At 43.0% G+C, this 121,896-nt stretch overlaps 1 protein-coding gene across 1 annotated transcript; it reads right to left on the bottom strand.

Annotated features, from left to right (window-relative positions):
- Positions 1 to 635: 635 nt before the first annotated feature.
- Positions 636 to 96,715, bottom strand: COL3A1 (collagen type III alpha 1 chain). Its single transcript, XM_033168574.1, has 51 exons — positions 96,482 to 96,715; positions 64,218 to 64,420; positions 58,879 to 58,929; positions 56,963 to 57,085; positions 53,495 to 53,557; positions 50,121 to 50,183; positions 48,653 to 48,706; positions 46,588 to 46,641; positions 45,742 to 45,795; positions 43,965 to 44,018; positions 42,878 to 42,931; positions 41,336 to 41,380; positions 39,550 to 39,603; positions 38,266 to 38,310; positions 36,500 to 36,553; positions 35,575 to 35,673; positions 34,620 to 34,664; positions 34,410 to 34,508; positions 32,806 to 32,859; positions 32,529 to 32,636; positions 31,817 to 31,870; positions 31,584 to 31,682; positions 30,291 to 30,344; positions 29,753 to 29,851; positions 29,244 to 29,297; positions 29,096 to 29,149; positions 26,639 to 26,692; positions 25,734 to 25,787; positions 23,402 to 23,446; positions 23,200 to 23,298; positions 22,991 to 23,098; positions 22,096 to 22,149; positions 20,940 to 20,993; positions 20,785 to 20,838; positions 19,195 to 19,248; positions 17,306 to 17,413; positions 17,148 to 17,201; positions 16,155 to 16,208; positions 14,774 to 14,935; positions 13,050 to 13,157; positions 11,962 to 12,069; positions 11,061 to 11,114; positions 10,572 to 10,679; positions 9,377 to 9,430; positions 9,176 to 9,283; positions 7,681 to 7,734; positions 7,416 to 7,523; positions 5,477 to 5,750; positions 4,340 to 4,527; positions 3,148 to 3,390; positions 636 to 1,835 (listed from the first exon to the last, which is right to left on the bottom strand). The coding sequence occupies exons 1-51, from the start codon at positions 96,558 to 96,560 to the stop codon at positions 1,689 to 1,691; spliced, it is 4,377 nt and encodes a 1,458-aa protein (XP_033024465.1). The 5' UTR covers positions 96,561 to 96,715; the 3' UTR covers positions 636 to 1,688.
- Between the last annotated feature and the right edge of the window lie 25,181 nt (positions 96,716 to 121,896).

Raw genomic sequence — 121,896 nt, 5'->3', positions numbered from 1 at the left:
GGTGGTTGTAGCCTCTCCTTCTCCTTGCCCATTCTCCAGCAGCCGTTATGAGCTGCTCAATGGAGGAGGCCCAAAGTGGAGGCCATGGAGATGCCATGGAAAGGCTGCAGTATGCTCCCCCGCAGCGGCAGTCTGTGCTAGCTATCAGTGATGGAAGTTGGAGCTCGAGGCATTTGGAGTGTATCAGGTTGGGAAAGCCCGATCTAGGTATTGTAGCACCTGCCTCAACACAAAATATATTCCCTTGAAAGGGGATTGTGCCAACTGGCAGCTGAATGTTTTTAAGCCTGCAAGAATGACGTTCTTGTTCAAGAACAACAATAACTCTTCCCTTCAAATTCCTCCCCTTTGGACGTTATCTGCTCCCATCCTTAGCCAAGCTGCACTTACCCCCTTTCCGCCCCCGCTATTCAACCTCTGCCCCACCCTGCTCCTCAGTTGAAATGTAGATCGTAAAATTCCTTCTCGGAGATCTTGCCTAGTTTGCCGTGCTCCTCTGTCAAATGCCATTGACCTGGACGGCACTGAAGAAATAGAGGATAATCATGCTAAATAGAGCAACCTTTCATAAATTCACTGTTGATGAAACCCACAGAAAGAGATTTATCTAGCAAGACACATAAACGGCAACGCTAGAGTTTTATTACAATATTTTATTATGTGTCTCTGTAAGGGAAAGACCAACAACCATATAAAAGCTTACAAAGATGGTTAACCTCCAACACTATGAATGTGTTAATGTGACAAAAGAAGCTCACGATTCTGCATCTTTATTGACTTTTACAGAGGGAAGGAAGAAAAGCCCTCAGCAATGGCCTACCAACGATACGACTTTTGATGAGAGACATTTGCAATTGTTGTCAAGCCTTGATGTTTTAACGCAAGCCAATAAACCTGGCTTGCGGATTTAGAAGTGAAAAAAATAATAATCACACAACTAGCACCATCACATTAATCTTTTTACACTTCCCTAATTTTAGTGGTCTTGACCAGCAATGACAGGAAAGTATAGGAGCACCCGGTTAAAATAAAAAATAAAAATCACACAATGCAGTCCAGCAATAAAATTATATTAGTCTGTTGACACTAGGGGCATTCACTTCTTCAGATGGAGTGTAATCTGTTCATCAATAATCAGTACAGAAACATAACCACCTGACCAGATGTATTCATTGGTTCCAACATCTTTTGAGTTGGTTTTCTTGGTGTGAATCATCAAACTCATCCCAGTTTCTGTCCATGTTGAGGTAGTTGAAACGGGGAATTCTTTCTAGCTTTATGAACTGCATCTTATATTGGAGGGCAAACTTGGATGCTGGAATCCGTCAGTGCTTGATTGGTGGGCAAGCATTCAATTAAAATTACAGTTTTGAGTGTTGAAGTTGTAATGTAGCACCATGGAGATACTGTTTGGAGGGTTTTATTTTTCCAATTTTGGTGAAAGAAAAACAGAGCAGAAGGGATTTTGTTGCATGTTGTGTAAAGAGCAAAATAAGAAAATGGTATTTTTTTAATGTCAATTTATCTCTTTCCTCCCTCTCTTCAGAATTTTGTTTTTGTTTTTTGCAAATAAATAACTGGGATACAGTTGATTTGACTCTTAATAGCTGACAAGGTTAAGACAAGAAGAGCAAAGATGGGAGTGTGAATTTGTTTGTTGGGGTTCGGAATGAGCACGATTCTCGGGTTTATAAGAAGCAAACCGGGCCAATGTCCACACCAAATTCTTGATTGGGAGCGCCGATATCGAAGGGTGCGATATCTATCACCGGCAACCGCATTGTCTTGCGTGTTCTGTACTCGAAGACTGTTCGACCCCATTCATCAGTGTGTTTCTGTGAAATGCAAAGCAGAAAGTGCTTTTTAAAAAGTTTGATTAGAGACACTTTGGATTAACATCTATCAGGCTCTTCCACGGTGAAGGAGGAAGTATGAGCGACCCATTGTGATTCTTTCCCCCAGACTTCTGAGTCGTATGTGAGGGAGAAAATGTACCGTATTTTTCGCTCCATAAGACACATTTTTTTTCACCTAAAAAGTAAGGGGACATATCTGTGCGTCTTATGGAGCGAATTGTGGTCCCTGGAGCTGAATTGCCCAGGGGCCAAAAGAGGATCATGCTTTTTATTTTACAAAGAGAAAAGAGGTGTTGAAAGGACCCCGCTCAGCAGCTGATCAGCAAGAGATCGGGAGAGAGATAAGAGTTCAGCCCCGCCCCCTTGCCCAGGCCTCCATTGTTGAATGCGCTGCAGAGGGAGGTTGCTTGTTTCCCCAGCAACATGTGACTGGCTGATTAGATTATCTGTCTGGAAACTGTAGAAAAGGCTCCCTTTCCTTTAGAAGCTGCAGAAATGTGAGTTGAACCCCATAAAAACGGGGCTTTTCCTCTTTGCTTTTCCCCCTTTGCGAAAGGAGCTTTGCTTCCCCCCCCCCTTTGCAAAAAAGCTGCAAAACCTTTAGCTGATCCTCAAAAAACCAGGGCTTTTCCCTTTGCAAAGAAAGCTGCAAAACATTTAGCTGATCCTCCCAAAAACTAGGGCTTTTAGAGGAGGAAAACCATAAAAAAATTTCTTGTTTCCTCCTCTAAAAATGAGGTGCGCCCTATGGTCCGGTGCGCCATATGGAGCGAAAAATACTGTATATTATTATTATTAGCAGTAGTATTAATCATCAGCAAGTAGAATTCAGGGCATACTGCCTTTGATAAAGGAAGTAGCACACAACCACCCTGACTTGTAGTCATTGATAGCCTTGCCATTCCCATTGATAGCCTTATCCATCAGTCCAACCTGATCTGGGGGTAGCTCACTGGTCACTGGTCACTCAGTGAAGAGGATGAGATGTCTATACGTAACTATATGTGTGGAAGCCTGAATCAAAGTTTCTGCCATCCTGCTAGCAAGCATTGCACCAAAGTTTTACTTCCACTTCTCACTCTTTTGATCAGCTTCTCTATAGTCAGCTAGGGAAAATGCAAAAGTTCTTCTGCGCTATAAAACCCAATCGAACGCTATAACTATAAATTTAAGGCTCTTTAAAAAGCACAGGATTAGGAGTGAGCACAGGTTTGCGAAACCAAAATTTCATAATGGAACAATGAGCCGAATCTCAATTTTGTTTCGCAGTGCTGGGATTCTGTTTACTTACAGTGCAGCCATCTTCCAGGACAGTGTATGTGAACTTGCTGTTTCCCTCCGCTTTGATTTCGCTGTCGGTAGAACTCATCATCTTCAGGGCTCTCTTCACATTCCCACTGGCCTCGTCCATGTAAGCTATACTGTTTTTGCAGTGGTAGGTGATATTCTGAGACGCTCGGCTAGAAAGAATTCTGAGGAACGCCAGCTGGACATCTGCAACTTCTTCTGGAAGATCTGGGTCTCCGTAGCTGAACTGTGGTGCAAACACAAAAGGCTTTTTTGTTGTAGACTGTTGTAGACTGCAAAGGCAGTCGGTGCACCAAATCCAAAGCCATGCTGGGCTCTTGCCACAAGGTGGGAAGAGTTTACCCCATTTTTTAATGACCACCACCCCATCACCACCATTGGAAACAATGGAGAGGAAATAAAAGTGAAAAAACGATACCAGCTCCAGAGCTGGCAAATGTTGTTCCCTGATTTTTTTGGACGGTGTATCAACAAACTGGAAAGGCTATGGATCTTTCCAATCAATGTCTTCGCCCAGTACACCCCCCCCCCCTTTTAAATTCGAGAGTATAAATTTGGAAATATAGATAGATACCCATGCACGTAACATTATATTTTAAAATATCAAAAAATATCAGCACTACCAGTGCAATAAACATCTGATAAAAATGGCAAGGGCCATGGAAGTTGCTGTGGTGGTTGGGAGAGAAGAGAATTTTTTTTTTTCCATTTCAATAGAAATGGATACAGAATTAGCTTTCTTGAGAAGCAATTGAATTACACTCTCCAGTCAAGGTTTGCTTGTCCAAATAATTATAATAATATTAATGATGATGATAATGATGATGATGATGGTAATAATAATAATAATTCATACCCCACCCATCTGGCTGGGTTTCCCCAGGCACTCTGGGCGGCTCCCAACAGAATATTAAAAACACAATAAAGCATCAAACATTAAAAACTTCCCTAAACAGGGCTGCCTTCAGATGTCTTCTAAAAGTCAGATAGCTGTTTATTTCCTTGACATCTGGTGGGAGGCCGTTCCACAGGGTGGGTGCCACTACTAAGAAGGCCCTCTGCCTGGTTCCCTGTAACCTCACTTGTTGTAGCGAGGGAACCGCCAGGAGGCCCTCGGTGCTGGACCGCAGTGTCTGGGCTGAACAATGGCGGTGGAGATGCATTGTTCTTCTTACCTGGAAGCCTCCATTCATAGACTCTCCAAACCAAATATGTTTCTTTTCGGGTCCTGGGCTTGTCCACCAGTTCTTCTTTGGAACACTCATAGGATTAGCACTGATGCATGTCTCCCCAGTTTCCATATTGCAGTATACTTTAATGGCGTCCAATTTGCAACCTTGGTTGGGGTCGATCCAGTACTCCCCTAAAGTGACAAAGCAAAGGGGCATTCTTTAACCTGGATGCCAAAGGCTTCTGCTGCCTTGTGGGGTTACTTTGGGAACAATGCAAACCTAAAATGATAACATTACTCTACACTTATATGTTCATTTGCTGAATCATATTTAGTACTAGTTACAGGTAGGTAGCCGTGTTGGTCTGCCATAGTCAAAATGAGCTTTCGTGTGCATGCACACTTCTTCAGATACCATGCACACGAAAGCTCATACCAAGAACAAACTTAGTTGGTCTCTAAGGTGCTACTGGAAGGAATTTTTTATTTTATTTTGTTTTGACATATTTAGTACTGTTAATCTTTACACTTCCTTCAAAGTCTAATTTAACTGAATAACAGCTACACATCCCCCTGACACATTTCTTCATTATCAGGCACATCAAGCACTTTGGTAACAACAACAACAACACCCCGCCAATCTGACTGGGTTGCCCCAGCCACTCTGGCCACCTTCCAGCATATACAGAAACAGAATAAAACACCAAACATTATAGGTTATAGTTATAAGATCCCAAGCCCTATTATTTCCACAATTTGCCTGCAATCCAGCCCTGAAACTATTCCAGACTTGGAGCTAATGTAGTTAATTCCCTCCTGTTGTGGCTAATAAGGGCAGGTGCAGGAATCAGCGACTAGTCGGTCCCTCCTTCTCCCCTCTTCATGGAAATTTATAATATGATTACATTGAGCATTACATTGTGCAGCATCATTTGCTGTCATTGATTAAGAAATGCATAGTGTGCCAAAGGAGCATCACATTTTATATTACTAGTCTTTACCAGAAAGAGAGGGGAAAGTGATATATGGGGCACGGGGCAGGGACAGTTCTGTGTCCCCCGTGATGCCCATTTCTTTCCTTGAGACTGCATATTTTGCACTGACTTCTCTATGACCTAAATCAGAATAGAAATGAACATACCACTCTTAAATTCAGGGTGGCAGAACTTCAGATCTCTGCAGTTCCGAGCTGGGTTCTTCCGTGAGCCATCGGGGCTAATGATGTTTTCGATTTGGTTGTTGATTGACTTCAGTGATGTTAAAACATCGCTCATGACTATTTTGTCCTCATCTGGCTGGTCTCTGTAGTAGGATGGTCCTTTTTCAAGGTTCTCTGGGCCACCACCTCCACAGCATGGACCAGGAGCTCCAGGTTGACCAGGAGGCCCTGGAGGACCACCATGACCTGCAGGACCCTACAAAATAAAACAAGCCCTGCCCATAACTCAAAAATGCACATGTACCTTAGTCCACCTGTACACTCAATGAAAAGGACCCGTCAGTGTTCCTGGCACTTTTAGCCTTGTGCTGCAAGACACCATACTCATAATCTCCACAGAGGGTTGGACTCAATCCTTTAGTCAAGCTTATCTTTGATCTGGTCTTGTATGTGGCAATTTCAGTGGCATGAGGTAAAATTTTTCATAGTTGAACAGTTAGGGCCAGAGACGCCAGCTTGTGAAGGAGATTGAGGTGGGCAGATACTTTCTGGGCTTTGGAAAGTAGGTGCCAGGCCTCTGATGGGATGTTGGAGTCCTCCTGCCTCCCTCCCAAATCCGGACAGACTTTGGAAAGGTGGTAAAAAGGCTCTTGAACCCTGTTGGAGCATCGTGCCTCCCTCCCTAAGCCGGGCAGAAACTTCCTGAGCTTTGGGAAGGAGGCGATAGAGTTTAATACTTTAATACGCTTATTTACTGGGAACATTTAGGGGACTGGCCTAGTCTCCCTAGTCCACTAACCACATGCCACTGGGGTATTTAGATAGGAAATGTTTCAGACTAGTCCTCTCCCCAGTGATATTTCGGTCCATAACTGTGCCTTGTTCAGTGTCACCCAGTAGTAACAGCAGATATAATAATCATTATCATTTTATTTTATTTTATTCAGGGCCATCTTACCCATAGGCACCAGTGGTGCAGGGCAACCGGGCGCTGGCTCTCAGGGTCGCCAGGCCAAGAGTCCGGGGCCGAGATTTTGAGTCTGGGGATTGGGAAGAGCCGACAGCCACTGCTGAGCAGAGCAGAGCCCGTCAGAGCACCGCAGCTCTTCTGCTGCGGGTGAGCGAGGCGCTGAGGCAGCCGGCCGGTCCTGCCCTCCTGTGCGCCTGGGATTGGCGGGCCGCTGAGAGGCCCTCCCAGCGCACACTGCTCACACGAAGCGCCCGGCTTCGCTCAGCCGCCACCGCCACCGCCTCGGGCTCAACTGTTGTTACACTTGACTGCTGTTGTGCTGGGCTCTGTCAACAACTTTGGGGTCCCCTCCTAAAAACAGGCCAACAACTTTGGGCAACCTGTGTGTGTGTGTGTGTGTGTGTGTGTGCGCCGGGCGGATCTTTGCACCCCGGCACCACATATGCTTAAGACTCCCCTGATTTTATTCTATTAACCATTCTATTTCATCGTCATACTGATGAAATACGCACTACGCAGGAACCTCCTGTCACCTGGCTTGAGCTTTACGAGCAACAAATCTAAATAAATCTGAATAGTGAGGCCAGCTGGGTAGACACCTTCACTTTCACTGTAACTGGCTGTGCATGTGGCCAGTTGTAGGGAGGCAGCTGTCTGTTTAGTGCCACCTACTTTCCACACTCAGGATTGGGTGCCATAACTGTGGCCATGCCTCAGGTACAGCTCTCATAAGGAAAAGACATTCGCCTGAAATTTAGCATGGTCAGGCTAAAGTCTGCAGCTTTTATTTTTACCACTCTTTATTGAGAAGTGCTGTTCAGATCCCTTTGGGCACAAACTTGATCTCCCTTCTTGTGAAGTCTTGTGCTAGGTTCCCGGACTGTATGGAGACTAGCTTTCAAGATGATGCTTCTCACTTTTCATTATCCCAAAGAGATCTGATTCCCTTACCGGAGCGCCAGATTCGCCTCTGCTTCCACGAGGACCTGGAGGGCCAATGGGACCTGGGTAGCCACTTGTACCATCTTTTCCAGGTGGACCATTTGGACCAGGGGGGCCCTAAACAGAAGAAGAAGAAGAAGAAGAAGAAGAAGAAGAAGAAGAAGAAGAAGAAGAAGAAGAAGAAGAAGAAGAAGAAGAAAGTTAGTTCTCTCTCATCCGTCTAGCCATAATTTGAGCATGCATTCAGCTTGGACAGATTCAAAAGGTTACTTACTCTTGCACCAGCAGGTCCTGGGCTTCCACTTGGACCTTGGGGACCCAATCCACCCTGTCAAAAAAAAAAGAATGACGTAGACCTAGTAAAATCCATTTTTTACATTCTTTTCTTTACATTGGAACACCTGTATTGTTGCATTCACTACAAAATCTGGCAATCCACAGAAGATGAATATATATATACAGCTATTAGGCATGCAAGTTAACTGGAACATCAAACTCCAAAGGTAGAACCTCTCTAAATACCAGATGCATGACATCAGGCATGGGGCAAGTAAGGGTGGGGCTTCAAAAGAACAAACTGGGAGCTTAAAGCGAAATCCTGATTGTTCATTTGCTGCAGCAAGGCATGCTCCTCCTGCCCATCCAGCTGAGATGGATGGATTTATGCCTTGCTCCAGGAGTGGGAAAGCAGTTCCCATAGGATAGAACTTCTCCCTTACAGCACTGCTCTTCAAATCTCTGAAAACTAGATGTTTGCAAAAGGGCTTTCCGACAGTTCTGTGCTGCACTTTGATGTCCCGCAAACCAGGGCTTCAAAGTGCAGCATCACCTGACACCATCATGACCTCATGTGAATGGCAGGGGGGTGGCTTTGCATAGCTGTCAAATGTGGCCCACTGGGGTGGGGAGACAACAATCTTAGCTTGACAGCCAGAAAAAGATCCCCACCTCTGAGCTATTACACTGGTAGGGTCAAATATAAATAAAATGCTTCTCTATTTTCATTATTAGTTTTGTATGGGACCATAAGCCATGGTTTAGAAGCTAAATGTTCTCAGAATTAAATACAATTTGAACGCTTCCATTCTAGAATATAGATGGTACCAGTGGCTTTAAAGGTAGATAACTCAGGAATTATCTATTGATTTCAGCAATGGCTCCATTGATCAAAGAAAATTAGCTGAACTTAAGTCCTATTGAAATCAATGACACTTCAGTTAATTGTGACATATGTTTTACATGGATTTCAAGGATGCTTAAGTACAACAAACTTTCTCTGGCTTAGAGCCATTGTGCATATGTGGTATCAGAAAACTGGAATGCCATTTTAATTTCTTTGTTGTTTTGAATGTGACCTAACCATTAATGAGTGGTCTACAAATGCCAGTAACAAAATAGTAGGGAGTTTCTCTCATGCACTGCTTCCAAGGATATGGGGATATCCCAAAAGGTTCAACTTTACTCCTACAAAAATGAAATAATTATATTCCAGAGTGATATTGCTAGGCATGTTTCCTCCATGAAACATAATGAAGGCTCAGGAAACAGAGTGGTAAATTCCAGAAGGCCTCCAAAATCACTCCTGGTTTCCTCCGCCAAAACAATAAATTGAAAATGAGTTGGTGGATAATCCAGGCACTGTAGTGATCATTTGTGATATTTTTCGTTCTTGTAAAAGTTAAATATTGTGCTTAACTTTGGGGTCATGAAGCGAATCCAGAATTTCCCCCCTCTTACACAAGGAAGGCAGGAGAATTCTGCAAACTTACACTAGGACCAGGGGGTCCGGGGTTACCAGGGAATCCTCGATGGCCCTTCATCCCATTGCTGCCACGTTCACCGGCTTCACCTTTGTCACCACGTGCACCCGCAGGGCCCTTTTAGAAGCATATTGACAAAGAGTTTTCATAAGAGTACACTTGGGTTTAATGAGAACTAGTAACATACAAAGTTCTGAAGCAGAGACTTACAGGAGCACCACGGGCACCGGCAGGGCCAACGGGGCCGACTGGACCAGCAGGTCCCTGTAACAAACAACAACATAGGATTACATCTAGGCTGAGCATCGATTTTCTGGATACAAACTGGATGTGCCACAAAACAAAGAACATTCACATCTCAGCTATTAGGCTCCCAAATATGTGATCAAACATAATGAGCAAATATTAACTTCAATGACTTTGATTGTCAAAAACATGTATGCTCAGGGCTTTTTTCAGCCAGAACTAACTGGAACTCAGCTCCGGCACCTCTCAGGTGGGTGCCATTGCCATTATAAAAGAGAAAGGAGGTATTCATGGTGAGTTCCGGCACCTCTTGTTCTAGAAAAATAGCATTTTGTATGCAGTATAGTTTTTCACAGTGCACTCAGATCATGTTGGTGTATGCCCCTGGAGTTAACGGAGTGGTTTCTCATCGGCAAAAATGGCGGTAGGTCGTTGAAGAAATCAAATTCAAGTTGTTTCAGTGGAGGAAATTCTGTTCTAGAGCATTAGAGTATGAAACATGGTCACCTCCCACTGTTTTCAGCATTTCAAAGGAAATGACATTACAATTAACTAAATCATTTTGAAAATCCCTGGTTACAGATAGTCTATTCCAGGCATGTCCAACAGGTAGATCGTGATCTACTGGTAGATCACTGGACGTCTGCGGTAGATCACTGGTAGATCATTGGCTCCCCCCAAAGAAGCTGAACAACTGTGGCTCCCCTAAAAAAAAGTTCAACGTTTTACCTCCTCTCTGAAAAAAATCAACTGCCAGTAGATCACTGACAGTTTTTTAACTATGTGAGTAGATCGCAGTCTCTTGGGAGTTGGCCACCCCTGGTCTATTCTGTTTTGGTATGCAATGATTATTATTATTTATTATTATTATTATTATTATTATTATTATTATTATTATTATTATTAATTATTATTATGCAATTGCTAGATAGTGGGGTCGACTCGAAACAATTCGCCCAAAGAAAATCCACTGAACGGGCAAGCTAAATCTCTTGGGAAAGGTGTCTTCCTCTCTGTGGTATTGCTGATGGGTTCCCCCCTTCCTTGTGGTGTCAGACAGAGGTGGGAAAAGTATGGCATACTGTTAATACCCTGCTAGTTTACTATCACATAGATGCTAGTAAGGCAACATAGGAGTCAGCATTGTTTTCACACTTACTGGATGTCCTCTCTCGCCTGATTTCCCAGCTGGACCAGTATTACCTGGGGGACCCACATGACCCGGAGCCCCTGGCAGACCAGGAGAACCATTTTCACCACGATCACCCTGAGGAGACAACAAATGGCCAATGTGAGGAATTCATTTAATTTTCTAAATGACCATAAACCCAGTCAAATGCTATTACAGTGGTACCTTGGTTCCTGAACAGCTTAGTTGACAAACAAATTGGCTCCCGAACGCCACAAACCCGGAAGTAAGTTTTCTGGTTTGTGAACGTTTTCCGGAAGCCGGCCATCCATTTCGGCTGTTGGCATTGTTTCTGGGGTCAATCGGCCAATCAGAAGCTGCGCCTTGGTTTGAGAACGTTTTGGAAGTCGAATGGATTGAGTTCAAGAACCAAGGTATTGATTAGGACTAGCAGTAGCAACCACAATCACTGGGATCTGAAGGAGCACACATGACCGTGATGGTTAGGTCGCTTCTCACCTTTGGTCCTGAAGACCCATCACGACCTGGTAAACCATCTGATCCAGGGTTACCCTGAGAAACATGGGAGAAAGAAGGCTTTAAATGTAAGTATAAAAAGATTGAAGCAAAGGGAGAAACTGGATTTCTTAAAAGAAATCCTTTAACATTTAGGAAATATTTAGCTCGGGAGTTCTATTTCTACCAAGAGTTTAACTTTGAAATTAAGCTGCTGCTGCTTTTCTGAGATTTCTCACTCATTAAGGGATTTCCCACACATCACACATGAAGAAGAATGCGGCACCACATACTGATATGCATGCCCGAACAGGGAATCACAAATTAAACTTCCATGCTATCTGTGACACAATGCTCTTTGTTGAATCTAGTCTTATGTTCAGCTGTGAGTCTGAATTAAACCATAATTATGTGAAGAGAAACCAAGCATAAAGATGGGCAAACAAGCCTTTAACAGCTAGGCATAGACCAGTTTGGAGAGGTTCCTTCACTGGTCTGCTTGGAGTCCCTGCCCCCAGGAGGCCGGCTGTTACAGCTGAATGGCCCCAGGGGTGCAAGATGAGCCGTGCTAAAGTCAAGCAAGAGCCGCTCAGACACAGCAGAGGAAGCTTGTCCAGCTCTCCCCTCAACCCACGTGACAGCAACAAATGGGTCTCCCAGGAAGTAAGGACCTTTGTCTTTTATAGTAATCAAATTCAAAGAAATTAAGCAATGCACATGCATGGGTGCAAACCAGTGTCCAGCTTCCTACAGAAGGAAAACCAAGTCTTCCCTAGTCTCTGTAATAGGATGTACAACAGGATGTTCGAATGAGGCTAATTTGTCTCATTTTAGGTGGGCAAAATTTCTACATGTAGTGTGTGCTTATCCCTAGGATAGAACTAAGATGAAATTCTTTCCATACATCTCTGCCTGGTTCTCCGGGTGCTCCATTTAGGCCAGATGGACCTGGTGGACCTTGAGGTCCTCGTTCTCCTGGGTTACCATTGGATCCTGGTTTGCCATCTTCACCCTGCAATGGAAAAAAACAGGTGGATTAATGACACACTGACATAAAAAAAAACCAACCCTGCTAAATGTGAGATATTGTAGGCATGAAGAAGTTAAGACCAGAGAGTTCTGTTCCTAGACTCAGCTAGGTCAAACCCCTTCTCCTTGAGGGAAAAAGTGAAGCTGCTTCTTTTCCTATTCCTCACTCTATCTTCTCACTATGTCATCCACCAGGATGGACAGATCTGAACTTGCATGTTCGAAACTATATGCTGTATTAGGCACCCAAGAGTAATCTACCTGTGTTCTCCTTGCTGCTTCATGGAACAATGCATGGATCAGACCTTAGGAGTTAGTAAGTAAAGCTTTTAAATTTACTTAAGGGCGTGTGGTCTGTTCATTGCTAGAGGGGTAGAGAGGTGGCAAGAGCTTTAAAGCAATGGGATATGCAAAAGGGCTTAATAACATTTCTGCCCATCACAAGCAAACTCCAAAACTACCGGGGGGGGGGAACCTCCCATTCCCTTGACACAGGCTAATTATGCCAGCTTGCAGCCATCTTGAAAGCTGCTGGCTAGTCAAAAGCTGCCCACATGGGGCTGACCCAGCCACTTCCTGCCTCCAGCAGTATTGCATTGTGTCTGTCAGTAAATAATTAAGCTTGTTCCTCCTTGGACTCTATTCAGTGAAGGCAAGTGATTGCTACCATGTCTCCCACCACCCTGACCATCACTGACATAATGTCACCTTATGTTACTGCAAAACTGCTGATACTGACACTAAAATGGAATTATGTGTTTTTTTTAACTCTGGAGGAAATCACTGATCAGAATGTAATACACTTACTCGATGGAACTGGAGACTTTTCCACAAAACAGTTCCCTCACACATTTCTTTACAAAGTTCACACACATACATATCACTTCAAGACCTAATTTCTTTTTTAAAAGTTTGTTCTGTTAAATAACTTGGAGAATGGAAAATAACGGGATAGTGTCTTACCTTTCCGCCAGGTGCGCCATTGGCACCAGATGGACCTCTCGGGCCGGGCAACCCTACAGAACCACGTTGCCCTGGTACGCCACCCAATCCTGAAGGACCTGGAAAACCCTATGAAGATAAATACAGAAACAAAGTTGTTTATGGGATTTATTCACGTATTGTATTTACCACCCTGGACAATTAACTTTCCCCCCAGACCAACAAATGCAGATGCAGAAAATGGCATTTGAGGCTTACTGAGATATGTGAAGCTTGGGGGGGGGAGGTTTCTATTGCAGAACATGTTCAGCTGAGCAGTGATTGTACAGAAGAAAATGCACTCCATGCCTTGCAGAAGAGCATAATGGAGACCATCTTCCCTGATGCCCACAAGGTCTCCCTCTTCTCATTGAGATTAGGCTTGAAATAAGTGGTATACAATGGTACCTTGGTTGTCAAACTTAATCTGTTCCGGGAGTCCATTCGACTCCCAGAACCGTTAGAAAACCAAGGCGCAGCTTCTGATTGGCTGCAGGAGCTTCCTGCACTCAATCGGAAGCTGCAAAAGCTGCGTTGGCTGTTCGGCTTCCAAAGAAGGTTAGAAAACCAGAACACTTACTTCCGAGTTTCCAATGTTTGGGTTCCATGTTGTTTGAGTACCAAGGCGTTCGAGAACCAAGGTATGACTGTATTGTAGTCAACAGAACAGTGTGGTGCATGCTTGGTTGCAGTGTTTGTGTGGTGCCCATAACAGCTTCTCCAGTGACCAAATGGGCCCATGGGCCCCCAAAGGTTGGTGAGCCCTGTCACAATTATGGGCTTATTTCAACTTCCATATTTCTTAGAAACATTTTGCTAAACTTTTGCTAAAGCTTTTAGAGCAGGCACCCCCAACCTACGACCCTCCAGATGTTTTGGACTACAATTCCCATCACCCCTGACCACCGGTCCTGTTAGCTAGGAATAATGGGAGTTGTAGGCCAAAACCTCTGGAGGGCCAAAGGTTGGGGGTGCCTGTTTTAGAGCCAGATAATGATTAATCCAATCTTGGGCCCCAGATTCTGTTGGACTGCAACTCCCACAATCCTGTGTCGTTTACCAGCTGGCTGGGGGTGATCAACAACATCTAGGAACCCAAAGACTGAGGAAGGCTGTCTTAAAAGTCTTGGCTCCCACCAATTATTTTTAAAGGGGGGAAAATACTTTTTACATTTGGTGCTTTGTGAATGAGCCTGGCAGGAACACCAAGCTTGAAGTATTCTCCTTCCCTTATTTCCTGGTTTAAGGCCAACCATTGTTTACCATTTAATGTGAACTGGCAAACTATGATTTGCCATGAAAACTAGGATCTGGAGGAGACAGCAGCCAATAGCCAGCCAGCCAGCAAGGCACTGCCCTCCAGGTGGGGCCCCTGATTAGCCGGCTTGAAGATGGTGTCATGAGCAGGAAGGCTGCCCCTGAACTCCCACTGGCCATGGGGAATTCCCCTTCAATGGCCTGAAGGAGGCCAAGAGGGAGGGTTGAGCAACCATTTTGACATGCAGGCAAGGTAATGCATTGATTAAGAAGAGCTGCTATGACGAGCTGTAAAGATTGGTCCTAATTTATTACTCGCCCACACCTGATCAGTGTAGTCACTGCATTTGTAATTTTTACATATCAGAAGTAAGACACCACAGGGAAACTGTAATCTTTCACTGAATATTTTAAACTCTATTTTGTAGACTCCCAAATAATGTACTTACTGGTTCTCCTTTTATACCTGCTGGACCTTTTTCACCTGGCGGGCCAGGCTCACCTTTGGGACCAGCAGCTCCTGGGCCACCAGCAGGACCAGTAGAACCAGCTGGACCAGGAGGACCATCCTTGCCTGGGGGACCCGCATTTCCAGGAAGTCCTGGGTTACCCTATGAATCAATATTTGAAAGTGATGCTTGACATACAGTATTTGAATCAACACTCTTAGAATACCAAAATAATGGAGAATTTACGATATGTGCAAAAGAGATAGGCTCCCTTGATTTAAACTTGCCACCCTGGAATATGGATTGAATTGTGCTCTATGAACACATTCAAAAAGTAACTCATAAAAAGAAGAGATGATTTGAGAGTAAAACAGACTATGGATAACCCACAAGGATGAACAACATAATAGCAAATGGGGGGTGGGGTTGTTAGCAGAACACAAACATTATTTTTTTAAAAATGTATTTATTCCTTGTCCTAAGTCTTGCTTGGATCCAGTTGCAGGGATTGTTCTTCACAGCTAGGCTTTAATTCAAGCCAAGTTGCAAAAGGACATTTTGTTATTTAGCGACAGCATGATCTCTAACCAGGCGGCACAGGAGCAAAGGAAAGGAGCGATGGCCTGGTGAAAGATTGCAGGGTGGCACACATGCTGCCATGGCCTCCCAGTTCCATTGCCTGAGATTTTTAACCTCTCAAAGAGGCCAACAGGTTCTTGTGAGGGGGTTGACGTGGCAGGCCATTTAACAGGGCTGGTCGGCCCCACCATTGACCTCTCTTTCACACATCGTCGGGCAGTTTTGCAGCCCTCCATCCCTTGGTTTAGAGTCTTCCACTGAGGCATTGAGCAACTGCTGGTTTTCAGAGCCAGAAGGCACTTGACTCATAACCACAATTGGCCTTTGGTTGAGAGGATTCGCCTTTCTCTTAGTGGATCACATGGGGTTGTTAGGCATGATACATAGCCATATGTCACAACTTGGGTGGAAATGGCATTGGGTAGGATCTAAGCACAAGGAGTCATGAAGAGGCACATCAGCTGCTGGCCTGAGTGTGACCCTGAATTCTACCAAGAGGTTTCTTCCTTACAGCTCTGATGTAGGTGAGTCTGGAAGAACCTAAGCAGGCAATATTGGAGGCTCTGTAGTTTGGGGCAGGTTGGTGTTTCTCCATCAGGAGGATTGTTTTATAATTTATTAAAACAAAAACCAGTTGATTAAGGCTTCACAAGCAACATGTGCTCAACTTATGGGCAAGCAAAGTTTCAAATTCATGTCCATGGAGCTGTGCACTCATCCCTGGCTCCTTGAGAACTCAGAACAAAGGCAGCTGGAGACATTAGTAGTATGGAAAGGATTGAGAAATGGTAGGTATTCTTACACTGTTGCCCGGAGGGCCAGGTAAGCCACGAGTACCAGGAAAGCCAGCCTGACCCTGAAAAATATAAGTGACGCTCAAGTTAGCAAGTCATAAAACACCGGTATCTTCAAATACCGAAAAGCAGAATTCAAGGGACTGAAATATCCTTAAGTACATAATTAAATCACCTACTTTGATGACTATGTTGGAAGCTACTAAACGAGAGTGAAAAATAACCACACCTTTTACTTGGCAACTGAGATTGATATGGCAGGTCTGGAAACACAATGGAGATTATTGTGGCACCTTAAAGACTCCTAGAGGTATTACAGCAGAACCTTTCATGGAATTCACCAGATGCATGAAGCGTTATCCTCCGTTGGCAGATGTATATTAAGAGACCAATGCTAGAGCATCTTTGTGCAATATGTAGCCATGTTTGTGAAAAGATATGAATGCATTTCCATTTTATCGCCACATAGGAATCAGAGGTCAACATATTACAATGGAAGGGTTGGACTCTAACTAAATGATAATCATTATTTGTACCCCGCCCATCTGACTGGATTGCCTCAGCTACTCTGAGCAGCTTCCATCATATAACAAAACACAATACAACATTACACATTAAAAAGCTTTCCTATATAGGGCTGCCTTCAGATGTCTTCTAAAGCTCATATAGTTACTCATCTCTTTGACATCTGATGGGAAGTTGTGCCACTACCAAGAAGGCCCTCTGCCTGGTTTCCTGAAGCTTCGCTTCTCACAGCGAGGGAACTGCCAGAAGGCCCTCGGAGTATGTCAAAACATGCATCAAAACACTTTTGTCAATTAAAGCTTTCAGTCCAGATGAACCAAAGTATGTCGTACCTAAACTACTTTCTTGTTTATTTGTGTCACGGGGAATCTAGCATGCTTCTCTTAGATCACAGCATACTTGCATCTGACTGGGACTGGAACATGCATCAGCATTGCTTACTGATTAAGGAGAGACTGAAAAAAATTAATACTCACTACTGGGCCTGGAGAACCTCGCTCTCCTTTTCCTCCTGGGGGACCGGCAGGACCCTAGACAGGATATGAGAATGATACATCATAATGCCGGGCGGGGGGGAATACAGACCAGCAATACATTGACTTCAGAAACATTAGATTAGGATATCTATGCTTACAGGTGCTCCAGGGCCTCCTGATGGACCAGCAGCACCGGGGGCTCCAGGTTCACCACGCTCACCAGAAGGGCCTTTCTCTCCTTTACCACCAGGTTCTCCATTTTGTCCCTATAGAAAAGTAAGACATTATTATTAGTAGGAGACACGGGATTTTTTTTTCTCCAGCCGGAACTCGCCGGAACTCGCCGGAACTCAGTTACAGCACCTCTCAGGTGGGCACCATTGCCATCAAAAGAGAACAAGGGAGTTCCAGCACCTCTTTTTCTAGAAAAATAGCACTGGTGAGATATAATAACGACTGATTACGAGGTGAATAATGAGACCTAATAGTAGAAGAGAAGAGAAGAGGAGTTTTGGATTTGATATCCCGCTTTTCACTACCTAAAGGAGTCTCAAAGCAGCTAACATTCTCCTTTCCCTTCCTCCCCCACAACAAACACTCTGTGAGGTGAGTGGGGCTGAGAGACTTCAGAGAAGTGTGACTAGCCCAAGGTCACCCAGCAGCTGCATGTGGAGGAGTGGAGACACGAACCTGGTTCCCCAGATTACGAGTCTACTGCTCTTAACCACTACACCACACTGGCTCTCAATAGTAGCTATTGAGACCTGCTCCCCTACTTTTTTTTGGGAGGGGGGGGAGTGCTAATCCTGTCATGGATGATTCTGGTAGAAAGAGTGCTTTGGGGAAGCCGGGATCCAAATTTAATCACCCGTCAAGCCCAACGTTTGTTTCGCTGTAGGTGCCATTAAAGATGCTTATCGCAAAGTAATGTGCACAGAGCTGATGCCATATTCATTTCCCTGACAACTTCACTCAAAGACTGGGCTTTTCAAAAGACCACGATCCCTCCTTGGTTCTGCTCTCCACCTCCAGCATTTATTGCTTATCAAAGATGTTACAGGCAATCTCAGTGCAAGGTGAAGGGTAGAGTCGCTTCAAGAAGGAACTGGTTGCAGCAGGGCATTCGGTTGTGATCAGAGGAGCACTCAAATTCTGTTTGGCACAAACACCTTACTATGGGGATTATTGCCGTTTACGTGCCATTGAGGTTTTTTCATTGCTAAATCGCTATATTGTAAAAAGCAGCAGCCAGGTGTACTTGATGCAGAAGCAGAAGCCAGCACATCTGGATTACTATTAGACAAGTGGGATGTGCACCAAAAATCCTTCCTCCTAATAGGAAAGCTGCTGTTCAGGGTCCTAGACAGCCATTTTCTCAGTTGTTCTGAGTTTTAGCCAGCCGGTCTTTTCCAACAATTATCCTAGATTCTGTGGTTGCTAGGCATGCTCAGTCCTTATGGCTAGGCATTTCTGTTTTTGGTTTCTAAAACATTTATTGTACTTCTGCAAATATCAGAGAATGCTGAAACCTCTCTCTTGTTTCTGTAGCTTGGTTTTCGAACAGCCTAGTTCTCGGACGTTTTGGCTCCCAAACAGTCAAAACCCGGAAGTGACTGTTCCGGTTTTCGAATGTTCTTCTGGAAGCCGAACGGGGTTTCCGCGGCTTCTGATTGGCTGCAGCAACTTCCTGCAGCCAATCAGAAACAGTGATTTGGAAGTCGAACGCTTAGGAAATTGAACAGACTTCCGGAACGGATTCCATTTGACTTCCAAGGTACAACTGTAGTTCTATTAGCACTCACTGCCTGAATTTACTAGAAGGTTCAATATTTCTAGGAAGCTGTTGCCTTCCTCTTGCGATGCCCAGGTGAGAGTGAAAATGGGGTAATAATTATCTTCTGATGTAGGCTATACTTAAAATCCAGAGCTTCTATGGAAAAAGATTAGGAAAATACAAAAAAGTATCTATGTATGCATCTATCTATGCATCTTTGTACCTATGTCTCTCCCTCCCTCTCTCCCTCCCTCTCTCCCTCCCCATACTTACAGGAGCTCCAGGGAAGCCAGCTGGGCCAGGGGGACCTTGCTCTCCTCGATCACCCTGAAAATGTCAACGAGCAATACAATTAAATCACCTCAAAAGTTTGCAAAGTACCACCTCTAATGCTGTTTCTATTTCAGCTGCTCTGGTTTGGGGATATTCTGCATTTGCAGGGTCCCCCTATTCTCTCCTCTCAAGGCGTCAAGCCATTTACAACATCCAAGAAGGTGTGCAAAAGATTTGATGCCCCCTCACAACTGGTTATGTTTTGGTAGCTTGGCAACTTTTTATGGAAGTGACTTGATCAAGGATAAAGGTAAAGGTAAAGGGACCCCTGACCATTAGGTCCAGTCGTGTCCGACTCTGGGGTTGCGGCGCTCATCTCGCTTTACTGGCCGAGGGAGCTGACGTACAGCTTCCGGGTCATGTGGACAGCATGACTAAGCCGCTTCTGGCGAACCAGAGCAGCGCATGGAAATGCCGTTTACCTTCCTGCTGGAGCGGTACCTATTTATCTACTTGCACTTTGACGTGCTTTCGAACTGCTAGGTGGGCAGGAGCTGGGACCGAGCAACGGGAGCTCACCCCATCGCGGGGATTCGAACCGCCGACCTTCTGATCAGCAAGCCCTAGGTTCTAGGATAGCAAGCACCTAAACCTAGATTTGCTTGAATGCCCTATACATTGACTCATTCCCCACCTGCTGTGTTCAGTTCCTTTCTTATTTCTTTATCCGTTTTGCATACCAATGCAAGAAAGCCAAGCATTCCTCCCCTCCCTCTGTGAGATTTTCATATGTTTCTCAGGGGTCCAAATGTGCTCTGTGTGGCAGGAAAGTTAAATAAACCCACAAATGGACATTCTGATCATGAACTATTATTTATAAAGCAGCTAGGAAATGATCAATAATATTTTAAATAGGGCAATAAAGTTAATTTCCCTCATAGGGAAGAATAGATAATATGCATGCATGTCACCTTGGGTTCCATGATGGAAGAAAGGTGGGATATGAATGCAAGAAAAGTAAATAAATAAAAATAAACGTTGATTCTATTCTTGTACGTATCTACATGGCCAGACTGCTTTGCTAAAGATGCTTATTTTGGCGATAATCAGTGTTTGTGTGCTGGACATCAATTTTAGTTACACAATTTTATGCCACCAGCAGAGTTAAATGTTTAAAATGTATCACTAGAGATATTGTAATAGATTATTATAAGAAAAATGAATAGGGTAATGTTGAAATCATGGCTCCTTAAATTTGCATAAATGTAAAATGTTAGCAGGGGAAGGAAAAGGAGGGGGAAATATGTATACAGGTTCCTATTGGTTAATAGTGAAATTTGTGAGATTATGCATATAATTTAGTAAAGAAGAAGGATTGATTTACTTTCATGTGTAGTTTTAAAATACACGCCAAAAAGAAAGGATATTCTAGCACCTTCCATTATATATTGATCCATAAACAAGCAATCCAACACTCAAAAGTACTATATGTGAAGTGAAAGGGCTAAATTTCTTCCTTAGAACATACTTTAGGAGCAGTACAAAACAAAAATTGGCTTAAATTATGATTGAAAATAAAGGATCTCTTACGGGACCACCACGGGGACCTGTTGGACCATGAGGTCCAGCTGTACCAGGCTCTCCCTGAAAGAAAAGATTTTTTTTTCAGAATTGGATTCTTCAAAATGTGCACAGTTGACATTTACATATGAATAATAATTGCCATTTTGGAATGAGACCTATACCTTGTCTCCTGGTTGGCCTGCTGGACCGGGGGGTCCAATGGAACCGACAGGACCCTGCAGGATGAAATGTATATATATATATATTCAGCAGTGTAGTATTAACAAAAAATGTGAACACACCTTTCAACAAAGTCTGGAAAGCAAAAGTGTTCTGAATATTCTTCTCCAAGACTGCAGAGGTAATGGCGGTGTGGAATTGATCGCTCCGCAAAAAAGCAATCGACTCCGAGGCTTGCAGGGGTTAAAGGTGATCTATAGGGTAAATCTGGGTCTTTGTTGTTTTATTCTTTCATGCTATCAGAATTAGTGATGGTGCTGAAATGCCAAACTGGGTAAGGGATTGGAACTGAATCTTCTGCTTTGGAAATACCAAGCTGATCTCAAATCTCTCCATCTCAAAATAGGCTCACCCACTACCACTGCCGTAGGAAGGGCAGGGTGTAGGGGGCGGGGTGCCCTGGGCAGCGCGATCCTGGTAGGGTTCCATCTTGGCTGCCCCCCCCACCCACACTGCCCCCCACCAGAACGTGCGCCACGCCCTTGCAGGTGACGCACCACGCCCCAGAACATGCACCAGCCCCACCCCGCCTGCTTCCCGCCCCCGGTGCCTGAGCATGATGCTCCGCCACTGCCCACTACCAGTTGTCAAAGCTGATCCCCACCACTAAACACACACACACACACAGTTGGGGAGAAATGGCTAGGAGGGTTCGAAACAGTCAAATATCTATTAACGCTGAGGAGCATGGCCTATATAGAAGTTTGCATTTCCTCCCAGCTCAGGAGCATCCACTGCTACATGGGAGCATAGAGTGTGTGGGTTATAATCCCTCCTAGCTTCATCCACTGAGCATAGAAATATTGGAAAACTGCACTCCCTGTGCAGTAAACGCTCCTGAGCATACACATTTCCAATCTGACTTGTGCCATTGCTACCAACCCTCCCTGCTGGCCTCCGCTGCTGGTTCCTGCCCTCTGGACTTACCTTACAAGGGTAAGTTTGGGAAACTGGGAGGGAAGGTTGGCAAGGAGCTTCCCAGACTCATATAATGAGCTGGAAAAGAACTATTGGAAATCCACCCTCCCGCCATGTATCAAATAAAGGGATGTTGTAGCCAAGTTATCTAAAAATGAACTCATGGGAGGTTTTACTCACTCGGACGCCATCTTTACCAGGTAAGCCATCTCCACCTCTGCTACCAGGCTCTCCCTGTCAAACAAAGCTTATATGGTTACCAGAACAGGAAAATGGGAGAAAGAGGCACCACTGCTATTTCTTAACATTGCTAAAATCACCAGGAGTCTGTTTGCTGCGTTCAGTTGTTTCATTGTGACTCTTTTCATGTGAAAGGTGACTAACATGGCTGGACCAGTGGCTGGACCAGTGTTGTAGATATAATGACTCTCTCACCAGAGTCAATCTACTTAGTGTCTGGAAAAGGGTCATTCCCTCCCCACCAATCTGCAATTTATGTTCATATGCCAATTGTTACCAGTGGCACAGAACTGGTACACAGCATGCTGTGAGAAAACACTGGTTTTCACAAAGTATATGAAGTGTACAAGCAAGGATGAGGAAGTATTAGAAAGTTATGAATCAGGACACCGAGTCAATCATGGAACTCAAGTGCAAATCTGATCAATAAGTTCAGGGTTAAAGAGTCAAACTGAACCAATCCCACTAATATATACATAATTATGGTGATTAATAGCCCATTCCTAATCCTTTTTGTTTCAATTAGAGTCCTACTGACACCAATGGAAGCTAACTCCATGTAAGTATACTTAGGGCAGGGGTGAGAGAGGTATGCTATCTGAAGATTTGACCCCAATATTTTTATATATCATTTTGTATTCAAAAAGTGGGGATCTCAGGAAAGATAAGTATCTGCAGCTTTTAGTGGGCTCATCTAGCAATGCAGTTTTTCAAGGAACCTATGATCAGGCCAGTAGTAAAGCTAGCCAGATGATCATTATGAGTTTAGAATAGCATGGATTATTATTATTATTATTATTATTATTAGTAGTAGTAGTAGTAGAGAAGTGCATACCTTTTCTCCTTTGGGTCCAGGGCTTCCATTGCCTCCTCTCTCTCCAGGCATTCCTTGTAAACCTTGTGGTCCGGGACCTCCAGGAGGACCTTGAGGACCACCTGGGCCCTAGTGGAATATTTTAAAGAAGAGCTATTACATGACAACAAAAGAGGAAGACTGGAAATATTATGTACGGTGTGCACAAAACTAAATAAACTTGTACATACCTTTGCACCTTCTGGTCCAGGAGGGCCAGCTCCACCTCTGTTTCCTGGGGGACCCTGGGGTCCTTGTGCACCTCGTTCACCTGGGATGCCATTTTCACCCTAATATGAATTAAAACATTTTGCTTTGCATGATCTCCAAGGGCCACAGCATGTATTTGTTTGGTTCCCAACAACAACACAAAGCAGTTGTTACAAAACGTACCTTGGTCCCCGGGAGTCCTGGAGCTCCATTTTCACCTCTTGGACCCTGTTATGAATCAGATGCAGAAAAATTACTTACATGTTTCATGAAATACATGCATTTTCTTCTGAGCCATGTCTCCAGTTTGTTACCTAATATATACAGCTGTCATACTAACATAATCCATTAGAAGCAGATAAACCTCATCATTTTTATCATATTGATCAAGTTTCAGTCATTTTATATAAACCTAGGGACTAGCTTTGCCAAGTGTTATTGGGAGGCATTGCAATATAAAATTATTTTGTGTGCTTATTGCAATTTTTGCTGCTCATATTTGACACAACTTTAGATTTTCAAATTGTTTCAGATGCTTCTTAATTTTCATGAAAAGTTATAATTAATTATGTACAAATCTTTGCTGCTCTGAGTAAGATACTTTTGTGCAATTGACTTCAAATTTTGATTTTATTTTTAAAATAAATATTTGTTTTTAAATTACTTTCAATGCTATTAACAAGGGACAAATCTTTCTTTGGTGAAATTGTATGCCATAAATGCGTAAATCTGCCCAAATGGATAGAAAAGTTATTATAATGTCCATAATGGAAAACATATATATAATACCACAGCTGCATTCTGAAACACACTAACTAGGAAATAAGATACATTGAACATGGTAAATCTTACTTTCATGCAAAGCTGCATAATATTGCATTGCTAGCCATCTTAATATAACATGGCAATGCAATCCTGAGTAATTGATTGAATTTACAGGTCATGTCATGACCATAGTTCTCAGATGATGGATTGCTCACACTTCAGTTGCTAAAGGTACTGTGAACAGTACAAGTAATAAACTAGAAATCCCCCAAAAGCTTACAATGCATCTAATTATCTGTGATTTTGGTTTGAAGTAAACTATACATTGTTTGGATCCAGAAACTGAACCAGTACTAACTTTCTTAAGGTTTTAAAAAGATAATTCCATTCTAATTTATCAAAACCCTTTTTTGACCTGTGGGAAATTGCTAACAACTCACACTCCTTTCTATCCTCATGTTTAGTCCTGATATAATAGTTTTATATGCCCTACAGTTTGTATGAAATCCTGGCATATCAGGAGAATATAGAATTTTATTTAAATAAGAAGCAAATATTGATGGAAACATTTTGCAGACATAGTTTTTAAAAATATAGCTTTTTAAAAAATCACATTCCTACTAAATATGAATTTATTTAACAAAAGTCATGATTATGTGATATGTTTTCTATAAATATGAACCTTGTATTCCACTACAGAATATATTTTATGCTACTCATTCTTTTTAAAGTTTTCTATTATTATTATGGTTTATTTTTCTATTATGTTGTAGGTTTTTTTTAAAAAAAATATTTGGCTCATGAGTCACATCAATTCATGGCAGTAATTACTTGTTATGTAATACCTCATTAATTGTTCAATTAAAGCTATACTAGAAACTTCTCCCTGACATGCTCACTTTATTATCCATGAGAATTATTTGAGATGGCATTCAAAACACATGATAGTCCTGCTTGTGGTCTGTGATGGTCCTGTCCAACAACAGATAAATCATGTGAAGCTGATGATTGTGTACACTAAAATCTTTCAACCAGTGGGTCACAACAATCCATAACTAGATCATGAGCTATCTAACATGTGTCATGCCAGTGATGTAATGCCCATTTATTTTGGAGAGAGAAAACGAAAACGAAAAACAGACTGAGGGTGGGGGGAGAAACATGGGGGGGGGGAATTTAAATAGAAGAAGGAAGGTAATGTAAAGCAAAATCGATATATGTGAATAAATTTCAGAAGATCCCATGTAGCAAGTTGGGATGTAGCAAGTTTGAATATTACTAGCGCACAGCAAATCCTTTTTTCCCCTGGACATGATGATGAGCAAAGTTAGAGGTTTTGTTGACCAGAGCTTCCAAAAGCGTTTCTAGATGAAATATGAACACTAGAGAGAGGTTTTGGAAGTAAAAACCTTCTAAATTTTAAAGATTATTTCAGAGCAATGTCCTACAAGTCTAATCCCCACCCCACTGCCCCTAGAAAATGGCTCTACGACAGCATACAGTTAGGACTCAGAATTCATTATAGCAACCTTGGAATTTTCCTTGTGCCCCGGGTTTGCTAGGGCTGATTTTTAAACAGTGATATATGCCACCATTTCCAGATATCATTTAGATGCCGCTGTGATAGTATGTGGGAAAGCTTGCATGTTTTTCGCCACACCACCCAGCATTGTGTATCTGTGCATCCATTTTTCTTCCTGGAGATTGAGGGGAAAGAGGAGGGAAAAGAGAAAAAGAAAGGACAACTTACAGCTTCTCCAGGCTTTCCATTCTCTCCGGGTCCACCTGGAGGACCAGGTAATCCCTAGGAGAGGCAAAAGAACTTGTTACACATATATAGGTCTGCTTTTCCAGCACATAAACAGTCAAATGGTGTTGCATGCCTTTATAAATAAAAATCCAGAAAGAGTGGAAAGTAGCTTCCCTCTGTTAGTGATTTCCATCTGAATATATGCATTATACTGTGTCAAACCACTGACCCATCTTTTCAGTTATTGTCTACTCTGATTGGTATTGACCTATTTTCCCCACCTACCTGATATTCTTTAACTAAAGATGTCAGGGAATAAGCCTAGATCCTTAAGCATGCCAAATGGCTACTCCATCTCCGAGTGAATACTACTTCCCTTCCATGACAGAGCACAAATGTGCAGTTCAAGAGTAACCCTAACAAGGAGTATATTTGCAGCCTGTCACCAATAATTGTTTGTATAGTCAGTTGTGAGGCTAACCTGAAGGGTCTATGTCAAGGAAAACATCTCTAGGAATATTGAAGGAAACCTACAAATAGGACTAGATAAATTCCTTGGGAGGTGTTTATGGGTCTTTTACACGTTACAAATATGGCCAACTCCTTTTAGATGACCAGGAGCTAAATTTGATAACCTGATGGTCTCTTTGTGGTTGGGAAAGGCATAAAAATACAGAGTATGGAAATCTATGGTACCTTGCTTTTTCTGGCTGAAATTGGCTCAGAGTTACATTGCTCAAATCCCACTGATTCTGATGGGATGGGATTGCAGACTTGAACATCAAAATATAATTAAATGATTCGAGTCATAAATGCATTTCCGCTTTTTCGTCCCAACTTGTTTTTAAAGAATCTGGTTTGAAAATATATACTCAAGAATGAATAACAGGGGAATATCAAAATACCTGGAATCCAGGTGGTCCTGTTGATCCGGGCTCTCCTCTTTCCCCAGAAGGTCCCTGGAAAAACAGAGGGGAAAAGTAGTCATAATAGCTTGCCAACATACTCTACTCATCATTGGCACATCTGTACTGTTTTGTTCCTGGGTATGTTGAGGTAGTGTGGTTGCTGACCTTGAGCCAGACATCCTGGAGAGTGAAGTCAAATGGGCCTTAGAAAGCCTTGCTAACAACAAGGCCAGTGGAAGTGATGATATTCCAGCTGAACTATTTAAAATCCTAAAAGATGATGCTGTTAAGGTGCTACACTCAATATGCCAACAAGTTTGGAAAACTCAGCAGTGGCCAGAGGATTGGAGAAGATCAGTTTACATCCCAATCCCAAAGAAGGGCAGTGCCAAAGAATGCTCTAACTACCGCACAATTGCACTCATTTCACACGCTAGCAAGGTTATGCTTAAAATTCTACAAGGCAGGCTTAAGCAGTACGTGGACCGAGAACTCCCAGAAGTGCAAGCTGGATTTCGAAGGGGCAGAGGAACCAGAGACCAAATTGCAAACATGCGCTGGATTATGGAGAAAGCTAGAGAGTTCCAGAAAAACATCTACTTCTGCTTCATTGACTACGCAAAAGCATTTGACTGTGTCGACCACAGCAAACTATGGCAAGTTCTTAAAGAAATGGGAGTGCCTGATCACCTCATCCGTCTCCTGAGAAATCTGTATGTGGGACAAGAAGCTACAGTTAGAACTGGATATGGAATAACTGATTGGTTCAAAATTGGGAAAGGAGTACGACAAGGCTGTATATTGTCCCCCTGCTTATTTAACTTATATGCAGAATTCATCATGCGAAAGGCTGGGCTGGATGAATCCCAAACCGGAATTAAGATTGCCGGAAAAAATATCAACAACCTCAGATATGCTGATGACACTACCTTGATGGCAGAAAGTGAGGAGGAACTAAAGAACCTTTTAATGAGGGTGAAAGAGGAAAGCGCAAAATATGGTCTGAAGCTCAACATCAAAAAAACTAAGATCATGGCCACTGGTCCCATCACCTCCTGGCAAATAGAAGGGGAAGAAATGGAGGCAGTGAGAGATTTCACTTTCTTGGGTTCCATGATCACTGCAGATGGTGACAGCAGTCACGAAATTAGAAGACGCCTGCTTCTTGGGAGAAAAGCAATGACAAACCTAGACAGCATCTTAAAAAGCAAAGACATCACCTTGCCGACAAAGGTCCGTATAGTTAAAGCTATGGTTTTCCCAGTAGTAATGTACGGAAGTGAGAGCTGGACCATCAAGAAGGCTGATCGCCGAAGAATTGATGCTTTTGAATTATGGTGCTGGAGGAGACTCTTGAGAGTCCCATGGACTGCAAGAAGATCAAACCTATCCATTCTCAAGGAAATCGGCCCTGAGTGCTCACTAGAAGGACAGATCCTGAAGTTGAGGCTCCAGTACTTTGGCCACCTCATGAGAAGAGAAGACTCCCTGGAAAAGACCCTGATGTTGGGAAAGATTGAGGGCACAAGGAGAAGGGGACGACAGAGGATGAGATGGTTGGACAGTATTCTCGAAGCTACTAACATGAGTTTGGCCAAACTGCGGGAGGCAGTGAAGGATAGGCGTGCCTGGCGTGCTCTGGTCCATGGGGTCACGAAGAGTCGGACACGACTGAACGACTGAACAACAACAACATGTTGAGATAAAGAAACAATAAGAGGGCAACACTAATCAAGAAGAAGAAGAAGAAGAAGAAGAAGAAGAAGAAGAAGAAGAAGAAGAAGAAGAAGAAGAACAGCAGCAGCAGCAGCAGCAGCAGCAACAACAACAACAACAACAACAACAACAACAACAACAGCGCAAAAGTGCTGAATCACTGATGAATGATTCCCTGCTCTGCTGCCCCTCAATCTCATTTCTAATGCTATCGGAATAAACATACCCATTTCCCCTAAATATCGAAAAATAATTTGCATGGTTACCAGATGAAATTTGTGCCCCACTGCCCGATGTCAAGTGAAGTCCCAGACAGAATTACAAATAGGATGGGTGATAAATTTACTTTGTCTTTTTATAGAAGAGTAGAAGAGTTTGGATTTGATATCCCGCTTTTCACTACCCGAAGGAGTCTCAAAGTGGCTAACATTCTTCTTTCCCTTCCTCCCCCACAACAAACACTCTGTGAGGTGAGTGGGGCTGAGAGACTTCAAAGAAGTGTGAGTAGCCCAAGGTCACCCAGCAGCTGCATGTGGAGGAGCGGAGACGCGAACCCGGTTCCCCAGATTACGAGTCCACTGCTCTTAACCACTATAGCCAATGGTTATTATTTTAGTAGATATGATATACTTGGGATGCTGCAACAGTAATAGCAGGTTGGGGTAGACGACCTTTGAGGCCGCTTCCAACTCTGAGTCTATGAAATTGTTGTCGTGTTTCTCACAGTTGCTTACTTACAGAAGGTCCTGGGGGGCCTTGTGCTCCTGCTTCCCCATCCTTTCCTGGTTGTCCCTGTTAAATAATAAGAATTGGTGTTAGTTATGGTCAACATAATGCCATAAAGTTACAATGTGGAATTACTAGCAGATTGATTAATTCTACTCACCAGTCCACCAGGAGGTCCAGGTGAACCTCTCTCTCCATTTTTACCTGGTGAACCCTAAGAAATAGAAAACATATGGCAGAGTTGAAGTGTATCTCTGAAATCTTTTTTTTTTTAATAGTGGAAAGTTTCAACGGCTGTGGACTAAAAGCAATAAAAGTTCAGTATACTATATTCTATTTATTATCAAAATAATGTGATAGAACCATAATTAATGGCCAGTCACATACATTCAGTGGTGCCATACTCAAAGTAGAAACAGACAGGGCTTTTTTCCAGCTGGAACTCACTGGAACTCAGTTCTGGCACCTCTCAGGTGGGCGCCATTGCTATTCTAAGAGAACAAGGGAGGGATTCATGTTGAGTTCCGGCACCTCTTTTTTTGTAGGAGAAAAAGCACTGGAAACAGATATTCTGTTGTCTGAGTCACAGCACCATGAGTTTATAGAAGCTGTAGGTACTGTATATGTTAGTGTGGTCTCTTAAGTATATATTCTTCAGATTATACTAACCTCGCTACCTTTGGGACCAGGGAAACCCATCACGCCTGGTTGACCTCGTGGACCTGCTGGTCCTGGCGGACCACTTCGCCCTGATTCTCCCGGGGACCCCTGATGAAAACAAATGCAAATTAAATGTACAGGGACATGTAAAGAAACAACAGAGAAATATGAAAACCCCAAGGGATCATCTTGCTATTGTGAATTAAACAAAGACAGTTCTAAATTATTCTGTCATTTTAAACATTCTTGAACGATTTAACACACACACACACACACACACACACACACACACACACACACACACAAGAGAACCCTAAGACACTGAAAGTATACGTTCATCTAATAATATTTGGTGTCCCCAGGAATGTTAGGTAAGTAGGGTTGACAGTGCCATTTAGTAAAATCCAGAGTAAAAGCTTTGCTAATATAACTTCAGAGCAAACCAATGTGCAGTACTCAGTAAATTTAAATAAGCTGCTATGTTTATTTTATTATAGATGTGAAAGTCAAGGATGGTAACAGGAGTGGTATAAAGTTATTTACTTACAGAAGGACCTGGTTTTCCATCCTGTCCTGGGCTTCCTGGGCTTCCTGTTAAACCCTGCACAAGGAAATGAAAATAGTATTTGTGTAAAAGAGACATCTTGTAAGAGGACATTTTAGGGTTCCATTTTATTTTTCCCACTGTTAGCCATAAAGATAAGCTTTATTAAGTGGTAGGGCATGCCATTTTAAGGGGGTGAAACTTAATTTTTGCAAATCTCTCTAGTGAAGGGTCTTAAAAATTGTTTTTGGGCGTGAAGAATTCAAATGTGCTATTATTATGGACAACTATTAGCTTGGCAAGTCTACTTTTGGTGCAAAAGCACACAAACTGCTTTCAGAAAACAAAATAATTTGAATTTTCCCTTCTGCAAATGTAAGGTAATGCTAAATAAATAAATTAAAAATATAACTGCAAGTGCTTGGCAATTATTTTCAATGATTTACACACATTTTGCATGCTTAGCAAAACTAAATTACATTACTTTAAACAAAATTCCTTTTGAATTCCCAATTCATGTTACAACTTTTTATCACCTCTCATTTTCAGAATTCGAAAGTTGACAAATTCAAGATGTCCTAGTGGTGCAGTCAAGAAACAAGTTGACCATTTATTCTCTATAATGAAGCACAGCTCTTTATAAGCATTGACCACTAAGTGCATAGGTGTAAATGGATTCTCAAGGACTTGGACACTGGTAGGGAATTATCTAAAAATCTAGAATGTTGGTATCTGGCTATTAGCAGAATAAAGTATTGGCATATGAGCTCTTTGTTACTATAGCTAGTCATCTCAGCCATCACTAATATGGAATATATATAATATTGTGTGTGTGTATGTAAAGATCCCTGGACAGATAAATCCAGTCAAAGGTGACTATGGGGTGTGGCACTCATCTCACTCACAGGCTGAGGGAGCTGGCGTTTGTCCAGAGACAGCTTTCTGGGTCGTGTGGCCAGCATGACTAAGCCACTTCTGGTGCAACGGGACATTGTGATGGAAACCAGAGTGCATGGAAACGCCATTTACCTTTCTGCCACAGTGGTACCTATTTATCTATTTGAGCTGGTATGCTTTCGATCTGTTAGGTTGGGAGAAGCTGGGACAGAGTAACGGGAGCTCACCCCATCGTGGGGATTTGAACCACCAACCTTCCAATCAGCAAACCGGAGAGGCTTGGTGGTTTATAACACAGTGCCACCTGCATCCATATCTCTATCTATCTATCTATCTATCTATCTATCTATCTATCTATCTATCTATCATCTATCCCACCCAGAAGGTATTTTAACTTACTCTCATTCCTGGAAGACCAGGGCTACCATCACGTCCTGGTTCACCCTGTACGCCTCTTTGTCCTGCAGGACCAGGAGAACCTCGTTCACCGGGCCCACCCTTAAATGACACAGAAACAAATTACAATATATGATTAGTAACAGATTGTGGAAATATAAAGTTGTATTTTAATTTGAGGGAAAACAGTAAGCATAGTAGAAAGTGAACAGTTTAGCAGGAAAAGAAGAGTATACCTTTTCACCTGGAAGTCCATTACTGCCAGGAGGGCCGCGGAAACCTGGGGTACCCTGAAGGAAAAAACCAACAGAAATGTTCATGTTGTGGGTCACTTAAGAGCAGAGGAAAAGGATGCGTTGAAGTATATGCTACATCCCAACCAAGCGGAGAGGTCAAATGCATTTTCAATCTTTTATTTTTACTGAGATGTCCACGTAACAATATATATATGAGATTTAGTCAAAAGAATAACTGTAGGCGACATTTCACTTTGGATGAAAAGTTTATCTGTTGCTGCTCTAGAATTCATGTACACAGGACCCGATCCAGCTAATGAAAGGACAAGGTCTTTGTACCGAGGAGCTTACAATTTAATGCTACTGATGGTGAAAAGTGCTATAGTTGGGGACCACGCTGCAAATCCACGCTGTTTCTCAAAAAAAATTAATTCAAGAATGACAATCTTGTTGGCTATTCTCTAGTGAAAAACACTCTTACTCCATTTCATGCTTTTGAATTTACCGTCTTCTGAATAGTCCCTTAAATTGGGCAAGGCTAATGTTTCGCTGCTTTAGGTTGCAATCTTATCCATACTTAGTTGGAAGTAAGTCCACTGAACTCAGCTGAACTTAATTCTGAGCAGACATGGGTCGGTTTGCACTGTTGGTCACACGTGTCAGTTCTCAGTGTGTTACCCTTTGTCTAAAACCTGATCTGCTGAGTACTTACGCGTTCTCCTGGACTTCCGGGTATACCATTTGTGCCAGGTTGACCAGGAGCTCCTGCCTTGCCTTCTTCCCCTGGAGGACCAGCAGCACCAGGAGTACCATTTTCACCCTTATAATGAAATACAATTAAATATTATTAACTGGTAAAGCTGGAGGAGTCCCAAAGATAAAATCTCACTACAGCAATGTATCTTCTGAAACCAATTTTCCATGAGCAGGAATTACAGTCATCCCCGCCCCATCCAAACCTACTAGGTACTGGGTCGACAAATACTCACTCGTTCACCTCTTGCTCCCGGTTCTCCTTTTCCACCATTCTTACCAGGTTCACCCTAAAGAGAACATACAACCCTTAAAATTTAACTGAAAGACTTATTAAACAGCATTTCTTCCAGCAGGTGAAGCACCTCACATTATAAAAAGGTAAAGGTGAAGGACACCTGGATGGTTATGCCCAGTCAAAGGAGACTATGTGCTGCGGCGCTCATCTTGCTTTCAGGTTGAGGGAGCCAGCGTTTGTCCGCAGGCAGCTTTCCAGGTGATGTGGCCAGTATGACTAAACAGCTTCTGGCACAATGGAACGCTGTGACGGAAAGCAGAGTGCATGCAAACACCGTTTACCTTCCCACCACAGCGGTACCTATTTATCTACTTGCACCGGTGTGCTTTCAAACTGCTAGGTTGGCAGGAGCTGGGACAGAGCAATGGGAGCTCACCCTGTCATGGGGATTCGAACTGCTGACCACAGTGCCACCCACATCCCTATACCTCACATTATACTTCTGATAGAATGTGACATTTCACTGAATTAGACCAAATGAACCACACGTTGTATGCATTCGGCAAAGTGGATTCTGCAGCACTAAAGCTTTTGCCATGACACTCTTTGTCATTTTGCTGCAACAGGGTAGTTGCCCCTGCGGTAAAGATAAACGGCTGTTTCAAACATGCATCTTCACTGCTTGACTTGCTTGTTTGAATGAGCCAGCAAAGTTCAAACACTACAATGACAGCTTTCATAAAATCTCACAGTGGCTTGGTCTTAATCATACATAGACCCAAAGAAATCAATGGGACAAGTTAGTCACAGCTAACTTAAGTCTCATTAATTTCAATGAGGCTACTCTAAGCATGATTATGCCTGGATCAAACATGGCTTTTCAATGTGCTTGGGTCACACCCTTAGTGTCGAGTTGGCAAGTGAAAAGCAATGAAGTGAAATCTGCTGCTGGATATTCATCTTGAGCACAAAGTATTGTCAGCAAATATGACCCATTGTCTGCCATGATCTCTCAAGAATTAGGATGCAAGGCACATGGAATTATTCCTAAGCATGACTGAACCAACAGGAAGTTCCTCCTCTCTACATTCTTTGTTCGCTAATACGGACAGACCTCCTAGTTCTTGGGGAGGGAAGGAGGGTTCCCCACACTCTCTAATGACGCCTCTGCTGGCTGTTCCCTCCCTTCTGTTTCTCTTTCCATTATCTCGTAGCTAGGTAACTCCTGCTGAAGCTGCTCAGTGTCTGTGTCTCTCCCTGCTTCTGAAACCGCTGGAGACAAGGGGGGATGGACAGACGAATCTTCCCCCCTCCAGCTCCTCTTCAGAGAGGAGCTGCTCTGACTGAGAATGCCTTTCCCAACCCTCTAATTCAGGTTATTCCCGGGCATATATCGATAATAACAGCAAAATGTCGGAGATAAGATATAATAGTTTTCAGGAGGAAACATGGAAAGTTGGAAGCTCAAAAGATAATCCTCCCCAATTAGGTTCAAATCATATCCTTGTGCCTATAAGTTCTGTATAGATTAATAGATTACAGGTGTTGTTTTCCTGAGTCCAATTTTCATGTAAACTTGACAAAGATGAGCGGGTGACTTACAGCTGGACCTCTTTGTCCAGGGATTCCATTGGTACCCGGGGGGCCAGGAGGACCACGGCCTCCGCTCAGTCCAGGAGCACCAGCCATGCCAGCAGGACCCTGTGTGGAAAGAAAATGTGCTCAAATTTACAAATTCCCATGTGATACTGGAAAAAATGGCCGCTTAGACCACAGGTACAGCCAATGTGGTATGACAGCAGGATTACTTACTGGGGGACCTTTTGCACCAGGACTTCCATCTCTACCTCCAGGACCCTAGAGAGAATAGGTAATAATGTTTAGAAATGAGTGCATGGGCAAAGCTGTGGAAAGTAGATATAAAATTTATTGCTTGCTATGCTCTAAAAGAAAATTATATGAAAATGCCATCTAGATGGTACTTAGCACCTAACAGATTATCTAAAATGTATAAGAAGGTTTCTAATAATAACTGGAAGTGTAAACAGGTAGATGGTGTTTTTTTAACCTATATTTGTGGTGGATTTGCAAGAAAGCGAGGGTATTTTGGGAAATGAAACATGATAACATAAAAAGATGCTTAAAATGAGTCAATTGAAAAAGTCTGAAGCGTTTCTGTTAGGGATTATAGGAGCAGAAATCCCACCAAAAATGTTAAAAGTTGTTTAAGTATGTAACAACAACAGCTAGAGTTCTATATGTGCAGAAATGGAAGGAAGACGTTCCAACCAAAAAAGAATGGATAAGTAAGATAATGGACTCTGCAGAACTGGCAAAATTAACAGCAAAATCAAGAGATTCTAATGATGAGTGTTTTATGGAAGAATGGATGCCTTTTTTGGACTATTTAAAGAAATTTTATAGTATGACAAACTCGTGAGTAGGATTTGAGCTATGAGCAACAGAAGTAATTAGATTATAATATTGTGGTTATAACTTGATAAATAGAAGATAGGGTGAAGCAGAAGGGGAGAAACAACATCTCCATGGAAAACGAGGTTGGAAGTTGACAAAAATAAGAGAGAAGACAAAACTGTGTTTTGATTGTATAAGTTAAAAATGTTGAAACTTAATAAAATGGAATTGAAAAAAAGAGAATAGGTAATAATGTTGACATTCATGGAAGCAGCTTTAAAAATGTCTCTGCGAAACAGATTTTACTAGGTAAAACAATGTATGGGTTTATAAAGGACGATATGATACTTACAGCAGGACCAGGACCACCAGGCTGTCCTTGAGGACCAGGTTCTCCTCTTGTTCCAGGAGACCCACTAGAACCAGGGGGACCAACAGGGCCAGTTTCACCCTGGAAAGAAGAGAGCAAGCAATCGGTTTAAACAAACAAAACTCAGTAGCTTGATGATTTCATCTTACTCCGCCACACCTTTTTTTAGGCATTACAAATATATCACAAAACATCAATATATAAAATTTTAAAATATATACAAATACAAACAGCCATGTAAAATATGTAATAATGAGGATTTTCATTGGAGTTTCTTCTGATGGTTTCATTAAGTGGAAGATCACATCACACGAGGGACATGACAATCAGCTGCTGAATGGCCTTCTTCAGCACGAAGTAATGTCAGCAAATATGTTTGCCATGATCTCTCAATAATGGTCGCTATTTAGAATGTGAAGGAAAGGGTGCATGGAATTGTTTTCCGAAAAGGTTAGTGGAAACTAAGGATACATAAACACCAAACACATTTTTTTTTTTTTACCATTCTGACTCTCCCCACAAAGGTATACTGAAAACCATAATCGATGAGGCACTGAAAATCCTCTTTGCAGATATCTACACACTACCTTGTTACGTTTGCATCAATAGAGAAGATTTTAAATCTGGAGCTTGGCCTTTCAAATCCACAAGTGTTTCAATTAAAATCACACTGTATGATTTTTTTTGGGGGGGGGGAATAACCACTTCACATGCTATTAATAAATAAGAAACACCTCGTTAGTCAAAACCCCAGACCCAAGAGCTACATTTGATAAAACTTCCTAACTTCATCTATTTGTGGTTTTCAGCAAAACGTCCTTAGGATCGCAAATGAGACATATATGAGACATTTATTTAAAGGCAAACATATAGGATAGAAAGGGATAGGATAGGATAGGATAGATACCTTAAAACCTGGAGAACCTGGAAATCCTGAAGGTCCAGGAGGGCCTGGGGGACCCTTAAGAAAACAGCAACAACAATATTATTATTGGAAGAAAACATGATATAGGTCATTATTTTTTAAAAGTATTAGTTGTGTTACATCATATTCTTATGAGAATAGATAGTTGCTAATGAAAACAATCAAGAGACTATGTGGCCCATGTATGAACAAAATCTTTCCCTTTCTGAATGTGTGACTCTGGAAGGTTTCCTTCACCATCATGAGCTGCTACCCATTGGATACAAGATGCCTGCAGGAAGCGACACATCAAGCACAGAGCAGGTATCCAGCCTTGGGTCTCTCACAAAACCATAAGCTGCATTTGATTACCGCAAACCACAGAGGGCCTTCTCTGTGGTCACACCTAGGTTGTGAGACTCCCCACTAAGAGAGGTTCATTTTGTTCATCTCTGATGGACTTCCATCATTTTGTTCGCACAAATTTTTGGTTTCCTAAACTGGTTTCTTTTAACAACAACAACAACAACAACAACAACAACAACAACAAATCGCTAGGTTTTATATCTATCTGTTATGGCCTGTTCCTTAACTTTCACATTTTAAAAAATGTGGTCGACATGTTGATGTTGTGTGATTTTAAATAGGTTGCAAGTAAACTTGACTATTATTTTTTTTACTGAAAAAGCAGGATATGGGTATCACAACAATATATAAATAACACAGGTCTCAGGAAGCTTGTGTTATGATCACGTGAATGGTTATACACTGGTCCTTGTAGTATGTCAGATTAAAGTTACTTGGAATTCATAATGCCGAACATGGACAGATTCTAGCACATATTAGTCTCTTGGCTAAGTCCCACTGCAAGTGATGGAATGGAGACTTAGAGCTCATCCAAACTTGCACCTGTCCCATGCCCGGAAAGCGTGAGTCTGAGCGGTTTTCCACTTGCTCCACTGCTTTCTCCTAAGAAACCAGCTCTTTAGCAATAAACCGGAGCAAAGTCAGTCTGGAGCAAACCTGATTGACTTTTGCTCCGATTCAGCAGTAAACAATGGGTTTCCCCGGGCAAAGTGGTGCAGCAAGGGCAAATTGGATGAGTTTTTAGCCCAGCTGCTCTCATGTGGTGAGGCTTTCACTTCAGCCACAGACTTTGACTCCCAACCACAGGGAAGACTCTTGTTAAAATCAAGATGGTGTGGCGTAAACCCATTTAAATTTCACTTTGTTTAGTGGACTGAGACACGCCTAACATTGCATTGTCTGGGTTTCCTCGGTACATATGGAAACTGTGGTTTTAGATTTTGTTCATTAATCAATAACCTGAGAAGAATTTCGATCTAAATGCTATTCAGAGAGATGTGACTAGATAGTTTTATTTAGTTTTGTTGGATCTCTATCAGACCCTTCTGTCGCTACTTAGTAAGTTTTTGAATAAAACAAGAGACTACTTAGGGTGTGGGATGAACATACAGAAGCAGAACATACCAGTGCGAATAACAAAAGGGCCAGGCATTGTTTTAATGATGCAGGTTGCCTGGCACTACTGATTCTCTGCAACAAATGTAATATCTGAAGTGCAATTCATCTGAAGTGTTACTTTGGCTGTTGCCTTCATTGAGGGAAGCCAGAAGTGCTTTATGTCTTGCTTGCAATTCAGCGGCGCTTAATATAATGTATGGGCTAGATGTACTCCGAGTTATAAACAGGCCAGCATTTGAATACATGCAGAGTGGTTGATAGCTAAAAAATGCACAGTTACTTACGGGTTGGCCAGCTGCTCCAGGAGACCCATCATTACCACGACCGCCCTGCAAATGGAATTAAATACATTAGGAACAAACAAAATCTGACACGGAACAATATTAATACGTTTCCCTCTTTTAAAGAAACAAACGTTAGTTTGTAAGGAAAGAAAGAAAACTCCATGTGTGAATTCCTCTCATCGTGAACACATAACTTGCTCCTCACCAGAAAGTTTGGAGCTTCAGGGATTTTATGTGCACATTGGAGCTCTGGGTGATGAATCTGGAACCGATGGGTTTGGGAGGGGAGAAACAAGGGGGCAAAATCTTCAAGAAAGGCAGTTTTAAAAATGCCTTTTAAATAATGGCTGCCAAGCCGACAAAGTAAACAAACTATAGTATGTGTTAATCCTGGTATAGGGGGAAAATAAAGTAATTCTTACTACAGGCACTTGGGATATACTTGGAAAATAAAAACACAGAATTTGGGGAGATTGGTGCCAAAGGAGTGGAGGATATATAAATAGTTCACCACTCTTGACAGTCAGTCGCCAGGCCTCCAACAAGGCATGGAGGAAGTAATCCTATACAGTGGTGCCCCGCAAGACGAAAATAATCCGTTCTACGAATTTTTCCGTATTGCGGTTTTTTCGTCTAGCGAAGCGGCAATGACAGCCGCGCTCCGCTAAACGGAAAAAAAGACGAAAATTTTTCGTCTTGCGAAGCAGCCCCATAGACTTTTTCGTCTTGCGGGGCAGCTTCCGCTAGACGAATGCCGTTCGTCTAGCGAGTTTTTCGTCTAGCGAGGCATTCGTCTAGCGGGGCACCACTGTATAGGATTTCTGCTATAATAATAATTATTATTGATGCTGCTTTTAATAAACTTACTGATTTTAAAATGTCATCAATAAGCATATTAACAACCACCACCACCACCACAGACAAGTCTCTGCACAGAACATGTAGAGATTCACTGTATTGTCTGCACACCCTCCCCGGTTTAGCCCCCAATCCCAATATTTTTATTGAGCTTCTGCAATCCTTGGGGTTTCTTCTCATCCTGCCTAATCCTCCCTCTTCTGCATGGATGGTACTTTTGTAACATACAGACCCTTTCTCCAAACACACTCATGCTATATACATTGTCGTCTCCTTTTGTACAGAGCACATAAGAAAACCCGGGGTAACCATGAGAAAATCCTGGGTCTGCATGTTACCTTCCAGGATCCTTGAGACCTACTGAAGAAGGCTTGCTTCAAGGACTAAAAATAGCAATCAATGTGAAGTTTTGGTTCAGTAACTTACAGCACTTCCTGGAGCTCCCGGTCTCCCTCTTTCGCCAGGCTGACCTCTTGGACCCTAATGAACATATATGACATTCAGTTAAGCAATGACAATCAAACACATTTTGTTTAAAAGTATTCATCACTGACTGAATAGCTGGGAAACCTATATGAAAGAAACACCATCAATGACTCTTTAAGATTTTGGACCCATAGTCAGACTATTTTGATCATGTGTGTTGGGATTCACTGCCCATAGAAGCTGGTGTGGCTTGGAGGAGGCAGTGTCTATTTAATCCTTCCATCATTTTATAAAATAAAATAAAAGTTAAAGGACCCCGGGATGGTAAAGACTAGTCAAAGGCAACTATGGGGTTGCGGCACTCATCTCGCTTTCAGGCTGAAGGAGCCGGCGTTTGTCCACAGACAGCTTTCCAGGTCATGTTGCCAACAGGACTAAACCGCTTCTGGCACAACGGGACACTGTGACAGAAACCAGAGTGCACGGAAACGCCGTTTACCTTCCCACCACAGTGGTACCTATTTATCTACTTGCACTGGTTTGCTTTCAAACTGTTAGGTTGGCAGGAACTGGGACAGAGCAACGGGAGCTCACTCTGTCATGCGGATTCAAACCGCCGACCTTCTGATCATCAGGCCCAAGAGGCTCAGGGGTTTAGACCACAGTGCCACCCGCATCATTTTATATGCCTACCAGCTCTATGTATAGATAAAGGTAAAGGGACCCCTGACCATTAGGTCCAGTCGTGAACGACTCTGGGGTTGTAGCGCTCATCTTGCTTTATTGGCCGAGGAAGACGGCGTACAGCTTCTGGATCATGTGGCCAGCATGACTAAGACGCTTCTGGCGAACCAGAGCAGCGCACGGAAATGCCATTTACATTCCCGCTGGAGTGGTACCTATTTATCTACTTGCACTTTGATGTGCTTTCAAACTGCTAGGTTGGCAGGAGCAGGGACTGAGCAACAGGAACTCACTTCGTCACGGGGATTCAAACCTCCGACCCTCTAATCGGCAGGCTCTAGGCTCTGTGGTTTAACCCACAGCACCACCTGCGTCTATGTATAGTTAGCTGCTAAAGGGATAATTGAGCTTGTGTAGTAGGAAGCCCTTTTTTGGACAACAGAAATGGATAACAGCATGGAATCTTCTCAAAAGGGAACAGATGCAAAATCGAGTAGCAGGTGGTAGCATATATTACTGGTTGTTAACAACTCCACAGGCTACAAGCTCATTTCTGCTTACCTTTGAAACCCTATACAGCTATACAGCTCAGCTTTACACAGAAGGATCAATGGGAGTGATCCTTGATGGAGCACCTTGCCTCCATAATAGCCTGTCATAAACTGATATCACAATCATCAGAGGTGCTCTGTTTGATACCCCCATCTTTCGAAGTGAGACAGGTGTCTTTCTCAGCTGTGGAATTCCATTTAGGGAATCTTCCCCCATTTACGGCATCTACTTTGCTATCTTTTTGAGCCAGAGGAAAACAAAACTCTTTCAATTTTCCAGGTTTTTAACAGCTCCTATGTGATTCTTTTATATCTGTTATACTTGTTTTATTTACATTTTAATAATAATAATAATAATAATAATAATAATAATAATAATAATAATAATAATGGTCATCTTAATGTTTTGCCTTGGTTTTTCTGTGTGTGCTGCCCTGGAAATATTTATATCATAGGGCACAACGCACATGCATTTAATCCAATAGCTGAATGTTCTGTCGAGTATTTATTTTGAGACTTCCTACTCAATTGTTTTGAAGTAAACAAATTACCATTGGTCCGGGGGATCCATTTTCTCCAGGAAGACCGTTCTCACCCTATTTAATAAAGAAAACACTGGATAAATATACAGCAAATATTGTTTCACATTTTAGCTGGTGTGTCTTGAAAACCGTTCCCCTCCTTTTTTGTGAATCATTAAATATTTTACCCTGATCCAGCAAGGACAATAAGTTCATGGAAGCAGGCTTTTATATGAGGATCACTTTTTGGATCAGACCCTCATATGTAAAATAAAAATAAAAATGCAATACATAGTCAAATCTGCCTACACCAGCGAAGGCAAAACTTGGCCCTCCATGTGTTTTGGGACTACAATTCCCATCATCCCTGACCACTGGTCCTGTTAGCTAGGGATGATGGGAGTTGTAGTCCCAAAACACATGGAGGGCCAAGTTTGGCCATCACTGGCCTACACCATCCTGGCTGGATTGGGCCATAGGAGAGATTGATCATATGCTTGGGAAGTTAGTATTGGCGTCTTATTTCCTTTCCTCACTCCCACAACAAATGATCAGCATCGCCAAAGACAATTGGGTGAGCATGTAAAGAGGTCTTTGTGTGCTGTAGAGTTTCTGTAGGCCTTTACTGAACACAGGGATCTCTTAAACCTCGTGTGAAATGGTAAATATTTCCCTATTCTTCTTAAATTAAATGTGTCAAGGGGATTGCAAAAATAATATAATTAGACAAATACTATGGTGCGATCCTATACAGGTTTACTCAGCCTCAGAATGAAGTAAGCGCCACTGATTTCGGTGTGGCTTGCTTTTAGGTAGGGATGTTAGAATATGTCAGTTTCAATTTTTCTCTCAGTTTCTCATTTTTTTCCATTCTTAAGTTCAGTTCACACATTTTTGCATCAGTTTAAGAAATAATTTATGTATAAAATGTAGTCCTTGTGAAAACTCGTAGGCACATTTTCTCACAATATACACCATTTTAACTGTAGTTTGGCCTAATACACACATTTTTGGCAAGCAATTTTCCCCTCATACAAGGCATTTTTGTGTATGGTTTTTATTAATAGAATGCATTAATTAATAGAATGTGCACTTTCCTGCAACATAGACATTTTGTATACCTTTTATGCTAGAGAAGTGCAAAATTCAGAAAGCTCCAAAGGAAAGCCGTATATATTGTCTTGTGAACCAAACTGAATTTGTCACCCATCCCTACTCCCAAGTAAGGGTATATAAGATTGCCGCCCTAAACTCTATTCAGGCATTCCTAATTCTATTCATGGAACTGGCGTGGGGCTGTGCATGCCACTCACACCCCAACTTTGCATTTGGCAGAACCCACTTACAGTCCTCCCTGTGTTTGGGAAACCTTATTGTGCAAGCAGAGAAGGCTGGACAAATGTTTAGCTAAATGCACTTAAAAATCCCATATTCAGGGTCATCCACTCTTTCAACCAAACCAAGCATGCAGCCTCATAATACAGCTTAATGGCTCCTTCAGGCATAGATTTAAAACAATCCCTAATTTGATAGAAGTGGTTCTGTACAGTATATAGAATAAACATATTTTACCTTCAGACCAGGAGCACCTGAATCACCTTTGGCACCATCTCTCCCATCAAATCCCTTTGTGAAAGGAAATAAATATATTAGCACATCTCTTTGGAGAATGCCATTCCCCCCCCCTTTGATAAACAACAGAGTTTGCTGTGTTCATTTCCCCCTACACCCAGTGCTTTTGTCCTGGGGGGACGCAGGGGGTATTTATACCCCTAAACATTTTGTGAATCTTTGTACTTTTGACCATTTACTGTATTTATTTTTCCCAATTTGAACTATAAAATGGTGGTTTTCTTGAGTCAAAATGAGAGTACTCCTAAACACATTTTTATAAAGAAAACCACTGCCTACATCTGAGTAGAGATGCACAAATAGAAATTATTTACCTTAACTATGGTCAAAGAAACTTCAGGGAGAAGAGAGTTAAGAATTTCACAGAATTTCTATTTATTTATTATTTATTCTATGGGGGTGGGGGTGGGGGCGGGACATTTTTCAACAGTTTCTCAAGTGGAAGCAATAGCAATTGTGTTGCCAGTCTGACCACCATTTTGGATTCTCTAGTCGTGTGAGGGAAATAGCATTGTGGGACGGAAATAGCAGCCGCCAAATTAAAATAATATAGAACAAGAACAAAAGGAGAATCTTCAGGGGAAATTCTGAAAATCTGTTCTTAATGCCAGAGAAAAAGTAACCCCAGGAATGCAAAATCCGAGGAAATGGGCCTGCATATCTCAAAAGCCAATGTATATAGAAAAAAGAATTCTCCATACAAATTTCCTGAACACAGCAGTGCTAATGAAAAATTGTAATCATCTCAGACTATTTCCAATTTTCACTGACTCTGCCAGTGAATACTTGCTAACACAACCGGACCCCAAGCCAACAAAAACTAATTGCAGTTACCTTGTCCTGCCTAAAGTAGCTGGTTGAATTGGGGCCCTGATCTTTTGGGCTTCAGCGAGTTTAGCTTAGAAAAGTTTTGAGTGAACAAACATCTCATTGGCTTGAGTAAGATTCTGCTATATACAAGAACTGGGAGAATTACTGCTTGTTGATATGCCTTCTACCATGCATCGGCTGAAGTTAAAATACTTACTCGGTGACCTTTCATTCCAGGCATGCCAGGCATGCCGGGGGGACCTTTGTGACCCTAAATATAAATGAGAGGTAGTAGAAAAAGAATCCATGAAGGCGCATGTAAAATGGAGATCATTTTATATAAATATTCACTGAAAGAGTTTTTATTGCATTCTCAATTCAATGGCTCCCCAGTTGTTTCTGAACTACAATTCCCATCAGCACCAGCAAGCAAAGGATGACGGGAGTTGTCATTTAGCAACATATGGAGGGCCAAAGGTTTCCCAAATGTCACTTAGGGCGATACTCGAATAAGTCATACTCAGAGTAAATCCGCCGATTTCACTGGGTTTGTTCTAAGCATGGCTAATTCTGGGTATCACTCAGTTTGAAACAGACAGACAGACAGACAGATGAACCAATGAACAAACAAACAAACAACCAAATCTCCGAGCACATTGTTATTTGAAGTTCCCATACTCTGTAGAAGTGAAAGCGCAAATTTGTCAATAAGGCTTGAAACCAATAGTTTTTATGCATAACACATATTGTCCCATACCAGGGTCAGCACTGGTCAACTCCCAAGACTGCAATGAGCGTTTCCCAACCACTGAGTGGAGAGTACCATTCCAACAGCAAGGGACCTGATCCTCACCCTACTGCCATGCCACCCCTACTTACCTGCTGTATAACCATAAAGTAATGGCCTGATTTCACCCAACACCTGTGGTCTCATGTGCCTCCTTCCCACGGCATCCAAGAGCCACGTTTCTGCAACTGCTACACAGCATGATACTGTAGAAATACTCTCCAAATTGGGAAGTGGGGTTTTCCCCCCTATCGGGACAATCCTGAAATGCATGGCTTCCAGCAAGGAGTTCAAACAACCCCACAAAGCACTGAACTAATGTGTGGGGCAGTTTCAGGGGTGTATGGTCTTAGTCTTGTCACTGCTGGCAGGCAGTGTGGTTATGTACCCTGCTACCTGCATATCTGGCCAGTGTTTGGGTGTGCCTGGTGTGCCTAGTAAAGAGCTCCTCCATGCAAGGGAGATCCTGAGCAGCTCTATGTGTTTGGATGTCAGGATGCTGTCAGGAACTCCTGGCTGCTTTCCCAGGAAAGTATAAAGACAAGGGAAGGTTTCTTACTGTCCTTTTTTATTCAATATTTACAGAGAGAGGCTATAGAACCCAGTCTCTTAGATAATGGTGGTGTCCTGAGTGAATCTCCACCTCCCATCTCTTCTATTTCCTCATTCTTCTTCATCATCATCATCACCTCTTTGCTCTTTGCTCTCCTACTTCTAAGGCTCACCAGGTTCTGGGAGATGAAGGGTCTGGAAGGCTTTCTAAAGACATCCAGCTGCCATTCTGGTCCTGCCTCCTCCTCTCCCATTATTTCCCAACTTTCCCTCCATATCTGCCTCTGAGCTGTGACCTCCCACAACCCCCTGCTGTAAATCTAAATTGTCTTCCTTTTCTTCCTCCCCGGAAGGGTCGGGCTGGGGAGGCAGTCTCCACCATTCCTCCTTTGCCCAGTACCTGACATTGGGTAATTTCAAGAGAAGAGTCCCTTCACACCCTCACTTAACATGCAGACGGGGATGCTCATGGATTTTGCGTATGTCAGTGGTCAGAACACAACTACTTTCAAAAGCATGACGGCACATATCAGAACTGCCCTAACGATAAACACCATTTCAACACTGTCCTCAGCCACATTCAGGTTGGACCACATTTCCAGAACCACCCATATTTATACTCAAAACCATGAAAATATTTTTTTCCCTTCCTTACAGGAATACCAGGTAATCCACGTTCGCCGGTTCTGCCAGGTCTTCCAGATTCTCCCTAAAGAGAGATAATAATAATAATAATAATAATAATAATAATGCATTGTCTTGCTATAGTGTCTCAGTAAATTCTTAAGAGTTCAAAAGAAAGACCAGACCTACAACAGAAAAAAAAATCACTCTTGTGAAGTGCATTCCTTTATGAGAAGAACAATAATGTCTTGTTAACTTTAACTGACCTATTCTCACAATTCGCTGTGCAAAATAATGAACAGCCTGTGCAGGTCTCCCAATGTGTACTAGGTGTGTAAACAATGGAAGGGCAGTCTGACACAACCCCCTGGCTTTGATCTCAACAAGAAGGGCTGGCCCACCTATGAGGCATGGTGAGGCAATCGCCTCAGGGTGGCCAGCTCTGGTCAGCTGGGAGGGGTGGCCAATTCGGCCTCTGTGGAGCACACTACTTGCCATCTGCTGCTCTTGTCAGCTGCCACTGCTTCCTCCTCTGCTGCATGCCCATCCACCCCTGTGTGCCCCCCACCCTCACAACCCACACGGAAAAATGTGCTCGACTGTCCCTGTCAACAAGCATAGTTGGACAAGAGGAACTAGGGACTTAGGCTAGTGGATGGCAAATCAGCATTCATAGCGTTCGAAGTCTCTTTCATCAATCTCTGAGCAAAACAGGAAATGGGGGACACCTTGTATCAAGGGAAGTGCTTCTTTTGTCCCTGCACAATCCACCTTTGGATTCAAACCAATATGGTGGAACGGCTTAGAATCAAATGACTCTCCTTAGATATCCGTATGTAATATTATAAGCTTAATGTTAACTATGAACTTAACTTACATCTTTTCCGGCAGGACCAGGTGGACCAATATTTCCAGGTGGACCAGCAGGGCCCTGAAAAACAGAAGCAATATATGGTAGTCTACAGAAATGATATCCAGTGGAAATCAGATTATGTAGGTTCTGAGAGAAAGAGAACTCTGCAATCAACAGAGAATATCTAGTCCCTATTTAGTTTAAGCAGGTGATGTTGGAATCCAAACTGATTTCCCCTACTTTGTTGCAACTGTTTACAACTTTCCATGATGACCTCTCTGTGGAATAGTACGATGGAGTCTGTAGTCATTATGGCTATTGAGAAACTGGTGCCCAAAATATGGCGGCCGTGAATCTATCCACAATGGATTTGTACGGTGATGTCAATTATATGGCATCTGTTGTTTGTTAATTTCATGGCTGAATATTTCTTGCTATTGTCCCTCCCACCATGTGGCGAATTCTGGGATTTCAGAAGTCTTGCAAAACATTATGTAGGACATTGTTTTATTAATCTATATTCTCAGGTTTTGGCTGGAGACAAATTCACCTTTGTGAGTCCAATTAGCATGAACATGATTCTCAGAGAGTGTTGCCTGGTCATGGTTTTGTAATTCAGTTTATCTAAAAAAAATTAACTCAGGTGACAATTTGTCCCTTTAATGCTTTTTTAAAGTAAATGCTTTAAAAAGTAAAAATAAATAAATATTGTATTGATTTTTTTGAACACTGACTTGATATTATCTTTAGAAATATGTTCCCAGAAAGACTATATTTCCCTGAGCACAGCTGGAGCTTTCAAAGTAAGTTGTCCTTGTATAAGAACAAGCACAAAGGAGGTTCCCAGCCTGCCCACAGGTGCTTATAATATCAGTGGAAATAGTTGGCAACCGCCTTCAATTTTAACCTGAAGATTGCCACTTGTCCAGTATAAATTTAAATTTTAAATTTGTTTGAATTAACTGTGGGATGTATCTTAATTTATTGTTCGCTTGTTTTTATGCATTGTCTTACTTGTATGATGTTAGCCGCTCTGAGCCCAGCTTTGGCCGGGGAGGGTAGGATATAAATAAAATTTATTATTACAGTGGTGCCCCGCTAGACGAAAATAATTCGTTCTACGAGTGTCTTCGTAGAGCAATTTTTTTGTCTAGCGAAGTGGCAATGCAGCGCGGAGGTTTCCGCGCCGAATTTTTTTTTTTCCGTCTTGCGAGGCAGCCCCATTGACTTTTTCGTCTTGCGGGGTAGCCTTCCGCTAGCGAATGCCGTTCGTCTAGCGAGTTTTTCGTCTAGCGAGGCATTCGTCTAGCGGGGCACCACTGTATTATTATTAAAACATTTATTTGGCACTTTTGCCTCAGCGGATTAAGGGTGCAATCCTATTACCTCTGCGAGGGCATCCCAGGGACCATAAAAATACTGAATGTATCTTTCCAACATCTGAGACAAAATTCTTAGCATTGGAGAGTGACATCAGAGTCTTCTTTTCTGATGCTCTGGCATAGCTCTGATGTCAATATGCCCCCCCTACCCCGAAATGGGGTCATGTCAGAGGCATTCTAGGTGTGTGCCTGTGAGAGGCTTGGATCTGAAGGATCCAAAGCTGTCATGCTCCTCTGACACATCCACAAACCAGGGACAAATTTAGCCACACTGTTGACTAAATCTCTTCCTCCATTTTCTCTCCTATGGTTTCCAATGGGTAGGGAAGCATTTCTGAGAAAGAAAAATGCTCAAAGCCTCCAAAAATGGATAGAAGAATTCCGGATGCTCCTCTGCACTCACTTTCAGCTTCCGATCAGAGTGTAGAATAAGGTGGTATTCTTCCCAATGCTTTACGATTGCACACTAAACAGTCCAAGGGACAAGGTTCTTTTCAAATGTGCCTGCGAGCCTCAGGTAAGCGCTTCCACAATTTCACAAAATTTGCATTACTTGTGTTCTTCCAGATATTGTAGAAAACTGTCAAATAATAATGACTCCTGCTAATGAATGCTGGAAGGATTTAATCTACAATTCCACACAGCACAATCATTTACCAAAATTAAGTTGTGAGGCCAATTAATTAACAGAGTACACTGATACTTACCGGAGCACCAGCTTGTCCAGGTTCACCGGGGGGGCCTTGGTATCCATGGGGTCCCTATTAGGCAAGACAAATTGCACACCTTAGGAATCATGGGTTGCTTTTTTTCTTTTTAGTCGGCTCATTAAATGTTGCAATCACAAATTCCAAATTTCTGAGGCATCAAGGGGGAGTTGAGGAGAATGAATTCCTTCGACACCATCAAACAGATTTCCATTGCGGAGCATGCAATAATCTGTGATATCTGCATATTTTAAAATTTAAAAAATGGCTCAGTTTGGGCACAACGCTAAGACCATAGTTTAATGCTGCGAGAATGAGCCTCAGTTCTCCCTCCACTCTCCCCTTTTGGTATGCAACAGAAGAGATAATAACAATCCACTTTTGCTAATAGACTAATCACTGAGTTCCTTGTCATGCTCAAACTTGGATAATTCTGGTTAATTTGAAAAATGATGGATTGATGCTAGCTTGTTTAAATGAACCAGTGTCCTTGGAGATTGGATGAAATAGGGAACTCATTTGTGGAATTGGGTGCTTCCAATCTTCCTCTCTAGAGCTGGGGATGGATCAGGGAGAAGAGAGCAGGCCATACTTGAGACTCCCTTATATAGCGCTAAAGTATGGTTTAGCTCAACACCCACACTGCAGGGCCCCCAATCAACTTCTGAGGCCTTGGAGATGCTTTCTGAGACCTCCAAACCCAACTTCTGGTACCACCGGAAGTCAGGTTCCGAGGCCGGGGGCCGTGCATGACGTCATAATGTCATGTCATAATGTGACATTGTGACACCATACATACTGGACACACATAACCTGGGGCCCAAGTTGGCTCCCCTGGCTTAGCTTCATGTCTGAAAGGGCTTAGTGTGAAAGATGGCGGTACAACTAGCTGGATTTTTCCTTTGGTATTTCCCTCAGAAATTTTCAGAGGTTGAAATGTCATAATTGACCCCACCCTAAAATAGTGACAGTCCGGAAGCATGCTAATTTGAAATGGTGCATCTTCTAGGTAATGGTTAGGTAAAGGTAAAGGGACTCCTGACCATTAGGTCCAGTTGTGTCCAACTCTGGGGTTGCGGCGCTCATCTCGCATTCCTGGCCAAGGGAGCCGGCGTACAGTTTCTGGGTCATGTGGCCAGCATGACTAAGTTGCTTCTGGTGAACCAGAGCAGCGCATGGAAATGCCATTTACCTTCCCGCTGGAGTGGTACCTATTTATCTACTTGCACTTTGATGTGCTTTCGAACTGCTAGGTGGGCAGGAGCTGGGACCGAGCAACGGGAGCTCACCCTGTTGCGGGGATTCGAACCGCCGACCTTCTGATCGGCAAGCCCTAGGCTCTGTGGTTTAACCCACAGTGCCACCCGAGTCCCTTAGGTAATGTTTACTTTGGCCCTTATTCATGAAACATGATCCTATTTATCAGTTAGAAAAGATATTAGATTAGAGAAGCATTACTTGTACTTACAGGTGGACCGGGCTGACCAACAGGACCAGGGAGGCCAGGTGAGCCAGGAGCTCCAGGTGCACCCTGCAAACAACAATGTAAAAACAATACCATCAGACACAGTGAATTTAGAATAAACCCGTGAGACAGAGCGCTGAGGCCGAATGCAAGCTGAAATAAAAGGGCTCGTCAGTATTACTGGAAAAGATGAAGCGAAAGGCAGAGTGTGCTTTAACTAGGCAATTTTGAACCCATCTCAATTAACATCTCTTCCATTAGCAACAGAATTGGAGCTTTGGTGAGATACAGCTCCACTGAGAGCAAGGGAAAATGTAGCATAATCATACAGTGAGCCCTTTGCCTATGATGGAAAACATTCTCATTGCTAGTGATTTTGTATTACAAGTGCCAGTACTAAAATTATAGTATACTTGTGTCAAATTTTTATATAGTATTTGATGACTTTCTTGTTGGTTTATTCTGCATGTTCTCTATCCATCTCCACACGCTAAACATAAGAAGCTAAGTTAGCTGATACGGAGTCACACAATTGATCCATTTTAGTCTTGTGTACAGTACATGGACCACAAGTGTTTTCCAAGGCTTTAGACAGGGATCTCTCTCTCAGCCCCACCTGGAGATGCCAGGAATTGAACCTGGGATCTTCTTCATGCAAGGCAAATGCTCTCTCACACACCACGCAAACACACACTTCACACACATTTGATGGAAAATGAACAACTTTGTATAGTGGATGTTTGATATTTAGACAAAAAGCCACATTTTGTCATCAAGATCACATCCAGTTATGCTTTTATTTGTCTGCTTAAAAGGTGTTCTAAGCATTTGTAGTTTCTGTGGGACAGGACAATGCTCTCCCCACACATAGGTCCATAAGTCAAAGCACAAATAATATATTCCTGAGCACTGGAAATATATCCTATGACTTACAGCACAGATAAAATATATTTCACAAAGCAGGGAATATTTATTTTTTCGCCACTTAATTATAGCCCGCTCTGATAGCAGCACAGGAATCATATTGCAAGAACTGCAGCTTAGATGACATCATGCGCCATACGACAAGAAGTGAATGACGCGAATGGCAAAATAATATATTGCATAATGCAGCTAATGTATCTAAGGATTTGCACCAGTTAATGTATTTGGCAGCCGTAATGCTTCACTTATAAGGCATTCTTACTCGATATTGCTGATTCGTATGCGGTAAATATTAATTTACAAATAGGGACAGTGTAAGTAAACAAAGTTGTGAAGGAAAGTGCAGCCTGATTCACAAGTCAATTGTCCCATTTGCAATCATTGCATATCAAGAGCTGAATCTGTACCAAGATTGTTTCAGGGTACTTAGCCGAGATCTTTAAAGCTAAATCTAAAAGTGCCTGATTTATTCAATGGTGGTTATCTAGTCTTTTATATACTGTATGTGTTTGGATTATCAATGTGTTTTGATTACTTTGTATGATTTTACTGTTTTAACTTATGCCAATAAAGGCTAGGTGCATGTTACCAGTTACAAGCTAAATCTGAAAGTATTCTCAAGCTGGCACAGATACGGATTTATGTAGATGTGCTTGCTTTGTGTCTACCAAAATAACAGGGAATTCCCCCATTGTTGATGATTTCAGTTTGGATATCTCTTTGCATAGAGCCTCATAACACTTGATCATCATACGTGTGGCCAATCACCTGTGTGCTTCCTTTCTTATTGGCTGGCACTGTTTGCCCATGACGAAAAGGCTCCATTATAGCTGGCATGTAAGATTATCTTGTGATTGCTGTGCCAGACACAATCATACTGAGTTCTTCTACATGTAGGTGATTCAATGGAGAAACAAGCTCTCTTTAGGTAAAGGGCAAAGGACTGGCTGTGCATCAATTATTTGAGTTGCAAAAAATAAAATAAAAATAAGAACAAATAAATGCTGCACACGAAGTTTTCAAATTTGGCACCGTCTAGTGATCTGTGTCTAATGAAGCTCTAGCCATATCCACATGACAAAAGTCAAACAGAAAGCTCACAAGCAATGTAACAACAAAGGGCATTAAATGGTAAGGTATTTCTTTCCCCTCTCTTGTTCAGCGCATCTCAGATGTGGAAGCCAAGCAGCAGAATGGAAATGACACAAACTGTGAGAGAAATATGGTAAACAACTGGAAATGGATGAATGGGTTAGAGGATGGATGGATGGATGGATGGATGGATGGATGGATTAATCAACAAACAAACTGAAAGGAAGAAAAAACCTGTGAGGAACAGAAGGTGAATGAATATAGTGATTAATGAGCATATTAATAAATGGACAAAGTAGGAAAGATGTAGGAAATAACCAGGATTCTTTTATCATTTATAGACCACTTGTGCAGACAGCTTTCTCAATAATCCAGTGCATGGAATACAGCCCTTGTAACAGAATATACAGAATACCAACCTGATTGCAACAGGGCCAGTCCCGCCATGTAGTGTTGTGAAACCACATGCTTCAGGTGGCATCATGAATGATGCTGGTGGTAGATGAAGGCAGGATGCAAGTTGGACCTGATATTTTTGTGGGGAGCATCATTTGGGATCTGCTTCATGCAGGAAAATATCTTGGGCTAGCCCTAAATTTGCAATGTTCTTCTAAACATGTGCTCCATTCAAGAAAATAAGGACGGACAATTGTAGGTGGCTATTGCCTATTCAAGGGGAAAGGAACTGCTTGCATAATTCACATAGAAAGAGGAAGCTACAGGAATGCCTCTTTCATGACACAGTTTTACTGAGGAAATTTCATGTAGGTTTGATTACATCAAAATAATTCATGGACACCCCCCTCCCGCAAAAAAAGAAAGCACATATACGATGCTGAATAAGTATTTAAAAATCCTTATGGACTGATCTGGGCAGCTACAGATAAGGGAAAAATGCAATAAAAGTCTGCTTATGCATTATCAGTTGAAATTTGCATTGTGGAAATAGAGAATGAGACACAATGAATGGTCTGAAATGTTGTTACTGATGGGGAAAATGACAAAAATGACTGGAAGGGAGAAATTTGTGGAGCAGGCAATGGGGGAAAAAACTTAAATGAAAGTAGGGAAATATAGGAGTAAAAGAAAAGGAAAAAAGGAAGAAGCTGAACATGGGAGCAAGGAAATAAAAAAAAAATCAAAGGGGAGGAGAATGAAGAAGAAATAATGGTAAGGTAGAGATGTGAAGGAAAAGTCAAAATATTTTAAAGAATTGCTCAAATCCAGATGGAGAGTAATGTGACCTGCTTTAAAACTTCTTATGTTCCTAAGCAGTAATAATATGTTCAATACAATCTGTACAAGGGGGGGAAAAACCAGTAATTTCAATAAAAAGATGAGAGACAGTGTTATTGTCTTACAAGTTGGCCGTATCCTCCTCCACCAGACTTGGTATAATCGCCTTCATACTGAGGAGAAAAGTTCTGTAATTAAAAAAAGAAATCGAAAAAGATGTAGCCATTACGCATAAAACAGGAGGACAGCATACACAATTGCAATGACATACAAAACCAGCACATGTAAGCATATAATGAGGAGCTGACAGCTGTCCACAGATCCACTGGCAATACTGTATGTTTGAAATGGAGAGGTGTCCCATTCGATGTCCATAGGACACATCTTCCTGATTGGTCAGTCAAGATAGGGTTATAATTTCCTTTAGCGTAGATAATGCTATTGCTCTCAATTACACTGGCAGGGTTGACCAAAATGTAGCTTGGGAGCAAATGAATCTGTCTCCTGAACTGCTAAAGGTCAGCCTTCCAGGAGGAAGAAGAAGAGGAAGAGTTTGGATTTGATATCCCGCTTTATCACTACCCGAAGGAGTCTCCAAGCGGCTAACATTCTCCTTTCCCTTCCTCCCCCACAACAAACACTCTGTGAGGTGAGTGGAGCTGAGAGACTTCAAAGAAGTGTGACTAGCCCAAGGTCACCCAGCAGCTGCATGTGGAGGAGCGGAGACGCGAACCCGGTTCACCAGATTACGAGACTACCGCTCTTAACCACTACACCACACTGGCTCTTTTGTCCACTTTCACAACCCTTTTCTCCGAGCAGTGTTGTCGTCATCATTATTCTCAGTATTGCACCTTAAGCTGGGAAAGAGGCAGTTTGGTAGAAGGAATGGCTAAAGAAAGAACATTGTAAAGGCCTCACATGGATCCATGAGTCCATGGAACACACGTTGCTTTATCAGAGAGAAAGGAGATGTATGCAAACCAAAGCCCAAAGCTTGCGTGGGAGATATTGCGAGCTGTAGCTGTGACAAGGAGAACTGACAGAAGGGGCAGGCAGGAACAGGAAATACCACTGTGATCAGCTGCAGAAGGTCAAGAAAGGGAGAAGTATCCACACCAAGAAGCCACACCAAGGCTGCACAAACAAATACAAATTTGCATGGACAAACAAACGTACAACCAAAAACATAACAGCACAGTGACAGACAGCTTACTCATGCAGTTCCTTCTAGGGCCAATACACAACAGCAGGCATGGAGAGATTTTTCCGGAGCTCTGTCTCCTGGCTGGAGGCATCATACAAGTTTCTGGAAGGAGGTCTACTGAACAGTTCAGCAGCGAGCATTCAATGCAGCAAGGATCAGGGCTTGCTAGAGGGGGACTTGCATACACTTGTGGATTTGTGGACTCTGTTTTAATACTTCGAAACACTTCATAATAATCATGCAAAGCTATAGGCTCATTTAATGGACTGAATGCTCAGTTGGTTAGAGTGTGGTGCCGATAATGCCATGGTTGCAGGTTCGATCCCCGTATGGGACAGTTGCATATTCCTGCATTGCAGGGGGTTGGACTCGATGATCCTCTGAGTCCCTTCCAACTCTATAATTCTATGATTCTAATTATTTGTACTGGAAGATATTCAGTGCATAGAATGAATGAGGTGGCTAGAAATCTAGGCATGTTCAAGGTCTGAAATGCAAGGCAAGGGGACAGGGAGGCTGCTCCTCAGTCCTCTGTAAAATGGGGGTCTGTTTGCACACTTGTCCTTCTCTTGACTTAAGATTTTCACTTTCCCCAACATTCCTGGAGAACGGCACGTTTATCTGACAAATTCTTTAATGAAAGGTTTGTTTTTGGCACCACATGGTATTAAAATGCAGCATTAGCTACAGCTGTCGTGAAAAGGAACACGGCTCTCACCGTATACAAAAGTAAAAAATTGTATTTTACTGGTTGGAAAGACACACTTTTTTAGTGCATTTTGCAGGTGTTGGATAGAAGGATTCCTTGGTTCTCAGCTGCGGTGGGACACAAAAATCCAATGGAACGGGCAGTATCAGGACCAGCCTTGTCATTAAACAAATGCTAAAGGTGGGGGATGTAGTGCTGAAAGACCTGCTCAACTCCTCCTTCCTGGCTATTCTGCTCTGTGTGAGGACAGAGCTGTGCTTCACAGCAAATCCTGGACCTCCTGAATGAGCCTGTTGTCTCAGGTGTGGTGAAGAACACAACCCCTTCCCCAAAGTCGAAGAAAGATTTAACTGCCAGTCCAGAGCGCCGTCTTGTCCTTTACAAAGACCAAAGAAAGCTCAACTGAAAGTGCTAGGTGAGGCCTCCTAAGCCATTCAGCCCCAGTGTGTAACAGTTCTTTGATTGCGAAGTTAAATGAAGGGAGCCATTGACTCTGTTGGGCTAAGGCAGGCATAGGCAAACTCCTGGCCCTCCAGATGTTTGGGACCACAATTCGAAACCATCACCCCTAGCTAACAGGACCAGGGATGATGGGAATTGTAGTCCCAAACATCTGGAGGGCCGGAATTTGCCTATGCCTGCGCTAAGGGGTTGCCCTGTGTAAAGGTCTTAGCAGAAGAAACTTACACAGGTTGGGGGTTTTTAAAATCAGCTAAGCTGCCCAAGCAGCTGTAAGTACAGTGGTACCTCGCAAGACGAATGCCTCGCACAACGAAAAACTCGCTAGACGAAAGGCATTCACTAACGAAAGGGTGACTCGCAAGACGAATTTCCCTATGGGCTTGCCTCGCAAGACGAAAATTTCAATGCATTCCTATGGGAATTAAATTCCTATGCATTCCTATGCATTCCTATGGTCGTGCTTCGCAAGACGAATTTTTCGCAATACGAAACGACTCGCAGAACGAATTAATTTCGTCTTGTGAGGCACCACTGTACAAGTGGTGGAGCTTTTCGACCAGAGGCAGATTGTCCCTAGTAGCTGAACAGAGTCGTGCGTGAATTTGGCTAGGAATCTGGGAAATTGGCCCGATGTGGAAGCTGCTTAAAGGCTGGGGGCAGCGACGGCAACTCTTGAGCCCTTAGAAACTGTCATCAAGAAACAACATTATTGAGATGACAACAACAACAGTAGTAGTAGTAATAAAAATCTTAGTTATTAGTTCATCCTGTTTCTTGTAATGGTGCCAATCTCATGACTAAGCCTATCATAAATACCAAGTCACCATGAGGCTACAAAAATGTTCTGAGGGACAGGGTAGCAGCAGAAAATAGTCAAACGGAGGAGCTCAGTGAATTATTCCAGCAGGGACCCTGGAATATAAAAAATTAAAGAAGCACAGGTATCTAGAGTGGGGTTTATAAAGAGTGGGGGGGGGCAGGGAACTGCGGTGGCAGCCCAGGGATCAATTTCCCCATCAGCTAAAAGAACTTTTTTGACAACATTTTATGACTTTCCAGAAACTTCCCATCTTCATTCAGAACCTTTGACAAAACGCTGTTCTATGGAGGAACAGAGCAACGTATCTCTCATGACTATATGTTGTGCACATAGTACTGTTTCACCTAAAACAAACTCAGAGCCAAAACATAAAGAGAAAGGAGAGAGTGACTTACCGATCCTCCTGTACCGAGACCGGGGCAATTTGGGCAGACTCCAGGTTGGCCAGGAGTGCCAGGTACTCCTGGCTGGCCAGGTGGACCAGGTGAACCATTTATTCCGGGAGTACCAGGTGGACCCTGAACATGAATTGAAATAATAATAATTGAGGCATGCACCAAGTGCCCAAGCCCTTTCTCATTAAAATACAGTGGTACCTCTACGTATGCGGCAAACCCAGAAGTATTTCTCCGGGTTTTGCCGTGAGCGCATGCGCAGAAACACTCTACGCGCTGCGTGCATGCTCAGAAGTGCTAAACTGCGTCACGCGCATGCACAGAAGCGGCACCTCCGGTTGTGAATTCCTCGGGATGCGACCGGAGCTCTGGAACGGATCCCACTTGCAACCGGAGGTACCACTGTAACTAGAATGGAATACCGTATATTCTGGCGTATAAGACTACTTTTTAATCCAGGAAAATCTTCTCAAAAGTCGGGCGTCATCTTATACGCCGGGTGGAGAATCTGCAGTCGAGTATACCTCAAACTCTATATTTTAACTGGAAAAGTTGGGGGTCGTCTTATAAGCCCAGTCGTCTTATACACCGGAATATACGGTACTATAAAACAAAAACCGTGTATGTTCCCTGTGTGTTCCCCCTTCTTATATCAAGCAGTCATGGTGTGTTGATGACCCACACTTGCGTCAACTTGAGGCCCTCACAATCCCTGTCACTATCATGGAAATGTAATAAGCGAATAGAAAGAGAACCTGCCTAGTTGACATAGACACAAAACCCTACACATACACTATATAAAAGAATGTAGAGTTCAGACCCCCTCCTGCTCTCTTCTTCCCCAACCTTATACTGTATACAACACTAATGTCTCATATCAAATGTAACTGATCTGTGGAAAAGACTTGGCAACTTGAAAAAGAGACAATGGACATACTTTTGTGAACCAAGAAAATCTTTAATAAAAACTATTTTTTTAAAAAAGAAAACAAAATGAAACAGGATTGTTCACACAAAAGCCACGATGGCCAATGTGTGAAAGGGCAGCGAGGGCATGTGCGAAAGTCTTGTCCTGCCTCCAGTCCTCCACCCACCCAGTCTGCACATTAAACTTTATATGCATAGCCCCTTGGTGATGTTCCATGAAACATGGGCACCAGGAGCAAGAATGGGAGTCCATGTAAACATTAGGGGCACATCTGCCTTGCCCCCTGCCTGCTTGCATGCGGTGAGCTCTTGTGAACAACCATAAGGGGATACAAGTAAAAAGGTAAAGGTAAAGGACCCCTGGATGGTTAAGTCCAGTCAAATTTGACTATGGGGTGTGGCACTCATCTCGCTTCAGGCTGAGGGAGCCGCCGTTTATCCGTAGACAGTTTTCCCGGGTCATGTGGCCAGCATGACTAAGCCGCTTCTGGCACAATGGGACACCATGACGGAAGCCAGAGCCCATTTACCTTCCCGCCACAGGAGTTCCCTGTTTATTTACTTGCGCTGGGTTGGCAGGAGCTGGGACAGAGCAAGGGGAGCTCACCCCGTTGTGCGGATTTGAACTTCCGACCTTTTGATCAGCTAGCCCAAGAGGCTCAGTGGTTCAGACCACAGCGCCACCTGCAAGTATGGGATACAGGTATGGGATATGGAAACAGGGCAAGTTTTGCAATAAGAAGCAGTCGATTATATGTGTCCCCATCAGATGTCTGAAATGTCACAGCTTTCTCCTAGTGTGAAAAAGTAGGCCTTTGAAGCCTAAGCTGATCTGCGGCAGGAGACCAACATCCTAAGCAAGTGGGGCCTGAGTCTTTCATTCTTCCCTTGTGTTAGTATTTTTGGGAACGGAGGCTCGGTTGCAGTGGTCTGGTTTTTTTTTTTTTAAATGAGAAATAAGGACATGATTTTATAGTTATTGAACTTACAGGATCTCCCCTGGGGCCTTGAGGACCACCTGGAACGTTGATATCAGGGCCCTAGAGGAAGAAAAAGAAATCAAGGTGAGCATTAAAATTCAGTACAAACATAAAGAAAATAGGTGATCAGAAACTGACCAGAGTTTCAAACGTGACTGGGAATATACATCCACGTCGGCACTTGGAGTCCCCTCCAAATGTTGTCCAACTACACTGACAATTAACCATATTGACTGGGGCTGATTGGGAGTTGGTGTCCAGCCCTATAATACTGTGGGGGATTATTGTTTGTTACTATGGTATGCATTTTTGTGCTTTTATATTGTCAACTGCCCTGTTATCCTTGGATGAAGAGCAGTCAGTACAGTGGTACCTCGGAAGTCAAACGGAATCCGTTCTGGAAGTCCATTCGACTTCCAAAACGTTGGGAAACCAAGGCACGGCTTCCGATTGCCTGCAGGTAGCTCCTGCAGCCAACCGGAAGCTGCGGATGCCGCATCAGATGTGCGGGTTCCAAAGGACGTTCGCCAACCGGAACACTCGCTTCCGGGTTTGCGGAGTTCAGGAGCCAAAACGTTTGACTCTTCAAGGTGTTCAGGATCCAAGGTATGACTGTATAGAAATTTAATAAACAAACAAAGAAAATAACATCCAGAAGGCCACACTGTTGAAAAGAAATGCATTATTTTTATGAATGCAAAAAATCAGAATAGGAGTTGCTGAGCCATTGTAGGCCATGAGATTGGCAGACAAGACACTGTTGATGGTTCTGTCTCTGCTGCCTGGCTGATATCGAACCATGACAGGGCCTTCTCAGTAGTGGCTCCCCATTTGTGGAATGCCCTCCCTGGTGAGGTGCATCTGCCTCCCTCATTATTAACTTTCAAGAAGTATGTAAAAGCTTTCACGTTCACCCAGGTGCTTGATAGCTGAAATATACTGTTCCTGTCAATCTGAACACTATTAGCTGTGATGACTTTTTAAAGATGTTCCTAAAGTTTTGGGTACTCTTAACATTTTAAAAAAAATTATTTTCTTTTCTTTGTAATTGCATTGTTTTGTTGATTTCTTTGAAGCCCTGGGCTCCTTTGGGAGGAAGGGCACAATAGAAATTTAATAGACATAAAGAATAATGTTCTCTTTTCCTTTTCTTCTTTTTCCTGGTACTCCTTACATTTTCCCTTCCCTCTTACCTCAGTGCACAATGTCTCTGTTTGAACAGCTTGGCATTTGGTGTTTTGAGGGCAATAACATTCAGAGAAAAGGCTATTGTTAAGCTTTCCAAGTACAACTCCAATAAAAACCATGAAAACGAGCACTTCTTTCATATGGTCTAGACTACATGAGACAAATTCTGGTATGTATTACAACCCATGTCACTCTGTTTATCAAGGGGAGCTGCTTAGTTTTCAAGAAAGGACAATTAATTGCTGAAATGTTTTCAAGCAATATGAGGGGACACTCCATATTTTTAGTTATGATCTCATTTAGTTTTTGACTGAGGGTGATGGGATGTCATCATACAATTTGTCATCATACAATTTAGCATTTAGCAAAAGAGTGCTGATTATTTAGACCTGTGTTCAATAGAAATGCTTCTTTCTTTTGTTCTCTGAGAATGATACAGCCCAACATGATCTACACCCCTAGAACTAACTGCAGATCACAACACTGTTTTCCTTTGGAATTTACACTTTCCCACACTTAATGATGCCATTATTGGCTCAAAAAACAACAACAAAAAAACCCGCTTATAAACATTGCTTAAAACAATACTTTTAAAAGTTAAAGCATGCTTAGAAATGCATATTTTGAAATAAAACAAGTTCAAAAATATGTATGTATTTAAATGCTATTTCCACGCAGGTTTTTAAAATTTCAGATTAATGCAGAAATTAGAAATCCACAGCACTCCAGAAATGTTTATTTTCTTCCCATGAGATTTGTGTGATTATTGCAGCACCAGGGCATTGTAGGAAATTAAAAGATCCTAGATGTGTAGCACTCACTGAATGTGCTAAACCACTTGCTCCCATCAGGGCAACTGAAGGAATAGCTCAGTCAGTAGAGCATGAGACTCTTAATCTCAGGGTCGTGGGTTCAAGCCCAACATTGGGCAAAAAAAAAATCTGCATTGCAGAATTTTGTGGTCCCTTCCAACTCTATAATTTTATGAAAACTTATATGACAGGAATGGTTCCCTCAAACTTTGAGCCAGGTCAGTGTACAGTCATATGGGGAAGGTAGAGCCTAGTGATGAAACCACTATGGAAAGGTTAACATTCTCGTGGGTAATTTTAGGATGAAAGATAATGATTCAGGTAAGGGAATAGTAACAGAGAACTTTAACACTTATCCAGTTACTTTTAGTTCAGCGAAGACAGCAGTTTAAATCTATGCCACCAACTTTCATCTAAAGAATATTCTATATACTAGAGGTGGGAAATCTGTGACCTAAGAGGTACATGTGGCCCTATGCCTAATTTCATTTGGCTATTGGGAGCCCAGAGTGAAAGAAGAAGACAAGGAACAGAAAAAAATGGGGAGGGGGAGTAGAATTGGATGGAACAATGGAAGCAAGGAGGATGCAAAGTTCTATGCAAGCAATCGTTTCAGATCCCTGAGACCTCTCTGAGTCATAGAATCATAGAATTGTAGAGTTGGAAAGGTCCACAAAATTCACCTAGTGGGGCTTGAACCCTGAAATTAAGAGTCTCATGCTCTACTGAGTCATCTCAGGGATACGAGTGAGCAGTCCCTCCCACGACAACTTACTGGGCAGAAGGGGAGGGGGGATTGTTGGAAAGAATTGAGAAAGAGGTGGTCCTGCTCACTTTAATCTCTGGTTTTACCTATCTCTGCCATGTGGCCCCTGAGGGGCCCTGACAGATTATTCCCTGAGAGAACATGGCCTTTGTCAAAGAAACGTTTGATCACCTCGGCTATATACAGTCCAATTTACTCAGAAGTAAGCCTCAGTGGGGCTTATTCCTAAATATACACACACTCTATAAAAGGGTGTGTCTCTAAGCATTTGATTTTTCATTAGTAGCACCAAATTATCATAGTATTCTTACAATATTTGAGGGATAGGGGAGGAACGACTCAAAGATCCCAACAGTTAATAAACAAAACTCACAATGCAGACTACTCCATTTTATGGAAGTTTCCATCTTGATTCCAGATCTGGGTTTTTGAGCATTTTAGCTAGCGGAAATCAAGTGCTGAACATGAACTTTGTTCCAAGCATCTATACACCATGAGAAATTTCCAGCTGCAAATTTATACTTGGCAATGCAAATTGTGCAGAAAGTGGATGTTCTCTTGGGACAGAATTTAGTGTTCTTTGGATGCAAAGTTTTTGGCCTAAGTAGATATTCCTGATACTTGCCAGGCTTTATTTGTATTCAAGTGAATAACAAGCCCTGCCCAGTTTTTATATGCTCAACAGTTCATAGCATCTCTCCGTTTCTAGTGAGAACAGATTTTGTTGGGAGATTGCAGAGAGACTTCCTTGTTGCTGTTTGGACTGGAACGTGTTGCAAAAACAACATTTCTCCGTATATCCTGGCAGTTCAAATTCTAACCCTTTATCGGCCTAGGAAGTGCAGAGGTCCTGATTCAATGTGAAAAGGGAAAGAATCGAAGTTCCTGGACCTCCATGAAATAGCCCTCTTGAGATTGGGGAAATAGCTGTATTTAGACGATGCTCCTAATAAGTTGGCCCTCTTTGGTGCTTGATCTCACAAAGTCTAAATCAATACTTGAAGGAAGGTTTTGAATATATTACACAGCAAATTTTGGTTACGTGCTGATCAACAGCCATAGCAATAGTTAAGCCTAAGAAAATAGAATTGAGCCCAATATAACCCCTTTGAAGCCAGTAGTCAATATTCAACAAAATAATAGCACGAACACAAGAATTACCACAGTGCAATAAAACTTTCCCTCTTCTCCTCCCACAATGACATCCTTCAATCTCTTCTATAGGGTTGGGGGGAAATCCAGAACTGTTGTATGAGGCTGGGAGAAGAGGGGAAGAACATTCCATTCTGCAAGCAGAAATCCTGCGCTCATGGACCATTTTCCTTAGCACTATGTTGAATCCGACTCAATAGGATTAACAGTGCAATCCTATTCATGTCTTAAGGATATGCATGTTCCATCTGCCTTAAAAGGTTTATAGTGCAAAAGTGGTTGCAACTATGGCCTATGCGGTCCCTTTAGTAAACCTCACGCCTCTGGTGACGTTGCAAAACCTTTTTCTCAGACACCTTTTGAAATTACCCTCCTGTGTAAGCAACTCCTCCATTCGCTTAGAACTTAAGATCCCCTCCTTAGAGATTCTGATGTGGAGACATGCCTTTAATTATTGGCTGTCCCTTTGGCATAAATTACCAAATCACCATCTTATTCAGTGTCTTTGGAGAGATGAATTCACCAGCCCATGGGCAACAAAAATCCATTCCAAACTGTTGTCTTATGGAATCTCTCCTTCCGATATACTAAATTTAGATCTAATTGCAGCTAAAAAGGTCATCAAACAAAGATTGGAGGAGGTTGATTTGCAACAAAATCTTACTACAGGTGGAGGGACGTGTTCGCCGATAAATCTGGGCATTACATCTATCTGTCTACCTTATCGGTTGCGTCGCACAGATTTGCATTTGTTAGGGCCAGATTTAATGTGTTCCCCTCAAATGTTCTGAGCAATAGATTTTCTAATGGTAAAACCTCTGTTTTGTGCGCATGTGATAACAAATCAATAGAATCCCTTTGCCATATCTTGTTAAATTGCCCTTTATACATTGTTCCCCGATCAAGGATTCTGAGTTCAATCATTCTGGAAATTGTTGCTAAACCACCTGAATTGCATCTAGCTTATCTACTCCAGGACATTGACTCTTATAGAACATTACAGGTTGCCAGATTCCTGATCTCAGTTCTTTCATATAAAAGACTTCATGGAATGCTTCATGACTATTAAAAAATCTAGTAAATTCTATGTTCCATCTTTATCTTTAAGGCCATAATACGGTACATCTAGAGCTTGTACGTAATGCGAAGGAGATTATGCGTTGAAATATTTTAGTTGATATTTTAGAATGTAAAATGCTGTTTTTATTTATTGATTTGTTTTACCTTGTGGGCTTATAGCCGAATAAAGTATTATCTATCTATCTATCTATCTATCTATCTATCTATCTATCTATCTATCTATAGGAAGTCCTGCTGAATTCAGTGGGACTTACTCCCATGGAAGCATGTGTAGGTTTGCAATTTTAAATTTAGGCATCAAGGCTTAGCTGACGCAGGATTCAGGGTGGTAGGTTTATACAATCTCTTACAGGTGGCGTCGTTGGTGAAGGGCACTTTGGGCAGCAATCTCCAAACGGAATCTCCGGATTCTCGCACTCTAATTCCATGTCGTCGCAGACGATGTCATCGCACAGAACAGATCCTGAGTCACACACACAGATTAGGCATGGTTCCGGTTTCCAAACATCCCTGTCAGCATACACTTGGCCAAGGTGTGTACATGCTCCTACGACTGGGGGGGTGTGGGAAGTGGAGGAGAGAAATAATAAACATTAGGTGTTGGGTGCGCATCAGTAAAACGCAAATGAAAGAAATAGCAAACAGCTTTGGCAGATTATATCTATTTGATCATTGATAAGAGTTTAAAATGACAGTTGTGATTCCATGATCTAGTGGTCACTACAGATCAACTGTTTAATAGCAGGAGAGGAAACACCATGAGATTCTGTGTTTTGTCTAGGGTCTTTTCCCACACAGAGAGAACGGTGAACACTTTCACAAATAATTCTACACTACACGCTAAGAATCAAATGTGAAAGGTTTGATGACAAGCAACTAGGAAGGGTGACAGGTGGACACCTACAATTCTTTTTTAAAAACTAGATTGAAAACCCCCCCAGTAAATTCCATTGTGCAAGCATGTACAAATGGGGGCGGGGGCGGGAAATGAACATTTCTGGACATAAAGTTCTACAGTAATAAAGTGTAATGTTTTCGATAATTTCTGCTTATAATAGCATGAAATCATAAGCTTGATGTCAGAACCAGGCACCCTTGAGCAGTCTCTAGTGTTGCTCCAGGGCATTGTGGGAAATCAAAATGGCAGCTCATAACTGCTGCCCAGTTCAACTCATGACTGGGGTTCAGGGCCACTGATTTAGAAGGTGCCATACTCAAGGGCTACCTCAGAACAGAAGCTGGTCATGACTGCAGACTATGTTTCACTGTATGTATGTACCATTGTAGCATGGTAGTAGTGGCAAGCAATCTTTTTAAATGAAAGATTATCAGTGGAATTTGCTGACATTTTTTCTAGTTTGTTCAATGTCGACAGCAACCTCTCTTGTTAATATCTCAAAGCAATAAGTGTCATTAGTTGTTTTAGAGGGGGGAGGGAATACCGCTTCTCTAAATATGAGAATAATGCATAATAATAATAATAATAATAATAATAATAATAATAGTTTATTTATACCCCGCCCATCTGGCTGGGTTTCCCCAGCCACTCTGTTGGTGGCTCCCAATAGAATATTAAAAACATTGATTTAGGCATATTTTAAATCTTAGCTCAATTACATGAAAATACAATACATAAATTGTTAATGCCAGCACAAAAAGATGTTCAGTTTGGTTATCATTTGCCCTGGTGGGAAATGATGTGCCTCTTCATGTTACACATTTCAGAAGATTTAACTTTACAAACAAAAACAGAAGACTCTGGTGAAGAAATAATATAATGAATGATTACATAGTTATACACACACTTCCCAGCAACATTTCACTCATGAACATAAAGACATTATCATACATTTAATTTTGCTGCTGGGACCAATTTATAAACATTGGCCTATAAAGCTTTATACGGCCTAGGACCCACGTATCTGAATAACCACTTTCCTTACCACCAACCAGCCTGCACATTAAGATGTGGGCCAGTTCTGCTCAAGGAGGAGGGATTTGTGTTGGCACAGAATCCCTCAGCAGTCCAGACTCCAATGTTGTTATTTACTCTCACAACATAGGAGTACAGTTCATTTAAAATAGCTCCCCTCCCTCACACATCTTTGGCCTCTGCATCTCCAACAACCTTTTTCATGTTATGTCTGATCCAGTCATGTGCTCATTTCATTGGTACTTGGCCAGCTTTGGCCAGACATGATGCTCTACGTTTGCCAGGTGGCTCGATCCATTGGCCAGGTTGTGCATGTACAATAGGCCACTGCCATCCAACTTTTAAGGAACTTGCTCATATAGTATAAACTTGGGAATCAGAGGAATGAGGAAATAGTAGAACTCTTATTTGTTTCCATGCACAAAACAGAGTCTAGAATCTCAGAACCGTTTTGTCAGTCGCAGGATATTTGGGTAGCTATGGTGCTTCAGAAGGATTCCTAAGGATGCTAAAGATTTGCTTCCCTGTCACCTTAATTTACTGGCACATGGTAAAGATTCTGTCATAATTATCTTTTAAGTGACAGTTTCAGGATAACGTTTTCCTCCAGGTAGCTGCTGCTGGGAAAATGTAGCAATGATTAGATGGTTAATCTGCTGAACAGATGTTCCTGTATCAAAAATACAGAAGTGAGACCTGCAACAAATGTTGCAGTTGGAGTGCTGCTGTTCATCTGCTGCCATTCCACTCCAGAATTCAAGTTTTGCTCCTTAACAGTCAGCATTCTGTGGTCAATGAGCAGGCTCAGTCTTCACTGAACTGTTTTGGGGAACAGCAAAAATAGAGGGGGAAATTTGAATATAAAATAATGTTGGAACCTTCATCCATGTATGCATATGAGCCCGAAATCTGGTAAAACATGAATTTGGGCTCATATGCATACATGGATGAAGGTTCCAACATTATCATTCTTTTATTCTTATTTGTACTGTTATGACCCCAGCAATCATCTGCAAATCTGGAAAAACTTTGGCTACAGCCCTTGAATCCAAGCATTCCCCAGTGAATTTTCCCATGCATAACAGCAGTCGTAAAAGGCGGAATTGAAAGAAACAAGCCAAATGTGAATGTTCAGAAATAAAATGTATTGAGTCCTGAAATAGGAGGGAGGGGGGAAAGGAGTATCGAAGCTCGCTGAAGAATTATATTCATTAAGGAAAAACCTTTCTTTAAGCCTGATTAATAGAAAAAGATTACTTGAAATCTACCAGTCACGTTTTGTTTATAATGTTAGTAGCGTTAAACAAAAGGTCGTATATCCTTCCCGTTACAACGCATCTTGTGGCCTTTCAAACTAACCACACCTTTTTATGACATTTCCTGCAGGGAACAAGAGGCCTTCCTTCCTGTCAAAGTTCCCAGTACAGTTCAAGACTCAGAGTCACCCAGTAGACAGAACAATGGATAAGTTGGAGTTGGTCGATCTCTGGAACAAGTCCCAGTCCAACGTGAATTTAAGTGGACAAGTGTGTGGGTTGTGTTTTGGCTTCACTCCCACCAGCTGATGGCAGGTGGAGGAGGCAACTTATGACAACTCCTCTTTCTCCATTCAGTCCCCCAGTACCACCTCCCACACTGTTCTGGAAAGTTGGAGGGTGCCCCCCAGAACAATGTGGAAGGGGTACTGGGGTTGCAGTGGCAGGAGAGAATCAGCAAAATTTGCCACTCCCCTTGGTCAGTAGAAGAAGAAGAGTTTTGGATTTGATATCCCGCTTTTCACTACCCGAAGGAGTCTCAAAGCGGCTAACATTCTCCTTTCCCTTCCTCCCCCACAACAAACACTCTGTGAGGTGAGTGGGGCTGAGAGACTTCAGAGAATTGTGACTAGCCCAAGGTCACCCAGCAGCTGCATGTGGAGGAGCGGAGACACGAACCCGGTTCCCCAGATTACAAGTCTACCACTCTTAACCACTACACCACACTGGCTCTCTAGGATTCCTCCACTGTATCAAAAGCTTTCTATGGACTAAGGAAACCATTCCATCTATGTAATGTGACGCAATGAAACCCAATAATTCCATTTCGTTACCTCCATTTCCCGGGCCAGTGGTGTCCAAACTTTTTTCAAAGAGGGCCAGATTTGATAAAGTGAAGGGCCATGAGGGATGACCAAAGAAGAGAAGAAGAAGAGTTCGGATTTGATACCCCGCTTTATCACTACCCGAAGGAGTCTCAAAGCGGCTAACATTCTCCTTTCCCTCCCCCCCCCCACAACAAACACTCTGTGAGGTGAGTGGGGCTGAGAGACTTCAGAGAAGTGTGACTAGCCCAAGGTCACCCAGCAGCTGCATGTGGAGGAGCGGAGACACAAACCCAGTTCACCAGATTACGAGTCTACCACACTTAACCACTTCACCACACTGGCTCTCAAAGGGCCGACCAAAGTTGTGAACTTTTTTTAGGATAGAAGTTGTTGAGCTTTTTTAGGGTTTAAGTTGTTGAGGGTTTTGGGGGGATTTTACCTCAGGAAATAAACTGACAAAGGGGCCGGATTAAACCGACCTGCGGGTTGGATTACGCCCCCAAAACGGGCTTTGGACATGCCTGCGGCCTGAACAAATGGGAATGAAATTATGGTGGTGGTGAGAGAAGGACTGTTATGACAATGCATATGAACTACTTTAAGTCCCAGGCACACATAACTGGGGATAAATCCTATGGAACCCCAGCTTTTGGGCCCCCTCCAAAAAGTGCCCCCAAATTACTGCCAGTTTAAAACTAATAAAAATGCCATTGCAATAAGGAGATTAAGGCAAATGCAATTTAATCCTATAGGCACTGATTGGGAGTCAGTGACCCTGAAGACAATGAGTCTTAGAAGTAAATGGAGATGTGGAGAATTGCATTGTAAATTATTAGGATAGTGAGAGAAGGAGCATAAAATGGCTTTACTGTCTCATTATGTCCCAAAGAGCTATTATCTTCAGCAAAAAATAATGGGGAAACTATGGAACTACCTTGCCTTCAAGAAATTGCTAGAATAAGACGGCTATTTAGCAGAACAAAGGCATCAGATTTAGAAAAGTGGGCTGTTTCTGCCAACGAAAGCCATTAAAGAGAACACGGTTTTAAATAAAAATGCTATTATTGAACAGGAAATTGTCTCTTCGACTCTACGCTGAATTGTCTAATCTAGGAGCATTGTCATTCTCTTCATATACAGTAGGTGGCACAATTGACCTGACAGATGGCCATGTTACCCAAACATCTGGTTATAATGACTTTCAGCCTTCTCTCTAACTTTCTGGATATTGCTAGATCAGTTAAGAGCTAAACTGGAAGTGCCGCACTACAAATCTCTGTGGCTTTTGGCAGGATGAACGTATTAAATACATTTTTTTTCCAGGAGAACCTTCCATCTGGGTTGATTTGCCAGTTCACAAAACCCCTGCTGGGTTAAGATGTAGCTCTCTGTGTCAGCTCACGATGACATAATGCTATGAAGACTCCCTTTAAAAAAAATTAAAAAAATAAAAAGTGAAAAACACTCTACAAAACTGCCAGCGCTGGCAAAGAATACGTAGACATAATGGGAAGTTGATACTACAGGTTGAAATTCCTGTTTCCAGACTTGGGGCTAAAAGAACAAAACAAATTCACTGATTGGGCAGACTTTTGGCGCAGTTGTAGTTGAGGCTATGGGGATTTATGCATGGCTTCCAATTTACCCCGTAGCAAGGGGTACCAGCTGCATTTACATTTAGGTGACAGCAAGCCTACAGGTGGCCATTGTGATGCCCTCGATATGTTGCTGAACTCCAGCTTTCATCATCAGCACCACTCAGTGTCGCCAATGAGCAGGGTTGATGGAAAGTGGAGACCAACAATTTCTGAAGAGCATCATGTTGGCTACTCGTGCTCTAATAATTGACTTTTGTTGTTGTTGTTCAGTCGTTCAGTCGTGTCCGACTCTTCGTGACCCCATGGACCAGAGCACGCCAGGCACGCCTATCCTTCACTGCCTCTCGCAGTTTGGCCAAACTCATGTTAGTAGCCTCAAGAACACTGTCCAACCATCTCATCCTCTGTCGTCCCCTTCTCCTTGTGCCCTCCATCTTTCCCAACATCAGGGTCTTTTCTTGGGAGTCTTTTCTTCTCATGAGGTGGCCAAAGTACTGGAGCCTCAACTTCAGGATCTGTCCTTCTAGTGAGCACTCGGGGCTGATTTCTTTGAGAATGGATAGGTTTGATCTTCTTGCAGTCCATGGGGCTCTCAAGAGTCTCCTCTTGACTACATGCCACGATCAAGAGGGAAGAGAAATTCTGCCAGGAGGCAAGGCAACCTACCGCCAGTGCAGTAATACACAAAGAAATCTCACAAACGTAGGATTGGGACCCTGCAAACTTTCCTGATCGCACAAGGACTTCTTTTTGCTTTGTGTCCAGATTGCTAATCCAGAAAACATGGCATGGGGGGCAGTGATTTTTAACCTTGGGGCCTCAGATGTTGTTGGAGTAGCAACTCCCACCATCCCCGGTCATTGGTTAATCTGCCTGGGGATGATTGGAGTTGTAGTCCAACAACATCTGGGAACCCAAGATTGAGGAACACTGGCCGGATCCCAGTTAGCCAATTGCTTATCCCTGTGAATTTCACGCAGCTCCCATGGTTATTATGATTCAGAATGTAATGAGCAGATGGGGAAGGAGGGGAGGATAAATGTTGGTTGCGATCCAAGATACTGGCCATGATCCAAAACAGAGTTTGGCATATTTAAATCTATTTATTCCAGTGCACTGTACACTGGGCTTTGGCCCTTAAGACTTTATAAAACACAAAGCTTGTTCTCAACATACAATGCATCATTCATTAGAGTTGTATACAAGTTTACTTTTTGAGTAATTATTGAGATGGCTTGCCAGAAATTGTTTATATAAATTACAAGTTGCTAGACATCTGGAAAACATTTCACAGAAAGATTTTTTTTTTTTTTTCAGTTTTGGAAAATTTGTGTAGCAGATTAAAACTGCATTTTCCTAAACGTTCACATCTTAATATTGATTATCTCTATCAATGTGTTTGCTTTCCTTGAGTTGAAGCAAAGAGAAATCAAAACAGAGGTAAAGCTTCCTGCCCAACAAGAGATTTTTGAAACAGTGCCAACATTTCCATGTATACCACTAAAGAAACAGAACGGGCTGATATCACGAGGAAGGAGCCAAAATGGTGATTGCTTTTTCAAAAGCCATGTTTCATTTCACCATTTAATGCAGAAAAAGCGTATCAGGCAGCACAACATTTAGCAAGTTTGAGAAAGAAAAGGTGTTGCTGTATCATAGCAGTTAAGCAAGGCCAATGGGAATTGGGCCATTGTGTTGTTAAGGCTGTAATCCTAAACACGGGGACACGGGTGGCACTGTGGGTTAAACCACAGAGCCTAGGACTTGCCGATCAGAAGGTTGGCGGTTTGAATCCCCACGACGGGTTGAGCTCCCGTTGCTCGGTCCCAGCTCCTGCCATCCTAGCAGTTCAAATGCACGTCAAAGTGCAAGTAGATAAATAGGAACCACTCCGGCAGGAAGGTAAACGGCGTTTCCGTGCGCTGCTCTGGTTCACCAGAAGCAGCTTAGTCATGCTGGCCACATGACCTGGAAGCTGTACGCCGGCTCCCTCGGCCAATAAAGCGAGATGAGCACCGCCACCCCAGAGTCGTCCATGACTGGACCTAATGGTCAGGGATCCCTTTACCCTTTACCTTTAAACCTAAACACACTTATCTGGGAATACACCTCACAAAAGGAGGTATCTATAGGACTGCACTGTAAAAAAAAAAATGGTTGCATTTCCCCCTTCCTCCAAGATCCTTTGGATGGCATACTTGGGTTTGGTCCATTTCTTTCTTCCAACTCGGTGAAGTAGATTAGGCTGAGAGATAATGGCTGGTCTAAGGTCACCAAATGACTGAAATTTGATTCTGTGTCTCCTCAGTCTATTTTGCTAGCTTGGGCAAAGGATGAGATGACACCCCTGCCCATTCCACATACATAAGCTGACTTCAGTACTGATGATGGGGTAGCAACCCCCATACTGCACCTGAGGCAGCAGGACAGTTGGCAGTCATAGGCCAAACCACCTGGAGAAGATCAGGCTGGGGAAGGCTGTGCGAGAGTCTTTAGTATCGATCAAGGAGGAGGAACCTGATTATTTCCCTGCCAGCTGATTCTCCATTCAAAATTGGGGGATGTGGGTCGTCTAAACCACTGAGCCTCTTGGGCTTGCTGGTCAGAAGGTCAGTGGTTCAAATTTGCACAGCGGGGTGAGCTCCCATTGCTCTGTCCCAGCTCCTGCCAACCTAGCAGTTCGGAAGCACACCAGTGCAAGTAGATAAATAGGTACCGCTGTGTCGGGAAGGTAAACGCCGTTTCCGTGCACTTCGGCACTCATCACAGTGTCCCGTTGTGCCAGGAGCAGTTTAGCCATGCTGGCCACATGACCCAGAAAGCTGTCTGTGGACCAACGCCGGCTTCCTTGGCCTGAAAGCGAGATAAGCGACGCACCCCATAGTCGCCTTTGACTGGACTTAACCATACAGGGGTCCTTTACCTTTACCTTTACCATTCAAAATTAGGCCCCTCCCCTCTGCTTTCAACCCTGCAGTGGAAATTATGTGGGTGCTGAGAAACCATCTGGAGTGGGGTGGGGCGATTTTGAAGAAAAGAGGTCCTGCAGGGAAATGAGTAAGTATCTCCTCCTCTTCCTACCCACTTATGCTCAAGACTGCCATGTCCGGCAGCTGCTTCTAGTTTAACTAGTCAGGGTTGATGGAAAATTACACAGAACTTTTCATATGCAGTATGCGTCAATATAATGGGTTTCACTGCACCAATGGGAGAATGGCCAAATGAACGGTGGTTTCTTTCTCTATTTCAGAGCAAATGATAAAACACCTGATATTGCATTAGTCAGAGCGATCACTGTTCCCTAGCTTGTAGTTAATGAGTGAGAACAAGTATATCAGTTTCTGTTCAAAAGAAAGCAGTGGGTACAGTGACTAATGTCTTTCAGTGAAATCTTAAGTAGGGTGGGGGGGGTGGTATGTGAAAAGGCAGCTTTTCTGCTACATCCAAAGCCCTGCCTTGTACATCCTCACAGGGGCGTAGCAAGGGGGGGCCTTAGGGGGCGGGTCGCCCCATGTTCCATAATGGAGGGGTGACAAATTATCAAGGAACAATTACTGCCCTACTAGGGCGGTTCGTAGTTTTTTTGTTTTTTGAAAATGCCTGCTCCAAAGGTCTTATCTTACTAGACTAGGGATTATATAGCTATATATGATATTTCATGCATATCGGTTAATATCTTAACCCTCCTCCACCAAAATAGCTGTTTACTTGGCTGTCTTCCTATGTCGTGAAGGCTGAAATTTCAGTTCAGTGGAGCACTTACTGTTCCCAACCCTAACCCTGTGGAAAGCCATCTAATTAGACTTTAATTTGATTTTGAGATGTTTTTAGGAGGTAATATAATCATTGTTTGATTTTATACCAATGTTATGTTCCTAATGTTAGCCACCCTGAGCCCGACTTCAGCCGGGGAGGGCGGGATATAAATAAAAGGTTTTTTATTATTATTACTTGTTATTATTCCTTTGTAAGAAAATATGAAATAACGTAAAACCATTTTTGGGTGGGGGTGGGGGTGGAATCAATGGGGGTGGTGGTGACAAGAAATTTTCCGCACCGGGTACCACCTGACCTTCCTACGCCTCTGCATCCTCACCAGGTGGCAGGTGTGGCTTCTTGACTTATCTGGGAATAAGTTTCCAGATAAACCTTGACTTCCTTCCTCTCCCTTCCCCTGCACATATTTTCTCTTTCTTTTTATCTCCCCTTTACCTCTCCAGGATCCTTGGCCTCCTTCCTGTCCTGTCCCAGCTTAGACTGCCCCACGTCAGGGCCTACTTTGGGCTACCACTGGTAGAGGAACCACCAACAGTAGCTCTATGCTTGGGGAGCTATTTACAGGCAATGTGGCGGACGGGCCCACTGCCGATGAAGCGGTCCTGCACCGGGGGTGTCAGGCTGCTGCCAGCAACTCCCTTGGCCGGTTGCCCAGGAATGTACAAAGACAAGGAAATGTTTCTTACCGTCTGCTTTTTATTCAGTATTTACAGAGAGAAGCTTTAGAACCCAGCCTCTTGGATAATGGCATTGTCCCAAGTGAATCTCCACCCCCTGTCTCTCCCACTTCCCCATTCTTCACTTCTACTGGTGCTGCTACATGTCATCTGTCTTTGAGCTCTTTGCTCTCCTACTTTTAAGGCTTGCTGGGTTCTGGGAGATGGGGGGCTTGAAATGCTTTTAAAGACACTGTGTCCGTCAGCTGTCACCCCCCCCCCCCGGTGCTTCCTCCTCTCCCATTATTTCTCAACTTTTCCACTCATCTGCCTCTGATCTGTGACCTTCCTCAACCCCCTGTTGTAATTCTAAACTGCCTTACTCTCCCTCCTTCCTGGAAGGGTCAAGCTGGGGAGGCGGTCTCCAGTATTCCTCCTCTGCCCAGTCCCTGCCATCGGAAGAGGGTACCTTCACTCCTTCTGAACTGCCACCAGCCAGTGGATCTGCAGGTTAGGATTGTTCTGTTATGCTGGGGTTGGAGTGCCAATGATGGAGATCTCCCTGGAGGTCAGCAAGGGTGTTTCTTGTGCTAATTGTTGTCAGGTGGGTTTGTTTGCCTAACCTATTGGGCACAGCTTAGCTTGCTTACTTGAGTCACCTATAGACATTTGAGGCTATTTGTGTCTTCCTCTATGTTTAGGGTGAAGGGAAGCGATAATGAAACACTCGCACCCACAGACACCATGTGTAACCTGAAAAGGATTTGTGCTGCCACTACCATTAATATAATAAAGGTAAAGGGACCCCTGACCAGTTGTGGATGACCCTGGGGTAGCGGCGCTCATCTCGCTTTGCTGGCCGAAGGAGCCGGCGTACAGCTTCCAGGTCATGTGGCAAGCATGACTAAGCCGCTTCTGGCAAACCAGAGCAGCGCACGGAAACACCATTTACCTTCCCGCCAGAGCAGTACCTATTTATCTACTTGCACTTCGTGCTTTTGAACTGCTACGTTGGCAGGAGCAGGGACTGAGCAACAGGAGTTCACCCTGTCGCTGGGATTCAAACCACCGACCTTCTGATCGGCAAGCCCTAGGCTCTGTGGTTTAACCCACAGCATCACCCACGTCCCATATGTATATAATACATACCGGGTACATGCATATTTTAGAATGCACATGTGGTTATGTGTGTGAGTCAATGAATGAATGAATGGAGAAGGGCAATATTTTCATGACTTGTGTAAAGAGGCAAATGCAGATTTGCATGCGTGTGAAGGGGAGACGGGCACAGAAACGGGATTTACAAACAGCAACCCAAAACCTGTCCATGAATTTGGGTGGATTCCCACCTGCACCTTGAAAGACATTTGATGGGGAGCATCGGAACAATATCCCTTTTCATTTACCCAACACAAATGAAGGAGATCAAAATCTATTTTCCCTTGGAGTGGGGAATCCAGTGCCTGTTATTATGGCAATGTTTACAAGAAAAGTTAAGATGTTCATTCCATACCGAGAATCGTAATACAAGCAAAGCATAGTCTGAAGATGAACTCATTGGATCGCTGAGCCAAACTGCAGAGTGTTTTCAGTTTGGGGCAATTAGATAAGTGCTGAGTGCGGGTGAGTGGAAAAAATGTGCTCATAAGACTTATAATTAGATGTGAATATAACACAAGAGCATGCATGAAAGGAGTCTTTTTGTCCTTCTGTGGATTATTCTAGTCTTTATATTCATGTGGGGTGTTTTCCCCTTGCAAAGACATAGGGAGAAGAATTTCAACAAAATTAGAATGTGGAGAGTATTCTGCAGGCTTTTCAACCTGATTCAGCAACAGCTTGGGGGTGTGTGAGGTCTTGGATATGAGCTCACTAGAATCACTAGAATCACTAATTTCTTCCCCATTATAACAGCTCCCTCATTCACCCAAGTGGAGAACAAAAAGATACATGCTCAAGGCAGTGTCATACCCATCAACTGCCCTGGAAAAACCAGGGGGACACACACACACACACAGGGCATCCTATTTTTTCTTGCAAGAGGACAGTGGCCTCTTGTGTGATCTCAGACTGTACTTTTGGGGGGCACGGTGCCCCAAAATGCACGTTTTGGGGCACTGTGTCTGGAAAAAAAACCTGTTTGGGGGCAGACTTGTGATCTCGCATGGGTCCTGTGCAGGGCTGGATTTAGGTGTGATGAGACCCTAAGCTACTGAAGGTAATGGGGCCCTTTATATGTCCAGTTGTCCTTTGTCAACAACAAATTGTCACTGTTTTTGTGTTGAATATATGCTATATGGTAATTTATGGACCTAATAGGTATCTAAAGCCATTTGCACATAACAAAATATGCATTTTATTAGAGTAATTGTTGAACTGAAATACAATTAGGAAGAAGTATATTTTTTGGGGCCCTGCAAGAGAGTGGGGCCCTAAGCTATAGCTTGTTTAGCTTATACGTATATCCAGCACTGGTCCTGTGACTTGCACAGTAGTGCAGACCTGAAAGATGTTGCCATAGATTTGGGCCGCATTGTGTTGGGAGGTATGGAGTGTGTGCTCAGCTTTCCCCCACAGCTGAAGTGACTAGGTGAGCTAACTTGCATTAGAGCTGCGGATACAATGTAGGGTTCACCTGGGGCTCTGTGTGGGAAAATGCCCTTTGCAGAACCAGTAGTACCAGGACGCTACAGAACAGTAATGACAAGATGCAGCACACAAGCTGTTCCCACTGAAGCAACGTTAACTGGGAGAATGTAATACAAGCCTTTAAGTTCCTTTCCAGAGCAGCCTTGGCCAACCTGGTGCCCTCCAGATATTTTGGACTACACCACCCATCAGCCTCAGTCAACATGGCTGCCCTGGTTAGGGATGATGGGCGTTGTAGCCCAAAGCATCCAAAGGGCACCAGGATGGAAACTGCTGCTGCGGAGTGCTGAAATTAGAGAACTATTGTTGGTTATGGTGTTGCTGCCTGTTTCTTTTCTGTTCACTACAGCATCTGAGCAAACAGGTCTCGAAGGCTTTTCATAGCACTTAAAAACATCAACACCTGGGTGGCCAGAATAGGGAGCTGAAAGAAAAAAGATCATAATTGAACTCTCTTTAAAACAACCATTTGCTTGCAGCTGAAAAATACCGTGTCTACAGTAGAGCTGGGATTCCTACTCTGATGTAAGAAATATTTTTGTTTACAGCAAATAATTTCACCGGTGAGCCTGCTGGAGCAACTGCAGAGATTTCCCAATAATCTTGCAATGGTCACTGTAGCGATTTCTAACTCATTTTGCCCTAGAGATAATTATGGAATCTGTTGTATGTCATGCATAATTTTCTTTGCCATACCCCTTCCTCCTCTTTCAATAAATGGAGCATCAATTGGGGGAGGGGGAATCCATTTTATAACCTGTATTTATGATGCAGCAGGAATGCCTCACAGCCATCAGTTGCTATGATTAGGTAATCCTTATGTAAGAAAAACAAACCCTATATACATAATTATTGACATTTTTGGCATTTGCAGTGCTGTGTCTCTTAATTGTTCCATTGCACCAGAACACTATGTGTATGAATATGTATATGGAGTGGGATGGGGGGGGGAATGGATCCTTAAGCAAACATGTCCCAAATCCCAACACCTACACAATGCCTGAAGTTTTGGACTCGTGCCCCAAAATATTTTCTTACTACTCCCTACATCACTCCTCTGGGGCTTATATGCCAAGAAGAGTAAAAAAAATACAATGTTCTCTTTTTGTACAGATGCACACAATCATGTGTAACGCCTCTGGTATCATTTGAGGGAACAGTCAGCACTTAAATTCATCCAGATGTTTTATAGAACTCTCCCTCCCTCGCTCCCACAATGGATTATTGCTTTAGTTTATAATAAATAGCATAATTAGTGAAGTAAAAAAAAAAACCACAAATGGTGGCATGATAATGATTATTACCGGATTATGCATTTAATCTACTGTATACTGAATTTTAAATTGTGTATTTGGCAGCTTAAATAGACTGATTGAAGAGCAGATGCAAGAACTTATATCAACTAGTTTTGCTAGGGCAGGGCAGGGAGTTTAGGGTGGCAGCCAAAAGTCTTCTCCAACCCACTTTCGAGACTGTTGGTTCATTCTAGCCACATTACACTGTTCTTATGCCCTTCTTTGGCCTCTGGTTTAGCACACACCAATCTCCCTCTAGTTGCTGGCTCCTATCTTAGGATACTTCTCTGCCATCACAGCATCATGAAACACAATCTTATGCCTATACTGAAGATGTAGATATGTAAATGTTTGGGACCACTTCCGTTCTTTAGTGGCAAAGAAATTTCCAAAACTTCAGCAAAGGTTCCTATTGGAGGATACGGGGCAAAGTGAAAGTAATGTATCATTTAATGAGATCTATCATTTGTCGCTTCAGTTGGTTCACTTGATCATCCGTTGCTTGATTTTGGATCAACACATACTCGTTGGGTTGCTTTCTTTCACTGGCTGAATTAGTAGATCCATCAACTAAAACTAGCTTTTTAAAATTAATGGATATGAGCAATTTTGATTGGTGGGATTGCCAATTGAAGACATGCTAATTTTCTTTCCTTCTCAAGCTCATGGTGCACCACTGCAATGAGAAATGAGAAGAAAATGTGCAAAATGACATTTCCTTGGGCAAGAAATGTTAGACTGGATTAAACTGTACATTATTTTCTCTTTGCCCAATATCCTCAGACCTTGGTTGATGTCTTTGAAACAGGCCAATTTATTGAAACAGAAATAACTGATTCATAATAACAAGAAGTAACAACTACAAATATAATGCCCAAATACCAAGAGAATCACTGCATCCTGCTATGTTTACATGACATCAGAATATGGACTTAATCCAGGCATCCCCAACCTGTGGCCCTCCAGATGTTCTGGCCTACAACTCCCATGATCCCTAACTAACAGGACCAGTGGTCAGGAATGATGGGAATTGTAGTCCAAAACATCTGGAGGGCTGAAGGTTGGGGATGCCTGACTTAATCCATGAGCTTGTTTCTCCACCAATGCCCATAGCTAGCTGGATGGCGATTCATGGCCACCAGAATTTATCCCATTTTGCCTGTATTGATGCCCAATTAAGAAGTTTCTGAAACTTTATTTTGCTAGGACTTTGAGACATAAGCAATGTTTTACCGCTGCCCGTGTCACCATGTTGTTATCTTGCCTCTATAGTATGCTTTTTTGTCATTTTACACGAGGCTTTTCTTCCTACATGCATTCGCTCTTATCCCCAAGCTGCAAAAGTTGACATGACTGCCCATACAAGAGTAGCTTGCATTGTACAACGTGCAGGTTGAAATTCAGATACATGTGTTCAACAAGGCTCCTTTGCCATGCGCCTCGGCGCTTGAGTTATGATTTAGACTGAACATGAGTGACATCAATTTTCTACTAGGCTGCTCACAAAATTATGCCCCCCCTCTCCTTCTCTCATCTCCTGAATCTCCCAGTTCCAGGCCGGTGAAAGCAAATTAAGCAATTAGCACTTACAAAAAGTTGGACAGGGATGGATTTCATGCTGCTGGTGGACACTACTGTATAAGAAATGAATTGTTTCTTTTGTGTGAAAGGAAGATGGGCATAAGGAGGAGCTCCTACTCATTGGCACCTATGACTTTTCTCAGGCATACTTGCATCAGCAGATAGGAGTACCTTCTCTTCCATTCCATGGTGATTTGGGTTCTGGCTGAAGACCAGGAACAGGGTGAGGATAGACAAAAGATATGTGGTGATTTAGTGAGGTAAGCAAGGAACAGACCAATGGCAGGCTTGCTAAGCAGGCTGTGGGAAAGGTAGTGTGTGTGTGTGTGTGTGTGTGTGTGTGAGTGAGAGAGGGAGAGGGAGGGAGGGAGGGAGGGAGGGAGGGGGGGGGAGAGAGAGAGAGAGAGAGAGAGAGAGAGAGAGAGAGAAGACCTAACAAGCTGTATGGCCTTGTAATGAGATGCCCAGCATAATGTAAGCAACATCAGTGTGATGAGGACCCATGCTGCAGAGGTATTTATGTGACGAAGACAACACCACATGGGTGGAGTTGATCATGTGGAGCCTTAGGAAAAGGATCAACAAATCAGAAGTTTCAGTGACTCTTATGGGACCACTGGCTTTCAAAAGCAGTAGCGGCCCAACATGAGGTAATTCAACAACTATAAAAATATGAATCAGCCACAAAAATCAATGGCCATTCCTCATAGTGAGAAACAGCTGAGTCTACCATTCTCCCCAGCACTGCTTTAGCACCTCACATAAAATTCATGTACTAATGGGATGTTGCAAATGCACCAGCCCTGTTCAGGCATGGTGCCTCCAGGCAGTGCTATGTTTCCTGACTCCACCCCAAGCTTTGCACATTGAGGAGGAGGGGCAGAAGAGGCATGTGCTTCTCAGCTGAACACACTGAGAATCCTCCACACAATGAGGAGCATCAGTCATGCAGTGTGAAGGATTGTGCCTGTGTTTCAGCAGAACACAAGAAGATTAACCCTCAAGATATTCCTGCTCAACTACAAAAGTCTGAGTCTATAGCCAGTAGGAATGGGGACCTTCAGGCTAGTTCTGCTCCTACCACCATATATTTCCAGTGAACTTCTAAACAGGGCAAGTGGGTTAGATGCTATTCATGTTGTATTCCAGGAATCTAACGAATAAAAACACGGCCTGTTGTTTTTTTTAATTGGCATCTTAAATTGGCTCTAATCCAGACAGATGTGTTGCATTTAACAAATGCATTGCAACAAATTCAAACACCACTGATTTCGGTGGGACTGAAGAGTGATTAACTTCCTCTAAAAGCAATGCCTTTAGATCCAGTTACAGGTGGGTAGCCGTGTTGGTCTGCCATAGTCAAAACAAAATCGAAAATTCTTTCTAGTAGCACCTTAGAGACCAACTGAGTTTGTTCCTGGTATGAGCTTTCGTGTGCATGCACACTTCTTCAGATACACACTATCTGAAGAAGTGTGCATGCACACGAAAGCTCATACCAGGAACAAACTCAGTTGGTCTCTAAGGTGCTACTAGAATGCCTTTAGAGAAAGGCACTGAAGAATGCAAGTACTTCTTTCAGTTCTCACAGCTCTTTTCAGGAGGTTATTGTTGGTATCATAAATATGTATGTGGAAAGGATGGCTGTGTTGAAGCAGGCTCTACTCTGACCTACGTACAACTTTTTCTGTGTTTAAACCATGGCCAAAAGTCATGTACCTCCAAATGGGAGGTACAGCTCAGCAATATTTGGAGGAGAATTGGTTAACAATTCCACATTTAGGAGTAGTCTAGGGACCTCTCTACGTGATCAGAAGCTTGCTGGTATGTGAGTTCTCCCACTTTAAATGTTGTAACAATCATGTAGGTCTGATGCTGAGCATGCTGTCATGAAGCCATTTGCATCCACATGCTTGTCTGATGCACAAAAGGGCAGCCTCCAATTTGGGGAGACTCGAGAATCCGAAACAGCAATCAATTTCTTTGACTGGGACGTTCCCGGAATAAATGGTTTGTACACTGCAACCAAAGACACCATTCTTTACCCATAATTAAGTCCTGATGGAATCAAGTAAACCTTCTCACGCATGTATGAATTTAAGAATTACAACACGACGATCGTGTTTGGCTTCTTGCATCAAGAAGATTATAACATGTGCTTCCAATCGCTGAACATCATTGTTAATTTGCCCGAAAAATGTCTCAGAGTAATCGGTCTGTTCCCACAGTGAAGTCTAGTTAAAGCAGTCACAATTTGGGTTAAGGAAACTCTCTGGGGTGGGTCGCAGGGAGAAGCATGTGAGCTTCACCCCCTTACAGTTTTCAGGGTTGGAGGGTGGCATTTTGAAGCAAGGAGCCTCCTGCACTTGTGAAGGGTACCTGCATGCAGTGGCGTAGGAAGGTGGGGGCGTTGAGAGTGGCATGCTCCTTGTTCCAGCCTGGAGGGGGGTGACACTCGGCTCCAACCCCCTGCGACTCCCAAGCTGCCGCCCGGCACCACTTCCATGCGGCGGCTGCTCGCGCGGCAACTCTCTGCTCAGTTGCCATGCAAGCAGCTGCCGCACGGATGGGCTGCCGCAGCCCGTCCATGTGGCGGCCGCTTGCGCCCAGCAGCCCGGACGAACTGCACTCCATAGCGTTCATGTGTCATGACATCACGACGCACACATGCTACGGAACAACACCCCGCCCTTGGGGGTGCCCCCACGTTTGCCGCTCTGGGCGGCAAAGCAGCTCCGTATGCCACTGCTTTTAGTTTCATGGGAAAATGTGGATGCTAAAGTGTGGTGGGCGGAGGAGCTACATGAGTCAAGTAGGACCCTTACTTCGGGTCACCTGCCAATGAATGAGAGCAAGGTAAATGAGATGGGGTGGTGGTGGTGGACCCTGCATGCTCACCCCCATGCCTCACCTCAGATACATCTTTAACACAGGTAACAAATGACTGAAGAAGGCTAGAATGCTGATTTATTTCCACATTTGTACCATCTTGCCATTCTGGAATATGGTCATTATATCTTAATGAGATAGCTATTTTGGAAAGGTTGCCATCAGTCTCTACATTAGATTAGAGTAATGGCTTGCCATTAGTCACCCTCGAATGATAGAGATAAGCAACAAAGAAGTTGCCAGTAAGCTATCACATAGAAGCAGCCTCATAGACAATGAGGAAAGCTACAGGACAGCCAGAGAGAAAAAACGGAGGCACTTTTGATTTAAATGAGGCTTTACTGTACCCTGCCCTGAAATCATTTACAAATGCGATTTATAAATGACTTCAGCCAGTCAATGAATTGCTGTTTGGTATAGCAATCCATTAGCCAAATGGAATGAATAAATGCAGGAAGAGATCTTGATATGGCCCCAAAGTTGAAACATACAAGTAAAATTGGGAGTGCTTAATCAACATTTTTTTCCAAAGGTATAATCTCTTTATTTATGTTTGCATACTACAAAAGGCCTTATATGTAACCACACCAGCGTTATGGATTTCCTTGAAGAAAGCCTAACAGCCTTTTAGCCTGGGGGTTCATATGATTTATCAGTATATTTATATATTTGTGTACTTGACTGGTCTTTCTCCAGTATTTTTATCTGTTTTATCTGTATTTTTAGTCGCAATGGCCTGTTGGCTACGTGAATAAAGTTTGATTTGATTTGATTTGAAGAAAGCCTAGTAAAATGCCTTTCTTATGGACTACTTAAGAGTGATTCGGAACAATTAAAAAGGCAACACGTATTTTGGAATTCCCTATGGCAAGGTCTTCAAAAGAATGTGCATTAGCTCAAAATGTCCTTCCACCAGTGTCCCCATTCACCGGCTTATCTCCCAAACTCTGTGTGTTCCATGCAAAGATCTGAAGATGAAAGCCTGCGTTCAGTAGAATGTGATTAGGCTCCTCCCCCAAACCAGGAACTCTGTAGAGCAGAGGTTTTCAACCTTTTTGAGTCCACAGCTTCCTTGATCGACTGCATTCTTTCTGCAGCACCCCTGTGGGGCTCAGGAGCCCAGTGATCTCACCCCTTGGCTGCAGAGCTGCCAACCCTTCACCCTTTTTTTTCGAACACCCTCCCTTGTGGAGTGTTCCCTTAGCCTCCTCTCCTCACCCCTCTCCTTGGGAGTCCTCTGGGTGGGTACTGCTGCTGCCCCACCCCTGCCCCAAAGAGAGGTGCCTCCCAGAGGCACTGTTCGCCTGCGGAGCTTAGAGCCAGGGCTGCTGCAATAAACAGCTGTGCAAGCCTTTGGGAGGCAGAGACACAAGCGGGCATCAGAGGAGGGAGGGAAGGAAAGAGGGACAGAGGCCAGTGTTGCCCATGGCACCCCTGACCATCATTCAAGTCACCCCAGGTTGCCATGGTTGAAAACCACAGCTGTAGAGGGCTGGGCCAAGGCATTCTGCTGCCCTTGGCAGTAATATGTACCACAAAATACAAGATTTCTCCCCTGCCATCCCTTGGCATTGCATGTATATTCTGGACCCGGAATCTTGCTTGAACCCTGACAACACAGGAGAGCAGCCTGCCCCACATGTGAGGACAGCAGACTACTGTCAAGGGTACATACCACACATAGTTCTGATCTCCAACAGAGAGGAATGGCTAGGGAGCTCCGGAAGAAGAAGAAGAAGAAGAAGAAGAAGACGAACACGAAGACGAAGAAGAGGAGGAGGAGGAGGAGGAGGAGGAGGAGGTGGAGGAGGAGGAGGAAGAAGAGTTTGGATTTGATATCCCGCTTTATCACTACCCGAAGGAGTCTCAAAGTGGCTAACATTCTCCTTTCCCTTCCTCCCCCACAACAAACACTCTGTGAGGTGAGTGGGGCTGAGAGACTTCAGAGAAGTGTGACTAGCCCAAGGTCACCCAGCAGCTGCATGTGGAGGAGCGGAGTCGTGAACCCGGTTCCCCAGATTACGAGTCTTCCACTCTTAACCACTACACCACACTGGCTCTAGGAAACAGCTAGGGGGTGAGGACTGCCACCCCCTTCCCAGCAGTGGCCACCTGAGGCAATTGCCTCATTCTGCCCAGTGCAAGGCTAGCCCTGACCCCCATGCAACGAGATTTCCTGATCAAAGGGAGGATTCTGTCTATGTTCAGATGCAGGCAGTTAGAATCTCCTTGCAGACCTTCACACTCACTGTGTGAAGGTTGGGGGATAGCATCTGGCTGGTGACAACTGGAAACAGGGTGTTCTGGATTAGATGACTTTCGTCTGGTCCAGCAGACAGGCTCTGGTTTTTATGTTCTTAACCTGTGATGCACATTTCTCCTTCTGAGGACCTGGAAACCCAAATATACTTAAGTGAAAATATGAGCTGCTTCAAGTCTGAGTTTGCCAAATGGGTTTCCCGTTCAGCATGAGAAAGCATGGAGGGGAAAATCTCCAAAGTAGGGGAAATTATCTTCTCCTGCCAAGACGAAGAACTGCATCTTCTATGTAGTGAGCTTTTAAAGGACTTCTATGGAGATACCTTACTTTCCTCCAGAGATGTCAAGATTTTATATATTGCAGTACATTTATATTTCAGATAGGAAAGAAACGCATTCCTGGTCTGTCTCAAACTGCAGCAATATTTCATCCATGGCAGAAAGACTAATTCTGAACTAATTTATAAGTGGCTTGGATGATTCCAAGGCTTATAAGTCAGTGAAGAATTTAGCTCAGGTAATTCATTTTGATGTACATTAAAGCAATCCAGCTCACTATCTAAAATAAATGACTACAAAATAAAATGAAATTACATGGAAGTTGTTTTTTGTTTTTGTTATAGGGCACATCAACTAACAGGGGTGGCCAACTTCCAAGAGACTGCGATCTACTCGCAGAGTTAAAGACTGGCAGTGATCAAAGTTGTTGAGCTTTTTTGAGGAAGAAGAAAGGCCCGTTTCTTTGGGGTTAAGGTCAAAGTTGCTGAGCTCTTTTTAGGGAGAAGGAAAGCCCCGTTTTGGGGGGGGGGGTAAAGGGCAAAGGTTTTGAGCTTTTTTTAGGGGAGCCAAACTTGTTGGGCTTCTTTGGGGGGGCAGTGATCTACCAGTGATCTACCACAGACGTCCAGTGATCTACTGGTAGATCACGATCTACCTGTTGGACGTGCCTGAACTAAAACATAACTCTTCATCTATATAACATCATGCGCTTTCTGCTGAAATATCTTTATGCATCAGTCCTGGTCTTCTAAGTTAAACATGCATGGTATTAGGAGGTAGTTTTTCCTCTATCCCAGACTGATACTTTAAAAATAAAGAATGTATCAAACTGCTATAGAGGTACCTTAATGTTTTTAAAATTGAGATAGTCTTAAACTATGTTGCAACTTGAACCTTTATTCTGGTTCTTTCTTTCTTTCTTTCTCTTTTGAAGAACAACCAAATGGAGGCCGTTTGAAAGGCTTCTGAATCAAAACTTCTTCTACATTGATGCAGCTATGCCAGAGATGGGGAACAAGTTACTCTGGGACACTCTTTGAACACCAGGGTGTCCAAGTTGGCTCATGAGGTCATTTCACTCAAATCATGGCCACCTGTCTATCAGCTGACAAAAATGGGTGGAGTTCAATCCTGCTGGGTTCTGCTGGGTTCCCCAGTGGTGAGTATCCCACCCCCCTAAGCCTACAGGCCAACTTTGACAAGTGGTGGAATCCCTCATCTATCAGACACTTAAGAACCCCAAAATTCTTTATCAAGACTAGATCAAGGTTTCCCAAACTTGGGTCTCCAGCTGTTTTTGGACTACAACTCCCATCATCCCTAACTAGCAGGACCAGTAGTCAGGAACAATGGGAATTGTAGTGCAAAAACAGCTGGAGGCCCAAGTTTGGGAAACGCTGAACTAGATGGTTGAAAAATGCAAAGGGGGAAGAAAGAAAAAAGTCACCCATGTCTTCCTCTAGTAAAATGGAGCATGGGAGGATGTAGCAGATGTTCAAATGAGGCCCTTTTAGGTGCTTTGAGGCCTGTTGGGAAGGAGAAAACAAGTAACGACTGGTCCCCCACTTCCATCTGCCTCTACAATCAACTGCTATGCAGCTCAGCTTCCATCCTTGGGCAGAACACACCAGTTCCTAGATGGGAAACAGGAATTATGAAAAACTAGGCACTCTTTATATAAACAGGGGTGCAAATTAATTTGGGATTGCTTGCTTTCTCTTGATACCTGATCTCCACTTGCCACAGGAACCTGTGTGTTTCACCCAAGAATGGAGACTGCATGCATTGGAATTCCCTCATCTGAAATAGGCACCTAGTTTGGAGTAAAGACTGTATTGATGACAGAACTGGAATGCAAATGAGGCTGCCTACAACTCATTCTGTGAACTGTGAACCCATGAGAAATAGGAACAGACGTTCATAGGGAATGAGCATTCTCACGACAAAGACCCATTCCCCATCTGTACTACATTTGAAAAATGGTGAGAACCACTTTGAACAGTCATGGCTTCCCCCAATGAATCCTGGGAAGATTAAGGGTACTGGTAGTTGTCAGGAGGCCTCTATTCTCCTCACAGAGCCATAATTCACACACTAGTTTAACCCCTCTTCCCAAGGAGCTCTGGGAATTGTAACTCTCTGCAATAAAAAAAAAACAGATACATTTCTATACTAGTCTTTCCTCTTGCATGGTATTGCTTGGTAGTTCTGGTGTTTGTTCAGCCTAGGGTATTTTTAAGTGATTATTCCTTTTGGACATGATCACTAGGGAAATCATCATCTTCATCTTGTTCTACTGACTCCCATTATTGGCAAAAAAAGTTCTAAAGACTTGGTAAGGAAACAGGTTACATCAAGATTTCCCCGGACATACTGCAGTCGGCAGCAGTGTCCGGGCAGAAATCAGACAACTATCTGGGAAAATCCAGACATATGGCAGCCCATGTCGGCAGTGTCATTTTTTTACCCTATTTCCATAAAAATAGCTCAAATACTGTTTGAAATATGACAACCCTATGTATCAGTTGCGCTGTAATGGGAGATGGGAGGAAGATAATTTGTACTCAGCCTTCTGATTCAGAAACTACTCAAATGTCCAAGGGTGGGGCCAGGGGTGGTCCAGCCCTCCAAGAACCAAGCTGCATAAAAGGAAGTGCCTGAGGCTGTGCATTTGAATTTCCATCAAAGCCTCTCTGCATCCAGGATGCTAGATTAGTTTGGTGACTTGCAGCTTGTGCAGGCCTCTACCATCAACCCTCCGGGCACAAACCATTTTGTACAAAGGTTGCTAGCAAAATAAACATTCAGTTGTAGTACCTGAAGAATACATTATCAAAGGGGTGTAGCAATTCAGCTGAATGATAAGAGGTAAGTTTTGGAACATGATCCCTTGCACTGCCCACCTCCCCCAAGCTGGCATGCATTCATGTATATATTTTATGTAACCAAGGAGAGAAAAAGTAGGCATTTCTAGAAGATACTGCATATTCTTTCTTCTTCACTTATATTTTTAAAAAAACTTAAAATAATAATAATGCTCATTCAACAGAAATCTTGGAAAATGGAAGTGGTTTGTTAGCTAATAGGAAAGGAATCTCTTTTGCTGTGTTTCATGAAACACGGCCAAAAAACCCAGTGGTTGAAGCACTCCCAAACTAAATCTACAAAATGACTGTTATTTGAAGGGTTATATCATGTTTTCCGTTGTCATCTTGACATGAAACAGTTTCCAAACTTTGGAAATCGGACCCAGCTGACTGGTGTTAGGAGTATAAAATAAAAAAGAGTACATGTAGCTTTTCATGCAACAGGGAGAATAATGAATGGCAAACAATTGCCCTCATTGCATGTCTCTGTTATTTAGGGGCTTTGATAGGGGAGGCATAACTAAAAGATAAATGTGCACATATCTACAATGATTTGGAATTATTGTGGAACAGCTATTCTTAAGGAAAAAAATGGATATGTTACTTTCAGCAGTAGATTTTAACCAAGAGAGAGGGAAGTAGATTTCATGATGCCGCGACCTCAGTCACCGAGAAGTGTAGCATATGCAAAGTCACCAAAAAGTGAAGTTTAGGGAAATTTTGTAAAAAGGAAAAGTTGGTCCAGTTCATAGCCTAGCTGAAATGTTGTGATTGATACTTGTGTCAATAGCTAGACTGCAATAGAAAAGACTGTCCACCTGGAACAAGAGTCTACTTTGAATCAAGGCCACCACTCTGCAATGAACCTTTGGCTGTTTGATCACAATTTGAATATAAAGCTGGAGGCCAAGGATGAAACGTCACAAGAGTTATGCAACAATTGATGACACTTACTTTGCCATATTGTACAGGCAAATGTAGTTAGATCACTGTGAAATAAAACAATATGATGGAGAGAAAGGCGTATGTGTGTGCTGAAACTTCATTTTGCAAGGGGACACTGAGAGGAAATATGATAGCCATCTTCAAATATCTTGAGGGCTGTCATACTAGAAGATGGAGCAAGCTTGTTTTCTCCTGCTCTGGAGGCTAGGGCCTGAACCAATGGATACAAGTTGCAAGAAAGGAGGTTCCAACTAAACTTCAGGAAGAACTTTCAGACAGTAAGAGCTATTTGACAGTGGAACAGATTCCCGCAAGAGATGGTGCACTCTCCTTCCTTGGAAGTTTTTAAGTAGAGGTTGGACGACTGTCTGTCATGAGATTTCTGCATTGCAGGGATTGGGTTAGATCAGGGATGTAAAACTCACAAGAGACTGCAATCTACTCCCACTATAAAAACACTGGCAGTGATCCATCCATTGGATTGACCAAACCTGTTGAGCTTTCTTGAGGGGAGGAATAATCCAAGTTGTTGAGTTTTTTTGTTTTGGGGGAAGGAAGACCCAAAGCTGTTTTTCATTCTTCTTGCTGGATTTATGTTATTTATTCTTATTTGATTATGGTTCTTTAATTTCTATGCCGCTTAATATATTAAAAATGTCTCTAAGTGGTGTGCAATGAAGAAGCAACAACAGGCAACTGTGTATTACAAAAATACACAGAAATGGCAAATGAATAGAATAGCACCAAACATTCTTCTCCACCCCTAGCAACACATTTGTGTCTGTTTTAATGCCCAGTTCTGCCCATAAAACACAACTGTAAAATCTTTATTGTATCCTTAATCCATCATTTGGGCAAAATGCACTGGCTTAAGAAAGAGGAGCATGAAAAATGGAAGAGTGTGCTCTCATTAAATTAAGGCTCAAGTTTGTTGAAGAAATGTTCTGAGCAGGCCACATAATTTATTACTTTGGCTCTTGGATCCATAGATTCAAAGACTAATTAAAAGCTGTTAGCTAACATTTTGAGGAAGACAAGCCAAATTCATCACATCTTTAGAACTCAGCAATGTACAAAAATTAGAAAGTTAACCACCACATGCCACTCAACAGCATATCCTTTTACAGGAATAGTTGTGAAACTGGAATGCTTGAATTTTCCCCATTGAATTTCCTTTTTTAAAAAAATTGTGCGCACTCCATGACACCGATCAGATTATAGAATTAAATTCTTTCAGAATTGCTTAAGGAAAAGAGTTGGTCTAATACTTCTTGGAACTGGACCAGATCCATGGAGAATGTTGTCTGTGAGCTCACTGGATGACCTTGGGCCAGTCACTGTCTCTCATCTTAATCTACTTCACAGGGTTGTTGCAAGGATAATATAGGGTAGGGAGACCCATGTACACCATCTTGAACTCATTGGAGGAAAACATGGTATGGAAACATAATAAATCTATAAAAATAATGATTGGTCATATCTAGGGAGACCTACGTTCAAAGTCTTGCTCAAACTATCCCTTCCCATCATCTACCCTGTAGGGCTTCTGTTTGGTTATAATAAGATAATAAGATAACCTAAGCACCTTTGGAGCAGATAATTAAAAATGCAAAAAAATGTGATAAATAAATACAAAGATAGAGCAGAATAATAAAGTGAAACAATGAATCATCTAGGATTCTATAGGAAACACTGGGGCAGTTTCATGATTTATAGACTGAGTAGACCTTTTGAATGCACTGAAGTTTTGGAGTGAACAGGGTGAGGACCACAGAGCCTTAAAAGGCCTTGTTGGAGCCATTTCGTTTGCAGCTGTCCTTGCTCTGCTCAGTGTCACATGGTGAAAATTTGGCCAAGAATGTATGGGTTGTTCACGTTGCTTTATAACCTGAGCAAACATGCCAACTTGGACACCCTGAGAAATAAACTGCAGTTAAATTAAATTTCACAGGGATAGGGAGGTTTTTTAAGCATATGCTAGCAGCTTCAACAGTAATGCAAGTTAAAGCCTAGGTTGCATCTACTTGGAGCTTAACATGTCATCTTGATTGGTGGCCCAGGACTCACTTTTAATTGTTGGCCTTACATATTATATCCCCCCTTCTTAAATCTGTTCTCATTCTCTTGAGCATGTCAACATAGAACTAGCTTGTGACCCAGTTGCCGGTCATGACACAAGAAATTAAGACGAATGACTTAGATCATGGTAGAAATCAAGAATACAACAGCCTGAGATCTTCAACAAAGCAAGCACCTGAAGCATGTCTAACATGAATGCTAGAATTAGAGTAGATGACATCTTTCGGAAAGAAAGAAATGAGCCCTCCGTCTGAATTCTTGCTCTCCATCTTCTGTTTTAACCACTGAAGTCCGAAGTCTAAGATTAAGCTGGAAAGTTGGAAAGGGAGAGAGGTTCTGCTTATGGCATAAAGATCTATCAAGAACCTTGTGGCATTGATTCAACATTGTTAAAAATAAGTAAAATAATATCTGCGCCAGTGAAAAAGAAACTTCAGTGCTACCCTGTTGCAATAAAGCAATGGATCTCTCTCCCCCCAACTTCTTAAGGAAAATGTTTGATGGATCTTGGTCTCAAATCAAAAAAGCACATATGGAAAGTCATGCAAGGGAAGGGTAATTATCTAATTTTCATCAAACCATAGGCCTCCTCAAACTTATGAAACTGGCCTAATTTCCAAGAACACCTACTCACCTAGAGGATGTGGATTCCCTGGAACTTAATTTAGATTTGGACTTTTCTAAATCACAGGAAGCCACAGACCCATTTTCTGTACTGAAGGATACATTATGCAACACTCTGAATCCCCTCAAGGCACTGAATGCTCTCATTTCAAATGTGGCAATCGGCATTGCTCAAGCCAGCTATGCACAGCTGTGTGCTCTTACTCAGGAACCTTTACAGCAGGGATTCTCAAGCATGTCTTGCTCGGCCATCTCCCAGTAATTCACATCCCCACACAAAATGCAAGGAAGAAATGAGTTGTCCATGATTAGGCCTTGGGTGGAGATGAAGTGGGCTTGATTGAGAATGAAAACAGAAAGCAAATAGCCTCCACGCCCAGCACTCTGGGCGTAGAGCTGTCTAAAAGCTGTGCCCTCCACACACCCCACAGTGAACTAATGACAGCTTTTCATGCTTAGCTTTGGGAAACAAAGATTCCCAATCAAGTGCAGATTGAAAGCTGACAGCTTCATTCCCATCCCTGGTTTCGGGATCAAGCAACACATGGAAACTAAGGCTTGCCTTTCTGAACAACTAACTCAATAATTGAGAAAATAGGTTGCTTATGCCTAGCCCAATCCATATTCATCAAAGTGTTTTAAGACTCGCCCATGGCTCTCTATGCTTCACCCAGCCAAGCAAGAGGCATCATCCAGGCAAGCAAGCAAGGACACATTTCAGCCAGGCAAAAACACTCAAAGTGGGTGCGAAGTAGCATTGGTGAGGGATGTTACCTGGGGAGAGGGGATGAGTGGCTGAGGAGGATGTGTAGCCTGGGGTTAGTCCTGAGGGCCAGATAGAGTGGTCTGAATGGTCACATTTGGCTCCCATACCTGAGGTTCCCCACCCCTAATTTTTACAAATGGCACTACACACATGTATTATGAGAAGCAGAGCCAGTTACTGATTGCAAAAGGTAATGCATGAAGTAGCCTTAAGCCAATGGCTCTCAGATGTATCCAGTGAATGTGGTCCATCCATGCTACTTGCCTGTATCATGGGGGCAGTTTTGCGTTTGGCCTATTTCTCAGTTTCACCATTTAAAGCTTAAATGCCGGCAACTATAATCAATGCCAGGGGTTTGTGCAGGTCATCAAACACTTGCATTGTAACTGACAAACCAGAAGATCACATGGGGTTGTACCCAGTGCAGTGTGAGTGGATTTCTGCTTGTGCAATGAGATGTCTTTTTCCCTCCTCCTCCTCCCTCCACATTTCTTCTGGAGGGTCCCTCAAACCCCCAGAGCTGCTTTTGAGAGCATGTGGTAAGCTGGAAGGCGTGCAGAGAGGTATAGAAAATTCCATTGCATGTACAGGTGTCTGTTGCACAAGTTGGACAGAGTCCATTATATTCTTATTGCAGATGACATAATCCTGATTGCAGGTGGCATAAGACTCTACCCAAGCTTTCGCTTCAGGAATGGAAATCTAAAGCTGATTGACACATTACCTCCATTGCATGTGGCTGCTGCTTCCCCATGGATAGATCCCAACCCTGACATCTAAATAGGATAATCAGATGGGATGGATAGGTTGTGTGGAACGTCATCCACCCACTTCCACCAACACCCCAGGAAGGTGTTGTGCTGGTGGGGTCCCACCTGACATGACAATGCTACATGATTATCCAACTTAAACATCACTGCTGTGCTGTGGGATCAAGCCATAGGGAAGGGTAAACCGCAACATAGAGGTATCGTATAAATCAGATCCCAGAGGAGGCTGATGTAAGGGGGTGGGGAGGAAGGAATGATAGTTGCAAATGTTTTTGTTCTGTTTCAAAAGCAACTTTAACTGTTTGCTCCCCAGTGAACATGCTTGTATCATACGTCTGAATGTTGGCAAGACCCCAAACGGGGGTCATATCTTTTCAGAAAATGTGCCGACAAGAGCCAAGCACGACTCAATTTGCCCCTTATGTCTTGAATGCTTTAAAATGGAAAGGAATCATCATGTAAGCAGAGTTATTATATGTAAGCAATTCTTAATCACATAACTTGCTCTTTATGCACTCAAAACATGAAGAGGCAAGGCTGGCACAAATCCCCAAGTCTATCTAGTGTGGCTGCAGTCCAGTTATTAAATGTTGCATCTTTTCATTGGCAATTTAGCTAAAGCTTTACAGTTACTGATAGTGTTAAGATTACTCCAAGGGCAACCTCCCCCCCCACACACACAAAGAAAACAACTTTACTTATCTCTTTCTGAATGTGCTATTGGATGAAAAGTCTTTTTGGTGTATTTAACCAATATAGCAAATGTTCATCATTTGTATGGCTCTAGCTACGAGGCTCATGTGGTACAGTGGGCAATGGTAACTGGAGCATGGGAAGATTAAGTATTCTTGTGGAGGAGAATTGGCAACCACTAGATGGCCCTTCATCTGGTGCTTTGGTTAGTTAGAGATGGAGCGGTGGCAAGGGCGAGGGAGAAGACTCTACTCAAACGAATGTTCATGCAAACCAGAAAACTTCATCTTAGTGAACCACCAACTAAACAAGACTTGCAAGGGAGAAAGAGCCCCGGCGAAAGAACCATCATTCAAATACTATTGTCAGATATTCCCCAATAGCCAGAACTAAGACCAAAGATGCCATTGCAGCCTGATTCTAAGATGACCTATATCAGCTTGGAAAAATAAAGGATGTCACAAAGTGGACAACTGGTGGTGATGTGACTGTCACCGTAGGAAGGTAGGATAGAATCGTGGTGCAAGTCTATTTCATTTCTCCTCTTTAGTTATTATGGGAAAAAAGAAGCATATTGCGTAGGGTTACATCTGATCATTCTCAATTCTGTATATCCTCAGCAGTTTCCTTAATGTCTTGCCAGAGCTTGTCAGTTGGCAAGATATGCTAAGAAAAACAGTACACTGACTTAAATTTGATATAGACCAAATGGAAATTCTTTCCGACACATCCAGAGCACTTTATAATGTGATTAGAAACTCTCTTTTTCATCCTTGTAAACACTAACACTCACCAACCATATACTGCTGCTTCATTGCCTACATTGTCTCTCTAAATAGGTTTCAAAGAGCCTTTGATCTGCTGTTGTCCATTGTGGGGAGCAAGGAAAAAAAACGGGAGGAAGAGTGAGGAAAGATGAGATTGCTTCTAGAGCAGAAGCCTAGAAACTTTCATGGTATGGAAAGATGCATTGCTAAGAAAGTACTTTACCTGATATTGCGTTTGAGCTATTCCATGCCATCAAAAACCCAGTCTCACCAGGGTAATTTTATCTCTTTGTCCTTGCCTCTTAAATCTAACCTGGCACTGAAATAATGAAACACCCAAGACGAGGCAATCTGCAAAAATGTCATTTTGGGCTGCACCTTTGAATCCTTTGCTACATCTGCCCAGAATGTGTACTCCCAACTAGAACCAGACACCATGTCAGAAACCACAGTCATAACCAATAAGGGCACAAATATCTATGTGAAATAGGCAATGGGATATGGAAAGCAACCAAAATGCAGGAGAAGTTTCCTTTCATGCAATTGCACTGAAAAACAACACGCTTCTTTGGTGGAAATGGTTAATTTTTCCTTCTTGCAGTTTGGAAGACGGATGATTGATGGTTAACCAAGGAAGGGATGGTTCTGGATACTCATATTTAATATTCATTAAGATGTGAGGTGAACATCTGCCATCATCCACACTGCAAATAGTTGTATGAAAGACAAAGCATACAGGGGGAAACCACAAAATCAGTAGACATGTATGATCAATATTGGGGAGCCTGGTGGGGATAGCTATCTGAGGGTGCAAGCCTTTGCATGGCTGCCCAGAAGTAAGTGCCATCAAGTTAAATGGGGTTTAATCCCAAGTAAGTGGGAAGAGAATTGCAGCCCAACTGTGTCCTTTAAGTGAACATTGAAATCTGAGCATTTGTTTGCTGAATGTGGTGCTATTGCATGCATCTCTGATAAATCATAACGTGTTTCAGCAATGCAGTTTTTGCTAGGTAATGAAGATTATTATTGGTGGTTCCTTTTCTTATGGTCTCTAGAGTGCCTGGCTTGTACAGAGCTTGCATTCTGTCAGGAAACATGCTGCCTGTTTTGGGCATGGATTTCAGAGTGTTCCAAGAAACCCTTCCCTATAATTGCAGCTATGGATTGCGCGAGTGGGTTTGGTGGTAATGAAAAGTTTGTGACCGGTTTCATCGACCCAGTTCTGTGCACAAATAAATAAAATGTTGCACAGTCTCTGGTACACCTCACAGCACACCTCAAAGCTCAAAATGTATCCACTGATTAAAAAAAGATGTAAAAAGAAAACAGGTCACAAAACATCTGTACTACAAAAGGTATAGGGCATTTAGTACCAATTCATTTTCAAGTGATCTTTTCTTTGCATGCACCAAGTGCAACCCAATCCTAGGTATAATTACTTAGATGTAAGTCTCTCTGTGCTTAAAGGAGTTTGCTAGCAGATTATGTAGAAGCTTGAAGCAATATTAGAGCAGTTTGTTCCACCCTTCTGCTTATGTCTAAGAAGTAACACACCCACACACCACACACAGCTGGAAAATCTTCCCCCAAAGCTGGAACAAACGTTCTGGTTTGCAAAAGTGTTTCCTTTGACATTAAAGTCTTCTTTTAAAAGGTACATGTTCCTGTATACCAAAGCAATACTTTTACTATAAAAAAACAACAGTCGTGTTGCAAAGAGCTGAAGATACAGCCTCATTAAATATGTCAAATGACTTCCAGATTTTGCTGAACTAGTATTCACAGATCTTACTCCAACAGCTAAAAGAAAGGAAGATTAAAACAAGTTTCCAGAACTTGTCGAGCAAAGCGAAGGATGCAAAGAACTTAAGCTAAGAAGACGGTGCACAAGAATGCGTAAGCTGAGATAAAGTTTGTTTTATTTAGGCTAGTACTACATGCTACAGAATAAAGCAGAGCAGAGCAGGACCCTCTTTGATAGCTCCAACAGTCGGCAGGAAAATGGGTTTGCTCAATGCTTGATTTTTATGGCAAGCGGAGAAACAAAGTGTTGAAAAACAGAGTGGTTAAAATCCATGAAAAATCTTAAGTGGGAATTACTCACCATCTTGTTGTGCCAAAATAACTGAGGGTTGCAACACAGCAAGGAAAAGCAAAACGGCTCCCTGCACACAGCTCATCATGTCTAAAAAATATTAGACATGAGACTCTATGTGCAAAAGAGAGAAGGAAAAAAAAGTGGGGGGAAAGAAAAATCAAAAGAACACCATCAATTGTTTCCTGCCCTTTCAGCCACCGGGCCCTTCACACAACTCAGCCACAGGCATTCCTTTGCTCTGGCCTTAAATAGGAAAATCTTTGGCTTCCTTTACTTCCCAGCCCCTTTCTGAAATACGAGAGGAGGTCCCATCCCCTTAGCATTAAATGAAATGATTAATATTTCTTTGGGGCTTGCAGAAGGAACAGCCAACTGAAGCAGCTACATAACACATCTGGAGAGTCTGTGCCTGTCAGCGGCTGCTCTGAGTGTATGGAACACAGAACATGCACACATATGTTATATTATATGATTATGAGCTGTGTGTGAGCTGATTTTCTTTTTGTGTGGCACGCAAGTGCAACAGAGAAGACTGGATTTCATTTTCCCTTAGCAGTTGGCTATTTTGTTCTAGACGATGGTGGTGATTCTAAATCAGAAAGGCCATGATGAGGATTGAGTTTACCTGAAAGGTTAGAAATTTCTCCCATGCACACACAGAAATGGAGAGAACCCAGAAAATCGTGTGAGACCACGCAATTCTTTCTGTGAGAGACCAGCGTTGAAGCCACAGCTTTTAAAACGTGAAGCAGACCTTCCAGAAATGGTACAATTGCTGGCTATAGGGAACGTGAGCTCAGCTTCGGGCTTCATGCATGCTATACATTTCAAGCACAATTAAAGCACATGACCCCCCCTAAGGATCTTGGGAACTGTAGTTTGTTAAGAGTACTGGGAATTGTAGATCGAGGGGGGTAAACTGCAGTTCCCAGAATTCTTTAGGGGAAGCAATGTGCTTCAAATGTACTCATCCTTAATCTCTCCTAGCCAGGGTAGTGACTAATCCCTTGTGATTAGTCCTTGGAATACAGGGAGAAATGTGGCGGTGAACTTTTGACCGCTCCATCCTTGGCCTGCTGAAGCAGTTTATGGCTGTTGAGGAACTATGATTTCTTACGTGTCTCCCAAGAATGGAATCCAGGGCAGCTTGTGACCTGATCTACACAAGGAGGGGAAGAAGTGCTAGAATCTTGGTGTGGTAGCATGGATGGTAGAACCTCAGACCACAGGTGGGGGAGTAATTTGTTTTTTTTTTTTAAGTGCTCAAGAACCCATGCAAGCAGAACGCTAGGATGGCATGGAGGAAGCTAGGTTAGAACTTTCCCCTCTCCCTTGCCAGGTTGTTTGACTTGAGATAGGTTTTGTTTGTGTGTTGCAACATGGGGAAGCATTTTTTTTTTAAAATGGCGCACCTCAGCAGAACCCTCTAAAATGGTACAGTCCAAACCTCAGGACTCTACCACCCTCTTCTGCTGCATGTGGCAACAATGAAGAAAGGGAGAGGTCCTGGAGAGGTTCCTTCAACAGATGTTCTGCAATGTGATGTGTGGAGGTCAATTAGGATTCAATCCAAGCCCTCAGACACTGGCTTTCTTCAGATACTTGTGGTGTTTCACCCTAAAGGTTCTCCAAGGGTTAACTTGGCAGGGAGGAGATTGACCAATGGGAGATCTCCAGGCAGTATGCAAGGGAGAGAGTGGAAGGATGGCAGTTAGAGAGTAGAAGGGAAGGCAGTTAGAAGGTGGAAGGGAGGCAGTTAGAGTTAGAGAGAGAGAGAGAGAGGGAGATAGAGGACATGAGCAGAGCTAGAGCGGATTGAATAACTAATAGGAGGCATTAGGGATAGTTATTGAAATACTAGGTATAGAGTTGGAATATACTTACCTGAAGAACCATTCTGTTATATTAACACGTTTTACCTGTTCCTTTGAAACCATTACGCTTTGTACCAACAAATAAAGAAACTTATGTTTTATTTTTACCACAATCCGAATCTGAAGTGAGTTATTCATTGCCAGAGTGAATACTGGCTGGTGGCAGCAGATATACCACATGTCATAGGGGTAGTCACCAATAGACCATTAAACGTCCGGGGGTGCTGCTCAGGTCTGAGAGAGTGACCGCGACAGGACTCTCTCACTTCTATAGAGCAAGTTGCTCATCGACCGCCGAACTGCCCACTGGGAAGGATGACAGGTGCCTCAGAGGACTATCTCCCTACGCCACCCAAGTCTGGACCACCAGTCACCAGATGCCCTCTGGGAAGAATCTAGATCACCTTCTATATATTGTTATTGCTAAGTGTGTGTGTGTGTGTGTGTGTGTTTTACAAAGTATTTAATGTGAATTGTAGGCTGCCTTTGAAGGATTTGTACTCTGAAAGGTGGGCTATGAATAACTAAAAATAAATTTAAAAAATCCCACCCATTTAAATCAATGCATTTTCTTCCCTTTTCTTCCACTTTCTTTCCCTCTTGACTCCTGTGCATCATTTGTGTTGAAATAACAGCACAACGCTGATATCAGTAGCAAATCAACTTACAATGAATGGTTTGTATTTAATATATGACCCCGGGGTGAGCATTTTTGTGGGGGTCACGATCATCCCACACAATTTTGTGTTTTCACTTAATGCACGAACCCTCGACCTGCTACGGTCAGTTGGGGTCCTGCAGATAGAGAAAATAATTAAATTCCTAAAATGTTTGGATATGACTGATGTGTAATTGTTTTCACTAATGTTTATGAGAAGCATGTAACAGGTTGTATTGAGGCTGTTCCTGAGATTATAAAAAACTTAAGAGCAGATAGATAAAATATTTTTTTTCATGGCAATGAGTTTTAGCCTCTTAGTTCTATTTTTTTTAAAGAATATATATATCCCCAGGTTTCCCATTTCCTGTCATCCAGTAGCAAATGCAGAATTGAAAGGATGTTTATGGAAAGGTGCTGTTGACTTAATTCTGTTATACTTGTCTGTTTCTTATCAAATGGTAAGAAATCTGCATGGCTATGAGAGCGCTATAGAATCTAATTTCGAAATTTCAGTTTATATAGAGAAGCAAATTGCTAGCCCTCAGCAGTCTGTAGAAAAATCTGAAAATGAGCAAATGTATGAAGGAAATGGGGTAATGTATAAAACTGGTCCAATGACCTTTTCTCTTTTGCAAAGTACCCTTGGGAAAAATTACTTTGTTGTGAAGAAGGGGAAAAGTGGCCCATCACATCAGAAGATCTCGGTTATCAAGATGGACCATAAGGGATCAGACAGTCCTTAATGTCCTTATATTGTTGACACAGGGGTGGTCAAAGAGATGAGCACACCTGCTTGAATTTTTGCACGCAGATTTGAGGCTCACATTACCTGCTGACGGCAGATTTTCCCTACCGTGATTTTGCTTACATCCTTAAATTGTTATGTTCCCTGTTACTCTCTTCCTCAAGGGGGGGAAAAAACCATTACCTTGTGGGAAGGGAACAACACAGCAAGTATTGTAGCGGAGAGTTCCTTTGAAGCTGAGATATTCCCTTTGGGATTCCTCCTTCCCATTAATGATGCTAGCACATGTTTTTCTGCCAGATATTTGTTGGAGTTGACCGCCAACCTGTAATCCCAGTGGGAAACAACTAGAGTGTCCAGATGTACAAGAGGAGAGGGCTCCTGCACCTTTAATAGTGGTGCGCATGAGGGGATTCCAGCAGGAGTGCATCACAAGCTAAAACTGCTGAAATTCTATGCAACTACTAAAGGTGCAGGAACCCCATTGTCCAGACACCTAAAAACTGACAGGGTTGACATAATTTACAACCACAAGAACAAGTGGTGGGTGGAACTGGGCCCTTTGAAAGAAGCAGTTGAAGAATCTGTTTCTATTGTAACCAGACCCAGGAATAAAGAGATGGGAAACACAAAATGAGGGCTTATCCACACTTACCTTTTGTCCTGTCCATTCTAAGCACAGGTGTGTGCTTTAAAGCACCGGGTCCGAGCACTTTTTTGTGCTGAATTGGAATCCACAGAAAACCCGAATTGCCATTTGTTCCAAATCAGTATTAAAGAGTAGGATTTTGTGGGGATCCTGCTGGGTGGAGGAGCACACAGACACAGCAGACCTGTGCCTAGAAACATGGCACAAAAAGAAGTCTGGGTGAGCCTTGAGTTGAATGAGGGCCACATTTTTGTTGAAAAAAGTTGCAGAGGAAATGGGAAGTGCAGGAAGCTTTTATCAAATCTCCACCCTGGGTGAGCCAAATGGGCCCCACCTTCCAGAGTGTAAGGAGGCCTTCTTGCCCTCACACTCTCTTGGGGTCCCACAGGGGTGCCAACTTGAATAAAATATTTGCAGGGGGGCCAGTAAGCCTTGCCCTGCATAACTGATCACAAGACGTGGCACATGCACACAATTTGAATGGCAATGCCCATCAACTTTGGGAGGCCCTGGCCCCCTCAAATATTTCCTTGGGGTGCCTGAAAGGACCTCGGCCCCCAGGAGTTGGCTGCTATAGGGCCCCACAAGTGCCTTATTTCAATGCTTGCCTTATGAACATTCCACAGCCATCACATCCAAGTATCTATGTATTTTGCCTTCTCCTGACTAGCCACATGTATTGTTTGTCTGGTATGCCAGCTTAACAATATGCCAGTTACTTGTCAGCCACCAGTGGAGTAGCAGTTAGACGGTTGGACTAGGATCTGTGACACCAAAGTTCAAATCTCCACTCAGCCATGAAGCTCACTTGGTGACCTTGGTCCAGCCATTCACTCTCAGTCTAACTTACCTCACAGCATTGTTGTTAGAATAAAACGAGAAGGAGGAAAACCATGTATGCCACCTTGAGCTCCTTGGAAGGAAAGTGGGCTAGAAATGTAAGAACAACAACAACAACACTTTTCAAAGGAGAAGGGATCGATCAGGCTAACTTTACACGTGGCCAAAGTGTAACATGTAGCTCTCCCTGGGAGGGGGCAGTTACAGAGTCCTGAGAATGATTCTATGGCATCCCGGCAGCTTATATAGGCAGAGACTTGTAGGCAGATTTGAGCTCAGTCATTTCTATACAGTCATACCTCACGTTACGGCCCCTTCAGGTTACGTGTTTTCGGGTTGCGGACCATGGGGAACCCACAAGTACTGGTTACTTCTGGGTTCCACCACTCATGCAATCGCAGAAGCGCCAAATCGTGCCAGCACCTGCGCAGACACAGTGCTTCAGGATGCGAACACTGCGGGTTGTGGACATGCCTCTGTCACGGATTGCATCCACAACCCAAGGTTCCACTGTACCATGACTGAGGTTCAGGACCCATCTGCAATCTGTTACTCCTCTTATTTTAAGGTTGACCATGGCCAACCTTAATGGTGTGTTTCAGTTAATGTCATCTCAGGTCTAGCAAATGAATACTTTGGGGAAATGGCCAAGAATCCATCAGCTCCTCTTTCAACACTTCTCTAAATTTTCTGCTCCATTTATAAACATGTACTTGATTTTTTTTTTTTTACAGGCAAGATATAACGTGTAAGGGCTGGATTTCCCCAACCTTCCTCTGGTCAAGAAACGAAAGCCTGTGCTGCATGGGCCAGGGGGAGGGCATGGGCCAGATGGGGTTGCAGCATGTCAGCACACAACTCTCATCCCCCATAAAAAAAGCTTGGAGTGGTGCCTGTACCAATGAGGCAATAAGGGAAATGGGGGGTCTGCTCTGATTTATGGGGATCCCTTGATGCACAAGTGGAGATGGCTTGCACCCCTTCCTTTAAGATCCCCTGCACGTAAGCACCGCATTTCTAAATCTGAGGTGGGGGTGAGCGAAAGAAAGCTGTTGGAGATGATATGGAATGCAATTATTCATCTGAATCATGTTGAGGACAGTGTGGTGTGTCCAGCACAGCTGTAATGGCTCTTAAAACACAGCCAAAATTATGACTATAAACGGATGAACCAGAGAGGACCAGCGATCGGTTATCTACAAAGAGAGACAGAGAGCGAGAGAGAGACAGAGTTGGATGTGCATTTGGTTAGAGTACATAGTCCTGACCCCTGAGAGTTGGAGATGCAGGCAGGGTGGGGCCCTGTTTGTTTGCAGCTACGATATTAGCCAGTGATGAATCAGATAATTTGGAACACTAGTTCCAAACTGCTGTTGTAAAGAATGCACATCTTTCAAACTGAATGTGTGGCCTTGTAATTTTTCTTCTTCTTCTGGAAGTGACCCATGTGGACACTGTAAGTAAGTAAGGGGTGTGCCAATGACTCTATAAAAACCTAAAGCCTTTCAGGACCAAAAGAAAAGTCTTGAATATTCCATCAAAGTTTGGTTGCTTGGTTTTTTAAAGAAAAAATTGTGGTATTGTGACAGAGTTGCATCTAATTGCATCCCATCACTGACCGAAAACTCTTTGATCTAAGAAAAAGGCTTCCTTGAGCAGAAAGCAGGGTAGGTTAGTTCCGCTGATTATCTACCTTACTGGATCAGGCCAGCAGCCGATCTGGTCCAGCATCCTGTTCTCCCAGTGGCCACCCAGTTGCTTGTGGGAAATCTGTAAGCAGAGCCCTTGCACAAGAGCACTATCTCCTCCTGTGGTTTTCAGCAAAATGGGGAGAGGCAATTTGGCTCAGCACCACATGAAAAGTATTGCTCCCTTGCGTTATCTGATTCCTTGATAACACAATGCCATCCTCTGATCATTCACAGTGGTGATGAGGCTGCAATGAAGCAGACATGAGACAAGGCAGGTTCCTGAGCTTGTAAGCTATCATGACAGTTTTGGGATACCACCAGGGTCCTTGGTTCTCAAGACCCTGGCTGTCCTACAAGACTCAAATGGTGGATGTGGGTCCAAGGTTAGAGTGTTTAGGAAAGCAGTTAGATGGTTGCATTGTGCTCTACCCAGGTTTGGATTTTTCCAGTGACATTGCTGAGAAGGCTTTTGTAGTTTCACTGTAAGAATTCCACATGATGTTGACTGATCAAAGAGATTCTAGTAGTTTTACACCAAACAGATGTGCTAAGACCACACATGATGAATTGGTTGTTGGGCGGTACCATTTCAGAATGTAGGTGGGTGGGAACCAAATGCCTGAGTGGTCCTCCACATAAGATTACCCCCTCCCCCATACAGAACAACTTGCATGTCAGGGAGAAGGTCAAGCTAGAAACCTTCCTGATGTGTTCATTTTATATGGGCAGAGCAAATTTTATGTGTGGCTATGGGCAGCATTCAGACATTTAACTTCCTCACCTGCAGCCCCCAAAAGTACAGTATGTCTACAGATACAACACAGAGGGGGCTGTATCTGGTGTTGTTGTTGTTGTTCAGTCGTTCAGTGGTGTCCGACTCTTCGTGACCCCATGGACCAGAGCACGCCAGGCACCCCTATCCTCCACTGCCTCCCGCAGTTTGGCCAAACTCATGCTAGTTGCTTCAAGAACACTGTCCAACCATTTCATCCTCTGTCGTCCCCTTCTCCTTGTGCCCTCCATCTTTCCCAACATCAGGGTCTTTTCCAGGGAGTCTTCTCTTCTCATGAGGTGGCCAAAGTACTGGAGCCTCAACTTCAGGATCTGTCCTTCCAGTGAGCACTCAGGGCTTATTTCCTTCAGAATGGATAGGTTTGATCTTTTTGCAGTCCATGGGACTCTCAAGAGTCTCCTCCAGCACCATATCTGGTGGTAGTCCTGTTGGCATATTAAGCTGAGCAGCTGCACAACAAGAAGGTTGAGGAGACTGTAGAGCAAAACTAGGAGTGGTTTTAAGGAAAAGCAAAAATAACAGAAATTACATCAGCTAACATTACATTACAGAAACATGACCCATACAGTGACCCACCACCCAGGGCGCTGAGGAAGGTACGCAGACCTCCTTATATACCGTACCCGATTACTGTCACGCCCAAATCAAGACAAACTCAGCATCACCTGCTGCACTGTCCCACAGCTGGAAAACTAGGTCAATTTACTTCTTTCATTCTCTTAAAGAGATATCCCTGTGGAACAATAATGAACCTTGAATTAACATCCAGCAAGTCCTACTTAAAGTAGACCCATTGACATTAATAGGCATGGCTCACTCAATTCATTTCAGTTTGTCTACTCTGTGTAGGACTTAGTTGGGTACAACCCCAGGCTCTGACTTTTGCACTTTAGCCACCACAAGAGAGATTCCAGGCAGCAGATAAATATCCATAAGGCTGCTTCATTGCCCACACACCCCACAATCAAATTTCCATTTTAGACCAGCTGTGTGAGGGAGAATTTTTTTTTTAGACTGTGCCCTTCAGGAAATTTATCTGGGAGAAAATCCCACTGTAAATACATTTGAGACTGACATATTATTAATTTTTGTATTTTTTAATAATAATGTTACAGGTAAATTAAAATGCTGGTGGATTTGCATGGGGATTTCTTCTTCTTCTTAAAACATGGGGAAATGGCTGCAATTGCATGTTGGTGGCTATTGGTAGGGTGTTGGTGCTTGCTTGTGTGTGTACATGCACATAGCAGAGAAATGAGGTAAAAACTCATCGATTCAGCATAACGACATTTCAGATGGTGCTTGTTTCATGGACCAGAATGTTGTCCTATAGTGGGAGGGGGGAATTTCCCTGGAGGGTGGGGGAGGTTATCACGTATAAAAGGATTCAGAGGGGGGAAAAAGACCTGCCCTCTCGCTTCCTTATAGGATTCCTTATAGGATCATTCATTACAGGAATTTAGGCTGCTCCCTATTCCCTTAAAAATGTTCAGTTGATTTATAACTAGCTAACCCACATGGAATCTGGCCCAACCACTTTTAGACTTAGTGGGGATGATGTTGTTGACTTTATTCAAAAAAATTTATGGTAGCAACAGACTAAAACAACGCAGACACCACTTGTTTATAGAAAAAATAATAATGCTGCAACATTTAGCTTAGACTGCTGGAAGCGAAACATGAGATCAGATATGGTTTCGTTCATTCATTCAGGCTAGATAGGGCATTGCATTATGAACTGGCCACATCAAACAATATGTGCTGAATAATGCTAGCCATCAGGGGAGGATAAGAGCAGTAGAGTCATCCTCCATCCCATTTGAGACTAGTCTGGGCCCTGTAAAATAGTCTGCAGTGGATGCCCAATATAGCTCATCCTCCAGCGATGAGCAGGTGATGGCACTCTGCAAGGGAAACTTTGCATGCCAATTTGAATTTGTCCCAAGAACAGTGGGAGAACAGTGTCTGTTTGAATGCAAACATTTTTGGGAAAGGGGGAGTCAAAAGGAGCTGGCCTCTCAGCAATGCCAATGAAGCAGGTCCTGCTTCCACCTCTTCCTCCATGGCAGCCTGATGGAAGAGGAGGGAGGAGACTGGTGGAACTGGTCTCCCATCAGAGCCAATGGAGTGGTCCCTTTTTCCTTTCTCTCCATTAGCTGCAAGCTTATGGAAGAACCGCTGCCAGGTGATGGAGGACAGATAAGCTTTATGGAATAAATGGATTGGCCCTGAAACCAGCACCTCTCCTCTGATGCAGCCTGATGGAATATGTGGAAATAATAAATATGAGGTTTTCCTGCTTCATTTGCGATTGCCAGTAGGAAATGCTTATCTGACTATTGTATCTCCATGTTGAGATATCCTTTCATTTTAGAGAGGTTGAAAAGTGTGTATCCCTATGAGTGTGCTGAAAATATTCCTTGCCCCTTTGACCTATTAAAAGAGCCCAGTGAAGATGGGGATAATGAGGACTGGGGTGGGCTGTTGGTGGAGGAGAGAATATCTGTTCCATTGATTTCTATGAAATGGGTAGGATTCGCCTTATGTCAGGCTTGAGGAAATCCGATCCCTCCCACGTTGGGCAGCCAAGAAGCAGATAACAAGAGTTCTTACCAAGTTCCTTTCTTCAATATTTAAAGAGAGAGGTTTGAAAAGTGCCTCTCCATTCTAGCAACGGTGTTGCTCTGAGTAAAGTCGCACCCACTCCGTCTCTCCTATTGTACGTCATCCCTGAGCCAGCTGATCTGTGCCTTCTGCCTCTGAGCTTTCTGTTCTGCTACCGGTACTCTCAATGCATGCCAGGTCCTAGGAGAAGGGGGGTCAGGAACGCTTTCTAATAATAATGTGTCAGCCAGCAGCTCGGGCTCTGCTGTTCCCCTCTTTCATTATCTCCCAGCTTTTCTCCCTCTTCTGTCTCAGAGTCATGACCTTCTGCAAACCACCATTGTAAATCTATACTGCCCTCCTTTTCTCGGGAAGATTCAGGAGAAGGAGGAGGATGTCAGGAATGAGCCAGCACCCAGTGAAGGTTTGCAGCCAACTAAAGGAAGCAGCCAGGAACAGAGAGGGTGAACTGGCATGCAGGATGCACATCGGCTAGTGCCAACTCCCCTACCCCTTGGAATGCTGGTTGATAAGGGAATGATTGAGAGTGGGCAGGAACCCAGCCAAAGAAGCTCTCGGCAAATTCAGACAGGCGCAAACAGAGAAGGAAGTAGTCTGTCAGAACGGGAGGAGATTGGAGCTGATCCAATACTTCCTAAGAGTCGACTAAGGGGAGGGCTGTTAGACCAGAAACAAAGCAAGTGACACAAAGTGCAAAAGTTCAATATCTTCTGTAAAAACAGGAAGAGCTCTTCAGAAGGGTCATCTTGATTGATGATGATGGTGGCTGTGTTAGAGCCATCCAGAGTTATCTGTTTGTTTTGACAATAAATCATCATTTTTAATTAACTACGCTTACTGTGTGATCAAGTCAGGGACTGGACACCTGACAGAGGGAGGGGTGGTCTCCACCATTCCTCCTCCAATGTCCAGTCCCTGACACCTTATGAGACCCATAAGCAGAAGCCCTGCAGAAGGACTTCCACTTGTTCAATGGCAATGTCCCTCCATCCTCTCCTGGTGCACCTCCAGTATCCCTGAATTTGCATCAGAGTGATGGTGTGTCAGGAGAAACTCCAGAACAGTGCATGGAAGGAGTGGGGGTCATTTCGCCTGGCAAACGCTTGCACAGATGGAACATTTGACATAGGGCAACATTGAATTCCACCCATTGTAACTTGCATTCTATGGGCACTTCCAGACAACCTATTTACTGAGCCTTCATTTTGATTTGATTGTAGGAAGGTTGTATGACTTCACATCAAGCAGTTGCAATTGTATGCTTTCCAGTGCATTTCCCCTTTTCTTTCCTTACCACAAAAGTTGGATTTTAAAAATGGAAACAAGCCCCCCCCCATTAATTGCACAACTTGGATCTGCAGCTATGGGATTGAATGCACCCCTCCCTCTAGATATAAAGCAATAGATGGGAATGTTAGTAGATAATTGATTGTGACCCAACCTTTCTTTGGAGGTATACGTTTAGAGTAAACTAAAGATGTAATTCCTAATGCATTAAGTCAGTGCTTCTTTTTGGACCGGATGAGATGCTCCAATTGCATTAGAACCCAGGCAGTTCCCAGACCACTAAACAGGGTCTGGCAGTATTGGGGCTCCACTTCAGACTGTCTCTAGCACATCCACATTTTACATTTGTTGTTTAGTCTTTTAGTCATGTCTGACTCTTTGTGACCCTATGGACCAGAGCATGCCAGGCACTCCTGTCTTCCACTGCCTCCTGCAGTTTGGTCAGACTCAAGTTGGTAGCTTTGAGACACTGTCCAACCACCTCGTCTTCTGTCGTTCCCTTCTCCTTGTGCCTTCAATCTTTCCCAACATCAGGGTCTTTTCCAGGGAGTCTTCTCTTCTCATGAGGTGGCCAAAGTATTGGAGCCTCAGCTTCATGTTCCGTCCTTTCAGTGAGCACTCAGGGCTGTTTTCCCTCAGAATGGATAGGTTTGATCTTCTTGCAGTCCATGGGACTCTCAAGGGTCTCCTCCAGCACCATAATTCAAAAGCATCAATTCTTTGGCAATCAGCCTTCTTTATGGTCCAGCTCTCACTTCCATACATCACTACTGGGAAAACCATAGCTTTAGACTGCTGTCACCATCTGCAGTGATCATGGAACCCAAGAAAGTTCAGTTTCTCACTGCCTCCATTTCTTCCCCTTCTATTTGCCAGGAGGTGATGGGACCAGTAGCCATGATCTTAGTTTTCTTGATGTTGAGTTTCAGACCATATTTTGCACTCTCCTCTTTCACCCTCATTAAGAGGTTCTTTAATTCATCCTTACTTTCTGCTGTTTTACATGGCTAAATGCAAATCTGTAACTTGCTAATCTCAGATGTTATTTTAATAAATAATATGCAAGGAGGGTGTACAAGTCCTTGGGTCACCTTCTTTTGGCATTTGGAGTTCAACAAAGAAGAATAGCAATACTGCATAATTACCCAGTGATGGAAGCTAACCTGGGTTGAGCTGAGGTTGGATATCAGTTTTATGTAAAATATTGGAGTTCGTTAATTTTGTAAAAAAAATTCAAGTTTTGTATACACTTTCAGTTTTTAAAAGGCAGCCATTTATCCACGGTAAGTTCATCATTGTCTTCACTTACACTGACTCTGAAAGAGATGAATTTGACCATTTGGGTTCCTCTCTCTATTGTAATTTATCTTAAGCATGCATGCTTAGACTTTGGATTTGCAGAGAGAGGTGTTGGCACAGGGAACAAGGAATAAATAAATGAAACACATAGATGAAAACCTGCTCCTTGATCTCAGGAATGCAAAATCTTAGGAGGTGTCCAAATGAATAGGGAATAAATATCTTTCCAACATATATGGTAGATGAGATGTTAGAGATCTGGAATGTCCATCCACATGCAAACTCAATTGCATACAGCTTGTTATCTTTTCCTTCTGGCCTTTCCCATGGTCATAACTTCAGAAAAGCAAGGGGTTACTCATGGAAATCATTCATCACAATAACCGTCAACTTTGCAGCTGAGCCCAAAGCCATAACAAACAGAATAAAGTTCAAATAATAAAGCATGGAAGCACTTCTTGCCGCAACCATGATAGCCTCATTGTTGGGTTTCTCTTCTTTGCTATGTTCGCTTCCTACAAGAATTCTAGAAATATGCTTTTGCTAGACCAGGCCAGTGTATGTTGCCATGTGAAAGAAAGACTCTGGGGACTAGTTGACAATAAGCTGGTGACAGCTTAGAATGTAAAAAATGGTTGTGTCTCCCAGAGCCTTTTGGAAGTCAGGGTGATTTGTGTCCTGTTGTGAGAAAGAAGCAGGAAATTAATGACTCTTTAGTAGATGCTGAGTTTTCACATTGCTTTTTTCCTGATCCCATCCAGAGCTGACAGTAGAAATTTGGGAACCCTAGGTAAGATAATATTGTCCATAGTGCCTGACTTTGGTTGAATTGTCCAGTTTCTCAGAAGTTCCTTCTCACTCTCTCCTGCATCTGATGATGCCATGCATTATTTTGCTGCTAAGACCGATAAAACCACATTCCCTCAGGAAACCAGTAAATGTCTGAGCCAGCCCCATAAAAAAATGTTTGCTTTAGATTCTACCTCTTATCCACGAGAGTCTGCCAAACTCTGCCAAAGTTCTGCTCCTGACTGACTCAGCTGATCTCCCCCTGGCCGACTCTCCTTGCCCTTGGCTAGCAAGTCTGTATTAGGTATCCCGCTTACTGGTAAGATGCTATGTGAAAGAAGTCCTGGTACAACTGTGTGTACAGTCACATCATATGTGCTTCTTTGTGGTGTTTTGCCCATTTATTAACTTTAAATTTTTGTCCCAGGCCTTTTCATCGCTCATAAGGCAGTTGATGGAACTTCAAACAGCAACAAAAGCCATTAGCAACAGAAATGAAATACAGCAGCAGTATCAAATCATGTTAATTGCAGAGCAGTGTCTTCAAGTCCTTTCAAGTCAATAAGGAGAGAGTAGAATGCTGGGAGAAGGGAAGGACATCCCAATGTGGCACCACCACTGAGAAGGCTCTGTTCCTCATTGCCACCCACCTGGCTTCAGAAGATGAGGACAAACCAAGCAGGGCCTCTAAAGAAGATTTTAAAGGTTGGGAGTTGTTGTTTAGTCGTTTAGTCGTGTCCGATTCTTCGTGACCCCATGGACCAGAGCACGCCAGACACTCCTGTCTTCCACTGCCTCCCACCAGAGTTTTGTTTAAAGTGAAGGGTTCCATCATTGCAAAAAAGTTTGAGAAGCCTGCTATATACAGTCCACTTGACTGTTCACCTACACGCATGATGTATGTGCTGCTACTGCTACCCATCTGCAAGGTGTCATCTCAGCAGCTGTCGTAGATGTGTTTAGAAGTAGATGTGTCACTGCTATCAGCCTAACTTTGGATGTCCTCCAGAAGTCATCCCAAACTTTTTTGTCTGGGGTAACTTGGGAAAAGAGACATTGCACATACTTCTGTAAACCAAGAAATCTTTAATAAAAAATACGTTTTTTAAAAAAAGGAGTAAATGGTGGAGAACGAAAACCCACAAGAGATTGCTGTGTGGAACCAGAGTTTGTCCCACTACTAGCTACTGTAGGAGCAACTACAGTCAAGGTTTAGTTCTTGGGTTGCATCCAGTGGTGACTGCACTGGCAGTAAGCACTTCAGCTTGTGCAAATTGGGATATCCAATTGGGACACCGCTTCAGAAGTGGATTGAAAGACCTTCTGGGAAATATGGAATGTGGCAGCATGGGTTACAGAAGGTCAGAGGCTAAGAGGGCACAACTCGTTGGGGTTTTTTTGGGGGGGGGGGGAAAAGCCCAACTTCCCCCTCTCATGCAATCCCACAAAATCTCCCAAGACAAAGATTCTCCTGTTGACCATTAAGATGATCCTTTCCCCATCTCAATTCATGGGAAATTCAAGGCTTGGAAGAGAATTATAAGAGTTCCTCAGATCATAAAACCACACAGTCCCCTGATGCAAATGAAAGCAGAGCGCCCAGTAGTACAAATAACTGCATAATAAGAACCAACTGACTCATGGCAGTGCGCATCAGCTGTATGATCTCATAGGTCTGTTCCATCTCCAGTTTCCCATGTTTTTCTCCCAAAACTGTGCCATCTGAAGATGAGTTTATTTGGACAATGACCTGCTTTAGTGGAACATAGAAATGATTCTCCAGGCTTACTCACAGTGTGAACATAGTAGCATTTGCAGCGCTAAGGAGTAGGCATTTTTTAAAGGTATGTCAAACCAGCTAACTGTGTTGACTAGGTCTAGAGCATCATGTGAAATGCTTTTCCATGCTACAGCTAAAATAATAGAGGAAAGCTTTCTTTCGCCCTGGATCCATGGCACAGAGTTTCAGCTTCCCCGTTAACCCATTTCCCCCCCTAGACTCATAAACAGTTCAGATGACATTTCCAGAAAATGTCTAGTTTACTTTGAGTCTGAAATTCTTTCCCTTTCTGTAGCTGTATTAGCAGTGATGTTTTTTCACTGCAGTATGTGCTCTAAAAGACCACAAATGAAGGACCACAAATTTCATTTAAAAATGAAAATGTGTTATTTTTAAGGGGCATGGACAAAACGGTGTGTGTGTGTGTGTGTGTGTGTGTGGAGATTCAATGCCATTATCCAATAGGCTGGGTTCTATAGCCTCTCTCTGTAATATAGAAATAAAAATGGACGGTAAGAAACTTTTCCTTGTCTTTATACTTTCCTGGGCAACCCGCCAGGAGCCAGTAACAGCATCCTGACAGAAGGGCCCTTAGTTGGTAGGGCAAAGTAAGGTAAGATATTATTTATTTCCCAGTCAGCATAAGCAGAAATTAGATCTCATTGGCTTGTTTATCTACTTTTCCAACTCATCTGTGTAAATGGAGCCCAGGGCACAATAAAAATCTTCAGTGTTTCATTGTCTTAAAGCAGTGAGTTGTTGAGGAGTCAGTTGTTCAACAAAAACCATTTCAGTCATTTTGACAAAACCTGGCACCTTTGTCAGGAGCTTACTGAAATGTCTCTTATTCACAAACACCTGTCAGCTGCCATCAGCCAGCTCCCTATGGCTCTCTGGATTGGGAGAGTCTTCAAAGCAATTCAGAAGAATCATGCAATAACAGTATTGATCCATCCAAGCTAAAATGATGCTCCTGCATTGTAAGACATCTGTATGTGCAAAAGAAGTCCTATATCCCTGCTCACTCCAGGCCATAACAGGATATGCCATCTAAGACTGGGACTACTGACCTCTAAAGTATTCCGCAGTTCATATCGCTTCCTGAAATCCAGTCTAGCCAGGATGGAGGTTCATGACACTCCTTAAATCCAACACTGGAAAATTCCAACCCTTTCCCCTTGTCTTGTCCCTTTCTTTAATAGACTTTTCTTGGACGTGACTTCCAGAACCTTGGCCTGTTCTTATCTTGTCCCGATTCTGGTTTTATCCTGTTGCAAATGCAGTGCTTTTGGGGGGCGGGGGCGGACGCAGGGGTACGCATACCCCTAAACATTTTGTGAATCTAAGTTTGGCCTCATTGAGGGGCAGTATTTCAATATGCGTAGGAAAATGAGAGTACTCCTAAACATTTTTATTTTCATTTATATAAAAAAGCACTGTGCAAATGTATTCATTTCTGACCATTGCCTTCTCACCTAACTTCAGCTTTTTCTTTGGATCTGCTGCCTGTTTTTGGACAGGCATGCTAGGCTATGATATTGACCATGTTTCTTCCTTGGGGCTTCTGTTTCATTGGCTTGATCATACCTATGCTGACTGGTCCAGCTCCTACACATGCTTATCTTTCTTGGATCTGAATATATGGGTGTTTCATGTGCGTTTTGGCTGCCCACCCATGCTGTTCCCATAACATCTCTGGCTTTGTTTGAAGACTTTTTATATTCAGTGAAAGCCTGGACATTGTCTTAAAACACAATTTTTTTCCAATTTCCACTCAACAACATCTGGAAGGTACCATGTTGGCTTTTTTTTCAGTAAATAGCTCAAAAAGAGTGCAATAAAACCAAAACAACATACAAACCAACTTGTATGCCACAGAAACATACAGAAGAATATATAGACAACCACCTAAAAAGAAAGAAAAATAAAAGAGAGACGGAGAGAGACGTCCAAAATGTGAATAACACAAGGCCTACATCTCACCATTAGGACTTACACATCATTAAATGGGGGCATGGAAAAGTATGCATACGCTGTGGGATATAATAATGAATAACAGTACACTTATTTATGATATCACACCTCACCAAAAACCTCAAGTTGGCTATCTTTTATATAAGGAATAGGAGATCACACTGGAAGCATAACAAATACAGCTACAGCCTGACTGAAGCTGAGATTTTCTGATTATGTATCCCCTTACTTCGATTGGCTACAACTAGCTTCATAGTTTTGGGATCCAGCAAGGGGCAGACTGTCCCTTTTTGCCATCTGAGGCAAAATGGCAATGCGCCCCCCCCTGCTACCCCTGTGGCCCCACTGCTCCCTTGTTACTGGGGTGATGGTCTGGCAGGGATGGGTGGGACACCCACAGCAGTGTGGCCCCACAGGATTCTGCCAGATGAGGCAACTGCTTCAGTCGGCCTTCAGTCTGTCCTCTCCCCCATGCTTTTCAACATCTACATGCAACCGCTGGGAGGTTTGGGCTGGGTGTTCATCAGTATGCGGATGATATCCAGCTCTACCTCTCTTTCAAATCAGAACCAGTAAAGGTGGTGAAGGTCCTGTGTGAGTGTCTGGAGGTGGTTGGAGGATGGATGGCGGCTAACAGATTGAGGTTGAATCCTGACAAGACAGATGTACTGTTTTGGGGGGACAGGAGGCGGGCAGGTGTGGAGGACTCCCTGGTCCTGAATGGGGTAACTGTGCCCCTGAAGGACCAGGTGCGCAGCCTGGGAGTCATTTTGGAGGCGCAGGTCAATTCTGTGTCCAGGACAGCTGTTTACCAGCTCCATCTGGTATGCAGGCTGAGACCCTATCTGCTTGTGGACTGTCTCGCCAGAGTGGTGCATGCTCTAGTTATCTCTCGCTTGGACTACTGCAATGGGCTCTATGTGCGGCTACCTTTGAAGGTGACCCAGAAGCTACAACTAATCCAGAATGTGGCAGCTAGACTGGTGACAGGGAGTGGCTGCGAAGACCACATAACACCAGTCTTGAAAGACCTACATTGGCTCCCAGTATGTTTCTGATCACAGTTCAAAGTGTTGGTACTGACCTTTAAAGCCCTAAACATGAAGGAGCATCTCCACCCCCATCGTTCTGCCCGGACACTGAGGTCCAGTGCTGAGGGCCTTCTGGCGGTTCCCTCGCTGCGAGAAGCCAAGTCGCAGGGAACCAGGCAGAGGGCCTTCTTGGTAGTGGTGCCCACCCTGTGGAACGCCCTTCCACCAGATGTCATAGAGAAAAAACAATTACCAGACTTTTAGAAGACATCTGAAGGCAGCCCTGTTTAGGGAAGCTTTTAATGTTTAACAGACTATTGTATTTTAAAATTTTGTTGGAAGCCACCCAGAGTGGCTAGGGAAAACCAGCCATTACTACTACTACTACTACTACTACTACTACTACTAGAGCCAGCAGTGGTGTAGTGGTTAAGAGCAGTAGACTCGTAATCTGGGGAACCGGGTTCGCGTCTCCGCTCCTCCACATGCAGCTGCTGGGTGACCTTGGGCTAGTCTCTGAAGTCTCTCAGCCCCACTCACCTCACAGAGTGTTTGTTGTGGGGGAGGAAGGGAAAGGAGAATGTTAGCCGCTTTGAGACTCCTTCGGGTAGTGATAAAGCGGGATATCAAATCCAAAGTCTTCTTCTTCTTCTTCTTCTACTACTACTACTACTACTACTACTATGGGTGGGCCTGCCCTGGATCCAGCAGGCTGAGTGCCCAGGAAGCATTTTATAAATCACGTCACCTTTTGACTTGCAACAGAAAATCTCCTTGAATTGCTGCAATGGCAACCTTCTAAAACTCACACATATCTTGACCTCTTCTTTTGCAATTATTCTTAGCTCAGCCAAGCCACCATTCATGTGCTGTACATATGTGAACTTAGCTAGTCTGTTTTGAAACTAAAATTACTATTTGCCACTATTTTAGGGATGCTGCTAGGCAATGACATCCCTTGGTTCTTAAAAAACGGAACTCCAAACTAAACTGATGATTAGAAGAATTATGTATCTGTTCTTTTCCTTTTGGTCTACTGTAAGTAAATGTCAGTTCTTTGTAATATTCTCTGTCTCTCAAACACACAAAGTGTTGGATTTACGTACAAGCTAAACAAACTATAGCTTAGGGCCCCACTCCTTTGCCCCCCAGTATACTTCTTCTTAATTGTATTTCACTATTAATATACTTCTTTTTAGTTGTATTTCAGTTCAACAATTACTTGGATAAAATACATATTTTGTTATGTGCAAATGGCTTTAAATACCTATTAGGACCATAAATTACCATATACAGTAGCATATATTCAACACAAAAAACAGTGACAATATGTTGTTGCCAAAGGACAGCTGGACATATATAGGGCCCCATTACCTTCAGTAGTTTAGGGCTTAATCAAACCTAAATCCGACCACACACACACACACACACACACACACAAGACAATCTGCACACACAAAGCTGCTGTTGCCAACCATCATATGATCATCATATATCAGCTGTTTAGAATCACTGCTTCGCCCTCACTTGTCCTGCAATCATTCAAAAACCCAATAGGCTTATCACATGGTTTCTACAATAATTTAAACTGAACATCTCAAGTCTCACTGGTGGTTCCATTGACCTTAGTTACAGCAGAGCAGGTGTCATGGGCATAAGCTTTAATAACATATTTTTGCAACCAGTTTCTTCAAGACAAAGTTGACTTTGATCTCAGCTTCTCTGGAATGTTATGTTACTTTCTATGGGGTCTCGGATTTGTTTGTCATATGCTTCAGATCAAAGACAACCTGGGAACTGCTTGAAATAAGAATGGACTCATCGGTCTGAAGGCTGAAGAGGAGGAAAGATGCCTGAGGATTTAGTGTTTAACTTATTGCAGTTTGGATCAATACGAATGAGTGATATGGTTAATATTCCTTATTGCCTGTGGATGGATTTCTGAATGGACAATGTACTTGGGGTAGGCTTGTGGGTTACAGATGGAAGGGTGGACACCTGTCCTTCCTGGATGCTAAGTCTGTGAATCTTCAATTCACAAATAGAATCATAGAATCATAGAGTTGGAAGAGACCACAAGGACCATCCAGTCCAACCCCCTGCCAAGCAGGAAACACCATCAAAGCATTCCTGACAGATGGCTGTCAAGCCTCTGCTTAAAGACCTCCAAAGAAGAAGACTCCACCACACTCCTTGGTAGCAAATTCCACTGCCGAACAGCTCTCACTGTCAGGAAGTCCTTCCTAATGTTTAGGTGGAATCTTATTTCTTGTAGTTTGAATCCATTGCCCCGTGTCCGCTTCTCTGGAGCAGCAGAAAACAACCTTTCACCCTCCTCTATATGACATCCTTTTATATATTTGAACATGGCTATCATATCACCCCTTAACCTTCTCTTCTCCAGGCTAAACATACCCAGCTCCCTAAGCCGTTCCTCATAAGGCATTGTTTCCAGGCCTTTGACCATTTTGGTTGCCCTCTTCTGGACACGTTCCTTCTTGAACTGTGGTGCCCAGAACTGGACACAGTATTCCAGGTGAGGTCTGACCAGAGCAGAATATAGTGGTACTATTACCTCCCTTGATCTAGACACTATACTCCTATTGATGCAGCCCAGAATTGCATTGGCTTTTTTAGCTGTTGCAAAAAAAATAAAATAGAGACGCACGTCCTCCCAGCTCCCACCTGGGACAACTCCTATCTTTCTCAGCATCACACTTTGAGAAAAACCATTCTATTCTGTCTCTCACACAGATCTCTTCTATCAAGAGAAGGGAGAGGGTCCTGAGGGACTTATAAAGAGGCATCAAGAACTGCACCTGTTGAATTTCTCCCCGTTTTGAAACAGTTTAAAGATGGGTATACCCATCAATCAATTAAGCTGCAGCATTGCTCAAATGAAAATAACCCAAGAGCCCAAGTGGCAATTTATCTCCAAAGAAAAGAGTTCTATTTTGAGGCCTTTACCTAATGGGAGAAAAGCAAGAGGTTCGTTGTTTTTTTCTTTAATGTAAGCCACAGTTGGCTTTGTCTATGAGCAAATCTGGATACCATCCCTTTGGCTCACATTTTAGAATGACTTTAAATTATAATGTAAGATTAGCTGAAGAAGCAACCAACAATGTTAATAAACAGAGAAGGCAAGCATTGTAATTATATACAGCCTCTCTTGGAAAATTGCAAGCACAAGATGTTTTATTTTCTTGCAAATATCAGCTCTTTTGGTTAGAGCTGTCAGAAGCAATTGGCTTGGAGTCGCCCGATGCAAAGATATCAGACCTTCGGCATCATTGCTTAGAAAGAGCATAGAAACCTAGCAAGGTATTAATCAGTCGTTTGTGGTGCCTCTTCTCTGCTGATAATGCCAGAAGAATGGAGAATGAGACACAAATGACATAGCCTCTCAAGGAAGGCCAAAGGAAACTACATTTCATGCGCGCGCGCACACACACACACATGCTTGAGAATGCCATGGTGTGATAGAGGAGGAATCGGAAACATGTGGCATGCCAGATGTTGGAATCTGACTCCCGTTAGCCCCAGCCAGCATGGGCAATGATCAGAGATGATGGGAGTTATAATATAGCAAAAATGGGGAGAGTGCAGGTTCCTCATTCCTGTTAAAGATTAACCTGTGACTAGTCCTTATATAGTTCCAGTTATAGGTAGGAAGCCGTGTTGGTCTGCCATAGTAAAAAATAAATAAAAAAAATCCTTCCAGTAGCACCTTAGAGACCAACTAAGTTTGTTTTTGGTATGAGCTTTCTTTCATGGGATCTGAAGAAGTGTGCATGCACATGAAATCACATACCAAGAAAAAACTTAGTTGGTCTCTAAGGTGCTACTGGAAGGAAATATTTTTATTTTTTATTTTGTTTAGTCCTTATATGTTTTGCACAAGGAGAACATTTGGAATTAGAGTGTGAGATGCTGATTACTGAGAGATTCTGGTCTCCAGAACAGAGATGGTTAGCTGCTGCTATGATGTCCTACAATAATTCATTCATTCAGCCTTTATTGCATAATTCAGACAATAAAATCATAAAAGGGGGAGGAACATTCATAAAACATTGGTAATCCAGACATATTAAACACATAAAACAAACATAAGATTCAATAGCCACCATTAGATAAAGTAGTTTTAAATTTGACTTTAAAAATCTTGGCTAAATATCCAGAGACAATCTCGGTAATTTCGGGAATATCATCCCTCAACAGGTATTGGGTTACAAATTCTTTGCAAGTAGATAAAGTACTTTAAGTTTCAAAGGAGCCACCAGTGGGTCTCTCCAAAGAGTGTCAAAGAGAAGGCAGTCCAAATAAATTATATGGTATATTGTAACTGGTGTATTCATAATACCCCAAGAGCAAAGTCCATTCTGGAAGGGTATTTTTTGGAACCTTCCAGACAGTACAGATGAAGGGAATGCATTTAAATGGGCTAACATAAAAACTCTACGACACAAAGGGGTATCTAACTTATAAATTATTTCTTCTGGCACATCCTTACTGCTCTTGGATGCATATGTTCTCACTGTCCCTGTTTATCAAAGATAGTTGGTCCCTCGTTCCCAGAGCTGATAAATCACTGTCCTGGGTTACAGTTTCATTAAGGTGAGGGCCAAATTTGTCTTGGCACCAAGCAAGGCTTCCCTTGCTATCCAAATAGCAATCCAAGCATCCAGGACTTGATTTTCCTCAGGACCATGGCAGTTCAGTTCCCCCTCCACACTTCCCATGGTCCTGCTCAAGCTTCTTTATCTGTGGAGTGATGGATGGAGAGGATGAACTTGGAAGTACGGAGCAGCTCATGGTCATGTTGTGCAAGGGGAAGAAGCCCTACACACACACACACACACACACACACACACACACACACACACCATGACACCATCATGTTTCTCCCCCGAGTAGCTTAGCCAGGAAGAACCCAATTCCTACATCTGGAAGCAGGTGGCCTTCAGGCTATTGCTGTGGGCTACTGGGACTCTCTTACTGAGGAATCTTCTTTTTTAAATATAATTTATTATTATTATTTACACTAAACTACTACAATATAAAATTAAATCAAACATTTTCATACATTTTCCACTTTGGCTTACAAAGCCATGACTTCCCTCAATCCCTCCACATGGTTTTCTAAATTATATCTTGATATTATACTTCTTTAATCAACCATTGCCTACACTATCATAAAATTCCTTCTTACATTAACTACCATACTTACAATAATATTTCTACACATTAACTACAAAACGTCTTGAAATCCTATTAGCGTATTCAATTGTAAATTGTCTTTTAAATAGTTCCTAAACTTTAACCAGTCTTTGATGAATTTCTGGTCCCGCTGTTCCGGATTCTTCCCGTCATTTTGTCCAGTTCTGCATATTCCGTCAATTTCACTGTCCATTCTTCTTTCGTCGGTAATTCTTCTTGTTTCCATTTTTGTGCTAGAAGAATCCTAGCTGCAGTCACTGCGTATTGGAAAGGTCTAATGTCTTTATTTTCAATGTCTGTACCTACAATACCCAATAAGAAAGCTTCAGGCTTCTTAACAAAATTATATTTCAACATTTTTCTTAACTCATGATATATCATATCCCAATACATTCTCACCTTCTTACACTCCCACCACATATGATAAAAGGTACCGACACTTTCTTTACATTTCCAACACTTATTATCCGACTTATACATCTTTGCTAGTTTAACTGGGGTAATGTGCCATCTCTCTTACTGAGGAATCTTCATCCCAGCTCCCTATCTCCTCCCAGCAGTGCTACCGGCTATTTTATGAATGGGAAGGGTGGGACATTCACGACTCTCAAGGTCTCATTGGACTACAAAACCTATAATCCCTGGTCACTGGACATGCTGGGTGGTGGATAGGATAGTTGGGGTCCCCCAGCATCTGGAGTGGACTATCCCTAGTTCATTACCCCCCCCCCCCGCAGTTTCTGGTTTTGTTGTCCATTTGTCCAGAATGTATGTCCATATGCACTTTTCCTTTCCTATTGTTGCCGGTTCCCCACCCTCGCCCCACCCCACCGTGGAAAAACCCTGGCATTGCAGGATAAGCATCTCTCAGCATTTGTAGAATTCTGTTCCCGCAAAGGGGTGGGGGTGGGGTGGAGTGCCACAATGACAAAAAAAGAAAGCCCGAAGGCAAAGCACCCAAGAAAATGTGTGGACTCCCTTTCCATTGCGAAGCGAATTCTCTCTAAAAATCATCCAGATGTTGTAGAATATGGTTTCTTTCGTCTCTTAAGTGTACAATGGAATCTGCTTTGATTTGGACTGATTGGCTGGTCACCTTCATTTGCCACAATAAACATGTGCAAGGTTGCTTGCTAAAATAAATGCTCGCAACCTCACCGACTCCACCTAGCAAGAGGTTTGCACCGCTCACCCTTTTGTGTGGACAGGGGGAGTCCCCCCAACCCCAGGCGACCCCCGAGCGGAATAATGACTCAAGACAACGTGCTATGGGATTAAAATTGGCCACAACTTTATTAAGTTTCAGATGTAGGGAGACCTTGGATCAGGCATTGGCCGTTTATCCTTCCCAGCCCCCAGCCGGGGATCTGGGAGACATCAGGGTTATCCAGAATGTGTTGGGATTGGGCTGGCTCTGGAGAACATATGTTCAAGCAGATAGCCCCCATTTCGCCACCGCTGGAGGGGGAGAGCAATGACAACCTCTCGGCGTATGGCCAATGCCTCCCCTCAAGACCACTTTAACAGGGAACCCTCGGATCACTGACGCAAGGGGGGCATGGGTCACCACTTCACCCACCCACCCCCTGGTTTAGGAAGATAGACTAAAGGACTCCGCCCAAGGCCTGAAACCGCCAAAGTTGTGACGTTTTGCTACAGGGAAGGCAAAACCTGCCAATGCAGAAAAATTCCTTTCCGGCCCTTCAACAGCGACCATGATGTAGCAGCACCTGTGTACCTGTGGAGAAGAGGTTAACCTGCAAAAGAAGGATTAACAGGGAGGGCAGGGTGGGAGAAGCTCTGGAGCCAACTGATGCTTTGCAGGTAAGATTCACCTTCTGTTGTGTGGGCAGGGTGGTCCCTCCCCCTACCTGGCCGATCCCCTGGAAACACCTCCCCAGGCAGGATTGGGTGATTGGCTGAGGTAGGCAGGTATCAAGCCTGGTATCAAGCCTGGGGAGGGCGAAGCCAGCCCATACTACCAGGTGCCACACTGGGATCCGGGGGGCTGTGCGCGACCACTTAAAAGGTGCCCCCCATTTGATGTGGGGAGCGATCATTGTCAACGTCTGGTTTTCCATGCAGGGAGATACAGTATGGATGTGAATATGCAGTTTTGTTTGCTACACCATAAATGCAGCCACCATAATTGTGACGTGGATTCAG

Source organism: Lacerta agilis, chromosome 1 (assembly GCF_009819535.1).
Source record: "Lacerta agilis isolate rLacAgi1 chromosome 1, rLacAgi1.pri, whole genome shotgun sequence".
Classification (NCBI taxonomy): Eukaryota; Metazoa; Chordata; class Lepidosauria; order Squamata; family Lacertidae; genus Lacerta; species Lacerta agilis.
The sequence above is the reverse complement of the archived record's forward strand: the minus strand, read 5'-3'. Positions and strand labels throughout refer to the sequence as shown.

Coding starts and splice junctions, on each gene's coding strand:
- COL3A1 (XM_033168574.1), bottom strand. CDS start 96,560: ATGATGAGCTGTGTGCAGGGAGCCGTTTTGCTTTTCCTTGCTGTGTTG. Junction 32,860..34,409: donor CTGGACAAAGAGGTCCAGCT/GTAAGTCACCCG, acceptor TGTTCTCTTTAG/GGTGAACCTGGTAAGAATGG. Junction 1,836..3,147: donor TCCTGGAAGATGGCTGCACT/GTAAGTAAACAG, acceptor TGCATTTCACAG/AAACACACTGATGAATGGGG.